We start from the raw sequence: 120358 nt of genomic DNA, 5'->3' as shown, positions 1-120358 counted from the left end.
TTGGCTAAACTTCATTCCTATCAAATGCTATGTTTTTCACAGTTATGAAAAATAACATATTACGCTCAATATTTGTACAAAGCGCTTCATGCTGGAATTCCAGACGTATAGGGGCAAGGTGGAAAAACATCAAGCTGATCTTTAAAACATGACTTTGAAAAGGAATATTTGATTACTGAAACTGCTTGAACCTTCACAGCTAGAGAATTGTTGTGGAGGCAGGTTTTTAAGTTTTCTAATTTAACTGGTTCTAATTCATTGGCTGTGAAGTTACTATTATCCAACATGAGCCATTTGGAACTGGCAGGTAACAAATCTGAAAGACTGTCACTGTTTTGCAGGAGTGGTTCAAGAATGTACTGAGACTTCAGGTTTCTGCATTTGAAGTGGACCGAAAGACTCCAGTCATATCTGCACCATACATTTAAAGCAGTATCCTACCACTTTAAACAGTCATGGCTCCCCCTATCCCCCCAAATCTGGAAATTGTAGTTTATTAAGAGTGTTGAGAGTTGTTAGGAGATCCCTGTTCTCCTCACAGACCTACAATTCACAGTGTGGTTTAACAGTCAATCCCTCTTCCCAGGGGATTCTGGGAAATACAGCTTCGTGAGGGGAAAGGGGGTCTCCCAGCGACTCTCAGCACCCTGACAAGCTAATTAACATTTATTTTATGATGGAGTAGGGAGCCTCTACCCTGTGGGCCAAATACAGCACTTCAGGCCACTGTAACTGGTCCTTGGGATGGGCACTGTGCCATACCATTTACCAAGCTCATTCTGTACTCTCGAATACTTTTGCCTGGTTGGAAAGTTTCCTTGAACTATGATGAGGCTTCTTGCTTAACTGGACTGAGAGATAGAGAAAGGATGTAGAAAAACTGGCCTTTGCACAGCTGGAATGGAGCCCCCGGTACAACAATAAATCACAGTCATTGCTCCACTTCCCTATGTCTCTGACCCTGCCCAACACTGGCATATACAGTAAACCCCTAGTAGGTCTCCCACAGGAGGATGCGTGCTGGAAAACATATCCTAGACCAGTTTACGATGTCTTCCCACCCATTATTTATGCGATTAAAAGTGGGCTATAACTTTTGTTTTCATAACCAACAAGCACAAAGTTAAATCACTGCTGAGGTGCACTCACAGTTGTGAGGCCTGAGGAGAAATGTAGAAGTTCAGTGTGTGAGCTCTCATGAGTCACAAAGACCTGGGTTTGAATTCCACTTCTGCTCCCAAGAAAAGGCCAAAGGGGTGGGGGAGATATGCTCTTCCTTTAGCTCCCCTCCCTTTTCTCTGCCACAATGTGGTCTTCCTGAGCCTCTCAACGAATCCTTTGCATTACTGGGATGGTGGTTTGATACACATTCTCCAAACACAAAGCCCACCCACAACTTGCAATGGCTTTGGTGGTCAAATGTGGACTTGCGGTGTGCAGCACTCAATTTCCCCCCTTTTGTTTTGAAGTTTCATAGCCACAAGGAATTTTTTTACATAGAAACATGCTCTGTCTTACAGTTTTGAAAGGCTTGCCTTGGGTTGCCCCAGGTCATCCTTGAAAGAGGACTTTTCTACTAAGGGTATGGCAGAGCCACCACAGATTGGCACCACCAATCCAATGCTTGTTATTGGACCTGCATGGCCCCGACCTCAGGCCCACCCCAGAACCATTCAGATGAGTGGAGTCAACACCAGTGTTGACTCCACTCTACTCTTGTCTTTTCCATTTCAGAAGGTGGAAGCAGAGATGGAAAGTGGCCTTTGTCTTAGACAGACCTTAGATAGACCTTTGCCGGTGAAACTTTCCAGACAAAATGGAGACTTCAGACACAAGGTATGGGGTCCCACAATGGTGGCAAACTGATGTTCTCTGGCAATGTTTGTGATGGACTATAATTCCCCCCCCCCTTATTTTTTGGTAGGGAACTTGCATCCTTACTTCTCTATAATGGACAGAAGCATCCTTGGGCATTATTACTTGGATTACTGTGAGCAGAAAGGAGGGGTTATTGTTACTGCAGCTCATCCTTCATGCTGCCCTAACTCCCACCCTACAGTCTTCAGTCTCCTCTAAGCACTAACTGATAACTGCTCTGTATGCATTCAATACAAGAGCATCACAGACCACCAGCAGACCACTGACCCAAATATTAAAGCAAAAGTGTCTTCAGAGCACATTTAAAGATGTTTTTCCACACCTACCTAACAGCACATTTTGTACTTATTCTGTTACACAACCTAATCTTGGAAAGGACCTCACATTTATTTATGTCTGTCTGCAATGGAAAATACTGTCAAAACTGCTGACCTGGGAGTGGAAATGAAAGCAGGCTTAATTCCTTTGGTTTTGTTCATACCAGTGGCCTGCTTTTCCAACACTTTGAGGATAAGTGAATATTTTTGAAACTTAGAACATATAACTAACATCAACATAGAAGGAAACATTCTAAAGAATTTGAGTAAGTATACATTTATTTCACATTCTTTAAAAAAACCTCATATTAAAATATTCCTTTCATAGTTTTCAACTAGATTTTACTCAGAATAGGCCCAGTGAAAGTAATGAACAAGTTCATTTATCTCAGTAGATCTCTTCTGAATAAAGCTTAATTGAATATCACCTGAAATGCTTGCCTCTGGATCAAAAATAACCTCGGCCTTGTGGGCTAAATGTGATCCTCCACAGATGTACCCAGAGATCAAAAAATTTTGTTTCTCTATGTTACTATGGCAGTCCAAATGATATGTGCTCAGAAGTGGATGGAGGGAACAGTACCAATGACGGAGGAGTAGCGGATGAAATTGATGGAGTCTGTAGAATTAGCAAACCTAACTAACAGAATAAGAAAGCAGGAAGGAAGGAAGAGTTTTTAAAGAACATGGAGAAATGTTTGTAGAATATCTGACGAATCATTGTAAATGGGTTAAAATGTTAGCCGTATTAGAGTAAATTCAGCAGAATAAATGAAGCAGAGATCTAATAAGGAAAAAATATATATGGAGCAATTAGAATATGCAGCAGCAATGAATAACTAAAAGGAACCATGGAAGGGAGGGAGAAGTCAATGATCAATGTATTGTTGTATTGGTTAAAAATATATATATATATATATATACATACATACATATATATGCACGCATGCACACACACACATATATACATGCCCTTCAGGCCTCTTATTGTGACTCTTTCCAGGCAACACTGCTTCTCCCTCTCCAGGCCACACACCTCACTGGCTGTTCTTTGCATCCTCCTTGAGCATTTTGCCTGTCTGGAATATGCCCTTGAACTCTGATAACGCCTCTTACTTGCCTGGATGGAAGGTAGAGAGGAGTGGGTTTGAATGTGTCTAGAAACCAGCCTACTAGGCAAAGGTCCACTGCTGCTCCCATTTTGGCTTCCTGCCTCACCTCCCACTGCCATGCGGCCTCCATAAGGTTGCCTAGAACAGAATGTGTGTCGCAGCCCTGTGCTGCCAGCCATGGCAGAGCTCAGTGGAGGGAGAAGCCAGCCAACCAGCCGAGTCTCAGGGGGGAACTTGCCTGGAGGCAGCATCCATATACAAGGTCCAGCCCAGCCCTAAGGTCAGGAGTATCTCAGTTATACGATATGGTGGTCAAGAATGCCAAGGGTCCAAGGCCACAAGAAGCAGCAAGGTCTGGCCAGGAACAACAAATGTTGTTTCCAGCAACTGACTGAGGCTGGAAACCCTGCTTAAGAAAGCTGGACCCTGCTGGTTCTCATCAGGAGCAAGAAGGCTTATCAGAAGCAGGTGGAATCACTTCACCTTGTGCTCCTTCAGGCTGCTGCTCAGCAAGTGAAGCCAACTCCTGGCCCATGACAATGTGGCCCTTGGGGTAAAAATGGTTCCCCACCCCTGCAGTCACCCACGGACTACCTTAAGCAGCTGGGCAGGACGACTCACCTTTCCATCACCTGATACCATTCCATTACAGCATCAGATAATTGACAGATGAGTGACTCCGCCCACCTGTCAAAGTTAGCCCACGAGGGTGGGGAGACGAAGGTCTGGCCCACTGGTCCAGAAAGGACCCCCACTTCTTAGAGATTAACAACCTGTCTGAAGTGAGCCTCGGATTAAACTTAGAAACTACCTTTTCCAACACCTTCCCCCTGCCCCACAAAGATATCAGATAATTTTTCTGCCCATCTCCCACTTTTTCTGGTCAATATCTAAGGCAAGGTATTTCCAGCACCTTGGAAAGCTCCGGTTGCACAACTTGCTCTGGTGAAGGTTGGAGGTGAACGGAGGCCTTAGAAGCCCCTGCAAACGCCCCTACCCTCCCTAAGCTCCAGCTCCCTCAGTCAATGCAGTTTTGTCTCAGCCCAGAGGTACTGCCTGTACACTCCTCTCTCTTGCAATGATATTCAGGGGCAGTTTCTGGAAGTGGGGGTGTGTGTCTATTTTTCAACAAAACTAAAGGCAGCTTCTCTTACTTTGCCCAAGCCTCTGGTTTCTGAATCCCCAGATACATGAATGGCCATGGAAACTTGCAAGTTGCAAACACATGCCTGTAGGCCCAGCCAAAGTTTAATACTTCAAAGCCCCATAGATTTCCCCCCACTGAAATCAATGGGGCTTCAAGTGATTAATGGGTGGTGCCCTATTTGGTGTTTGTGGTGTGTGGGTGAGGGGATACTGCTGAGTGCATTTCTGTAAGAATGCAGTCTTTTAAATTTCTTTAGATGTCCTCGCCCATCACTGTTTCTCTGTTTTCTTTTCCTGTTGACTGTTATTATTAATCACGATCACTTTCAGGATGCAAAGGCTAAGAGACAATTGCCCAGACCCACAATTTCAATGGGATGAATCAAAACTAGGCAGAAAGCTACTTTCCACATTCCAAAGGTTATCTAAAACCATCATTACTTATCCTAAAATGCTGCATTTACATAATTAAAACCCATGTAGGCTAATTTTAACATTGCGTCCTTATGATCTGTTTTTTCGTGTGACAAGAACATTAAAATACATTGCTGTGATTGTTGAGTTTTACTTAATAGTGCAAGAATTCTTAAGGGACATTTGCTATAAATAAATGGAGATAAAACTCAAGAGGCCAGCATTATACCCCTCTAGAAATCGCATCATAGCTTTTCTTTTTTTAAAAAAAAAAAAAGTTTGAGTGACCTCTAGTGGAAAACACATACCAATACAGAAATTAAATTGCTTGCAATGTCTCCTGCTCTAAAATGGGTTACCTTTTCAACACATCTGCAAAACAGCTACAACATGCAAATGGGAAAATATATGCAGCTTCTTTCTTATAACAACATCTAAAATGAGATGATAGCTCAGTTGGGAAAAGCCTAAGGAATAAAGGTGTTTTTAACACTCCTTGAGAGCATCCCACTGCAAGATCCTCCAATATGGCTGGAGGGGAGTGTTCCAAAGTCTGTCCCGAATCTCCCATACTTGTGCTCCCTTGGATAAGACTCTGGGTTCTGATATTGTGAGAGGGGAAGAGAAAACATCTCTGTATCATTCATTTTCTTCACATTGTGTAATTGTTTGATCACTGCATCTTATTTAGACCCTCTCTGGGGAAAGTGTGAACAATGGAGAAAGTGGACAGAGAATTTCTCTCTCTCTCAATCTCTCTCTCTCTCTCTCTCTCTCTCTCTCTCTCTCTCAACACTCTAACTTGTAGACATCCAAGGAACCTGAATGCTGGAATATTCAGGACAGATAAACTGAATTTCTAAACACAGATCTGAGAATAATCTAAAGCACAATGATTTAGCAGTGCACTACAATATCCTAATATTGCCGACTACTCAGACTAGACCCACTAAAATTAATGTACATAATTCACCTAATCTTAACTGTTAATTTTGAGGGACGCGGGTGGCGCTGTGGGTTAAACCACAGAGCCTAGGACTTGCCGATCAGAAGGTCAGTGGTTCGAATCCCTGCAACGGGGTAAGCTCCCGGTGTTTGGTCCCTGTTCCTGCCAACCTAGCAGTTTGAAAGCATGTCAAAGTGCAAGTAGATAAATAGGTACCGCTCTGGCGGGAAGGTAAACAGCGTTTCTGTGTGCTGCTCTGGTTCGCCAGAAGCAGCTTAGTCATGCTGGCCACATGACCTGGAAGCTGTACGCCAGCTCCCTCGGCCAATAAAGCGAGATGAGCACCGCAACCCCAGAGTCGGCCACGACTGGACCTAATGGTCAGGGGTCCCTTTACCTTTAACTGTTAATTTTAGAGGATCTATTCTGAGTACAAATTAGTTGAATACCACCCTGGTTTAGCAGGTCAGCCTGTGAAGAATTCTGACTGTAAGCAAACCACAAATGTCAAATCTTATTGAATTTAGATTAATTACATGTAATTATTTAATCATATTGAATTTAGATTAATGCCCTTTAATACATTTTAATTACACTTCTCACAATCGGCATGGTAAAAGGGCAAAGAATGAGCGAAGTTTATCTAGCGTAAGAAATATGTGTGTTGAAAGGATTCTCAAATAATCAGTAATTTTTGAAAGCTTGTTTTCCACTGCTACTGAGCTATTTAATGACTGCTGTAAGGGGTGAAAACTTCAGGAAAGCAGGCTTAGGTATTAAGAAAGAACTTCCTGTTAAAAAGCCGCTGGCCAATGGAAGTGGTTGTGCAGTTAAATATTGATAGCTTTTCTTTGTGGAGACTTTGAGCAAGGCGGTAGATCAGCCTACACTGGTTCAGAAGCAAATTTTCCTTTAAAATTCTGCCGTGCTTGCAAGAGGCTGGTGAACCCCTGAAAAATCTTCCCATTCTTCATTTGCAGGGGGTTGGACTAGCTGACACCTGGGATCCCTTCCAAATCTACAATTATATGATTCTATGGAAACGGGCAAATTTTCCCGATTTCCCTGGAACAAGTACATATCCTGAAACTGCTTTGGCTATGGGACGTGCTCATGCATTTGCACCACACCATGCTCATCCCACTCAACCTCCCCGGGAGCAGCTGTGGTACAACTGACCAGAAATGCGGGGAGTGGTGCGCAGGGCCGGATTTAGGTTTGATGAGGCCCTAAGCTACTGTTATGTACTGAGTTGAATAGGATCCAAACTGCAGCAGAACAATAGGATCCAAATTGCAGCAGTCTGATTGGTCCTAGAACAATAGGATTCAGAATGCAGCAATCTGATTGGTCCTAGAACAATGCAGCAGTATGATTGGTTGGCAGGAACCACCGAATCATGCTCCAGATATAAGTGAATCCACAACCTGATTGGCTTACAGTAGAATTCCAGAATTAGCCAATCATGTGCAGCGCATTGTGTAAATAATGTATATAAAGCAGATACTTTGAGGGGACATTCATTCATTCCTCCTCACCACTATGAGCTGAATAAAGAGCATGAAATCACTTTGCGGCTCTGAGTATATTTCAGCTACTGAAGGTAAATGGGGCCCTTTATATGTCCAACTGTCCTTTGTCAACAACCAATTGTCACTGTTTTTTTGTGTTGAATATATGCTATATGGTAATTTATGGACCTAATAGGTATCTAAAGCCATTTGTCACTGTTACTATTTTATTGTTTTTTATCTTGTATTTTGGAAATGTACATCGTTTTGTTTTTGTTTTTAAATTTTTGGGGGCTTCCAAGAGAGTGGGGCCCTAAGCTATAGCTTGTTTAGTTTATACTCCTCAGAGTACTGTAAAAGAATGATGTCAATCAATGTTTGATGATCTCCTTCTACCGGTCCACAATAGAAAGTGTCCTTTCATACTGCATCATGGTGTGGTACGCTGGTTTGACATCAACTGATAGGAAGTGCCTACAGAGGGTGGTGAATACAGCACAATATATAATGGGCTGCCCCGTGAATCCGCTGGATGACATCGCAGAACGTTGCCTCAGGAGAGTGAGGAAAATTCTCAGGGATGATTCACACCCTGGCCGGCACTTTCTTGATCTCCTGCCCTCGGGCAGAAGATATAGAAGCATGATTAGTCGCACCAACAGGGTAAAGAACAGCTTCTATCCGTGGGCTGTTAGGCTGTTGAATGAAAAGATAACAACAGGGCAATTTTCCGGTTCGGTGTGTGTGTGTGTCAGAAAATGAGGGGAATTAAGACTAAGAAAGCTGGGGGGGTGGGCGGTGCTCATGTAATCTCACTGTATACAAGTTGTACAAGTGACAATAAAGTATTTCAGTAAATCCGGCACTGCGTGAGCCCGCTCAACCTCTCAGGGAGCAGCTGTGCTCCAACCGACCCCACCTCCCTGCATTGCATGGTCCGCTACTGTCTAGCGGTGTGTGGGGCGTGTGTGTGTGTGGGGCAATGCAAATTATATTTTGAAGGCTATTAAGAACTGTTGTCTTTGTCCATGGAGTTTTCTTGGCAGGGATACTGGAGTGGCTTGCCGGTTCCTGCTCCAGGTAAATCACGTTTGGTCAAAACTCTCCACTATGACCTGCACGGCATAGCTCATAGCTTCTCTGAAGCAATGACAAACCTAGACAGCATCTTAAAAAGCAGAGACATCACCTTGCCAACAAAGGTCCGTATAGTTAAAGCCATGGTTTTCCCGGTAGTGATGTATGGAAGTGAGAGCTGGACCATCAAGAAGGCTGATCACCGAAGAATTGATGCTTTTGAATTATGGTGCTGGAGGAGACTCTTGAGAGTCCCATGGACTGCAAGAAGATCCAACCTCTCCATTCTGAAGGAAATCAGCCCTGAGTGCTCACTGGAAGGACAGATCCTGAAGCTGAGACTCCAATACTTTGGCCACCTCATGAGAAGAGAAGACTCCCTGGAAAAGACCCTGATGTTGGGAAAGATGGAGGGCACAAGGAGAAGGGGACGACAGAGGACGAGATGGTTGGACAGTGTTCTCGAAGCTACGAACATGAGTTTGACCAAACTGCGGGAGGCAGTGGAAGACAGGAGTGCCTGGCGTGCTCTGGTCCATGGGGTCACGAAGAGTCGGACACGACTAAACAACAACAAATTAAGAACTGTAAGGGTGGGATTTGGCACTCCTGTCTTCCATTGCCTTCCGCAGTTTGGTGGGATATATAAATGCAACCGAGGATGCTCAGCTGCCTTCCTCCCACCTCCGCCTCTCCTTCCTCCTCCACCACCAACACCAGCAGCAGGCAAGAGAGAGCAGCGCCGGCCAGGCTAGAGGGGCAAACCCGGAAGCACTGGGCCCCATCCGCTGCTCCTCCTCCTCCTCCTTCCCTTTCATAGGCCGGAGCCGTCGTAGACGCCGCCCTCCCTCGCCTCGCGCATTTCCCGCCCCCGCCCTCGTCTGGCAAGGCGCGCGCGCGCGGAGAGGCAAGCGCTGTGCGGCGTGGCAGTCAAGAGTTGCGCGCGCGCGCGTCCTGGAAGGAAACCGTGAGCGCGCCGCCGTGCGCGTGGCCAGAGCTCTCTCTCTCCACTCCGCCCGGCCGCCTGATTCTCGCTCCTCCCCTTTCGGTCCCTTCTCCTCTTTGGCTGGCGTCCCACCTACTCCACCCGTCTCCGTTTCACTAGGCAGGCGCAGGCGCGCGCGCAAGAGCCTCCCAGCGCCAAGCCGGCATCTCCGAGCAAGCAGCAGCAGCAGCAGCATCCTCCCCTCCCCTCACGCCTCGCTCCCTCTCCTGCCCCCTCGCCTTCAGGCCCCGCGCCGAATCCTAGCTCTCAGCGCGCGCGCCTTGCCTCTGCGCTTGCCCTTCCTTTTTCTGTCCCCGCATCTCCTCCTCCTCCTCTTCTGCCAACATCCCCGGCGTCCCGGGCTCTCTTGCAAATGGATTTGCCCGCGAGCCACTGCAAAAAAGTCAAGCTGAGCAACAAAGTGCAGAGTTGGGTAAGACTGTTTTTTCTTTTTATTTTTGAAGCTAGCTGCAGTTTGGCAAGCTGGTGAGAGGAAGGTGGCCCCTTCCCAAGGAAGAAAACAGTCCAAAGAGAAAAGAGGAAGGGGGGAGAGGGATGTCTCCCTGCCGGGATGCGGCTTTGCTTGAGCAACCTTTTGGCGTGTGGTTTTTGCTGCTGGCTGCCGGAGGCTCGAGTGAGGCGAGCGCAGCGGCTTGCAGCGCCTCTCTCTTTGCGTTTGCACAAGATGGGGCAGGCTTGGGAAGTGGGTGGAGGGAATAACGCAGGCTGCTTGGGATACGAAGCCTTCCTCGCTCGGCGGGAGGATCGCATTTCAATAGATTCCACTGACGTGTCTGCATTTTTTTTTTTTTTGCTTTGAGGGAGGGAAAAAGAGAGGAAGGCAATTCATCTCTTTGCTCTCCTTGCTGCAAATGTCTCTGGTATAGCCTGTCTTTATGAATGAAGTTAAATATGCCAGTTCTCTGTTGCTAAGAGTGGCCTTATAGTGCTGTGTTTGCTTTAAAAGTTGTGGGTGGCAAGCATAACTGTGATGCAGAGGAGCATGTAACCTCATTCAGCATCACCCCCCCCCTCTTTTCCTCCTTTTTTTCATGTCTATTGGAGGAGGAACGGAGTGGGATCTCAAGAGTACAATGTGAGCATTCATAAATCTTGGGCAGCCCCAACACTGAAGTTCTTTGTGGGTTGCATGTTGAATGAGAGCACTGTGGAAGGAGGCATGAACAAACTTGGGTTTTAATTGCAAAGGTGCCAACAGGTCAATTTACAGTGCTGGCCAAAGGCTAGGAAACTACTGGGGGCAGTGGTGGAAAGAGGCCTTTGCTAGAAAAGAGGTGGTGGGTTTTGATGGCATAATTAATAGCTGTAATTATTTGGGGGGGGGGAGAGCTATGTTGCTTTCTTAATGCATGATTCTAAAAGCTTTATCATGATACTTTTGAAATGGAAGAAGAAATTTAAAAGGCGTCCTTTACCTACTTCATCTCAAAGATTATGCTTTAGAAAAAAGACTAGTCTTGTGATGTGTGATGAACATTCATTGTGAGACCCAGAATCTGGCCATGTGAACATAGGAACTGCCCGATACCACCAAGCCAGTGGTCCATCTGCCTCAGTATTGTCTACACTGACTGGCAACAACTCTCCAGGGTTTCAGATGGGGAAGTTTTCCCCATCCCTTTCTGGAGATGCTGAGGATTGAACCTGCGACCTCCTTCTTGCAAAATAGATGCTCTTCTACTCTGCTATATCCCTTTCTAAAGGGCTATCAAGGAGGGTGGGGTTGGGCAGTTAAGGTGATGCAGAGAGCATGTTATTGATGGTTAGAATTCCTTGATGGTCTGCCTTCAGTTGGTTAGAGCGTGGCACTGGTAAGGCCAAGTTTGCAGGTTCGATCCCTGTTTGGGACATCTGCATATTCCTGCATTCCAACTCTGATTCTAAGGCCAGAAAGAAGTCTGAAATGAATCACACTAACCTCAGATCCCCGCTTGAGTTCCATAGCTTCTTCTGGTATGCCTCCTGTAGTGGCACTTTAGCTAAAAGGAAAAGTGTTCCTGATGAAAATGTGTAGCCCAGAAGAACAGCTGGAGTGCTCTTAGTTTACATAACCCTTAGCCAAATCATGGCTTAGCACAGGGGTTGCCAACCTTTTCAGGTGTGTGTGCTGTCAGTGCCACTGGCAGAGGAGTGCGGGGGGGGGAGTGCACTGCCCCTGGCAGGGTGCCATCGCGGCTGCCCCTCACCCCAGGACACGCGCCAGCCCTGCCCCCTTCTCTCCCCCCCCCCAGTGCCGAAGCATGGAGCTCCGCCACTGGTCAGTTCCACTCCTTCTGGTCACTTTTCTCCCCTGACCAGATCAGTTTCCATCCCTCCAAAAGGCAGAAACAGAGACTGTGCATGTGCTTCACTTTTTCAAGGAATCTGGGTAAAACGCGAACCCAGCGGAATTGACCTGAGCCTTGAAAAGCCCAAAATAATTCACAGAGGAAGTGGGAAAGAATGCCACTCTTGCAACTTTCCCTTCAGCTCCATGTACTTTTTGAGGGAGAAAATGTTAACTACTTCCATCGCCTCATGACCAAGGGAGTGTTTGGACGGAGGCTTTGTGGGGGCTAGGAAGAGACTCTAAGGGTGCTGTGTTGGGGAACAGACTTAGTATAAAGATGTGGGTTCCTAGAGAGAAGTTCATGACCACTTCTTGCCTCCCCTGGTCCTGCTACTGTCTTGCAATCAGTGGCAGAGACATGGTTTGACTTACCGTACCTTTGAAACCAGATTTGTTTCCTACAGACAAACCATGAGCTCTAAATGAAGAAGAAGTCACAGTTACATCTCATAGTTCGTCATGTGACAAACCATGAAATCAGAGGCTTTAAGGTCAGGGTGGGGAACCTTTTTGGCCTGGGGTGCCAGATCTTTATTTCACCCCCCGCCATGCCAACTTTGACCAGAGGTCAGCAGCACCCTTAGTTGACATCAGGAGACTGATAGTTGGGTAGCTCTGCCCCCCCTGTCAAAGTGGACCCATGGGGGAGGGTTCTGCTTCATCTGCAGGAAGCATGTTGGCAGAAAAGCAACCAGCTAATGAGTGGAGGCTTTGGTCTTGCTTTCTGCAGGGGTCTGCTTCACCCTTCAGTTCCCCACCCCTCCTCTAAGTCACACCTTGGTTCTGTCCCTGTCTCTGTAATTTTTTTAAAAAGGAAACTTTCTTAGCTCAAGTGAAACAAATTATTCTATCCAGCGTTCAAAACTCACCCGGCACCAGTCGCATTGCACGACAGGCAACTGGCCTTTTGCAAGCAAGGGGAGAGATGTCTGGTTCCAGATTTGGTGGCTAACATTTCCATCTGGCTGGCTGGTGAGGCTGCACTAGTTACCTGGTTAGTGGTGCACCAAAAGACATGTCTCTTTTGATGCTGCCCTGCCCTGTGAATCAGCTGATCTGTGGGGCAGCGCAGCACCAGAAGATGCACCAACAGGAGGCTGGACCTTTGATCTGATCCAAGAGGACTGGTTTTATGTTTTTATGGTAATGGATTGCCCTTTATTCAAAGTTTCAGATAATCAAAGTGTGGCTATCATAACAGCTTGTTATGATTTCTCATCCTTCTTGTAAAGTAATAATTCCACCACTCAATGTCTTTCTGCACTAGGGGTGTGTGCATACATGTGTGAGTTCATAAGCTTATTTATTTACTTTGACCACTTCATGTACCTGGTAATATGGCTTCCTTGAGCCAGAGGCCGCAATAAATTTGTTAGTCTTCAAGGTTGCATAAGTCTCTTTTTTAAATGTTACTTATGGAAGACACCTGACCCAACACTCTTCTCTGGCTGCGCCCTGTAGGACCAGATCAGTAATAGAAGCCATACTCTTATTGACAGTCTCACTGCTACTTAACAATGTTGTCACTGAGGACTCCCTGGTAAGCTTTGAAAATGAAATTAGCAGGGTTCCTAGGAACACGGTTGGTTGTGCACATACCACACTAAAGGGTCTCCAGTGTAACTTTATCATGCTACTCAGTAACTTTGTAGAACATCAATATAAATAGCACCGCTCCTTTTTAGTAATGCATGACTGCTATAGGTAAGACGACTATAGATAATTAGCTGCCAAGCACTCTGGTACTCAGTGGTAGAGCACCCTGTTGCTGAGTAAACCCAGCACAATCATGGACAGCACATAAGTTAGCTTGAGAAAAGCCAACAAAGCTGGATTTCAGCCCAGAAACCTAGTAAGTCATCATTCTATCCCTTCAGACATCAGACATCGTGAAAGTTCAGGGTGCTAATTCTGAAAAGGACGTTACTGACATTCCGAGGCACAACTTTCAAAGCAGCTCAGTAAAAATTTGCATAAATGCTTCCTAAATCAAGACATGATTATTCTTCCCTCTCTTTAATTTTTTTTTTAGTTTGGACGAATTTCTTTTTTGGTATTTATAGGGCTGGGAGGTGGGGATATGCCAACTGTTTCCCTTCTGTTTTCTAAGACGCAGAACTACCTGTTAAAGGCAGATGCATATACCCAGCCTTAAAGGCTGCTGTATGTAGGGATTCCTCTCAAAAATTTTAAGTGTGGGACAGTTTGGAGCAGAGAAGCCATTTCCTTCTCTTCCCCCAGCATAGGATTGCAGGCATGTGTTTTTGGGGTAAAAGTGGAGTTTTGCATATTTCTTCAGTATGCACAACCTTGCCTAACCTTGTATCATGCTTCTCTTGATAAATGTGTGGTTCTGGTTTGTTTAAATGCTCTGAACCTGGGCAGGTGACCTTAGCAGGGAGAATTTCTGTTTAGTTTAGCTTCAGTAAAACAAGGAAGGGGGTGTTTAATTGGCCTTGACGTTGGATTGGTACAAAAGCTGCCAGTAGCAAGGTTCCAAATAGAACATAACAATTGCTTAGAGATTTTTATATCTTCTGCAAGTATCTGCATTGCCTGTTCCAAATTTTTACTGGAGTTCTGTCCAGATTACAGCGAATAGATTAGGTGGGTGGTGTTGCAGAGGTGGATTTTTTCCCCAGCCTTCCTCACCCACTTCTCTCAAAATGTTAGTGTCATACTTTCACATCTGGTCTGTGGTATACTAAGAATATATGAACCCTATTAGGGAAGAACTGTAGCTCAGTAACAGAATATCTGACTCTCATGCAGAAGGTTCCTGGTATCTCCTGGGAATAGCAGTTGCCTGAAACCCTGGAAAGACATAGCCAATTAGCATAGACAACACTGAGCTAAATGGACCAATAGTCTGACTGGATATAACAGTGCATAAACAATAATAGAACCTAAAATATGCAAATATACTATATTATTCTCAAATAATATATATGCAATTGATATAGCAGAAGACTAATTTCAAGTCCTTTTTGACTAATTAGATTTTTTCAGTCATGACCAAATTTCTTCAAATACATACATCACTGAGAGAAGATCATTTCTTGTTCTCCACAAGGATGCAAATAGGATATTTCACTCAAATTACATTCTCCGGTTCTTCCCAGGACCAAAACAGAAGGCTTTCCAATGTGGAAAATCTACCTCTCCTTGTGGTATTGGAATTGCCCTTTCTAGGAAGCTAATGACCATTTCTCGGTGTGTTTCAATATGGACTGTTTCTGTCAATTCTTACCAAACTTGAAAAACCTCCAAAACAAAGCTGAGCAAGAAGGGGCTTTTTTTAAAAAAAAAGAGAGAAAAGCAATGGGTATTTATGACCAGAGAATTGTTTTTTCTTGCTGCTTGGCAAGCCAGGTAAGTATACTCTGAAGTTGGCAAGCAGGCGTAGCCAACTGAGTTTCTGGACCTTCTCCAGTTTTTGTTTAAGCAAACTATTATATCCCCTGTATTTTAACACTTCAGTTTGCTATCATGATGGTTCCTATGTCCAGGAAAGCAAAACTTGAAGATTATCTGCTCGCTTTTCTTGTTGCTGTGGAGATAATCTCATACTTTTGCTTCTCAAAGGAAGTTCCTATATCAGCAGTTAGTGCAAGACATTTAGTTAAATGTTTTTGACCACAATGCCTAATTTGTTAAACTGCTGTTGCTGTTTGGAGGTAAGATTACCTTTGTAGGTTCACAGTGCCTGTATGTTAAGAAGTCAGCAGCTAGCAGGAAACTTAGAAATTGTAGGCCTATTGTATATTTGGTGTTGTATATGTGACAGTTATTCTCCACTTTTTAGGGCAGTGTCAGCAGAGTTTCTTGTGTCATGATTGTCAACTGTTCTTTGTTGATGCAGGTGCCATGGAAAGTTGGGATGCTTAGGGTTAAGTTATTTTAAAAATGCCTAAAATGTTTTAGGGTTGACCTTTCGTTACAGCCCAAGGCCCAAGTATTATTTCCTCTTCCTTGAATGGGCAATCCAGGTTGACCTTTGCTTCTCTGCTGCCACCATCCTGATGCAGTTCAGGCTATTTGTGTCAATTTCACAGGCAAGATCTAGAAATGCTTAGCTAAGTTCTGTGCTAGTGGACTTCAGCTGGAGTTAGCTGGTGGTGAGGCCCCATGAAGTCTACATTGTTTATCTGCCAGGAGAATAGAGAGAGAGACTTCTGGTTCCAGGCTCAGCTGTTGCTGCAGCAGATAATCGAATCGTAGAATTGGGAGGGATCATGAGGGTCATCTAGTCCAACCCCCTTTTTGCCCCACATGGGTCTTGAACCTGCAACCCTAAGTCGTGCTTACCGACTGAGCTAAGCTGATAGTTCAGAAGTTAGAAGAAACTTTAATTCTATCTTTATCATGCTCTGTATATTCTGCTTGGTTATAGTGCAACTGGTATAGTTTGATCCAAGGGGATTCTGAATTCACATTCTTATCTCCAGCTTTTCAGCCAGGCTACCGTAGAGTCATATTTCTCTGTATTCCGAACTAGCAGCCTCATATCCAGTGTTGCGCAGGAGTTTTAAGAAACAAAAGGAAAAAAGTGCAGTTATTTGAAGACAGTTGCTAAAATCAGTGCAATTTTGAAAGGTTCATTCTGCCATCTTGAGTTAAAATGGCATCCATTTTTGTATTCAAAAATAGACATAAATATATAGCAAATATGGTGGGAGCTAACAGCTGTTCTACTAATGGTTCTACTTAGATGCCCAAGTAAGGTGGTATTCTTTGTGACCCCCTGGGGATGCCAGGGTGCAGAGAAGGGAAATAACTATTTTAAGGACCCCACTGTAAGTTACAGCAGGCTAAACCCGAGTAGCCAATTTGGTGCATTCCAGATGTGAACTGCAGCCCACATGATTCCTGAGTTATTGCCATTCTGGCTAGGGTTGATGGGAGTTGGGAGTCCAAGCCATCTGGAAAATACCATGTTGGCTATCCATGGAAACTTGTTTAGATAATGCAATTTTGTCCTGTGAAACAGCTTTCAAATCTTGCTCCGTTGAAAACAGGCAGGGCTTTCTTTACAAGCCATCTTTATCGGTCATTGTTTTTGTAGTGATTCAGCCTCCAAGTAACAGTTGGAGAGATTCAGCTAAGAACCTGTTGGGTGACTGGACCCCTACTACCTCTTAGCATAGCTTACCTTGCAGGGTGCTTGCAAAGATAAAATTGTGTGAGTATGTTGTTGTGACTTGGCCTCCTAAGTGGGTTTACCTTGGAAGTGGAGGTGGTGTAATAACTTACATAACACATTGTTAGTCAATGAAGGTCTAGGACATGGCTGGTGTAGGGAAGGGAAAAACCGTTGCGGTTGTGTAAATGGATGTGTACAATGGTAAGGAGTGGAACTGTGTTAGGCAATAACGTATTTAATTGTGATGACCTCCAGATCCTTCTGCTTTTTCTTGTTAGGCATAGACTAGAGGAGAAATGTCATTTAAGTAACTTGAGGTTTGTATATGTATATTTTGAAAGACTAGTATAATTCCATTGTCAGAAGAATCCCAAGTGGGGTAAAGTAGATCGTAGGCAAATTAAATGTAGTAGAGACCAGAGTGGCTTTAAAAAGAAACTAAATTTTTGCCTGTAGCTTCTTATTTTTGTCTTGTGGTTAGTGCATAAGGCTGCACTCTGTTTTCATGAAGTTAAATTGTTTAAATGCTGGCATTGCAAAATCATGAGATTCAGAGCTGCCCGATCCAAGTGCACATAATTTTAGTTTGGGAGTTAACGTATGGATTTTTGACTGCAGCACGGGGCAATACCCCCAAGACAAATATTGCAGAAGCCATGGGGAGCCCAAGAAGGAAGTTGGTGTGTGTAGTGGGGAACAACTATGAATCAGGAGTTCTCCAGTTTAAATCTAATCTCTGCCATGCTTTTGCTAGGTAATCTTTGTAGCTTGCCTATCTCTAACCTCAGCCCTATATCTGCTATATGGAAATAACACTTACCTACTATACCAGGTTGCTGGCAAGAATTATAGTGAGATAATACATATGAATCACTTTGACCTAGGGCTATACAGACACTGTTTAGATGCTGGATAGTTAATTTTGCCAACTAAAGGGGGTCATGGTAGTATCTTCGTAGCCAGAAGAGTTGAAGTTTGTCATCCTTGGAGCAGTAGCTGCCAGATTCTTGAGTGATCTGAGAGCATCCTGCTGAATTTTGAACTGCCTGCTTACTCCCCTCCTTTCTTAGAACCCATATCAGCAGGAAGTTGTGCAAAATAGGTCTCTCCCAGTCCCGGGATGCTACAAAACTCTGGCGTGCTTTTCAATACTGTGTCTTATGAGGAAGGCAGAACTGCCTGTGTCCCCTTCTTAGTCTTAACCAGCCTTTGCCAGGTGGATGCCCACCAGATGTTTTGGACTACAACTCCCATCAGGCCCTGCCAGCTGCAGTCCCAACAACATCAAGTGGCAAACACTAGTCTTAACAAATTTTGCTACAAGGAGCTGTGGAAGGCAGCCATCCCAACATGGCTACACGGTTAGTTGTCCCTTCCTTGCATCGAAATGGATCTTGTGCCTTTTTAGTGGCCCTGTTAGAAATCATGAAGAAGCTTTCAAATCTCTGTGCAATTTATGCCTGTTCAATTGAGCCTAGAGTTCAGTGTCGGTGGTTCTAAAATGTGATGGTGAAGGGCCCTGAAACGATGGACAATATCAACAAGTGTATGGATAATAGCATAAAAGCATTTTGAAACTCCAGTAGCCCAAAGAGGATTATCTTTTAGTTTTGACATACTGCTGCATCATTTTACATCCTTGAGGAAAATGTCACAGAACTCCACATTTATTTATTTTTTGATCGCACGGCATTCTGTTAATAGTTCTCGTTTGTGCCAGTTCGCTTTAATATGTTACCTGGATTGTCGAAAATTGATTATTTAAGAAACTGAAGAACTTTGCCTGTTTATTTCTTTCAGGGAATGCAGAGAGCTACCAATGTCACCTACCAAGCCCACCATGTCAGCCGCAATAAGAGGGGTCAGGTAGTAGGGACCAGAAGTGGCTTTCGGGGCTGCACAGTCTGGCTAACAGGTACAGTATTGCTGCCCATAAGTTTGCTCTGTTTTAGTGTGTTGTTTGCTCTCTTGCCATTATAAAGTGATGGCAGCGGCAGGAGGTACCAGCTAAATATTTTCGCAGTAGCTCTTGCAGGAGCCAGAATTGCAAATTGACTACACTGGTACCTTGGGTTGCAAACACTTCGGGTTACAGACTCCGCTAACCCAGAAATAGTACCTCGGGTTAAGAACTTTACCTCAGGATGAGAACAGAAATTGCGCAGCGGGAAGCCCTATTAGCTAAAGTGGTACCTCATGTTAAGAACGGTTTCAGGTTAAGAGCGGACCTCCGGAACGAATTACCGTATTTTTTGCTATATAAGATGCACCAGGCCACAAGACGCACATAGTTTTTGGAGGAGGAAAACAAGAAAAAAAATATTCTGAATCTCAGAAGCCAGAACAGCAAGAGGGATCGCTGCACAGTGAAAACAGCAATCCCTCTTGCTGTTCTGGCTTCTGTGATAGCTGCGCAGCCTGCATTCGCTCCATAAGACGCACACACATTTCCCCTTACTTTTTAGGAGGGAAAAAGTGAGTCTTATAGAGCAAAAAATACGGTAAGTTCTTAACCAGAGGTACCACTGTACCTTTACAAGGATTCCCTTTCGCTATCTTCACTGAACATTTGTTTGTATGATCCCAGAAGGCTGGGGTTAGTGTTGGCTCCCTCATGATTTAGGCAAGCAATATGATATATATATATATATAGTTGCTTGGGAACATTTTAAACATTACAGATTGGATTGAAGATTCATTCACTTGGAGAGGCAGGGATTTCCACCATCTTCCCCCTCCACCTGTAGCCCTTGCACCATATCCAGTCCGGAAGAGCCGGTGTGGCATAGTGGTTAGAGAGTGTTGGGCTAATGCCTGGGAGACAGGGGTTCTAGTCCCCCCTCAGCCATGAAGCTCACTCAGTGATCTTGGGCCAGTCACTTGTCTCTCAGCCTAATCTATCTCACAGGGTGGTTGTGAGGATAAAATGAGGAGGAGGAGAACCATTAACACCCCCTTGAGCCTCATGGAGGAAAGGTTGTTAGCAATTTCACTCCTCCTATGCTGCATATGGGATTGTTGTAAACCACATGCCTGTCTGGGACGACTCTGGGAAAGGAAGACAGTCTTATCTCTTCCGCTGCTAGTACTATTACACTGTACTTTCACTTATATTTCTTTCTGTTTGTTCTCTCGCAGCTGGAGAGAATGGACGTCATTATGCTTTTGTCTATACATAGTGTCTCACTCTTCTTGCTGTGTTATGCCAGAAGATTAGTGTGCATATATCATAATGATGTATGTCGCTAGAAGCGCACTGGAAGAGAAGGGAGATGCCTTTTCCAGAGCTGTGCATACCGGAGGACGCTCAGAGTTTCGGGGCCGTACAGGCACCCCAGGGTGTTTTCCAACAAATAAAATAAAGAAATCCCCAAGAGAGGTGGGCTCCCTCTCAAACCGTAGCAACAGATTCTAGAGTTGGGGAACACAGGGAAGACTTGCCGTATTTTTCCATGTGTAAGACGCCCCCATGTATAGGTAAAGGTAAAGGGACCCCTGACCATTAGGTCCAGTCGTGACCGACTCTGGGGTTGCGGCGCTCATCTCGCTTTATTGGCCGAGGGAGCCGGCGTACAGCTTCCGGATCATGTAGCCAGCATGACTAAGCCGCTTCTGGCGAACCAGAGCAGCGCACAGAAACGCCGTTTACCTTCCCGCCGGAGCGGTATCTATTTATCTACTTGCACTTTGACGTGCTTTCGAACTGCTAGGTTGGCAGGAGCAGGGACCGAGCAACGGGAGCGGGGATTCGAACCACCAACCTTCTGATCAGCAAGTCCTAGGCTCCGTGGTTTAACTCACAGCACCACCCCCCCATGTATAAGATGCCCTCTATTTTGGGGGACTCCAAATTAAGAAAACACCCCTCAGCGCTACCCGTGTATAAGATGAGCCCCAATTTTAAACCTAATTTTTTGGTAAAAAAAAACCCCTAGTCTTATACATGGAAAAATACGGTAATTACCTTAAGAGAAGGAAAATTTGGATAGAAGTTTATGAATTTCCCATATGGACAGCCCTTTGGTGCTGGAAAAAATGAAATTGGCACATATGCATGCATTTTTTTGCAGTTTTGCTCACTGGAAAACTGGCACATGCCTATGCAGTGAAATGGATGCAAGCACTTCTGCCATGTGGTGATGCATGCAGTTTATTCACATTTTCTGGCAGAGAGTGCTTTTGTCCTGTGTAGGTGATACACAGCTTTTCAAGGCAGCTGATTTCTTGATGTTACCTTTTGCTGATGAACTCTGAAAAAATAGGGAGTGTCAAGATGAGTACCCATTTGTCTAGATGGAAAGAGGGAGGGTAAAATTTTAGTGGGCCTTGTGCGACGTTTTAAGAATGTTATGTGAATGTTAAGCCGAACATAGTCCCTGCCCCCTGCAAAGGATTTCAGGCATATACTTAAAAGCTGCAGGAGTTGTGTGGCCATAGGTGGAGTCCTAAGCATGGTAATCTTGGAAGTGTATCCCATTCATGTAGTTTATTTTGGAGTGAACATGATTAATACTGTGTTTCCACTCTCCTAAATGTGATGAGCCAGGCATGATTTTTAAATGTCAGTCATCTATTGACTTTTATTGACCGGATCCTGTGGTTTTTTTGGGTTATTTTTTTCTTTAAAACTAATGTAGGTTTGTCTGGAGCTGGGAAGACCACAGTTAGCATGGCACTGGAGGAATATCTAGTGTGCCATGGCATTCCATGCTATACCCTGGATGGTGACAACATCAGACAAGGCCTGAATAAGAATCTAGGATTCTCACCAGAAGACAGGGAAGAAAATGTCCGCCGGATTGCTGAGGTTGCCAAGTTGTTTGCAGATGCTGGCTTGGTGTGCATCACTAGTTTCATTTCTCCTTATGCCCAGGTGAGCACCCCATGTCCTCATTTTCCACCGAAATTGCACTGCGGTGTTAACTATTTCAAGAATATGGTCAAATAATCCTTCCTTTGTTGAATGTGTTAAATTTTGGCTGAGATTTAGGAGCCTCTTACACACATCAGCTGGGATGCGGGTGGCACTGCGGGTTAAACCACAGAGCCTAGGACTTGCTGATCAGAAGGTCGGCAGTTTGAATCCCCGTGACGGGGTGAGCTCCCGTTGCTCAGTCCCTGCTCCTGCCAACCTAGCAGTTCGAAAGCACGTCAAAGTGCAAGTAAATAAATAGGTACCGCTCCGGTGGGAAGGTAAACGGTGTTTCCGTGTGCTGCTCTGCTTCGCCAGAAGCGGCTTAGTCATGCTGGCCACATGACATGGAAGCTGTCTGCAGACAAACACTGGCTCCCTTAACCTATAGAGTGAGATGAGTGTGCAACCCCAGAGTTGTTCGCGACTGGGCTTAACGGTCAGGGGTCCCTTTACCTTTTAATGCTATGGAACAGTGGTTCCCAATAAGCTAAGTACTGTAGACTGCAGTACTGTTTTTCAAAAGCCAAGCCATGGACCCCCTACTTTTGAAAATTTTAATATCTCTATGGTCATTTTATTGATGTAAATAGCACCATGGGTGGGTTACGCAGACCCCCCGGGACCCACAGATCACCAGCTGGGAACTGCTGCTATGGAAAGGAAGACCTGTGGTGCAATTTATTTGCAGATGTGTCCGTTGAGCTAACCAGAGGGTGTAGCTAGAAGCACTCAGGGTACTAGGTTCATAGCCTCCTAAGTGAGAATCACCTCAGAACAGCAAAATTGGCAACTCCTTTCCACTTTGCTTAACGCTCCCTCTCTCACTCCAGGCAAAACTGGCTCACACCTTAGTAGGTACTGCCAGGATTAAGGGGGTTAGCTTCCACTTAAGTCACATTTTTTAATTTTTGTAAACTACTTGTTTATTTAGAAGGCTTGGGGCAGGTGGACCTGCAAATGGTTAGGCAGGTAGTTAAACACAAAGGTAATACTGTGGAAGGGAAGCTGGCAACGCCTTGCATAGGCTTGGAAATGGTGCAAGAGAAATCTGAAGCAAGTTTTCATTGTATTTCAAAACATAGCCTTAGTCTTAGTAAGGCAGAATTTTTAAAACATAATTAGCAAGGAGAAAATTGGCTTTTTAGAAAGAACATTGAATACCATATATTCAGTAACAAAACAAGCCTGTGTTACTTTCTAAACAAGTCATTTTCAAACCATGAGTTACAAAGCAGGCTTTTTAAACTTTTATTTTTTTTTTGAAAAACTTTTTTAAAATACCAGTTTTCCTGATTCACACCTAACATTAAGCTGAGATCCTTTGAAAATAAACTCAGAAGATTTCCAACCCCGACCCACATGTGAACTGGGTGCTTTTTTCTGGCTCTCTGAGGCTCATTCACATAGTGCTAAATCTTGGTCTAACATTATGTGCAAACCAGCGCTTGGAAAACGTCAGAAGTACAATTCAACCTCTTCTGATCCTCAGTGTCTTTCTATCTCTCATCTCTCTCCCATCCCAGCTTCATGTTTAGGAGTAGACTGGGACTCATCACATCCACCCCAAAGGGGTGGGATGCTCACCATGGCAAGTGTGACAAACATATGTTTATGCTGGGCATATAAAAATGCTGCCTACTGTGCAAGTCTAAATCAATTACTCGTTTGGTGTGCTCTGAAGACCAGCAGTCATTCAAGCAGATACAACATTTGATAACATTTTCAGTTAGCTTGATACGTAAGCAGCCGCTGTGTCCAATCACGAGACTTTGCAATGCCTTGTGTTTCATTCCCCTCCCCCTTATGACATGATACCCTCATGTAGACATAGCACTGGTTCCCTGAAAATTGTGGTTTTGTAAATTGGGAGTCAGATTCACCACCTTCCATGTGCATCAGCACAAACTAGGTTTTCTCTTAAACATGGTTCGAAAGCCCACTTCAAACTGATACTACACTCTACAGTGAAGATTTGTATTTGTTATTGATACTGAGAACCAAGGTTACAAGGAAGCCTTTTTGTGTTAACCGTGACTTGCATTTCACTGGGTCGTTGTTTAGCGTGTGATGTGGTGGAAAGTTTTATTTCTGCCATTGCTTTTCTCTTTGTTACTTCTCAGGACCGTAACAATGCAAGGCAAATCCATGAAGTGGCAAGCCTGCCTTTCTTTGAAGTATTTGTGGATGCTCCATTGTACGTTTGTGAGCAGAGAGATGTGAAAGGCCTCTACAAAAAAGCTCGTGCTGGAGAAATTAAAGGTGAGCTTTCATGCCAAAGTTCTTTTATGGTGTCCCAACTGGGGCTGTTGGGCTATTGCCTACTGTACGAATGAGCTAATGACAAATAAAATATAATGCAAGCCACCTGCTCTCTGTAATACTAGGGTACAGAAGAGCACCCATTTAATTATTTTCTTACTTTGATATCTTGCCTTTTCTTAAAAACCTGGCGCCCAAAGTGGCATAAATGTAGTTCCCAAGTGCTGACCAGACACAGACCTGCTTAGCATCAGAAAAGTGGTGGTCTCATATGCTATGTCTAAGCATATATATGTGATAGAGACACAACCCAGTAACACTGCAAAGAATCCAAATGGAACCATACTTAGCTGTCGTAACTGTTACTCATTCTCTCTGAGAGCAAAATTATTGATTACTCTGGCTATTGTTTACTCTGGATACAAAGCCGCTTTTTAAAATCCAGTACCTTCTCTCAAACTGCTCATGCCCAACAAGATATGCTGTCTAAGCATATATATAAGCATATATATATATACGCACACAAACATTGCCCAGAAGAGAAATAAAATTTGAAATTACAGTGGTGCCTCGCAAGACGAAAAGAATCCGTTCTGTGATTCTCTTCGTCTAGCGGTTTTTTCGTCTTGCGAAGCAAGCCCATTAACGGATTAGCGGATTAGTGCTATTAGCGGCTTTTAGCGGCTTATCTGCTTATCGGCTTATCGGATCAGCTGATAAGCGGCTTAGCGGCTTAGAAAAAGGGGGGGGGGAGGGAAAAAACTCGCAAGACATTGTCGTCTTGCGAAGCAAGCCCATAGGAGATTCGTTTTGCGAAGCACCTCCAAAACGGAAAACTCTTTCGTCTAGCGAGTTTTCCGTCTTGCGAGGCATTCGTCTTGCGGGGCACCACTGTACTGATGTATCAGCCTCCACAAGCTTTACTTGTAACTCATATTCCCTGTTCAAAAATGTGCTTATGACATTGTCTTTGTCCACAAGAAGATTTACAGTGAGACAGAAGGACCCTTTTAGTTACAGTTCAGTAATTATTTTGGGATGGACTAGAAAAGACCAGGAATGTTAGATGTAAGCAAGCTTTTCAGATAAGTAGCTGGAATAACATATTACAGCAGGAGAGTAGAAGACCCATCTGAAAAGCAGCCTTGTCCTATGTTCTGTTTTTCTCCCCCCACTCAGGTTTTACTGGTATTGACTCAGAGTATGAGAAACCTGAAGCCCCTGAGCTGGTACTCAAAACGGATTCCTGTGATGTCAATGACTGCATTCAGCAAGTTGTGGAACTTCTGCAAGAGAGGGTATGGAGTCTTGTAGTATTGACTTGTAAACATCTTGTGAAGTTGCCAGCTTAATATTCGCTGCACATGTAAACGGGCTTATTGAAAAGTGGTGGGTGCAACATTTGGTCCCTTACTTGGTTAGATTCTTTGATTTAAAAACTTCCAATGGAATGGCAATTCCTGTGTATTTTCCAAGAACAGGTAAAATGTGTCCCTCTCTTCAGAAGTGTGGTTTTGTTAATATACAGGCTTCTGCAGATCTGCTCAATGCAAACTTGCACCATTAATCAAGTTAAGCTTCGTTGCTTGCTGATATCCCTGTTTGAGGGTGGAATTCATAATAGTTCTAAGAATATTGTCAAGCAAACATTTCTACTTGCCCAGTGGAGTGATCCCCACTTTCCTCCCTCATGTGCTTTCCTGGGGGGGGGGGTTCTTCCCACTCTCCAAAAAGGGTTGGGGAAGCCCTGATGTGGTAGTGGAGGTCCTTGCACTGACTTCTGCTAGTGGAATGGGGTAGTCGAATCTGGTGAAATGCAACATTAGTCGCACTTGAGTGTAAAACCCCTAAAACCAATGCAGCGGGTCTAATTCTATTGGGTGAGACCCAACAATCTATATCTCACATCGGTGAGCAAACAGTACTTCACCCGCCTGACTTCAAATATTTCAGTCTTTGCAACGTGACAGGAAAAAGGGCAGTAAAAGATAAAACCGAGAGATGCTTTCGCATTTAGTGCTTGAGCAAAGCTATTGTTGGACTGCCATGGTAAGAAGTGATGATCTTACACATTCGGCTTATGAAGGGATAAGTGCAGTTACTTCATGAATAAATGGTATTATACGCAAACTGCAGTTTTTTCCGTTTTATTGTCACAGGGCTGACTTGCCCCTTTTGTAATTGAATCATTTGAGGGTGGTGGAGGAGTGCCTGTATTAAAGTGTCTGTAATAAACGAACAGCCAAGAGCTTTGCGAGAGGAAAAGTTGTTCTGTTCTGAAATGGTAATTCCCAAAAGGCAGGTTGTAGCTGCTACCGTGGGCTTCCAGCTGTGAGTGGTGCAGAGATCATAGTGGAATTGCTTGAATGAAGAAAAGTGGGGAATGAATACGCAGAGCATCAATAAAGAGACTTTATGGCAGCGCTCTTATTTTTTGGGAACTCCCTTGCCCCCCTGGAAATGGAAATGAACTACCTGTTTTTTGTTCTTGTTTTGTAGCACTGTGAATGAAAAAAGAAAAGAAAGGCATGTTGCTGTCCTTTTTTTTATGTTTCTGCTACATTAATGCACATTAGCAGAATCACTTTTTTGCTTTGTAAGTTGTGGAGCTATGTGAGATCCTTATCACGGAAAGGAGAAAGCAATTTGGGCTTGTATAGCTGCTAAAACATAGTTTAAGTGTGTTTGGCTGATCTATGTGGAGGCTCCCATTGGGTACCCAATGGGGATCCAACAGTAAATAGTGATTACTTTTCAACCTTTTGCAGTTTATGTATAAGCTGCCTTAAGTCCCAGTCTGGTAAATAACCACCACCTAGATACTTCAATAAGAGAGGGCAAACCCCCTGGCATGTTACTACTGTGAAAGCTATCTTACCTCCACTGTTGGAAGCGGTATGCTTCTGAATATCAGTTACTGGAAAACTCAGGAGGTGAGAGTGTGGCTGCACATGGTCGCTAGTTGTGGACTTCCTATGGGCATCCTAAACAGGGTGTTGGACTAGATGGGCAACTTGCAGGTTATGTTCTTAAAACTTACAGAAGAATTTCAAAGGCATTTAAGAATTAACACCCCCCCCAAGTCAGTGAATTCACCTAAACTCTCAAACTGCTGGTATTCCTTGTACCACAGAGCCTAGGACTTGCCGATCAGAAGGTCGGCGGTTTAAATCCCTGCGACGGGGTGAGCTCCTGTTGCTCGGTCCCTGCTCCTGCCAACCTAGCAGTTCAAAGGCACATCAAAGTGCAAGTAGATAAATAGGTACCGTTCCAGTGGGAAGGTAAACAGCATTTCCGTGCGCTGCTCTGGTTCGCCAGAAGCGGCTTAGTCATGCTAGCCACATGACCCGGAAGCTGTACGCCGGCTCCCTCGGCCAATAAAGCGAGATGAGCGCCGCAACTCCAGAGTCGGCCACGGCTGGACCTAATGGTCAGGGGTCCCTTTACCTTTATACATGCATTAGCACTTCCATTTGATGCTGCTGAGTCAGGTTTCTGCTGATGCCACAGTTGTTTTTTATTGAAATAAGTTTCATTTTGCACCATTTCAGCTCGAGAGTCAATGTGCCAATACGAAAGACTCCCTGTTTTTTCCTTTGTGCTTCTTAAAATGGGTTTTGACCTGTGCGGCCATGATAGTTCTGCTTAGAGACTGCACATGTTCCATTTTGTTCCTCTTATTGCAATGGGAAGAAGATGACATGTTTTAAACCCCCCAGCAAGTATTGCAATTCGGACCCAAAGGAGAGAAAGCAGTCAGTTTTGAAAGTATGCTCCAGCAAATGTTCTCAGCTGAGTTATAAACGTGCTTTTCCTTTGTTTTGTCACTCAAAATAAATGGTTAGGTAAAGTGTCTCATAATATTTTTCATTGCTGTTATGTCAGACTTGGGTGAAATATGGTCTCTCTGTAATTGATATACCTCCTAGGATGTAGCATCCTGGAACTCGCCATTTTTCAAATGAGCATTGTTCACCTGGCTCCATCCACATAGAGCTCCAGCAGATTCCTGACCCAGCCAGCTGTCCAAAACTGCTTGTGCTGAGCTGTGTGCATTCAAGTGAAATAGTTGGAAACTACTTTCCTTGGAGCCTTTTCAAAACCCTCCACAAACAGGTTGTCATTCAAATGGTAAATAAAAGAATTCAAAGCCTTGCATTACCAGAGATGAAAATAAGCAAATATTATGGGTGCTATTGGCCATGCTTGCTGGGAATTCAGGTTCAGCAACACCTGCCACTAAATGGTACATCAGGACACCAGAATGCAGAAAATGGGAAACTTTCAGATGCTGCCTCCCTGTTTATAGGAACATGGGACATTCCCAGTTCTTTCTGAGGATGCTAGGAATTGAGTTTGGGACGTTCAACATGCTAAGTAGATGCTTTATCCCTGAGCTATAGCCTTAAAGTAAGAAACCATGGCTCACTGTTTTCTGTTTCCTGCATTGCAACAGAAGTTTAAATATTTATGCCCCGAGACACAAAATGTTTTGCTCATGTGACCAACAGAGTCAGATCATTCTGGCTGTAATCCAACACAGACTGATACTAGTGGTTTTAAGCATTTCTGTATTGTGGCCTTTGACTTTTTTTGGACACAGTTTGCAGTGTGAAATGTACATGGCTGTTAAGGGGCAGGCAACATCCTTGCTGTGGAACAAATCCTTTGCAATTATTTATTTCAATTTGTATCCTCCTTCCTTTCAAAGGAGCCCAAAGGAGATTGATTTAACTAAATCTAGGGCTTAGTTCATGCAATGTTGTGCATGTCACCTGGTGTATATATAGTACAGCTAAGTTCATTTTTCTAGTTACCTCTGTAATAATAATAATAATAATAATAATAATAATAATAATAATAATAATATAATTTAATAATTTATTATTTATACCCCGCCCATCTGGTTGGGCTTCCCCAGCCACTCTGTAATGTGCATTCTGTAATCTTCCTATGGATATGCACTTGATTCAGGCAGTGTTAGAATTTTGTTATGTTCTGGATAGCTGTTAAAAAGAAGTTACCTCATGTTGCTGCACTCAGTTTTAGTGGGTGCAATAAACATCTTTTGGTTCCTAGTCCTGAATAATGAATCAATTAATATTGACTTAACAGCTCATTAAAATGAATAATAATAATTTTATTACAGCGGTACCTCAGGTTACATACGCTTCAGGTTACAGACTCCGCTAATCCAGAAATAGCACCTCGGGTTAAGAACTTTGCTTCAGGATGAGAACAGAAATCGTGCTCCGGCGGCGCAGCAGCAGCAGGAGGCCCCATTAGCTAAAGTGGTGCTTCAGGTTAAGAACAGTTTCAGGTTAAGAACCGACCTCTGGAACGAATTAAGTACTTAACCTGAGGTACCACTGGATTTGTACCCCGCCCATCTGGCTGGATTTCCCCAGCCACTCTGGGTGGCTTCCAACAAAGATTAAAAATACAATAAAATAACATTACACATAGCATTGCAGCTATGTAGATAATAGAACACTATCTTTTTATGATGGGGTGGTTTTGCATTTTCTGACTAGTGATAAATGCAGTGGTATGTCCAATAATTGCAGTGAAATGTGGAACAATGACTATGTTAAGATACATTTTAAAAGAAACTTGGAAACACATACACTAAGTAGAAAAATAGAAGCATTGCTACTCCACCCTATGTACGCTCCACACCAGGGGTCTGCAACCTTTAAGACAAAAAGAGCCACTTGGACCCGTTTCCGAAGAAAAAAACACCTGGGAGCCGCAAAACCATTGTGCCATTTAAAGCATGCGCGCCGCTGCCCTCCGATCTGACAGCGGGTGGGAAGGTGGCGTCGGGACGGTGCGTGACTAACGTACGCACTGCCCCCATGTGACGTCACAGCCAGTACAGCACCCGCCACAGTGGGGAGTGTCGGGGTGCACAATGCGCCTCCTCCCCTCGCTATTATCCGCCCCGGAGCCGCGGCAAAGGTGTAAAAGAGCCACATGCAGCTCCGGAGCCGCGGGTTGCAGACCCCTGCTCCACACCCTCCAACTCTTCCCCCCTTTTTTCTTCCCAACCTTATACTGCATGCAACACTAACGCCTCACAACAAATGAAACTGAGCTGTAGAAAACAAAACTTGAAAAAAAGAGACAATGCACGTAATTCTTTTTGTAAACGAAGACATCTTTAATAGAAGCTATTATTTTAAAAACACTTCGAAAAAAAGCACAGGCTTCACCACTAGAGGGCTTCCAAACACCACATTTTCCCCTGAGCTGTATGTGACTCCTAAGAGATGAGGTTCTTGCCTCTGTTTTTAATCTAAAGCGATGTTTTAAAAGTTGTATCTGTATGTACCAGGAGCATTAGATTTACTAATGCTATAAATTACTTGAATATTTAGACTTTTCATGTAGTCACGGTTTAATGTTCTGAAATGTATTTTGTGCCCGGGCACAAGTCAAGCTTCTCAGCTCAAGTAGCGTTGAGATGCTGCTGGTGTTTGCATCTTGGGCTAAGGGTGAAATGAAAGTATGTACGGTGATTGTGCCTTGTGTGTGTGTCACATTTATGGCAGTCAAGATAGTAGACTCTGCAGTAGTCACACAGCATGACTTGATTCCCACGTTTGGAACAACTTCATAAAGTGTAAAAGAAAAATGCTTTAATAATTTGCTAAAATGCTTCCTAAATGCTTCTTTTACTTTCAAAGCAGACGACAACGAAGGAGCTTTTAATATCATGTGGCTTTTAACAGAATGCAGTTTGATTGGAAACACTCTTTAACTAAAGCTATATTTTTTGTTTTAAAACAAGGCACACCACATATTTAGATGCAGTCTCTTATATCTGTCTTGCCCACAGGCTTTCTGGCTATATACTTTAAAATATAAACATTTAAAAATAGACTTGTAGTGTTCACAAATAAAACATATGCTCCATGTGAAAAACGACTGTGCAAATGAAGTCCTTTTATTACATTAAAAAACAAACACAACTTCGTTAAAATGCTTTGTTTCTAAAACTTTTGCCCATGACTACGTATTTCTGCAAAATAGCAGACAGTATCTTTAAGGCCGCTTACTAATAGACTTTGGCCACTAGGCGTTATGAAGTAAAGAAAGTAGTATTAATTTCAAAATAGACATAGAGTCTTGCAATAAAATGATTCGACTTCGTTGTTAACTAAATGGGTTCCTTCTCTGTAAAGCCTGAGGGATATATGTTCTCTGCAGCTCACTGACATCTTTTGTAGACACACTAAAAGCAAGAGATACTTGCATCTCTGCAAGCACTGAAGGGTAAATGTGTAAATGGCTAATGCATGAATCTCAGCTGTGCTTGGATCTGCTTGCTCCTATAAGGCTGTGACTGGGACTTGTGTTAACTGTGATTCATATCCATCTTGTTTTTGCAGTTACAGTGGGGGTTCAGAACCAGTTTTAAGTGTCCATTCTGATCCTCATGATTATAGCTTATCCTAGCACTTTTTATTTTTTTGGGCAAAGACTGCCCCTAAATAGCCCCTGTTTCCATAATTCTTTGGGGTAGGATACAACATCTGATTTGCATGCAGAAGGTCTAAGGTTCAAGATCCGTCATCTCATTTCATTCATCTTTTAATATGTAATCCACCTTTCTATATTACTATACACAAGGCATTTTACAAGCCGAAGAAACAGTGAAGATTGCACTACTTGCAACCATCTGATCTGATACAGAAATGTCATAATGAAAACATAACTTTAAAATGAACAACGTATACAAAATACAGTGGTACCTTGGGTTACATACACTTCAGTTTACATACGCTTCAGGTTACAGATTCCGCTAACCCAGAAATAGTACCTCGGGTTAAGAACTTTGCTTCAGGATGAGAACAGAAATCGTGCTCCGGTGGTACGGCAGCAGCGGGAGGCCCCATTAAGTAAAGTGGTGCTTCAGGTTAAGAACAGTTTCAGATTAAGAACGGACCTCCAGAACGAATTAAGTTCTTAACCTGAGGTACCACTGTAAAGTAATATTCAATAATCCATTGGAATATAATAGTACACAATAAAAATAAATATCAGCAAATAAACAAAAATTCACTCTTAATTGCAATAAATATTTTCTAAACTATAATAAATAAAAATAACAAGTTACAGTGCATAAAATAACACAGTACAACTTGAGAAGCAAAGACTATCATCTATCTATCTATCTATCTATCTATCTATCTATCTATCTATCTATCTAATATCTCCCTAAACTCAAGGTTGGGCTGAGAGAGAATCCCATCTGAAATGCTGGAGCAATGCAACCTGTCATTGTAGTAGACAATTCTGAGCTTGGTTGAATGGTCTGACTCAGTGTGAGGCATGATCCTGCATTTCTGTGGATGCAAACCTTTACACACTTAACCCGAGAGCAAGCCCCATAAACCTCCACTGTTGGCCTGTAGGTTCATATTTTTTCTTCAGTATTTTGGTGCAGATCCTTAGGACGCCATCCTGTGGTGTTAGTTACAGAGATCTAGATTGTGGTGGTGTCAACAGCCCAGCCAAAAACAGTATGTGCTTCATCTGTGCCAGCTACTTACTGGACCTTCCTGTTGGAAAGGCGGACGGTTTGCCACTTTTGGTCAGAGTTGTGTAGGGTCCCTCTGCCAAACAGTAGCCAAGGAAGACCCCTGCTGGCTTCTTTTGTGGGAAAGGATAGGGCCAGGAGAAGCTTGCCAGCTTGGCTCCTCTGAAGTGAGGCATGCTAGGCATCCTAGGTCAGGGATTGCTATGCAGCTGATTGGAGCAATCCATGCTTACATCCTGCAGGAAGGCTTGTTACTTGCCAAAGGGCTACACCACAGTCACCAGGGTCACTGAAAAAAAATATTAAAACATGGGTTCTTTGGAGTAAGGGCCCATGAAATAAGCATTTGTCCCCCCAAATGGACAACACGCCATTTTAAAGCCCTTTAGAGATATTGATACTGGCCCTGGTCACTGCTTTCTTTCTCAATCTTTTGCAGCCATTATTCTTAACAGTTATTTATAAAATAAAAACTAGTGGAACATACCACTGCCATTGTAAAGTCAGCAACACTGCTTACCTTTGGGTCTGACAGTAGATTCCTTTCTGTGCAGTATTATGTATTTGTACAGAACAAGTTAAAGCTGCCCAGATGCTATGAACTGAAATCTGAGTGGCAGGGTGTTTGCTTTCATTTTGTTAGTTTCTAAAATATTTTGGTAGATGCTCTTTGGATAATCAGTCAGTGTCTATATACAGCCCATCATCTTCCTTCTACAGCAATTGCTGTTTCCTTCGGGAAGGAATTAACATACAAATTTCTGAATGAGGTTCTCACCGAGCTGTTTTCTCAAACTATGCTAATTAGGTTTGGATAGAAGAATCCCCTGTGCATCTAGTTACTGAACCTTTTGACAGATTCCAAGCATATTGGTGTAGATGTTCCAGCCTTGTGAGGAATGGAAGAATTTAGGAGCAGACTTTGGTTTGTGTTAAGTCTTTTGAATGGCTGCCTTATTTTAAGACACCCTGCAGTATATTTTTCCAGATGCAGAATCGAAGCATGATAGACTTTCCTTTTTTTTTTAAGCGCACAGAACTTTTGGGTAGGGGGAGGGTGGGACAAAGAGGTTGCTCAAGCACCAATATTTTAACATGTTTTAAGTTACTTATAGCATTTGAACACGTCATTGGCGAGAAATTTAACTTTGTGGTGACTCCGTCACGTTCTCTTCCCACTCGAATGTTGTTCTGGTTGTCTGTGTCCTCCTCTGTGCTGTCTGGCAAATGCTGAACTGCACTGTTTTTGGTTTTTTAATTCAAAATATTCCAAAAACCAGGCACCACATTTGTATTGTCTTATGCCATGCTTTTAAGTCTTAGCTGTGATGAGTTTGGGCCATCACACAGTAAGAAAGGGGAGGACATATTTATCACTGTATAAGGTTTAGATTAGAAAGTGGAGGGACGACAAATAATTCTTAGTTCCTTTGTTGCTGCTTTGTTGTCTCTCATGAAGTTGGAGGAGGAGGTACAAAGGGGAAGATGTATAGATGTATGGCTCTGTCCATCAGGAGAACGAATGTCTCCCTGTGCAGAGTAAGCAGCAACAAAGGAAGTAAGGTAAAGGGACCCCTAACCACTAGGTCCAGTCACGAACGACTCTGGAGTTGCAGCGCTCATCTCCCTTTATTGGCCAAAGGAGCTGGCGTACAGCTTCCGGGCCATGTGGCCAGCATGACTAAGCCACTTCTGGTGAACCAGAGCAGCGCATGGAAACGGCGTTTATCTTCCTGCCAGAGCGGTGCCTATTTATCTACTTGCACTTTGACGTGCTTCCGAACTGCTAGGTTGGCAGGAGCAGGGACCGAGCAACGGGAGCTCACCCCGTCACGGGTATTCGAACCGCCGACCTTCTGATCGGCAAGCCCCAGGCTCTGTGGTTTAACCCACAGCGCCACCTGCATCCCTAACAAAGGAAGTATTAGTCACCTATTCTTTTTTTCTATTCTAGTGTACATTGTTCCATCAGTTTTGTCAGTGGGGTTGCTAGTGCAGATTGATAATGCTGGGGGAGCAGATATAACTGGACAGCTGCTTCTTTTTCTACCATTCATTCAAGGTAGGGTGCGCCTAGTTCTCCCCCTCTTCATTTTATACTCCTAACAGTCCTTTGAGGTAAGTTATGATGAGAGACTGTGATTGGCTCAGAGTCACTCCATGAGCTTCGTGGCCAAATGAGAATGGCTCCCCGCCCCCGCTGGAACTCACCAGAACTCAGTTCTGGCACCACTCAGGTGGGCGCCATTGCCATTGTAAGAGAACAAGGGAGTTCCAGAACCTCTTTTTCTAGAAAAATAGCACTGCACGTGAACATTTGGACACCAATTTCCCAGGTCTTAATCTCAACACTCTTAATCACCACCCTGACGCTTGGATTAAGCATTAATAGGTCTGGTTGAATGGCCACTTTTATTGTAGGGATGGGCAACTGGTTTCCTACCTGGGCTCCCAATTCTAAGACATCTTCTTTTTTGTCTGTATATAACTTGTTTCCATTTAACTAGGCCTCCCACTTCTTTTTTCATCAGATTATTTACATTCTTGTGGCGAAAGTAGGGTCGAGTCTTTCTTTGGTTGAGAGGTCAGTTCAGCCTTTTTTGGCTATAAGGGAAGACAATGAGACCTCTGGCTATAGGGCGGTATATAAATTCAATAAATAATAATAAAATGACAATGCAATCTAAACCAAATCTACTCAGAAGTAAGTCTTGCTGAATTCAAAGGGACTTAACTCTCAGTTGACACCAGAATGTTTTAGAGCCGCTGCTGGATTTTTCAGCGATGTGAGATTTAAGAAGATAAAAATGTTTCTGCAGATAACTTGAATGGCAAAAGCACTGGCATAAATACAGGTTACAGCTAGTTCTAAAAGGCAGCAGGCTGCTGACTGCAGCAGCACCATTTGATATGTAGCATATAAAATAATAATACGAAATTTTTAACAACTTTTGCCTTTTTCTTTCAGGACATTGTACCAGTGGATGCCTCTTACGAGGTTAAGGAGCTGTATGTGCCTGAAAACAAACTTAAATTGGCCAAAACAGATGCAGAGTCTTTACCTGCCCTGGAAATAAATAAGGTAATACAGGTTTGCAAAGGCCACAAAAGTATTTTTACTTGTCCAGATAGAACCTGTGTTATTTGTGGCATATTGATCTCCCAGTCTGCTAAAACTGTTTTGCCTTGGAGTCTTCTCTTGCTCACCCCTCGTGATTGGCTGAGTAATGATTTGCAAGCTTGAGATAGCAGGAATTGGGTTCTGTTTCCGTGATTCAATTTCAAACTACAATTCTGATTGTTCTGCCTTTCAGCCATAAGTCTGTTCCCCCCCAATGTGTCAGTGCTTTGGGACAACTTGCCTTACTTTAGGAAGTATCTTGTTGATATCATTGAACTGACCTATTTTCCCTTTCTAACTAGTCTGCCACTGTCTCCAGTAATTTTTTTTCTACAGCATCTGTATTGCATCTGAGTAGCTGGTAGTTTAATATAATCACGTTTCTGAAGTCTTCAGTATGCTATGCATTTCCCTTTTTCCACTTCAGTTTACAGATTTATGCCTCTGTTTTAATTGGTTAACTTCTCTTTCTGCAGTCCCGAATTTGACTGTTGACCCCTGTGTCATTCATGCAACTTCATTGATCCCTTGTTTGTTAATGGCTACGTGTCTCTGTTTATCACTCTGAGCAGTGATGGGGGATCTTTGGTCTAATACTATCAACTTTCCTGTTTTAGCTGGATATGCAGTGGGTACAAGTCCTGGCGGAGGGCTGGGCAACACCGCTGAATGGCTTTATGAGAGAGAGAGAATACCTGCAGTGCCTTCATTTTGACTGCCTGCTTGATGGTAAGACACCTTGAAATTTACATACAGTAGCATCAGTTTATGTTGGTCATGTGGGCGGGCTTTGGATAATCATCTCATTTAGTCTTTTTAAAACATAGCTTGTCATAGGTCCAGTAAAAAATTCAAAGTCAGCTTCATAAGCCACTTCAAACCATGAGTCATGAAGCTAGCCTATTAAAACTACCCATTGTTTGTTTTTAAACTAGAATCATTGGTTTGAATGTGATGCTAAGCTGAGATTCTTCGAAAGACTCTCGGCTGAGTATGAGGAAAAGGGGAAAGTTTTGCCCAGGCTCCTTGAGGCAAAAGCCAATATTTTTGCAAATGTGGCTACTGGTAAAAAACCAAAACCCTCCTCTCCAGGGTTTTCCCCAAGCAATTGGAGACTGTGCCTGCACTCGACTGATCTTTCCCCTGCCCTTTTCATTTCTCTCTGTGTTATGGGGCACCAGGGAGCAGGGCAGCTGGTTGCAACAGGAGGGGGAGACTCCCTGGATTCTTCAGCAGCCTGTCTCATCTGTTTCCTGGTCCCCCTCCTCTCCTGCCTCTGAGTCTGGTCTGCCTTCTGCCACAGTCTCTTCCTGCTCACTAAACACTGCTGTCCCTTCAGCTTCCGACATCTCCTCCCCGCCAGTTTGCTCCCTCTTCTTTCTCTGACCTTACATCATTGTCCCACCACCAATCCCCTGGTTCTGAGCCTTGTTCCCCTAGGGGGTTCCCTTGGAGTTTCCCCAGCTGGTGCCTCCCACCTCTCCTCTGCATCCAGCCAGACCGTGACATCACGTATGGTTGAAACCACATACATGAAATTCATGTAAGATGCGTGCGCACACACACACTCAACACACACAGCTCCCTGTCACATATAATATATATGCACATGCTTAAATATATTTATACACACAAACATATTTATTGATTTATCTTGTGGACTAGTAGGGACCCCAAAAAATGATCTAGATGTCATTGCTGAAAAAAAGAAGGAACCTGCCAGGAGTCCAGGGGTCATAGTGAGTTTCATAAAGGAGTGAGAAACATGTAAGAGAAGAGCTAATATGTCAAATGCATGGATAGCCATCTGCAAAACATTTACTCTACAAATATTATAACCTTGTATACTAAAATTTGTTTCTTTATTGGAAACAAATGTAGTTCTAAGAATTCCAGGTAATAGCTTCCCGCAAGCATAAAATCAACTGGCAATCGTTGAAGCTTGAAGTGATAAATGCAGAGTGTTTCTTTGTAAGGAAATGGATATTTAAAACAAACCATGTATTGTTGTAGGATCGCCATGCATTGCAGCAGGCCATTGAGTGTCAAATTTGCAAGACATAGACAAAAATGCCATGTTCCAGATTAATTTTGTAGGAACTCCCTATTAATATGTGCATAAGCTTTTTCAGCTTGAGCATGTTTTGTCAGTGTTACAGTAGGCTCATATTTTGGAGTGCTGTTCTTGTTATTAACATTGATTTATTAATTGCCTTCTAAGTCAGTGTTTCCCAAACTTGGGTCTCCAGCTGTTTTTGGACTACAACTCCCATAATCCCCATCTAGCAAGACCAGTGGTCCGGGATGATGGGAACTGAAGTCCAAAAACAGCTGGAGACCCAAACTAGGGAAACACTGTTCTAAGTGAAGAAGCCTGCCTGATGCCGGAAGGCAGTGTTTTCCAAAGTGTAGGAACTGCTACAAAGAAAGATTGATTTATTACGACTCCAGAACAGATGCTACATGGCCGTGCCAGTTCTGCGGATTGAAGTGGTTGAATGGGTATATATGTACTTTACCATAGTACTTTTGACGTTTGAGAGATTATTGTATTATTCCTACTCATTTTTATGTGCGTCGGTGAGCTCCCATTTCTCGGTCCCTGCTCCTGCCGACCTAGCAGTTCGAAAGCACGTCAAAGTGCAAGTAGATAAATAGGTACCGCTCCAGCGGGAAGGTAAACGGCGTTTCTGTGCACTGCTCTGGTTTGCCAGAAGCGGCTTAGTCATGCTGGCCACATGACCCGGAAGCTGTACGCCGGCTCCCTCGGCCAATAAAGTGAGATGAGCGCCGCAACTCCAGAGTTGGCCACAACTGGACCTAATGGTCAGGGGTCCCTTTACCTTTACCTTAACCACCTTAGTAGAAGTAATACTGGAGAATGGATTGCATAAGTAAAGTAAGTGTGTCTGTGTTTATACCTACCCCTGCCAAAATGTGAACTTCCTTTTATTTTCTAAAAATGCTTCAGTGGGTGCTTCCAACTTTTCTGCAGCAGTTGGGTATCTCTTAACTTCCAATCTTGTGGATCACCAGAAGGAAAGATGTGTCTCTTTGCCCCAGGCATTAGTTATTTGCTTCAATTGCAGGACAATAAGGCAATTTCAAGCCAATATGGCAGGGACAGTATTGGGGAACAGTCGTGTGTGCCCTACTCAATTATGGAAGAGCTGGGACTTCGCTAAGTTTTTACTGTTGAGTTGGCGGGTTTTTCCACAAGGCACGTTTCCTGGGTGTATCTGTGAATTGATGGCATTGCAACTCTTCCAGAGAACCAGGAACCATTGCAATAGCAGCCCGAATGCCGCATGTGTTTGGAGAGTGCAATTGCTATTTGCTTTGCAGTGAGAATTAATATTAGAATGAGAGAGTCTTATGCAACTTGATTCCATCTTCCAGCTTGGGGCAAGGGATCTCCCACTTGCACCCATAATAGACTTGGTGCCTTTACCTAGATACCAGTATGGAGAAGTAAAAAAATTCTGCAAAGGATTCCTGAGACAGGCCTATACCTCAAGTGAACCCAAGGCTACTGCTATGCATTAGGAAAGGGCAGGCTCTCAGAACAGTAGGCTTTTAAGTACGTTTTTCGCCGGGACACCTGGATGACTTTTCCGTTTAGATGACAACTACCATTGCGTTGCTTCTTCTTTTTTCACCCTACAGGGGGAATCATTAACCTGTCAGTGCCTATAGTGTTGACAGCCACAACGGAAGACAAGGAGAGACTAGATGGCTGCACAGCTTTTGCTCTGCTGTATGATGGTCGCCGTGTGGCTATTCTCCGCAATCCAGAGTTCTTCGAGCACCGGAAAGAGGAACGCTGTGCCCGGCAGTGGGGGACAACGTGCAAGGACCACCCTTACATCAAGGTAGCCTTTTGCAAGGCTTGCTAACCTGAAGCTCTTAATGAAGTTCCATACAGAAGTGCGAGGAATAATCTATATGCAAACCACAGCCCAGATTCCAATCTTCCCTAGCAAATTCTCTCTCCCATTTTGTACAGCCGACTTCTTGTGGACACATTCTGTGGCCATTCAGAGCGTGGAAGCCAGTCTCGGATGATTGTGTGTGCATATATAGATAGATATGTGACAGAAACAGATTTAGGATGAGCCCCATAGTCTGCCAGGGAAGATCAGAGAGAATTTTGTCCTCTCCTGTGGTTTATAAATGTAGCCTTGTGTACAAGAGACATAGAGGAAGCACACCAAAATGAATTACTCAGCAGCGATGACAGGAAAACAGCTGGCTGCTCTGCTTCAGGGCTTGGCTCAGCCGGATCAGAATATTTAGAGCCCAGTCTTCAAGTTAATGATTTTTTTTTAAAAAAATGCTATGTTAATTGTTAAACGGCCCTAATTCAGGTCATAGTTCAAATTCTTAAATGGGGTAGAATGCCAGTTTTGCTGCAGGCGTGCTTGGGCAAAAGTGGATTTTGTGGGGCTGGGTTGGAAAAAACATCACAACGGTGGGGGGGGGGGGAGAACTGCCTTGCTCCATCCATGGGGCAGGTGGGGAACTGAGTTTGTCGCCCCCCACCAACAGAACGAATGCTCTGCCCCAACCACTCGTTGCCCTAGGTCTGGCCTCTGCCATAGGCCAGAGGAGCAATACTGTAGGATGAGTTGCAGAACATGTATTCAAGGAAGGCAGAGAGAGTCTGGCATAGTGGTTAGAGTATCACACTAGGACCTGGGAGAGCAGGGCTCAAATCCCCAATCCGCCATGAAGCTCACTTGGTGACTTTGGGCCAGTTGCTGCTTCTCATCCTAATTACCTCACAGGGTTGTTGTGGGGATTAAATGAGGAGGGGGAGAACCACGTACACCACCTCAAGCTCCTTGGAGAAGAAAGTGGGATATAAATACAGTAAGTAAATAAACAAACCACCAACAGTTTGGCCCCAAGTGGACACAAAGGCCCGTTTCCAACTCAACATTTTTGTTACGGCATTGTCAAACTGATCCCCTTCCTCTGCATTTCTCCCACCCCCACCCCAATTCCCTTGTATATGTTTTCTTTTTAATTTGTGAGCTTTTTTTTTAAAAAAAAATGTGAGTTATTTTGGGAAAAGTTGGAGGAAAATAAATATGTGAAGTATAGCTTGGCGTGATGGCGCCAGGCGCATATAGCAGCTCTGTTGCGAACTAGGTGAGGGCATCTCGAACACCACCTTCACTAGTCTGAAAGCGTCAACAGTGGCTCCTGATCAGTTTCTGGGCCCAATTCAAGGTGCTTGTTTGAATGCCATAGTCCTGTTAGATCAGTCAAAGGCATCTTGGTTCTGATAGTGGTCAGCTATTCCTCTTCCCAGCAAGTGGCCTTAAGTGGTATGCTAAGAGCCAGTGTGGTGTAGTGGTTAAGAGTGGTAGACTCATAATCTGGTGAACCAGGTTTGTGTCTCTGCTCCTCCACATGCAGCTGTTGGGTGACCTTGGGCTAGTCACACTTCTCTGAAGTCTCTCAGCCTCACTCACCTCACAGAGTGTTTGTTGTGGGGGAGGAAGGGAAAGGAGAATGTTGGCCGCTTTGAGACTCCTTCGGGTAGTGATAAAGCGGGATATCAAATCCAAACTCTTCTTCTTTTTCTCTGATAGCGGAGCAGAATTCAGTTATTGTAACTATTGGCCATTGATAGCAGTGCCCAATCCTCAAATCTGAAATTCAGAATTAAAAACAGCTAAGACAAATTGCAGAAATAGTGTTGCATGCTGTTGAAACAACTCCCTTCCTTAAATTTCCTAGATGGTCATGGAACAAGGGGATTGGCTTGTGGGGGGTGATCTCCAAGTCCTTGATCGCATTTACTGGAATGATGGCCTCGACCAATACCGTCTCACACCTGCTGAACTAAAGCAGAAGTTCAAAGACATGAATGCTGGTAAGTTATTGCATGAAGAGGGGTGGTGTGAAAGAGAGCGAGAGACAGAGAAATTCATTTCCCGCTGCCCAGAAGCTCGCTAGCAATATCTCTTTCAGCAAAGGGCGGCACAGTACCAGTACTGTACTTTATTTCCCTTTTTTGTTTTGAACAAAACACAATTTCTGTGATTGCAGTCCTAAAAAAGCTGTAGCGAAGGACTGCGGTCAAAGTAGTTCTGAAATGGTTTGCTTGCCTTCCAAAAAGTGATTGGTGGTGGTGACAACTTTTCAAACACCTTTGGTGATGTGTGCCCAAGTTTTGCTGCACCATTTAAAAGACTTGCCAGGTAAACCCCAGTGTGTGGTGAATCCGATGATCTCTCTCAGTACTTCGATTGTTTTGCATTTGTTGAATTGTCCTAGATTTTCTTGTGAAAGCAATAAAAAAAAAGTCCTTGCAAAGGAACAAACCACATGTGTTTCACAGGGGACTCAGAGTGCGATGAAAGGTATTACAGTTTTTCTGAAAAATTAGTTTTGGGAATAGTTTTGCTAGCTTCACAGCCGAGTTGAGAAATCCACAGCCTGTTAGGTTGTTTGTTTTGTTTTCCATTTTTGTGTTTTGTGTTAGAGAAATAAGGAACAGACCAAGCAGTAATAGTCTGGCAGCTGATTGTTCTGTGCTGTTTTAGCTGGGATAGTGAGAGCAGCCTCCTGTACAACTCTCAAAAGGGTGCTTGGGGGAAGGCGGCTGAAAACAGAGGCAGGGGAAAAATAAAAACCCATGTTCTTCTTTGAAATAACCAAATTATAATAGGTAGGACCCCAAGCTTGAATTAATTTTGGTTTTATATGGGAGAGAGGCGGGTTAAATCTCCATTGGTGAACTTTTTTCTTTGAATTTATTTTGGCCCTGAGATATTTCTTTAATAGGGCAAAAGGGCATGGCAGCATATGTGAAGGCGTTGTGCTAAAGGGTTGGGTTTTTGGAAGACAGTACTTTTAGAGTTACATAATTATATCTGGTAATTCATTCACCTGAGTTAGCTTTATTAAATATATTTCAGAGTCAGAATGCAGATATCTTATTTAAATCTCTCATTGCTTATCCACTGTTGGCCCGGTTTGGGAAAGACTTGGAAGGGGTGTCCTTATCAAATTGGCTTAAAGGAGCTTCGACCGATGGAGAAATTGAACAACAAAATATGGTTAGCTCATGAGCGAGGCACAAGGACTCATTTACAACTGACTACATGAATATGGAAAAAAAAAATTCTGATTTTTTTTTTGAGACATCCAGACTTTTTGTTGTTGTTCTGTGTCTTTAGGCTGCTGATTTTGTATTCTTGTGTTGTATTTTCACAAGAATTTTGTTAAGGGTTTTATGTGTTAATTTTCCAAAACGTCCATAAAGTTAATTTTTAAAAAATAGAAAAAAGTTTTGTGCGTGTGTTTGCAGTGGGAAGCAACTTCTAGTAATGATTAGTAGTTCTAGAAAACATTATCTAGAATATACTGGACCTAAAGTTTTGCTACTATACTGTTAGTTTTACTTAAATTGATCAGCTCATTCAATCAGTTAGAGCTATGAGTAGACAGCCCGGGGCATTCCAGATGTTCTTGGACTACAGCTCCCATGATCCTTCACCACTGGCCATCCTGGCTGGGGTTGATGGGAAGTGAGGTCCCATCTGCATGGAATCTCATTAGCTGCCCACGGGCTAGAAGTTAGGTAATGAAATTTAAAACCTTCCGTTGTCTTAAAAAGAAGCAACTTGACATTTACAGATCTTGAGTAGCTTGTTTGGAAAACGAGAAATGAGCTGCTGCGCTTTTCTGTAGTAAAAAACAAGCAATGAGTAGAAACAGGACTTGTTATACTTGGGTTAAGAAAACGGAGCCTCTAGTCCAGTGATAGCAAGTCATGTGGAAAGAGATTTCCATGCGTGGCGAAGTTGAAGTGGGAAAACACACACACACACACACACACACACACACACACACTCCATTATGAAAGGGAGAAGCATCTTTTCTCTCCCCCTGCTTTGCCCCATGTAGTGTCTGATTCTTGCCAGTTTTGATAACTTCTAAAACATGTTTAGGGCAAGGGGGAACTCGCTGCTCCTGTAGCAATGAGTGTTTAATTTGGGGTTGGTTTTTTGTGGCATGCCTATAATGCATACAAAAAATCCCTTGATTCAAGGGAATATGTTGATCGGCCAAGCCTCTTTTGATTCTTGGTTTCGCTACTCTTTTATTTTCAGCCATTTATCTAATTGAGAGCTATTTAAAAGCCCTGTCAGAGCTCTCATCGCTCAGTTCGCAGCATTGAGACATTACACGACCAGTGATGAGATGCGGCAGCCCTGTGCTGCTGGGCTGCTGTTTGAAGGATCCTTGGCGCCAAACGCAGGTGACAATAGCGCTGGCGAAATGTCATATGATTGTAGAAAATGCCAGGCAGCCAGCCACTGGCTGAGACTTTAAATATTCCCAATAGAAGTACAGCCCTGTGTAGTAGTGTTCATTGCAGCAACTTTGTTCTTTGATCTCTCAAATGCTTGGCAGAGGCAAGCGGACAGTTGTGTTGACGTATCTCTCTTCAGTCGTCTGGCAGGGTTCCTGTCACCCACCCATTCCTCTCCCAGCTGCATTGGGAGCGAAGCCTTTCTGCAAATGATAGACTGTGCAAGGTCTGAAACTGAGGCCTATAGAACATTGCAGGCTGCTTGTCACTGACGGCTTCTGCCTGAATTAATAACCGTCAAGCATATTGGCATCCCTCTCTCTTTCTCCCCTTAGACGCTGTCTTCGCCTTCCAGTTGCGCAACCCTGTGCACAGCGGACATGCCCTGCTAATGCAAGATACTCATAAGCAGCTTCTGGGTCGAGGTTACAGGCGCCCAGTCCTCCTTTTGCATCCTCTGGGGGGCTGGACAAAGGACGATGACGTTCCTCTGTCGTGGCGAATGAAACAACACGCAGCAGTCCTGGAGGAAGGGATACTGAACCCAGAAACGACTGTGGTGGCCATATTTCCTTCTCCCATGATGTATGCTGGACCAACTGAGGTATAACGAGTTGTGTTTTTGTTCTTAGTTCGTCCCGACTGATTTCCCTGATGTTCGTTTGTCAATACAGCCTCCTTCGGAGACAACCACTACACTCCAAAACCCTTGTGTGGTGGTTGCGCCGCGAGGAATTTCCAGAGTTTGGTTTCAAGGCCTTAAATGGGAGGTCCTTCAGATACTTCCTGTTTACACTTCAAGGGGCTTGTTGCGCCATCTCTTCCTCTTCCCTTTCTTTCAAAGGTCATATGAGTGCTCTTTAACAGGTTGAATCGTGGCCAAAGCCGAAAGAGCTGGGTTCTCTTCTTATTCCAATGTTTTTCGTCTGATCTACATGGAGTTGAGGAAAACAACTGAGAAGGGAACATGCTTTTGGCAGGCTCCTTGACTGAGCAAATGGCTTCGAGGCATGACATGCAGTGCTATAAAGATGGCTTTCTTTCAATCTGCGATTTAGAAATATTTGAGTTGCTTATTGGTGGGGATTAAGCTTTTTTATACCCTATTGCCATTCTGCATTTTGTAAAGCTTTTGAGGTCATTTCACTTCTGTTCCCTCCTAATTGCTTAAAATCCATTTACTTTTAGGCCATTTAGCTTGCTTGCTGGGGTGGTGGCGGTGGTGAGTAAAATTCATGCAGAAGACAGAACCACCTTAATCCCAGGATTCAGGTGAAAGATATCCTGCCACTTCTTTTGAAGATCTTTCTAATCTGTGTCCTATCTGTATTTTGAAAGAGTCTCTCACTTGATGGACTATTAGGCCTAGGGGAGAAGACTGGACTAAGGTGAGGATAGTAAACTCTACTTGGGACTTCTGTCCAGGGAAATTCTACTAAAATGGTGCTAAACTCATAGCGTCAAAGCTGTGGGGTCTTGCATTGTTAGCTAGCCATCATGCCCTTTGTGTGTGTATATATAAGTTTTAAAAAGGTGTTTGCCTCAAATAACTGCAGAGAGCTTTGCAAAAACTCAAAACAGAAAACTATAATCTTAAGGATTCTGATACTTGGGCAATGCAAGTGTTTTTGTGTGGAGAATTCAATCCTTTGGTTCTCTGGCATCTTCCTTTCAGGCTTTCCTTTTCAAGACTTCCCTTATCTCCATTTTACATTCCTAAAATGCTAGTTTACTCTTGGAAGAGCACTGCCGATGCATATTTTCAATGCTTCGTACTATGGGCTGCAATCTGGAACAGGGGTTGGGTAAATTCTGTTCACTACAATGGAAACAGATAACATGCCTGATCCCTTCACTACTTGCCATGTTTATTGTGTTTTCCGAAAACTTTGCATGTGAACATGCTTTCCCTTGTGGTTTTGAGATGTGCGTTTGGAGAACATGGAAGCAAGGAGCTGAACAAAACCTGTAAACACTGTTTTCAGTCATGGATGCAAATAAAATAAGAAATGTTCCTTTATTTAGGCCACGTATTTCAATGACCTCAGAAAACCATTTGCCAATAGTGTGTTTTAGACAACTAATAAAATACAACTCTTCCTTTAATCATTTTCTGTAGGTCATTTAGAAGACATTGGTACCAGATTTGTTTCTGTAGCACAAATGACTTGCAGAACAACAGACAGCTGTTAAGCCAATATGGTTATCAACTGTCTGAACATAGTTTCCCAGTCAGTAAAGATTTAATGGACATGTTTTGTTGGTCTCAATCTGATATATATTTTTTTGAAACTCCTTTAAAAACAAGCTTTTTATGGGGTGCTGTCCAATAAGCTAGGAAATTGTGTTTTCAGCCTATAGGTTTATTACCTACATGATAGCAAAGGATATGTTTGAAAAGTACAGATACTTTTGCAGGAGTGGGGTTGGGGAAAATCCTGATTGCTAAAATCATTGGGGAAGATCAGTGCATAGAGGCTTATGTCTAACGCTATCAGTCTTTTGGAAAACAACCTTGCTCATAAACCTTATTAATTTTTACCAGTAGGATGGGAATCTTGCTTTCTTGCTTGATTGGCCTTTACAGCAACCTAAAGCAAATAATTTTCCAAATCTTTCCTAAACACCCAGAGCTGGAGTGGCACAGCTGTGCATCATTGTTTAAATAGGATATACTGGTGTAGAGCAAACTCCTAAAAGTTTGGGATAACAAGGGATGGGGGGGAGGAACACACATGTTTTTGAAACATACCTCCCTCCAGCTGCAGGATAATCTGTAGTGCATGTCCCTCCTTTTTGTGGTCAAGGTGAAAATGTTTACCACTTGTTCACTCTGGCAATTGTTCAGATTAGCTGCTGGCTGTCATACTTGCACTCTGGTGTGCAGAGGGTTTGGGTGGTAAACTTCTTTTGCTAGTACAGTGGTACCTCGGGTTACATACGCTTCAGGTTACAAACGCTTCAGGTTACATACGCTTCAGGTTACAGACTCCGCTAACCCAGAAATAGTGCTTCAGGTTAAGAACTTTGCTTCAGGATGAGAACAGAAATCGTGCTCCGGCGGCGGGGCGGCAGCAGCAGGAGGCCCCATAGGCTAAAGTGGTGCTTCAGGTTAAGAACAGTTTCAGGTTCAAAACGGACCTCCAGAACGAATTAAGTACTTAACCTAAGGTACCACAGTAATCTGTGCATTTTATAATGTTGCATTTTAAAGTGTTTAAGTGTTTTGAAAAAAAGTTGTGAGTGTGATGGTTGCAGGGGTGCCCACACTTTTTTCAAAGAGGGCCGGATTTGATGAAGTGAACATGTGTGAGGGCCGACCAAAGTTGTTGAGCTTTTTGGGGAATCTAACCCCAAAGTTGTTGAGCTTTTTCTACAATTTTACCCCAAAGTTGTTGAGGTTTTTTATAGGATTTTACCCCAGGACATATACTGCCACGGGGGCTGGATTAAATTGACCGGCAGGCCAGATTAGGCCCCCGAAACGGGCCTTGGACATGCCTAGTTTGAAGCTTTCTCTGAAACCTGACATCTGACTTGCAACGTAATGTGCCAGAAAAGAAGAAAGAGCGTGACTGCATCTGTAGTGGCACTGATGTGTTATGTTAATGTTTATTTATGTGCTGCCTTTCAGCCCCCCCCCCAAAGCCCCCAAGGAGACTCACAAGAGATAAAATAAATAAATAATGTTAGATACCAGATAAAAATCTTTTGGGCAGTATTCAGCACACCATGGAAAAGCTTAGAGGACACACTAGCCTGGAAGCTGTACAAAAACTTTATTATTTCTCTCCAGGAAGAACAGAACAGCAACTCCTGAGTCTGCTGCAGTGCCACCTAGTGATTAAACTATATAATGACACAATCCAAGCACATTGCTTACTATGAAAAGTCTTTTTCCGCCCTGAATTTTGTAACTTCGCCTTTTGTGTTTTGTTTGTGTTGTCATTTCTGGGTAGATGAGAAACTCTGCAGTCTTTGACTACTTCAGAGGAGCTTGCAAGCAAGGGTGGGGGAGAGATGATTGAATGCTAAGACGTATAAACCTTTGTCAGCTTGCAGTTCTGGAGCTATTCTTAAGCATCCAGCTTAAAATGAATAATTTTTGTTGCAAACACTTTTTATTAGCAATTTATTTTATTATGTCAAAAGGATGTGAATTGGAAATCTCCTGGCAGGAATAAGCAAAATAGTGTTGTTGTTTTTCTTGAGCAAAGTTTCTGGAAAAAATTAGGAGGATCTCAGCTTACTACTTCTCTTTCCTCTGTGGTTGTGCAAAAGCCTCAGAAACTCACAGATGAATAAAAGATCTCTAACAAACCCACAAAATCCATCTCATGATTAGGGCTGCAAAGTTGGATTGATTAACTGGTTAGATTATTCTTATTTTTTAAAACAAAATCTGTCGCTTGACTACAAAGATGCCCTGGCTAACTCTTGTTATTTTTGTTTTAAAAAGCATTTTAAAAAAATTAGAAGTACATACTCAGGGTTGCAGGTTCGATCCCCTATGGGACAGCTGCATATTCCAGCACTGCAGGGGGTTGGACTAGATGATCCTCAGGGTCCCTTCCAACTCTATGATTCTATGACCCATATAAGCCTATATCTTTCCAGGTTTATTCTGGTTTCAAATAAGGGTTAATATTATGGCATATAATGGTAGCATTCAGATTAACTGGTAGCATAGGAAACCCTCCTACAACATGAAGGGCAACATGGCCACACACCCAGCAATTACCGTAATTTTCCATGTATAAGACGAGGATTGTTTATTTTAAAATTATGTTACAAATCAGGGGTAGTCTTATACTCAGACAGTGCAGTGTGGGAATGGGCGCCTGGTTGCTTCCACGAGCATGAGGTAGTCACTGGCAATCGGGCGGGTGATTGGTGACTGTGGCAAGGGCTGTTGTAGATTGGCTGTTGCTGCAGCAATTGGGCGGGTGATTGGCAGGTGCTGGTGGTGACCAGGCAGATGATTGGTGGCTTTGTCAATGCGTGAGATTGCCTGCGTTTGTCTGGCGGGTGAGAGATTATCAGGAATCCTCCCCCAAAAAAAGTTCAACAGCCCTTGGCAATCCCCCCTCAAAAAACCCAACAAGTCTGGGCAATGTTGTTGTTGTTGTTTAGTCGTTTAGTCGTGTCCGACTCTTTGTGACCCCATGGATCAGAGCACGCCAGGCACTCCTGTCTTCCACTGCCTCCCGCAGTTTAGTCAAACACTAGCCAACCATCTCGTCCTCTGTTGTCCCCTTCTCCTTGTGCCCTCCATCTTTCCCAACATCAGGGTCTTTTCCAGGGAGTCTTCTCTTCTCATGAGGTGGCCAAACTATTGGAGCCTCAGCTTGACAATCTGTCCTTCCAGTGAGCACTCAGGGCTGATTTCCTTAAGAATGGATAGGTTGGATCTTCTTGCAGTCCATGGGACTCTCAAGAGTCTCCTCCAGCATCATAATTCAAAAGCATCCATTCTTCGGCGATCAGCCTTCTTTATGGTCCAGCTCTCACTTCCATACATCACTACTGGGAAAACCATAGCTTTAACTATATGGACCTTTGTTGGCAAGGTGATGTCTCTGCTTTTTAAGATGCTGTCTGGGCAATACACGCCCCAAAAAGCTTAACATTTGGCAATCTCCCCCCATTTGCTTAATTTGGAGTCCCCCAAAATACACGGGGGCGTCTTATATACAGAAAAATATGTATTTCTCTGGGCAATGGGTTCACTCATGACCTTGAAACCAGCTTACCAGCTTTTTGCTTTCTGCTTCTACATGCCATCCCACCAACTTGTTGCTCTTTTGAGAATCCAGTTTCCCTCCTTGTCCATGCCTTCCCACTTTAGCTAACCAGAGTTGAATGCATGACTGCGATTGAAAGCTTTCCTTGGCACTAATCTCTGTCTTGTCCAGAGGCATGCCTTTATGGCCACTTGATCAAAGGGGAGCTAATTGACACAAATGGGTAGCCTCCCTTCAAGAGTGCTAGTTTTGACTCCTGGAAGGAAGGTTTCTTTGCCAAGGGGCCGTCTACTGTTTTAGGGAACTGCTGTACAAATTACTTTCAAGTATTGCCTTTCCGAATGGTGTGTGTGTGTGTGTGTTCACCCATACCTAATAAACAAGTGGGTGACCACAGTAGCTCTGCTGCGGGTGAGCACATGACTTGGAGGCTTATTTCAGAGAGCTGGATAATGTTTTTTTGCTTTCTTGTATAGCGAGCGATGGGCTTCTTCTCTGGTTTCCATGGTTCCATCCTTGCTTCTGCTAACTTTGTTTTTCCGATCTCATCCTAGGTTCAGTGGCATTGCAGGTCAAGGATGGTAGCTGGAGCAAACTTCTACATTGTGGGTCGAGATCCTGCCGGCATGTCTCATCCCGAGACTGGAAAAGATCTGTACGATCCAACCCATGGTGCCAAAGTGCTGACTATGGCGCCAGGCCTGATAACGCTGGAAATCGTACCCTTCAGAGTGGCAGCTTATAACAAGAAAAAGAAATGCATGGATTACTATGACTTGGAACAGTAAGTTTTTTCGGTTTTAAGAGCTGATTAATGTCCCACGGTCCCACACAGTACGCTGGATAGGGTGATTTGGAATTTGGCTTGGCACACCATCACGTCTCAGCATATACCTTCCAAGTAAATTCTCATTTCTCGGGGTCCAAGGTCCATTCACTCCTGTCTTCTTTGGAAACCAATGGCCCCCACTGGAAACCATTTAGCGATTTTAAGCTGGTATCTTGTGAACTTTGTATAACTCCCCCCCCCCCGAAAACCAACTTGAATCTGCGCTGCTCTGAATTTGCTTTGCCAGTCTGGGTGGCCTTGGAATGAAACCAGGCTGTGTTCCCGCATCTATCATACAAAATATTGCTTTGCCATGATAATGTAGGCCATGTTTCAAATTTTTCTTTCAAACTTCTTCTTTTAAGAGTTTAGTTTCAGGTTACACTTGATACTGTTGTTCAGTTTTACAAGTTTCTAGGTTATGTTTCAATTTTAGTATGTTTATAATTACGGGCAGTTCTTTTGTCTGTGGTACCTGTCTAAAATCCCTCTGTATAAATCTTTAATTTTTTGTTAGCACACTTTATGCAGAATGCTGCGTCGTGTAGGACAGAAATCAGATGCAAGGTGGGCTGTACATTCACGTCACTGACAGATTTAAGGAAGCCTATTTATGCTTCAGATAGAAAAACATCCTCTTATCACAGTAAATAAAGAACGCTAAAAAAGGAGACCTCAACAAAATACAGCAGATCAGTCGGTTTATTTTTATTCATTTATTTAATTTCAATATTTATCAGACACACTTTCATATAAAATATCGTTGGCAAGCAGAGGCGTTATGTTGCAAAGTTGGTGCAAAATCAGGCATGCATAATTTTATAAACTTCTATCACCTCATCTCTTACTCTCCTCCTTCTGTAAGCTAAAAAGACCCAAACATTGCAACCTTTCTTCATAGGGAAGTCTCTTCACCCTTTTGATCTTTTTGGTTGCTCTTCTTTTCCAGCTTTACAATATCCTTTTCCGGGTCAGGCGACCCTACACACCGTATTCCAAATGCAGCCCGCACCAACAATTTGTGTAATGTTATTAACAATACTGTTTAAGTTTAATTTTCAAGGTTTTTAATTAAGATATGCTGCATCATGGAGGAGATTAAGGGGGGTGGGGGACGGTAGTTTCCATAACATCACCTCTCGTATGAGAGGCAGAAAGAAATTCTGACACAATTTCATGCATTTTTTAGCATGAGTTGCGCAAGCAGCCCTAGTGACAATCCTGTTCTGGCTCTGTGCACAGTGTCACAAATCCAATATCCTGTCATCTGTTGGGCTGGTTGGTCACACAGGGCTAATCCTCCATTAGAAAGCAGGGCCAGTGAATGTGGTGTTTCTTCTGGAACACACACACACACACCAGATTCTGGGAGGGCCCAGTCAGGAAGCACAGCTGGAAGTTAGCATTCTTGTTTTTATGCTCCGTAGCAATGTCACTCTTATTTGTCTCACTGCTTCGTGTGGACAGGCATTGTCTGTCACACGGATTAGCACCTTGGATGTGTCGGCTGGGAATGGTGTCTGTACTCAGGCCTGCACTCGCTCGCAGCCAAGCTCTGCCCCGAATAAAACCCCAACAAAGTTTCCAGAGCAGCCTGCCTTGTGGCGCAGGTGGCTGTTTGCTGGTTGGTGGCGGCCTGGAAAATTTATACTTCCCCTGCTGTATAAAAACAGCTCGCTGCGTGCTGTGGCCTTTTCCATCCGCGAGGCACGGCGGTGGTGCGGAAAAAGAAAAAAGCATGCGGCCGGGCAAAAGCTTCCAAGTGGTTCTTAATTAATTAGGCTGTGCCGATGTGTTTACTGTAGCTGGATTGGGAAGAAGATGGCTGGCAAGACGTGAAAGCAGAACTCCCATTTGGAATGGTGTCTGCAGCATGAAGCGCAGATGTAGGGTGAAAGATTCTCAGAAGAAGGTGCCTAGGGAGCGGCGCTTTAAATCCCCCTTCAAAAGGGAAGCATGCCAGCCGACAGAGCTACACACACACACACACACACACACACACACACACAGCTTGGCACTCTGGGGGAATATAAGGCTTTGATTGGCCTCCTTTCCCCTCTTTTAATCAAAAAGTCGGAACAGAACAAACTTGTAGGCTTTTATTATTCCATTTCCTGTGCCAGACAGCAGGTCATGCTCAAATCTTCTACATAAATATGGGTATTGTCACTTGAGGAATTTTTGATTAAACAAAATGCAGCGTTGGAGCAGTTTATTGCCTGAAGAGACAAGCAGCGGCCCTAGAGCACGATACAGATTGTCTGTTCTTCTCTTCCCCTTCCCCTCACCCAGTGCCATTTGTATTTGAATCTGAAAGACGTTTTGGCAGGCACCAACCATTTATTTTATTTTTTGCAGGCCCAATGCGCAAAGTGGAAAATTGGGAAGGAGTGTGCATAGGGAATGTTTCACAAGGGGGAAATTAAAATGGGTTTAGTCTTCCCAGAGTCCTAGACTCGGTCTTGGACTATCAATAGACAGCATGTTCCTCAGTTGTGTAGGTAGCACTTTGCCAAGACTTCTGGACGATCCAGGCAATGAATACAGTAGGAGGGCTTTTGAAGTATTGAAAACATTGATTGTGATGAAAATTTGCCAGTAAACACACACACACACACACACACAGAGAGAGAGAGAGAGAGTTTGGCCAGTTATCAGACTGCATATGATGAAAGAACATCTGGCCTATTTAAATTTTTTTTTAAGAGTACATGTATTTGGCCATGTGAGGATGGGTAACTATTACAAGACAAGACTTGGCAAGTCAACCATATTGTTTTGGTGGTGCACAGATTCATAAGCTTTTATTGGAAGCCAACTGTACAATTTAGCTACAGGGTGCTGCTCAGAACAAGCATTGTTCAGCATGGAAATGTGGCTTGCAAAAAACCCAAGAGAAGTCCCTTTGGAGAAGTTAATGGTTCAGTGTCTTTCCAGTATCAGATGTCCCTTTATCCCTTGCAGAGTTTTTGTATACAGTAGCTCTAGGAAGTTTATATCCGCTTCTGGAGCATTTGTTGTTGGTCCAAGAGAATGAGAGGTGGTTGCCACACACATGCTTTTTGACTTGATGGCTACAGTTTAGCAGGAGGGGCCTTTAGCTTGGTTAGAGAAACATGGGCTGTGCATTCAGAATTTGATAGCTCAGCTTGAATGTGTACTGCTGCTTAACAAAGGTATAAGCAAGTCCCAAGAGGATGTCAAGCAGAATTGTGGAAAACTTGCCCAGGTGAGGAAGAAAAAACCCTGGACCAAAAACTCTTGCAAGTACCATGGGGGGGGGGGAGCTTTAGCTTTCACTCTTTCCTGTTTTAATAAACCTCTTATTATCCAGCCAGACTAATTGGATTCAGATCAGAAGAGAGAAAATAGTTCTTCGAATGCAGTACATAATATACAGAGTTCTGTATTCCACAAGACGTCGTGATGGCAACGAAAGCTTAGATGGCTTTAGAAAACGGGGATTAGCCAGATTAGAAATCTCTATCAGTGGCTATTAGCCATGGAAACTTAAGCGGAAACACATTTTGTGGAGGCTGTGTGCCACTGAATGCTACTTGTTGGATGACATCGGATGGGCAAAGCTGTTGCTTATGTGCCCTGCTTGTGGGGCATCAGATTGCCCAATGTAGGAAACAGGACACCAGGCTAGAGGGCTGTCTGGCGCAATCCTGCAGGTGTGCTCTTACGTTACATCCTTATGACTTCTCATATGGCACGTTTTGTTTTGAAGCCAAGAGAAACATAAACGTTGCTCTTTCTGATCCTCCACATTTTAATGATTGACACTATGAGAATTGGGGTTTTTTTTACCTTTATCTTTTCCATTTATGAATTGCTTCCTGTTACTCATCCCGAAGCAGTTTACAATATAATAACATATGCAAAATCAGTTTTTTAAAAATAAAAGACCCCAGTTATAAATACAAAACAGTTTAGAACAACAGCATATACGTAAAACCCAATTCAAATCCAAGGCAGATACCAACTGGGATAAAGGTCTTAGAAGACTTTGTAACAGGTGCCAAAAAGACAGTAGAAAAGGCATGGGGCTGATATGCAGTGGGAGGGAGTGCCAAAGGTTAGGTGCTGCCTCACTAAAGGCTGGATTCCAACAGACATCATGATCAGATGGCATCTGTAGGACTCCTTCTCCTTCAGAATGCAGTGATTGATTGGGGATGTAGGGGATGAGGCAATCTTTTTGCTGAGGTAGATTTAGGGCAGCGTAACCCGTTCCACCGCACTGGGCACTGAGGCTAGGGGATGCCGCAGGTCACAGCAACTATGGCATAGCTGTGAGAGGTTTGGGGGGGAGGCGGGATTTCACTTTGTACAGGGCACCGCTGAAATTTGAAAGACCAAAGTCCGACCCAGCTTTTAGGTCTGTTTGTCACAAGCTGTATAGGACTTTGCACACCAATGCCAGCACCTCAAACCTATCCCAGTAGTTAATCGGCAGCCAGTGTTGAAATGTTGTTTAGTCGTTTAGCTGTGTCCGACTCTTCGTGACCCCATGGACCAGAGCATGCCAGGCACTCCTGTCTTCACTGCCTCCCGCAGTTTGGTCAAACTCATGTTAGTAGCTTCGAGAACACTGTCCAACCACCTCATCCTCTGTCGTCCCCTTCTCCTTGTGCCCTCAATCTTTCCCAACATCAGGGTCTTTTCCAGGGAGTCTTCTCTTCTCATGAGGTGGCCAAAGTATTGGAGCCTCAGCTTCAGGATCTGTCCTTCCAGTGAGCACTCAGGGCTGATTTCCTTAAGAATGGATAGGTCTGATATTCTTGCAGTCCATGGGACTCTCAAGAGTCTCCTCTAGCACCATAATTCAAAAGCATCCATTCTTTGGCGATCAGCCTTCTTTATGGTCCAGCTCTCACCTCCATACATCACTACTGGGAAAACCATAGCTTTAACTATATGGAAATATTAAGTCCTTATAAAAAGCAAAACATCGTACGATTTTTTTTAAAAAAATGTCCCTGCCCCAAAGATTGCAATTTAATAAATAGCATAGAAATTTCAAAAAGAGAAATCTGACACTCATCTAGCCAACTTGAGTATAATTGAAGCCTCTATTTGTTAAGGTTCTTAAAGAATGAGTTGAGTGGACTCAACAAAAGCAGAGTATTTCAAGCAAAAGAGAGTGAATGACTTGAGTTAGAAATCTGCTGCTTAGATAGAAAAAAGGGGGGGGGGAGGACCCAGCTCAAAACAAGTGGCTTGAACAGGACCCAGACATGAATGGGCTTCAAAAAGGCGAAATCTGAATGTACCAACTCAAACCTGCTCACAGTCAAAGTTGATGGACATCATTAAGGATTGCTCTTCATGCACTTCTGCTCTACAGGGGCAATCAAAGAATTGCAACAATCCCACCTTCAATTGCATACAAAATAACTGGATATTGCAACTTCGTATCCAGTGAATCAAATCAAAGATGTATGCCGCTGTTGTGTTGCATGCACTGTGAGAAAAACGTAGTCCCTGTTTGCTAAGTGTAGCTTAATATCCTCGCAAACAAAACGATCCCCAGCAAACATTTGGCTTCTATTCTCCCCCTCCCACCACCACCACCCTGAGCCATATCCAACTGAGGTCAGCGTTTGGCTTATATTTCAAACAAGCTAGCAGCAGATGAGTAAGAAATAGATGCTGCAAACTGAATAAACAGAGTAAGTAAAACCATTGCATTTTATTGTTGGATTAATCGCTGTTGCTCCAGAGGATTTAGAAGTTCCTGTCTCTTTGCATCCTTATTTTTAATTTGTTTTAATAAAATTCAATCTAGGTACTTTACAAAAAAAAATCTTGTGGTGACCTGGATTTTTGGTTTTTGCCCCATGGGTCCTTCTGGCAATTTGATAAATGTTATGTTTCTGACTGAATGAAAATATTTTCCATTCTAGGAAAATGGCTTCACTCTTTTATTTAAGGCCAATAATTGCCATTCTGGGTTGCATAATACTGTCTCCCATAGCAGTCAACTGGGTATTCAGGCATTGATGCCCACCTGTTTTATTTTTCAGTCTCAACACTGGTAAAAAGGTTAAGGAACCCCTGACCATTAGGTCCAGTCGTGGCCGACTCTGGGGTTGCGGCGCTCATCTTGCTTTATTGGCCGAGGGAGCCGGCGTACAGCTTCCGGGTCATGTGGCCAGCATGACTAAGCCACTTCTGGCAAACCAGAGCAGCGCACGGAAACGCTGTTTACCTTCCCACCTATTTATCTACTTGCACTGTGACGTGCTTTCGAACTGCTAGGTTGGCAGGAGCAGGGACCGAGCAACGGGAGCCTACCCCATCGCGGGGATTTGAACTGCCGACCTTCCGATCAGCAAGTCTTAGGCTCTGTGGTACCTGGTACGTGGAGGGATATTGCTTCTAAGAATAGCAGTCCCTTTTTCAGTTACCAGAGTCACTGTGATAAATATATACACTCTCTCTATATTTTTCTACTCCTAAGAAGCCAGTAGTTTAGATTTCTTACATCACATTCTGTAGTGATGGATTTCGTAAGGTGAACAAATGGTTCATCTTGGTATCTTCTCTCTGTGTGTGTACCCGCACATGTGCACACAAATACATACATTTGCAGCAGACATATTATCTAAGTGTGGATTCTTATGCCGTTAAAACACCACCAGCCACACCCAAGAGGAAGACACCAGCTTGCTCGAGGGTACCCGGAGAGTTACAGAAGTACAAAAAAGGGGTGGGACAATCCCTCTAAATGGCCCAATGAGAACTGAGAGTGCTTGGTGGCCATGGAATGCCAGCTGACTGTTGGAGGGGGAAGAGAAAGGGAAAATGGAATGGGCTATACGGTGAAGGGCATGGCTGGCTGGACTTCTGAACAGGAACATTTCAAAGACCGACATTTTATTGCAGGTCCAGCTTGGGTATATGGTTCTTCCTATTTGTTCTATTTATTACTGCATATAGAGACGCCGTAGAGCAGCAATTCCTGCACCTCATGCCTCCAGATCAGGCTTCCTCAAACTTGGCCCTCCACATGTTTTGGCCTACAACTCCTATGATCCCTAGCTGGCAGGACCAGTGGTCAGGGATGATGGGAATTATAGTCTCAAAACATCTGGAGGGCTGAGTTTGAGGAAGCCTGCTCCAGATGTTGGACTAAAACTCACATCATCCCTGACGGTTGGCCTTGCTGATGGGATCTGTAGTCTGACAACATATGGAAGGCCCTTAGGGTCTAGACTGCTCAGCAGTGGGCACTTGCAGATCACGGTTGTATATATAAAATATAAAGTTTAGTCAAAACTGTTGATTCACCTTCCTTTCTTGTGCTTTTGCTTTTCGTTTCAGCCACGAAGACTTTGAATTCATTTCAGGAACTCGCATGCGCAAAATGGCTCAGGAAGGACAAAATCCTCCTGAAGGCTTCATGGCTCCCAAAGCATGGACTGTGCTGAAAGAGTATTACAAATCCTTGGAAAAGGCTTAGGCTACTTATTTGTTGCAGATCAGCCTTTGACGTTTGATTTATTAGCAAGAAGGAGGACCACACAATCGCCGTTTTGGTGCTGCTTTGTTGTCGTGTCTGTCAGGAAGCATTTCCTCTAAAAAACACCAGGCCCTTTCTCCTTAACTTAGCATCGTTTTCTGCTTCTCTTATGGGTTCCATTACTTATTGGCACCTAACAAACTGCTGGTTCTAATGTCTTCTATTTTTATTACAGTTGATATTCTTGCAGTAAGTTTTCTAAACCTCGTCTTTCTAAAACATTATTATACCTCTGTGCCCTGCGGTTCTCAGTGCTGCTGAAACTCTCCCCCTCCCTCCTTTCACATTATTTAATGTATCTCATGTCTTTTTCTGTGTGGGTATGTTGCTTTTCATAGTTTACGGGCTAAATATGGCAGTTTGATTATACCAGCTAGATATAGGTGCTAAATCGAATCAAAACGAAAAAGATTTTTAAAAAGATACTAACCTTGTACTTTTCAGCCAGTGCTCTTTGAACTTCTTGTATGGAATCTCCAGAATAGACTACACTGTATTGCAAATTAAAATTTCTGTACCAAATCTGTGAATTTTGTGGTTGCCAATCCTCAAGCATTACTGATTTTTCTCTCTCACATACTTGTGGTAGGCTTAACACAGTTGCCTGCTTTTTTAAAAAAAAGTTTTGCAATTTTCTCTCCAACCTCGCCCTTGTCTATTAACATCACATTAATATTTTTTAGTTGTTGAAGATCTGGTTGTCACTTCCATTGGATGACTATCACTTAAGATACACTTTTAGGGAGTAGGAGCAGGCGAACTACTTCAAAGGTGCTTCCTTGAACATCACTCGTTTCTCCTTTCAAAACATAATGGTAACATATCCTTTATATGGGAAAGATAGTCAGGAAAGTCAATGTTTGCTAGGTCCTGTCTCCTCATTACTTAGATACAATGAGTAGTATCTAAAGATGTTCTGCTCCCAGTAGACCCATTGCAATTAAGACTCGCTACCATCAGCGTGGACAGCACTGAGTGAGGTTGACCAATGGTCTTACTCTGTATACGTGGCAGCTTCCTATGCTCATCTCAAGTCCTGATCATTCTAATTCCACAGCAAAGTATGTTGCAGTTGTAGGTGCATAAAAAGCTAAACTAAGCTGCTCAGTATAAACACCAAGGAAAATGAGAAGAGCCCATAGGGTGCTTTTCCATGCATTTGTTCTTTCAATATTAAGTGAGTAACACAAATAGAGACCCTAAACTGTGGGCAGAAATATGACAATGCAAAGAGAAGATTGAGGAGGAAGAAGGTGGGAGGAATGTAATTCAAATTATTTATGTATCCTGATGGGTAATGTCAACAGAAAAAAGGCAGAGTTTAAAATGGCTGTGGAAAAAAATGTGGTAGGCTTCCAAGACCAGGCCTTGGGCTACAACTCCCACCAGCCCCAGCCAGCATAGTCAGAAAGGAGTTTGAAAGACTCTAGGCGGAGATTTCTGAGAGTGACTTCTGCTTGAGACCATGGGATATTACATTAGAAAATGCTGACCTAGGTGTTCCAATTGCTTCACTCTTGAGTAAATGAGCTCCTTCTATTCATATGAACTTTACCTAATGCTCACAAAGGTGATGGTATAGAATGCTGATGCATGACAGTAAAACAGTAAAATTGGGCATTTTATTCCAGCAATTGAGGATTTGCCATTTCCTTAGCTTAGCAGATGCTTGGATGCTACATCTTTGAAAGGGATGAGGAGGAACAAGTCATTTTCTGTTACTGCATTACTTCTGTAACGTCCAAAGAATGTACAGTGGTACCTCAGGCTACATACGCTTCAGGTTGCATACGCTTCAGGTTACAGACTCCGCTAAACCAGAAATAGTGCTTCAGGTTAAGAACTTTGCTTCAGGATGAGAACAGAAATTGTGCTCTGGCGGTGTGGCAGCAGCAGGAGGCCCCATTAGCTAAAGTGGTACCTCAGGTTAAGAACAGTTTCAGGTTAAGAACGGACCTCCGGAACGAATTAAGTACTTAACCCGAGGTACCACTTTACTTGCATATCTGTCCCATAGGGAGATGTGTGAGTTCTAGATACAGTGATAGGGCAAGTGAATCCCACCTTCAACTCCAGGCACTGTGGAAGACACTAGAATAGCTTGTTGGCTCCTGTTAACTCCTGCTAGATTTACTGGTCCAAATTGTCTCTTGAAAACCAGTGAAGTTTTCCACCTGGTTTCTCTAAAGCAGACTTCCTTTTGAACCTTTCCCAGTGCTACTCAGTATATGACAATCTATCCAAAGACCCTCTCTTCTTGGATCATGTTGAAAATCTTTTCAAGCAATGTCTTTGGGTCATTAACTTTGAATTTAGATACAAAATTCACGGAAGTGATACTTTTCCTGTCTAGCTATGGTCCTTGCCAGTGTGCTGAAATCTTCCATTCTTAATCTTACGCAGGAGGAACATATGTTTGTCCTAATCCTGCTGTAACCTTGGAACTTTTATTTGCCCCTATCAGAAATCATCCTGACACATGGAGCATGACTGCCTCAGGGCTGGGGGGTGGAGAGGGAGAGTAATAAAATAAAACTCTTGATAGTTTTGAAGAACCCTAAAATCAATGAAGCAGAAGAGTGGGGAACACTCTTCTCCTTTCCCCTGAAACTGAAGTTAATGAGGTGGATGGAGTTTGCTAAATCTTGGTGAGGAGTTGAATAAGTGCTATAAAACCATTACAGTTCATCAATGAGATATCTATTCCAGATGATGCTTTCTTCTCTAACCTACTTTAAGTGACGTCAATTATTCCCCTGGGGTCAACAAAAAAGCTAAAGGCTAGGTATATGCCACTTTGCAAGATGGAGGCTCCAAGTTGTTTATTTTTAAAGCTATATAAATTCACGTTCAGAATCTGAGGTCCTGAACTTGGACGGAGAAGTCACTCTCTTAATGAAGATTAAGGGTGCTGGCGTGGATCTGGGATGCTCGGTAAGAGATCTTAAACCCTGGATTGCTCAATAAGTACTACCAGACGTGGGACTGTTGCATAAAGCTATTATTGAAAAACCCTGGAGCCAACCCAAAGGTCTACATTGCAAATAATACCACTAATAAAGAACAGTAAGGAGAAACCACAATGGATGTATTTGTGGGTTTCAGTTTTGTTGGTCTTTGATTGTCTAAGGAGATTTGCAAGTGAAGCACTGAAGTCAGCCCTGTTGACTGATTCTTAAAAGAAATGGGCCACAAAGACCTTGGTAAGCAAATTTTTAAATAGAAGCTTTATTCTAAAAGGAGCATCATGTTTGGCAAAATGGCATCATACCCTTCTGGTGTGATCTTGGAGGACTTACACCTCCAAGGGCCATATGGTGTGAAGTAACCTCTAGAGTCCTCAGTCAAAAGGGCCAAAAAAATTTCCTAGGCTGTTCTAAACATTATTGAATTCCCCATTTATTTTCTCTCCTCATTTTATAGAATGATCGTTGACTTAACGCTGCCTAATTTTTGTGTTGCTTGTGTTTCTAGCAGGATAGGTCAGCGGTTAACTTCTGAGAAGTTCCACCATCACTATCCCATTCTTTTTTATTAAGGAAAGAAGGGAAATTATAAAAGTGGAAAAAAATAGAAGATGAAGAGAAAGGGGCAAGACACAGAATTGGAACTGAAGACTGCCCATCTGCATCTTGCCAAATAATTATTGAATTCTTTGCATGGCACCATGGGAGCACACATGAAGGCGGGCTATTAATCCCCTTAGCAATAAATTAAATTATATGGCCGATAGTCCAAGAAAGGCACATTAAAGTTGTATTGAAATGAATGGGATTTAACTAGTCATGTTGATTTTAGTAGGAGTTAAGCATGACCAAAGTCCCCTTCATGCGATGAGCAGGATGCAGGGGCTGTGCTGCAGGCTGTTCCAGCTCCCACCTGCTGATGTTGATGCATTTATTGTGGCTGACCAGTTGCTTATGTGTAAGTGCTCCTCTTCAGCCATCCATGCTCGATGCACAGGCCTTAGGATTTGGGCCAGCTGGGCCTCCCAATTCACTGTGTTCCCTCCTTGCACACATTATATACATGAACTTTTTGTGGATTTGACCACTGATGCTAAAGACCACCTCTTTCCCTACAGACCCCCCTGGGTGTTAAGAACCCACTGTGGTACCCTCCCAGTGTTGTTGGACTCCAGCTCTCACAAGCCAGAGCCAACATAGTCATTGTCCAGAGATATTATGGGACTTGTATTTCAGCAAGATATGGAAATGTAATATAATGCTGGCTACTCCCTGCAGTGAGAGTCCTCTTGAGAGACCCATGGACTGCAAGAAGATCCAACCTATCCATTCTTAAGTGCCCTGAGTGCTCACTGGAAGGACAGATCCTGAAGTTAGACTCCAATACTTTGGCCACCTCATGAGAAGAGAAGGCTCCCTGGAAAAGTCCCTGATGCTGGGAAAGATGGAGGGCACAAGGAGAAGGGGACGACAGAGGACGAGATGGTTGGATAGTGTTCTCGAAGCTACCAGCATGATTTTGACCAAATTGCGGGAGGCAGTGAAAGACAGGACTGCCTGGTGTGCTCTGGTCCATGGGGTCACGAAGGGTCGGACACGACTAAACAACAACAACTCTCTTCAGTGAAGTCATGTGAAGTTCTTTCTCCACTGCTGGATTTCTGTAGCATTCACACATGAAAGTGTGTTCTTGATGCTGCTGTCAATGCAACCGTGAAAGCAGCCCTGAGACCTATCCCTGAGTGAAGAATCAATGCAGGGCAATGGATAACGGCACAGCTATTCAGAGGCTGCAGTCCTGAGCATGCTTAGAGAGTTATTCCCACTGATCGCATGCTAAACATGCTTACTTTTAAGTATAGCTGTTCCCTTAAAAGCCTAAGAGGATTAATATGCATTTGCAAAAGAGTAAACATTAGAACAAGTATTTCTGTACGAGCGTTTATGCACACGTAAAAGGAATTTAGAAAAATGGGAGTTAGGGAGGACATGTCAGAAATGTGTAAGATTATGTACGGTGTTGAGAAAATGGAGAAAGGAAGCTTTTTTAAAAAATCTCCCTTGAACTCAGGGCTATCCAGTTAAGCTTAACGTTGGAAGTCTTGGAACAAACAAAAGAATGGACTTCTTCACGCAGTGCAAAGTTGGACTAGAATTTGTTCCCAGAAGATGTGAGGACTGGGCTAACTTAAGAAGATTAGACAAATTCATAGAGGATAAAGCTATATTCTACCTCCACTGTTGGAGGTGCTGTTCCTCTGAATACCAGCTGCTGGTGATCGAGTTGTCTTATTTGGGTAGAGACTGGTAAATGAAGGGCAAAATTTGGCTCTTTCATGACATGTTACTGCTTTATTACCAATTTAGAGACAAAAGAGATATATGAAAGAATGACATTGGTGGTAGTAGGCCGCAGGCTTTTCATCTGGGGCTTATGGCCTACCATGTCTATTCCTGGTCCTTTTAAAAGAGGCCTTTTGGGAAAACTGGTTGCTGACCAGGAGATTAGAGGCTCCTCCTGAAAGTTCCTACAGCATACCATGCAAAAAAACAAAAAGCTGTTCTTTCCCATCTCCTTTTTGTTACAACAGGGGTGAGGGTGGCTGGTAGGGAAGCCAAGTTCGTTCCTATAATGTCACCATCAATTTTCCTGGAAACTCCATGTTTATACTGCTTGAACTCTTCAAGTGGAAAGAGGAGGATAAGGCTGTTCCCCTGAAAACCATCACCAGGCTTTAAAGCCACATCTGCAACTCCTAAAAGACAAGAAATGGCCCCAAGTATAAATCACTTGAGTTCGCCCGCCCCCATAAAATTCAATGAGGCTTGGATGGAATCAAAGGAACCTTTCTCCAAACTCCTTGTGCACAAGACCATTGTGGCGAACTTAACTATGCAGTATGCTTTACCCTACACACGTAAATAAATCCCAACGGGAGTTAAACAAGTACTTGAGCCGTGCACTGAATCTCTTCATTATGGAGAATTTCACCCTCCATTTTATATAGCCATTAAAGAACAGCTACGTCATTTGTAACCCTACCCTTGTGTTTTTCCATTTTCCCACTGTCTGGTGGACTGAGAATGCTTAGTCTAGAATGGTGTCTTTCCCAGATGGTTAAATGGGCTTTGGTCCTCCCTCCAGTTCCCTTGATTATTGCTGCTGAGGCATAATCAAGAGTAATTGCTGCTTCACATTTAATTTAAATTCATTAGGAAGGATCTGATGTGCTTGTTTGGAGCTAAGGAATCCAGAGGGAGGCTTCCAGGACCTGAGATGCTGAGAGATGCCTTTGGCAATTTAATCAAGGCATCTGTTTGAATGGCTCTCCAGTGAAATATTGATTATCCCAACATCCCACCCTCCTTCAACCCCGAGGTCCTGTGTGGAAGTTACACTAGGGAGAAGTGAAATATATGTGACAAGGAGACAGAACTATAACATTAAAACTACTGTAGCTGTGCTTGTGAGTTTGGTCTCCCTCATTTTGAAATCTGATTTTAGAAGTGATTTATAAGAAAACATCACTTTAAGTACAGTGGTACCTTGGGTTAAGTACTTAAATTGTTCTGGAGGTCCGTACTTAACCTGAAACTGTTCTTAACCTGAAGCACCACTTTAGCTAATAGGGCCTCCTGCTGCTGCCACACCACCGAAGCACGATTTCTGTTCTCATCCTGAAGCAAAGTTCTTAACCCGAGGTACTATTTCTGGGTTAGCGGAGTCTGTAACCTGAAGCATATGTAACCTGAAGCATATGTAACCCAAGGTACCACTGTACTGGATATGACTTCCCTACTTTTTGCACAAAGTGTTATAGATCCCTGTACAAAATAATCCAGTAAAAATATAACTTCTGTTGGAGAAGGCGATGAGCACAGAATGCCTGATTTAAATCTTCTTTATTTACAAATAAAACATGTAGTGCTTAATATAAAATAAAGTGGTTCACATACATAAAATGCAATTTTAGAGCTACAAATGTGAGAGTGCTAATCTGTTTCTCTAGAAACTGGAATATTGTTTTTATTAATTAAACTATTAATAAAACCTACAATTAATAACAGTATCATAAAAAATTAAGAACAGGGAAAAAATCCACATTTTAAAAACAACAAGCAAAATTGAAATGGTTGAAGCTAACCAGACTGATAGCTGGATCTTATTTCATCATTGGCAATTGGCCTGTACCCTCCTGAGGGTAGCAGTCTTGCTTAGAAGATGCAGAGGAGCTGCATGGCCTCAACGTATCTTTGTCCTCCAACAACTTACCCACTCTCCTGCACCTGTTCTTTGAAGGTACCTCCTCACTCTGCCTAATGCCAGGGCAGACCTTGTCCCAAATCCAGCACCAGATTTGGGCCAGATTTAGTAATGCTTTGAGCAGACTCATTGAAATGAACAGACCTGAAGTTAGGTATAACTAACAAGTCCCATTTATTCCAGTGGGTCTACTCAAACTACTCCATGGCCGGCCTTCTCCTTCCCTGGCTCTTTCCACTCTCATATCCCAATGGCTCCCTGCTCTGTAACCTTTGCTCCTCCAGGCGTACTATTCTCTGCCATATGTGGTACTTGCTCTTTTAAGCAATGCCACCATTTGCTTCTTCAAACCCCACCTCTTCTGTTAACCCTGTTAGTCCTCATCACTTTCTGAAATGAAAGGAAGCTCCGTGTAACTAAATGCATATTCTTCTCCCCTCCCCTCCCTTAATTACCTCTCACATGTTGCCTCTCAGGTAGTAAGTTGTCCTGGTTTTATTTTATGTGCCAAGTTCTCCTGACCACATTTAGGGAAGATGCACATGAAAGTGGGGGTGAAATGATCATCCTTATTGGGGGAACCCAGGAGGTGAATTCCATGCATAGAAGATGCTCATCTTTGCTCCTTGTGGCAGCTGACCACCATTTTGGTTTTCTGACAATGCCTCACAGCATCATGTAGCTGTTAGAGATTTGCACTAGAATTGTGGAGGCCCACAATGTTTCTAAGAAGTTCGCTGGGTGTCTTTGAGCCAGTCACTGTCTCTCAGCCTAAGCTACCTCAAGAGATCTGCCATGAGCATAAAATGGAGGTACATGTACTCCACTTGGAGCTCCTTAGGCAAAATATGGGCTATTAATGTAATACATAATACACAATAGGCATTCCAGGACATCCTGAGTAAACCATTTCCAGCAGGAGCAGGGAGGATTTTTGGTGAGTTACTTATCAACTCGCCTACCTCAAAATTATCTGAAATGGATTCTCCCACCTTTCACAACCTGCAAAGAGGAGGGCGTGGAAATTGGTTTGTTGTGCTATTTCCTTCCAACTCTGATTCTAAGCTCTTTGGTAAAGAGAAACTCACCTCTTTTGTTATCAGTCAATGGCATGACATGCTCAAGGATGCCATGATCAATGGCTCCATAAAGAGTACTTGAAGCAATATTGAGTGAAGCTAAATAAATATATAAATTTGCTAAATGAACAGCGATAGACTTTAGTGATAGCTTTGCTTGTATTTTGAAACCTTTTAGCATGAGGTTCTTTGCTTTTTCCTGCCACGGGTGCCAGAACTTTGTTTTTCTAAAGCTGCTCAGCTTTGAGTCAAGATTCTCACAGTATCCAGATTTTTATTGTATATAAAAAAATAACAACTAAAACCTTTCAATCAACATCATTTTTCAATTATGTGAGGAGTGGGGGCTGAGGCAGACAAAGCATGTGAAAGGGGAAAACTGATTTCCTCCTTTTAAAAACGCACAATATAACTTAAAAATAGCAAAACCTCTCTCTCTTTTTTGCACACACAATGCATACACCACCACCCCAGGAAAACCCCGCCCTGTAAATAAAATAAATGTTTTTGGCAGAGAATTTTAACACCAGTCATTGTTTTGCATTTTGTGAATTTTTTTTAACAGGCAAATTCCTGTAATTTTGCAACGAGACATGTTAAAGCAACGATTGGATGGAAAGGAGTGGGAGATGGAAGTAGCAGATGCTTTCTTGTACCTCAGCTTGTGTGAAGAGAATGAAGGGGCTACTTGAGCACGTGGATTGAGCGAGAAAGATCCAGACATTGCAGCAAGCTTCCTTGAATGCGTCACTGTCTGAGCTGGGTCTCAAGAACTAAGAAGGATGTGCGGGTTTTTTTGGTTCCCATTAGTAGAGCTATGCAATATAGAACTTTATGCAAGGTTCTCTTGCAGGACTGCAGCCACAGCAAAACTGGTGAGACACCATATAGTCGTTGAAAAGGAGGCAGACAGGATTCAGCTACCCCCTGCTGCTTCTCAGTCTGAGCAGGTGAAAAGGTCACTTTTTTGACTCCTTGCATCAAGCTGGAAATAGATGCATTTAAGAAAGCAGTGGCCACCAGCAAGAGAAGCAGACTTCCTAAATATGAAAATTCCAAGCAAAATTCCTAATATTAAAATCAGGCAAAAGGTAGCTCTATTATTATTATTATTATTATTATTATTATTATTATTATTATTATTTTACATAGCTGGAAATTAAGGGAATTAATTGTTTATGGTAGCCCCTCATTTACTTCCCCTCTGCCTCTTTGGTGCAGAGCTAAGACATTATTCCAGCAGGCTGTCAAAAACACACAGCAGCAATTCCTGTTTCTCTCACCTCCCTGCACTCTCTCTCTCTCTCTCTCTCTCCCCCCCAAATGAATAGCTATAACACACTGCACTGGGACACATACTGATGGAACAATTGTACCCAGATTTAAAATACATTGGACACCACATTTAAGATGTTTCTGTGGAAGCCGCCCAGAGTGGCTGGGGAAACCCAGCCAGATGGGCGGGGTACAAATAATAAATTATTATTATTATTATTATTATTATAAGATGGGGAAAAAAGTGACTACAACCCAACAGATGCATTAAAAGGCATACAGTGTCCTACCATTTTCACTCCACATATTAAGGCCAAGCTCCCTGCAATACTAAATGTGATTTTAAAAAATGCAAAACTTGGATAGAGTATGAGCAGTGAGGGGATTTTCCATGATTGGGACAATGATGCTAATCTTTTCCTGCCCTACTGGATGTACCATTTTGTTTCTCTCCGTTTCTCACTTTCCCAGTCTTAAGTTTCATTTGCCCCACTGCAAATTCTGTGTGAAAATTACTCTGCATTTTCATGCATATTTCTCCCAAAATCTGCATTATTATTTTTTTACACAAGTTTGTACACAATGTGGTCAAATCCACATTGAGGTGGATGACTTCTCCCAGAGGTTCCTGGGAACTTTAGTTTACTCCTCACAGATCTATAACCCCAGCATCCTTAAGAAACTACAGTTCCCGGGGTACTTTGGAGGGAACCATGTACTTTAGAAGAAGAAGAGTTTGGATTTGATACCCTGCTTTACCTGAAGGAGTCTCAAAGCGGCTAGCATTCTCCTTCCCCTTCCTCCCCCACAATAAACACTCTGTGAGGTGAGTGGGGCTGAGAGACTTCAGAGAAGTGTGACTGGCCCAAGGTCACCCAGCAGCTGCATGTGGAGGAGCGGAGACGCAAACCCGGTTCACCAGATTACGAGTCTACCGCTCTTAACCACTACACCACACTGGCTCTGAAATTTGCTTTCAGCGAGGGGTGGATATAAGCAGTGGAACCAGCTTTGTTTTCACCCTTCTTTCCTTCCTTTCTGATTAGGTGACTGGAAGATTGCCCAAATGTCTCAACAAAATATCTGGCGCGCTCTGTGTGTGTGTGTGTGTGTGTGTGTGTGTGTGTGTGGTGTGGCTTGCCTTTCTTTTTTTCTTTTCTGGTACTGCTTTTGATTTGGTATACTGCATTTCTTGAAGCTATAAAATTCTCAATAAATTATATAACTTGAAGAACTAACAAACCTCCCCCCCCCGACTCACCATAAGGGTTTGTGCTGAATGAGCAAGAATCGTAATAGAGTTCCCCCTCCCCATCATCAAACCCCAACCAGACCTGCTGCTCAGATGTGACACACTTCGTTCCCTTCGCTCTGATCTCTTGCCCAAATTGGAAAGTTGGGGGCTGAAGGGAGTTTAATTATATGGCGATTAGAGACTTTATTCTAAGAAGGCAGCTATAGATTGCCAGTGCTTTATTGCAACAAGAGTGCCATATATATTTGCCGCCCGCCCTTTCTATGCATGAAGCTTGTTTGCTTCATAAAAGGTAATCCAGCTGTGGTTGCCGATTCATTCTGCGGGAACCTAAAGGCATCGGGCAACTGCTAACTATTTCTTATGCACAGGCCCAAAAGACAAATTTGCACCCACTAATTCATGTCATGTTTTATTTCATAAAATTTACACACTGCTTGATTGTGAAAAGACTCCAGGTGGTTTAACAAAATAATAAAACAAAACAATATTATTGGTTAAAAACAACTATTTAAACATTAAAAAATCAGAATAAGCAATGAAATTAACTGGTCACAAGATTACACCATTGAATCTAATTACGCCTCTTCGGCAGCTAAAAAAGCCAATGCAATTCTGGGCTGCATCAATAGGAGTATAGCATCTAGATCAAGGGAAGTAATACTGCCACTGTATTCTGCTCTGGTCAGACCACACCTGGAGTACTGTGTCCAGTTCTGGGCACCACAATTCAAGAAGGACACTGACAAACTGGAACGTGTCCAGAGGAGGGCAACCAAAATGGTCAAAGGCCTGGAAACGATGCCTTATGAGGAACGGCTAAGGGAGCTGGGCATGTTTAGCCTGGAGAAGAGGAGGTTAAGGGGTGATATGATAGCCATGTTCAAATATATAAAAGGATGTCACATAGAGGAGGGAGAAAGGTTGTTTTCTGCTGCTCCAGAGAAGCGGACACGGAGCAATGGATCCAAACTACAAGAAAGAAGATTCCACCTAAACATTCGGAAGAACTTCCTGACAGTAAGAGCTGTTCGACAGTGGAATTTGCTGCCAAGGAGTGTGGTGGAGTCTCCTACTTTGGAGGTCTTTAAGCAGAGGCTTGACAACCATATGTCAGGAGTGCTCTGATGGTGTTTCCTGCTTGGCAGGGGGTTGGACTCGATGGCCCTTGTGGTCTCTTCCAACTCTATGATTCTATGATTCTATGATTCTATATGTGACACCCTTCCTATGATATGTTTTTCTCAAGCATGTGTCATAGATCAAAGGTAAAAGAATATTCCAGATGGTGGTTTTGTTTTTTAGCCAGTGTGGTGATTGAGAACCTCATCCCTAAGACATGGGAGCCATTCCTTTTAAGAAGCAGGTTTTAACATATAATTAAATTTTAATTACTTTTAAGTTTTACTTATAATCTATTGTTACTGCCTGGGGCCTTCTGGATGGGATAGATTAAATCAAAATTAATTAATCATCTATTTCCATATGTTCCTCGTGTCATCTAGTAGCCATATCTCATTGGCTATGTGATGCCATTATGACATCATAAGCATTCCACAATCCTTGATTAGCTGGCGTCATCCACTGAAAAAGCCCTTTAAAATAAATACTTTTTTTATTAAACAAACGAACAAGCAGTATGTATATTGGAGAAACTCTGCATGGAAACTGGGGTCAGGGGGAGGGGTCAGGGAAGCAGGAGAACAGGAGATTAGAAGGTTAGGGTCCATCACACACATGCCCCATTGATGGCAACTTTCACCATGACCACCATGAAAATTTAGCACAACACTACTATTCAGTTTATGGAAGCTATCTTGCTGAGTAGGGCAGGGCTGGAGTTGATTACTGGCCAGATAGAATTCTGATGTGAGCCAGAATCCTGGCCCATAAACCAGGAGTTCCTAATCGCATCCTGGAGAGTCACTTACTTATAGTCAGAGTAGACCACACAAATCTAAATGGGCAAAGAGTCTGACCAAGTAGAAGGCAGCATTCTCTGCAGGCTCCACATGTGCTTTGAATTATCAATATATAATGGGTGGTAGTGAGGGCACCATTTGCATTTTCCACTTCCAAAAATCTAATAATAATTGATTTATTACGGTATTTATACCCCACCCATCTGGTTGAGTTTCCCCAGCCACTGGGCAGCTCCCAATGGAATGTTAAAAACAATAAAATCTTGGGGCTGCCTCTGTATATGAATATGCAGGAGTGAAGATCCAGAGGTTGTATTATAGGGTGAGGAACATTGCACTCCCTGATGTTGCTGGACTACAACTCCCATTTCCCTTGGCCATTATCCCTGGCCGGTCCACTACAGCAAATACGGCACATATGTTTGCCATCAGTGACTCCCTCCTTACTTATGACCAAACCAGGGGTTGGGCCTGGCTGTTGGCTTTCTCCTCCATAGTCCCACTTTTGCCCTTATAGAACTCAGCAAGGAGGTGATGGGAAACTAGAATGTGTTGGCTCCTCTTGTCATTCACTCTGGTTCCACCTACAGTGAGGCTCCCAGCCTTCCACCTACCAGTCCCAATGGGCTGGGGATGATTGGAGTTGGAGTCAAATGTCTGGAAGGCCACAGGTTCCCTCTCCATCTTGCAATACATCTCCTAGGCAGGCTTGTTTCTTCATGCCACAATCAGCTGCTTCTACCACATAGAGTGCTGTCCGTGTTGAAATGCAGCTCTTCACCACAGACACGTGAATTAGGTTAAGGAGTGAGTCCTAACAGAAGAGTGAGGCAGATGGTTTGTCGCTAGCTCTTTTCTAAATTCAAAGCACAGCACTGGGCTTAACCAGGAGGCAACATCTACTCATGGGGTCGTTGCCACTCATCTGTTTTCTTTTGTGAGAAACCAAGTGTTTACTTCTGTTGGCATTGTGGATTGATAGAACAGTTAGGGAGCCAGCTGGACTCTATCCCACAGCACCCTTTTGCCAGGGCCAAAGCAAGCATTTTCCAATTGGAAAAATGATGTGGAGATTAAATAGTTCCGTTTCTTAGTAAACGAAGACTGCAAGATGTGTTGTAAAACATTGCCCAATTATTCCGTGCTCGGCAAACAAACACAAACATTGTGAAAAGCCCAGATTGTTAATAATGGCTTGATGGCCATTTCCTAATAACTATTCCAGAGTCCCTGCCTCTGTTGGATTAGTAAATAGTATCCCCATTAGGGCTGGCTCATGAGAGCCAGTGTGGTGTTAGTGGTGAGTGTGTCAAACCAGGACTTGGGAGACTAGGGTTCAGATCTCCACTTGGCCATGACTCTCACTGGGTGACGTTGGGTCTGTAACTATTGCAGCCCAACCTACTTCACAGGGTTGATGTGGGGATTCCAGCATCTAATGCTTCACTCTGTCCTGATTTTTCCCATGTAACATGGATCAGCACACTGCCTAAATATAACACTTGTGAAACACATCTAACTTGTTGTCTGGCTATTTCATCTGCTTAGCTGATGCACAGCTTTCAATACACAAAGGTCACTTTCAATTCAGAACCCAGCAAGAGAAAACAGTCCTACAACAGCACTGTGTAGTAATGATTCCTTGGGCAGGATTACGTGAGGTTTATGTAAAGTTGGGGTGAGGAACCTGGGGTCATACAGATATTGTTGGTCTCCAACTCCTATCATCCCTGGCAGGCTGGCTTCCAGAAGAAGGTGTCAGGCTTTCCCTCCTCGCCTGGCTTCAGGTGATATCATCCTGAGTAGAGGGAGAACAATAGACCTGTCTTGTCCTTTTGACCAGGGGTTGAGAGTCAGAGAGAGTTGCCTTGCTCTCTGCCAAAGCTGTAGCCTAACTGGGTAGCAAGATCTGTTAAAGTGTTGATGCTGTGAGTCCTTCCATTTTACGCTCAGCTTGTATAAATGTGATGATGATGATGATGATGATGATATTTATACCCCACCCATCTGGCTGGGTTTCCTCAGCCACTCTGGGCAGCTTCCAGCAAAATATAAAAAATAATAACATGTCAGACATTAAAAACTTCCCTGAACAGCCTTCAGATGTTTTCTAAAAGTTGTGTAATTCTTTATCTCCCTGACCTCTGATAGAAGGGTGTTCCACAGGGATGCATATGACCTTCCACAGTCTCCAGTGACCTTCATTCCAAGGTATGTGATGGAATCCTTGAAGTATGCCACTGCTCAGAGATAGAGGTGCACACAACAATATGTTTGCACATTGCCTAAGATCAATAATATGTTAGAGGGTGAACCAAGAAGGCCCCATTGCCTTTCTGAAAGGGAGGTGACTGGCCTTTCACTTAAGGTTAGTAAACCACACATAAGATCTTGTATGGTGGTTAGTGTATTGGACTAGGATGAAAGACACCCAGTTATAAATCTCCATTTGGCCAATCATGATTTCTAAGCCTCATAAGCCAGGACTGCTGTGAGGATAAAAGGTGTGTGTGTGTGTGTGTGTGTGTGTGTGTGTGTGTGTGTAGGAATACCATGCATGTTACCCTGAGTCCCTTGGAGAAAAAGCAGGAAAAATCTATAATCAATTAAAGCTCTGCTAAGAAGAATTTAAGGACTCTGGTGTGACAGCTGGGCTGATGACTCTGTCTGAGTGTGATCCAACATGTGACATGAGGTTTTTCCAAATCACGTTGTATTTCCCATTCTATTTTGTCTTCCACTTCCTGCCGTTCCACAAGAACCACCATCACATTGTCCTGCATTATAATCATGTTTAGTGTCTGCAAAGGACTATTGTGGAAAAATAATCCAGTATTGGGTGATGCAAAGGATATATCTGCATTACACATGGCATTCTAATTCTTGGTTGACTTCCATAAAGAATAAAGGATTTCATTGTTAATCCCCCCTTCCCAAATAAACATAGTTTTTCATGGACTCCTGCCAGACTCCCTTTTCTCTGCCTGTTGACATGTCAATGATACTGTCAGGAAGACATTTCTCCGAACTCCACATAGTATCCGGCCCAATTAGATGAGCAGACTGTATAAAACCTCACTTCAAGCTGATGTTCTTGGAAACAGTTTGCATGGATGCAATGGCACGGACACAGCTATTCATGCTGGAGCTATATGATTGACATATGCTTTCCTGTTAGGCTTGTGATGATAAAGAAATTTTAATTGCTCTGGGCTTTCATTACTGTTCAAACTTTCACAGAGCCTGTTTTGAATTCAAAGTCTGCTTTTTCTTTTCTTTTCTTTTCTTTTGAATGATGTACATTACAGCACAGCCATGGTTTGAATTAACATTTATATTTATGCAGAATATATACTTGCATAGCCATCCTGCATTAACCCTTCCACCCTTTCGTGGACCCTGTGTGTTCTCTTGACAAAGCTTAGGAAATGCAATTTGTGTGCCATTGCCGAAGACCTGTGGGAAGATGGCTCTGCATCTGGTGTGTGTACACTCACATGCTCAAACCAGCCTCATGCGAATGGAGTGGAAGGGAGTGATAGTGACATGTGGGCATGTGCTGAGCATGTGTGCTGGTGCTTTTTTATGACCAAGATACAACAAGGAGGTGGGAGATAATGAAGATTTGATTGTGGCTCTTTTCCCATATAAATGGTTGTTTTGAGTTTAACTGAATTGTTGTGCTGGGGGACAACAGGCTTTACTCATCAAAGCAAAAAGAAAAGAAAAAAACCGAAAGGGAAAAGAATGAGGTAAGGATTGCTAACAGCAATAATAATTTCATTCTGTTTCGTGGTGTTGTCCCCACCCCTCCAATCCATGCTAGTGCCAGCCATTTCAGTCTTCTTGGTTAATTTGACCTGAGATGGTGCCAGCACATAGCATTTTTGGCCAGTGGCCAAGGCCCCCAAAACTGATTCCTGCCTGGTTCAACACTTCAGTGTCAGCTGGCTGGATCCAACCACCATTTTGATTTACTAGAAAACACCCTCTCCTGACTTGACATCACTGTAGGGCATTGTGGGAAATGAAAAGAGTGGCTGCGTTCAGCTGGCTAGGCTTCTTCAGAGTGTAGCTGCTGCGGCCAGGTAAGTCACTTTACTCAGGACCCTTCAAACCTAGAACCACCCCTGAATCAGTGTTGATTTCTAGCTCTTCCTGTTAATGCTCCTGACTAGATAGCTAGTCAGGATGGCTCTCTCTTCCTAAGATTTGGTTGGAGCTCAGGTTGGAGCTCAGGTTGTTGCTTCCAGCAAGCCATGATGGGAAGGAAACAGTGCTAGTCCCATTGGACCTCCATTTATTGATACATGATGAGATAATCTGGCTAAGCTTTGCTTGCGGCACACATTTCCAGAGTCTCACTTCATCTTAATGCAGGAAGCTAGCTGAGAAACAAGCCCATCACTGGAGTGATCAAGCAGGTGGAGATCACTTACCCCCATCCACATCTTCCCATTTCCACTGGGTTCCATAGCGTTTCCCCTTTTTAAAGGGAAATTCCCTTATTCCGAATAGGATTTCTCGCAAGAAAAGGGAAAAGTTGACAGCTATGCTGGGTTCAACAGTTGTTGGCATCTGTCTGTCTTGAGAGACAATGGAGTGCATCTCTAGGAGCCACAGGTGAGAGCTGAGTTTGGATTTGGACTGCATTTGCCAGGGCCTGGAAGTCAGCAGTGATACCATTTCTACTTTGTACGCCCCTCCTCTTTCAAGTTAGGCAGTTCCTGGTGCCAGCACCACTAAGGGTTCTGCACTGATGCTGGGTATAAGTATATTTCAGCTGTTTGACAGCAGCAGTGCTCTGCAGGCACAGGCTTCCAGGATGCTGAGATTTATGCTGGGTCTTGGTGGGAGATCAAACAGAAAGGGAAATGCTTGGCAGAAAGGTCATAGCTCTACAATAGAAAACACGTTTTCCATATATGAAGTCCAGCTCCACATTCAATAGGAATCTGGTATTGCAAGGCTGGGGAAGATCTGTAGTTCAGTAGCAAAACATCCACTTTGTCTCTAGAAGAAGAAGAAGAAGAAGATTTATTTATTTACCACCCTCTTTATATACCACCCTGTACCTGGAGGTCTCAGGGCAGTTCACAGAACAAAATCACAATATAAAATCACAAAATATATAATAAAAAACCCAATATCCTCCAAACCACACATTTTAAAAGTCATAGGTTGTCAATCAAATCAATCAAAGGCCTGATTAAAAAAGAACGTTTTTGCCTGGCGCCTAAAGCTGTATTAATGAAGGCACCAGGCAAACTTCCCTGGGGTCCAATCCCTGGAATTCCCAGGTAGATCTGGAAATGTCCCCTGTCACCGCTGGTCAGTGTGGACAACACTGAGCAAGAACTTATAATGGTCTGACTCAGCAAAAGGCAGCTTCCTATGTTCCTAAATATTTCTGCTTGAGATCTCGGAGAACTTCTATCCATCAGGGCACACTACCACTCTATTGGTCTGACTCTTTCTCACTGTGCATGGCCTTCAGCTGTTTGGCAGAAATGCGGTGATGCGCATACCACGAGTAGTATCCACTCACTTACGCTTCTACAATGGAACTTCCAACCAATCTCCCCCCATGCACAACCTGCATGCACTCCAGAGAGCCTGTCAGGGACTAGCAGGGCTCTGGAGAGCATGTGGAGGAGGCAGAGGCACCATCTTCTCAAGATGACTGAGAGGGTCTGATGTGACTTCCTGATGTCTCACACGCAATGCCATGTGGAGTCAGGGTGAAGAAGCAAATGCCCTCTGAACATTGAGGGGGCCCAACCCCCTCAAAAAACAGCAACATTGGGGAGATCAAAAAGTGCCTCAGCCTCTAGGAGCTGGGGCCTATGGGTGGAGGCAAGGGACCAGGGGAGGAACCCAGCAGAGGGGACCAGTGATATAAGAGATGTGACTTTACCCACAAGGCAGGAGACAGGGAAGGGGGGAGAGCCAGGGGAGTCTGAGACAAAGGAAGGTGCACCAGATGTGGCTGAAGAAGCAGAGGAGCAGCAGGACCCATCACCAGAGCCAGAGGGGCCCCTGTCTCCAAGACCACGGTGGGTTCTGAGGCATAGGGAGCAGCAGGAATGGTGCTATAGGAGGCTGAGGCAAGTAAGGGCCCACAGCCCAGATCTCTTGCTGGCCAGGTGGGCCTCGGTAATGCTGGGAGGAGGGATGTGATTCCTCAGCTGGAGTAGGCTTGGAACAGGTGAGGATCACATGCCTCATCAAGCCCAGATGCTGCAATCAACAGGTACCAAAGGGCAGCAGAGCTGAGGTGCTGAGTCTGCTCACCTGCCCATGTTGGTGGACCTTGGCTTGGATGCTCCTGGACCTCCATGGGACTGTGCTTCAGGTTTGACTCTAGACTGTGTCCTGACTGCTGGACTTCAAACTTGGCTACTTGGACTGACCCTGAACCTCATTTCCTGACCTTTTGACTTCACTTGTGTGGATCGACTCTCAGACTTTGAAATTGGGACTTGGCATACTGGCTTGCTGCCAGGTAGGCCAGGGATTCAGAACACACAATTTCATCAATAAAAAAAGATGGGAGCACGCTACAAGAAGCACATGAACAATCAAAACTACATAAGCAAAATCAAAGATAATCAGCTAACTGTAACAAACATTTCTGCCTCCTTTTTAACTGTTTGCATAAACCTGGTGGCATAGAAGAGGTTTTGGAAAACATTAAAAAATTAAAATATAGTCGACACATGCTAAGGTAGAGTAGGGAGGAAGGGAAACATAGTGGTGACACAGTGGTTCTTTTTGCCATCTGAACTGTGTTGAGATTAATAGTGATTACTTGTGGTGGTGGTGGTGATGAGAGAGCTTTCTTCTAGTCCTGTTGCAAGCGAACAAAAAAACCCACATCACACTTTTAAACAGTTTATGTTAATAAAGGATTTGCCGGAGTCCTGCTTTATATGCTTCCCATGTGCTTATTGTTGTATTAATTTGCCACGTGTGAATCAGCAGCGTCTTTGGTACATTAAAGGGGTCTCTCTCTCTCTCTCTCTCTCTCTCTCTCTCTCTCTCTCTTTAAATGAAGCATATGTTTAAAGCATCCGTATTTGTTGCATTCGGCGTAGATGTATTTGTTATTTACCTTTACCTTCAGGCACTGCTAAGCAGCTGGTCTTAATGAATAAAAATAGCCAGTGAAATCATACCATGTGGTGGTTGGGAAGGAAGAATTTATAGCTTGCAGTTTTATAGATTGAGGTGGGGCGGGGGGGTTGAGAGACAGGATGCCCAGCCTCAGAAAGCATGTCCAATCTCTGCTTTTATGTAGAGCAAGGGCACCTGTACTGCTCAAGGCAATGGAATGCTGGGCTGATTAGCAAGTATTAATTCTTTTTCTACTGCTGATGACCATGGGAATTGGGAATCCAAAATGGAATATTTGAGATCCGCAGGACTTCCCTCCACCCCAGGTTTTTTTTTCTCCTTTTAAAGCCTCATTATTAGCATCCGTATCCTAATCACCTGGAGCATGATGTCATTCAAACTGGGCATACAGAAAGGAAGTTGATTTTCCTGTCCCATTTGGTGCCTATCAAAACAGTGTAACCTAACCAATAACCTAACTGAGAAGGCAAGAGGCTCAAGGTGACTGTTATATGAGTTGCAACATAACGCAAAAGGACTGAGTCGCATTTTCATGGGGGTGGCAAAATAGCCCCAAGCTATATTTTCACACCTTTATGGAGAGTTCCACAGTGCGTGAATGACTTTCACTGCTAAAGTCGTAAGGGAATAACCTGCAGGACCAAGTAATAATTTTAAAAGCTGAGAGGGTTTCTGCAGTTTAGGAATGCAAGGAACAAGGAGCTTGAGCTACCAGCTACAAAGAACAACAGAGTCTCTCTTACCTGCAAGAGTTGTGCAGAAGAGGGAATGCAGGCAGTTCTTGCTTTCCTCACTTCAGCATGACAAATGGCACTTGGTTAATATCTGTCTCCAGTTGTTTGCTGGGAATCAGAAGTTGGAAGAGTGCTGCTGTACTCAGGTCCTGCTTGGCCACTGTGACCAGAGCATGTTGGACTAGATGGACCTTCGGCCTGATCCAAAGGGGCTTTTCAAATGTTCTCTCTTGCATCTGGTCACTCAGCTGGGAAGTTGATGGGCAGGATGATCTAGATAACTAAGCAACCCCGGGATATGAAAGGCTCACTTGGGTTAACTGGGCTGCCTTTATGGACTCTCCTGTCTGAAAGTTCTGTAGGACAATCAATTCATCCATCTCTAGTGGAAAAACAAAGTTCAAAATGGAGAGGTGTGTTGGGAAGTGCAGAAGAGCAAACAGAAAGGTCTTTGGGAAAGAGTACATGCATACCTGTATATGTATGCGTGAGTATATGTGTGATATAGATCTAATGCTTGAGCTGTGTAGGGGCAGCTAAAAGGGAATCTGGGCAGAAGTACCAGAGAGAGTAGACAAGAAGGTCATGAAATCACCCCATTCCCATGGTACTGTTGGACTATGTTCATTTGTGCATGGAACAAACACACTAAAAACTGATTTATATATTTCAATGAAAATATTGACGCACATGGTGTTTAGGAGACTTTTGAAAACTTTATTATGGAAGTCTCCATATGCAAAATGGGTGTGTATGCTGTGGGATAGGGGAGAAACACACTCAGTATTCATCAACAGTTTCTTAATGTTGAGCCATTTCTAATGTTATACAGCTGAGCTTTGAGCTGCCAGTTTGCCAGCTCTAACTGTCCTTTAATAGCATTTTAATCTGCGAATGCCCTTCAGAGAGAATGACATATCATACTTGGAAGACAAACAGTGTCAGATGACAAAAAAATCATGCTCATTTTATTAATTTTTTCGAGCGGAATGGCCTCACCCAGAAAATATTTTATTCATAATAACTGTACTTTTTAATACTTAATCTTAGTATAACTTTTTATGACACCCTCCTTAGTTCCAAGATTAATAAACTAAATATGTTGCTGATATTAAATGAAAGATTATGAAGCTATTGCAGAGATTCTCTTGTAATTACTAATAGGATGCATACCCTCCATTCCTCAGATGAAAATAGGAATGCTAGCCTGGGTTTTGAGGTGCAGCAGGTTCTTTCATCCCAGAAGGCTCTGGCAGGTGCCCAGCTCCACCTCCAGCAAAGGCATTTCCCCCCACAGGGTCACCACCTCAGTGCCCGGCAGTCTCAGGGCTTCAGCAATCCTTCAGCTTTCTCTGTGCCCCCCAGTGCCACCTCCTCCTCCAAAGCCGGGGCAGGGATATAGAGTTAGTAGCCAAGCAAAGCATACCAGAGCCAAGCTACCATAACAGCCTCACCAACAGGCCCTGCTCCGTTCGCTCCCCCACCCACTGGTTTCTTTATGAGAGTCCAACCTGCTGAGGAAACAGTGAAAGACTTAGGGGCATCCAAGCGACCAGGATCTTGTTTTCATAAAAATAGGAAGTAACGCCATATTGACAGGAGGGGCGGGAGGAGGAAGGGAGCGAGAGGCATATAAATGTTTTAGAGGGACTAACGGATCTTAATTTCCAGTGACATGTTGAAACACTGTAGTGAAGGGAAGGCCTCTTAGGAATTTGGGACTCGGCAAGAGAAACTGAGAAGCCGTGATGGTTTAAAGGTTGTTGTGATGCATTTTGGGGGCAGCTGGAGACTATGAGAATGCAATCACCTGCAGAAGATAGAAAATGGTGGAGAACTATTGAATATCAAACTGTGGATTGAAATATAAGAGAGAATGTGATTTTGCCAATGAAATGTTGGGTATGCAGTAGTGGTTGGAATGTGGCTATGTAAGTGTTGCAAGCACCTATTTTGTGTGGCTTATTTTGTGTCACTATCTTTCATCCTCACCCATATTTTTAAAAAAATATTATGGGAACTTCTTTAAATGCTCCCCACTGTACTACTCCACCATTGAAGTCTTCATGTTATCCTTTTCATTGCACATTTAATATAATATATTGTGGTAAGCATCATTACATGAAAACATGATAAACGTGGGATGCATAATACATAGTCCCTGACAATGTGACATGACTCACTTTCCAGCTGTTTATATTTGTCCTCCTGTCTTAAATTCAGACTGGATATTGAGCTAATTATTAACCAAATATGTTTCCAATAAGAAAATCAAGATGGCATAAAGATGCATCTCAAATGTGTGCATTCTTGCATATCAAGCTCAATTTGAGTGCATGACTGTCACATTGTCGCTTCTGAGAGTTTACTTGTCAGCACCTGGAACAGCTGTGCCTTGGTATAACGCCCTTTGCAATATTGTTGGATGGGTTGCTTAAAAGGTTACAGAGAACTTGTGTGCTAAGAAGAAGATGACTATCAATGCAAAAACCGCAAGTATAAATAGCTTGTGAACCATTGCACCAAATCCATTCTTCCAGTCATGTACAGTACCTGCCAAGGGTCAACCCCACCCACATTTCTGAAATCTCAGACAAGCAGAAAAAATAAGGGTTGTTTGAATATCTGATAGGTTGTTATATTTGGCTGGTGAACTGTTTTTAGCTTGATGGGTCACCATGTATGTAGATATGAACAAGAATGTTTGAACTGTCTTAAACATCTATGCTTGCACTTTCTAGGCCAGGGGTGGGGAATCTGGGATGTTACAGGTGTTGCTAGACTGGGACTCCTGTTGTTCCTGACCATTTTTATGCTCTCAGGGCCTGATGGGAGATGGAAGTCCAATAACAGCAGGTCCTCAGCTATAGGCTATGCATTTTGGCATTTCTGTGGGAAGCCTACTTTAATCTTGCCAGACTTTCTGATCTCTTAAAAAGGCCTGCCTGTATTGCTAATGAATAAAACTCCCTTTTAATTCCATACCAGAAACAGTCTTAGATACTGTAACCTGTCTCCTGTGTAAAAACCACCCTGTTGTCATCAACCCAGGAAATGAAGCATTTCAAATGGGAAGTGTTGAGTCAGTTCGGGACCATCCTCATAAAGATGTTCATTCCACCAGTCACGTGTGGAAGCAGTCTGGGTTGGCTTTCTTAAACAACCTGTTTTTTTGTGGGGGGAGGAAAGTATTTATTTATATTTACTCATTGCATTGCATTTCTGCCAAGGCACCCAAGGCAGTTGGCCAATGTGAAAGTGCAACACAAATCATATAACAAGCATTGTGGCACCCGGGGGTGGTGAGGGGAGAAGGGGGCAGCCTGACAGGAGCAGGCCCAATGTCTTCTATACCTGCCTCTCTCACACATTTCCTCCTCCTCATAGGGCAGACTTCCATACTTGTGCATGTGTTTTGGCGGCTATTATTTTGACCAAAGGTAGAATAGCAGAAGCTTATTGGTCTATGGAGTAATTTCAGCTACTTCAAGAGAATGAGTTACGAGTGAACAATTACAGGAAGGTAGCAGAAGTGGGTCTACATTTTTTAATTGGTTGTCTTGAAGTTGCATGTTAATATTAATGTTTCGGACCTAGGTGTGCTCAGAACGGAACACAGCAATATCAAAAACAACACGATGGCCAGAAACAATCACAGCATAGAAAACTTTATGAAATAATGCGAAACATCAAAACTATCAAGCTGAAGTCTCTGAAAGTCCTTGAATAAGTCATGGTGCCAGACTTTACCCGGCGGAGATCAAGTTTGCAACACTGGAGTTTGTTTGTTTAAAACAGAACACAGTCAAAGTCTTGCCTCGTGTGTTTGTGTGTGTGTGTGTGTGTGGTGGGGCAGGCTTTGCCAAGCCCATGGATCTCATTTCCCCGTCTACAAAATGGTGCTGGCAATTCAAGGCTTGGGCAGCATCAGATGTGCTGGGGCGCTTAGCCTGCTATTTGGGTTATGGTGAGGTCAAGAGTAAGGACCTGTTTCCAGCTGATTTTGCATTCTATTCATGAATAGCATTTTCCAAGGTTAAATGCCAGTTGCACAAATCTTAGCAAGCATACTTATTCTTACAGAGGGTTTGTAGAATCCAACTCTGTAGAGTTGGAAGGGATCCTTAAAGTTTGATGGACTACTGTATTTTAATATTTTGTTGGAAGCTGCCCAGATTGGCTGGGGAAACCCAGCCAGATGGGCGGGGTATAAATAATAAATTATTATTATTATTTATCCTGGAGGTCATCCTGTCCAACCCCCTGCAATGCAGGAATCTCAACTAGATCACACATGACAGATGGCCATCCAACCTCTGTTTAAAACCCTCCAAGGAAGGAGAGTCCATCACCCCTCATGGGAGTCTCTTCCACTGACAAACAGCTCTTACCATCAGAAAGTTCTTCCTGATCATCCGGACTCATCTCCTCCTTCTTAGGAGAAAAGTGACCAATGGTGAACAGTGGTTCTTCCAGTTCATTGTCAGACGCATCAGATGGTCTGACTGAGGCCTTTGCGCTCTTGTAGTCTGCTGTGTCATCACTGTTGCTGACATCAGCAGCAGCGCCGCCCACTGAGCTGGAATCCGAACTCTGATCATCATCATCCTCATCCTCAGCTTCCTCTTCATTATCTGGTTTTTTCACATCACCTTCATCCTCCTCTGGGTAACTCTGGAAAATTCCCACATTTTCCCCCCATTTAGGATTGTACTCAACACTCTTTGTGAACTTAATGGACTTAGAGTCAGTCATCCATACCCTGTATGTACCTTTTTCGTACCCCATGAACAAACCATGTGTCCCACGCTTCCCAAGCTTGTTGCTCTGTGGGGTGTGTACCCACATGTCAGAACCAAAGATTCTCATGTGCTTGACGTAAGGTTTCTTACCAAACATCTTCTCATAGGGAGTACAACCAATAGGTGATGACAGTCTCCTGTTATAGGAATAAACGAACGTTGACAAAGCCTCCCCCCTTCTCAGGGAGATTGGCATCATGCAACAAGGTTTTCAGGCCTTGAAGCAAAGTCTGATTTGCTCGCTCCGCAAGTCCATTCATCCATGGCGAACTAGGCGTTGACAAGTAATGCTGGATTCCCTTCTCAGTCAGGAAAGCTTCAAACTGCTGAGAAGTGAATTCCCCGCCTCGATCAGTAAAGAGACAGCTGATACATTTACTGTGAACATTCTCCAACCAAGCACAGAATGCCTTGAACCTAGGAAACGCTTGCATGAATGTACCTGGAAAAAGAATCAATTAGAACCATGAAGTACTTTGCTCCACCCAAAGAGGGCGCAAGTGGACCAACCAGGTCTGCGTGGACTAGCTGGTAGGGTTTAGAAGCTTGCCTGCTAGACTCCTTGCCTTTTGGAGCAACCTTCACCTTGTTCTCTGCACAAGATACACATTTCATGTGAAACTTACAGGGTTTGATGTTCAAACCCTCAACCAACTCAGGCATCTTGGCCAGTGCCTGCCAAGACATGTGACAAAATCTTCTGTGTGCTTCGTGAATACATCCTGCATGAAGAACCTTGTTAGTTTGTACAACACAACAAGAATCAACATTAGACACAGCAACACCATTGTCATCATAAGTTATACAGAATAAGCCATCTATAAACTTTGCATGCAAAATGTCCTCTTTGCCTTTCCTGATGACACAGACGCTCCTCTTGAAGGAAATCTCAAAACCACACCCAGACAGCTGTGGGACACTGAGCAAATTGTCTGCAGAACCTGGAACATAAAGTACATCTCTGATGGTAGTGTGCAGACTTGCCAGTTTCTCAGTCCCAACTCCTGCAATTTGCAATGTCTTTCAATCAGCCAGGTGCATCTCACCATCTTGAGGTGTGAAGGAGATAAAAAGGTGCCAATCCTTTGCCAGATGGCGGGTCGCTCCAGAGTCAACAATAAACCTTCCTTTGGCTTTTGGGGATGCAGTGCCAGCAAACAGAACCTTGTTTTCCACTGGCTTGGGCTGCTGCTGCTTGCCCCCTTGCTCCTGGCCACCAGACTTGCCTTTAGCCTTTGGTGAAGCTGTGCCAGCAAACAAAGCCTTGCTTTCCACTGGCGTGGGCTCTTCACCCCCCTTCTGCTTCGGGCCATCTGCAGGCATCTGTCTCTGTTTACTTCTGGCCTTCCGGTATCTGCAAAGACGATGACCTTGGTTCTCATGAGAAACAGTGCTCTCAGCTGCCGACTCCTTGGCTCCTCCTGGAGGCTGGAATGCTGCCTAGGATGACGTCACAGTCAGCTCCCCCTGCAGCTTGCAACTGGTGCCCTCAGCATCCCTGCATTCACTCACATTCTGGGAAACAGCCAGGACCTCTGACACAGTCAAACTCTGGGCTGGGATGATTGGCAGATGGGCTACTTTCAAAGCATTCCACATCTGATGTCCTGTGGTGCTGCCAGCTAGCGTAGCAATTTCCTCCAGAGAGACAGACAAGATAATTACATCTATGGCCCTTGAATCTTGGGCCTTCCATCTGTCAGAGGAACTGGAGGGGCTTCACACACAGTATGCCACACTCCAAACTGTCACAACAAACTCTCACACCACACAGCCCAGGTCTCATAATTGTGCCGATTTAACTTTGGGCACTGAGCAGCTTCAGAAGCTTGTAAAAACTCCATTCCAGAGTTTTACTTGAGCCGTGAGCCTTATTCACTTCAGAGACTCCTTATCTTGGCAGCTCATGAATCACGAAGCCTCTGGCGCGGCTCCCAGGCCAATTAAGCCAGCTGGACATCAAAGGCACTCTGCCGCAGCAATTTTTCCACATACCTCACAGCAGTCTGTCGCAGTCTTACTCTCCTGTAAGTGCCATGAATCTGGGCCCATAACCTGTTGTTGGGATACTGCCAGGGAGACAAAGCCATCATGGAACCCACGTTGATTCTGGACGATCCATCAATCTCCTGTAGACACGCAGTATCATTCAATTAGCAACACGAGCTCCAGAAATAGCTTGCCACATTCCAGAGCTGGTGCACGCTTTATCAGCAGAGTTCGTTCAGCGAAAGATGCACTAAGGAGAGCATATTTACAACTTTATTCAGCGTTGGTCAGAACAAAGGAAAAAACATGACTGCCTGCTTGCGTGTTCATGCACAGAGAGAGAAACGAAAGCAATAACAAAACATAAACTTCCTGTGAACAGGAAATACGCAGACTCTGTGACTCACAAAGCCTGCTCCCTTTTAAGGTGGAACGGAAATATCCTAACAGTTTAGTCAGTATCTCTTCTCTTGCGGCCACTCCTTTTGAATCTGAAAGACCTTGTTCATCACATCAAAACACAGGAATATAGCAGCCTGCCTTACACTGAGTCAGTCCATTGGTCCATGTAGCTTGCTACTGGTAACTCTGACCTGCAGTGGCTCTCCAGGGTTTCAGGCAAGAAATATTCCTGGAGATGCCATAATTGAATCTGGGGCCTTCTGTATGCAGAGCAGATGCTCTACCACTGATCAAACTGATTCTTTCCTTTTGCCGACTCACATAAAGCTCCAGAGCTGTAACAAAAGCATTGACAAAGAATCCCAGAAAGAGAATGCTAAAGATATCTTAGATGTTTAAGTCAAAAAGCCTTTGCATGAAGTCTTAGAGGATCTGTAGCCATCATTCTGATGCCCTTTCATGGTGTTCCAGACTCTGAACCATAACCCTCTTAGTATGTGTGTGTGTTCCCACTCTTTTTCCTGCTTCCACTCATTCCACCCCCAAAGGAGGAATTGATTATCTTGAACACAGGATGTGCCTCTTGAGAAGAAATTAGGAAGGTGACTTCTTGATGACTCTGAAGATATGTCAGAGAGTCATGTGAGCAACAGATGTGTTCTTTTGGTTTTGTTGCAACGCGTGTCAGATTATTTCACATGCTGTGCAAGCTGCAGTTTTGTAACGCTATAATTGCATCTAACTAAAATGCTATTTTAATCTTGGCCCGCTAAACAGATACTCTCAAGATCACCGTGACTTTTTTGTGTGTTAATATGAAGAAGGAAACTTAATCCTTCCCTCTTTGTGTGCCCCCACAGCCATAATATTTCTTTGTACGTTCTTAGTATTTTATAAGCTAATGAGTCCCCAAGTCACCATTAATACTGGGTAGATGACATTCAAAAGCAACAAGCTAAACAGTTTGGTCTCCATCCAAAATTTACTGGTATATCAAAGAAATCTAAGCATTGCTTTGATTTAATGTTCATGTTGAACCACTTCATTTTCCTATAAAACTCAGGGGAGTATTGGAGTCAGCCCACATTACATTTACATGAGTACATTTACATGAGTACATTTCTTTTCCTTTGACTAACAGCCTTGATACTACTGATCCATGTGGAAAACCTGCCGTGCTTCTGAGAGCCAGTGGATATGCCATGACCCCCCACGTGGAAGCTCTTTGAAGGGAGCCTGTGGGCTGCCTGGTCCATGCCCCGGACTAATGCCATTATGCAGTTTTAGCTCCAAGAATTTGGAAGCTCTTTGGCAAGGAACCGTCCGTGAGTCCTTTTAACTTCAAAGAACTAGAGTTGCAAATCTAGAATCCTCACTTACTAATTCTCATCTTATTTAAAAGTTTTATTTGAATGGTTTATATTCCAAAGCAGTTTACAAAAGCAAGATGGAGCACATAAATAAAATATAACAACTTTTATTTTGTATTAAGAAAAGTACATGAAAAAGATCAAGGGAATCAAAGCATCTTTGCCTGGTGCTGAAGGGATAGCAATGTTGATGCCAGGAGGGCCTCTCTGGGGCAGGAAGTCCACAGAGGGGCTGGGACTTACCAACATTGAGAAGGCCTCCTCTCTGCCTGCCACCTACCTTACCTCACATGGCAGGGGCGTGTGGATGGAAACCTCCAAAGATTACCTCAGTGGTTTGGACAGGGTGATTTCAGAGCAAGTGTTCCTGCAGATACTTGGGTCCTAAACTGAACTGGGCTTTAAAGCTAAGCACTAGCACTGTGATGCTCTAAGGTGCCATTAGAAAGGCAACACTGCTGGAGTGATGGGGTTCTTGCTGGCTAGTAGGAATGGTTTGATAAGATGGCATGATTAAGAAGGACAGAGAGATTTTGTACCTGCACATACAAAATGGGACAATTTGCTTTGAACTGCATCCAGATGGATGATTAATCCCTGCTGGCTTACTCTACCAAGAGATAAACTGTAAGGGCAATTTCACAGGCACAAAACTGTATGCCTTTTAAAAACCTTGTGTACATTTGGGCTTTTGTTTATTTATTTAGGATGACATTGCCATACATAAGTCAAGGTGCAGATCATGTTTCATTGCAACTGAAGTAAAATACTGCACTTGGATGTGAGGAACGCTAAAGTGGAGATTAAGCAGAGATAAGATTCTGCAAGGGGAATCGTGTGCTAGAGCAAGTGAAACTCTATTGACCTTGATGTCTCATACTTACTTCGCCTTCAAATTGTAAAATTGCATGTTTGACAAGTTTCAACTGAAATAGAATGGCCTTTCTGTCTGTGCGGAATAACTTGCATTGGAGAAAACATGCAAAAGGAATCTCTCGTGTTGTCGATCTGTGCAAAACTGTATGGCCTAAACTAGAACACCAAGAGTGAAGACTACCATTTGAGTTGAAAATGTCTGGGTATAAATAATATTGGCCCATAATAAAGGTGCAGTTTACAATTTATTGCAAAGTGGCAAACTCCTTAAAGACAGGTGCTCTGGTCAAGTTAGGAATCATACGAATGCAAGGAGAAAGCTTTTGCAGCCACAATCCTAGCTGGAGGTATAATTGTGGGTGCACATAGGTGCTGCATGTGCAGTACCAATCCAGGGGCTAGAATGTGGACTTGTAGCACAGAATACTTTTCAATAGAGGACTGTCTTCTGACAGTCCTTCAAAATAGAGGACTATCTTCTGTAAAGTGAGGCATGTGGGCTACCCTAGCACCAACTCCATTCTCTTGCCATTCCCACCTGGAGCTGGATGGTGGTGATGGTGAAGCTTTTCTACTTGGGTGGGCTCCCTGTGCAATTTAGAACCCCAGTCTTCCAAGACTCTAAATCCTTCAGGCACCTTTCATGAGTAGAAGAGGATGCCAATGAGGATGGTGATGGGTGGGTGGCAGAGCCAATGCGCTTGTTCTTGCTCCCCCTCACAATTTTTTTTTTAAGGTAAAGGGACCCCTGACCATTAGGTCTAGTTGTGGATGACTCTGGGGTTGCGGCGCTCATCTCGCTTTACTGGCCGAGGGAGCCGGCGTACAGCTTCCGGGTCATGTGGCCAGCATGGCTAAGCTGCTTCTGGCGAACCAGAGCAGCACACGGAAATGCCGTTTACCTTCCCACCGGAGTGGTACCTATTTATCTACTTGCACTTCGTGCTTTCAAACTGCTAGGTTGGCAGGAGCAGGGACTGAGTAACGGGAGCTCACTCCATCGCGGGAATTCAAACCACCGACCCACAGCGCCACCCGCGTCCCCCCCTCATGATTATAATTGCACGGGGGATGAAAATCATCTAGTCTATCTATCTATCTATCTATCTATCTATCTATCTATCTATCTATCTATCTATCTATCTATCTATCTATCATCTCTCTCCCTCTCTCTCTCTCATCTATCTATCTATCTATTCTATCTATACTTATCTGTCGCATGACAAGTTTGGTGGAGATAGTTGGAAATGTCATTGCATAGATGACGCTGAGTTGCTTGTAATTTGCTATGAAAATCTGCCTATTTCAATTTCTCTCATTTCTCCACATTTCAGTTCGGTTCTCCATGTTGTTGCATCATTTTCTGTGTTGTTGTTTTTTAAAGTCATCTTGAAAATTCAGCATCAGTTTAGTGTGAATTTCTCCCAATCGACACATCTTTTAATACAATTTCCCTTAATGCACACATTTTTGCAAAGCACATTTCTCCTTATATAATGCAGTTTTGTGTGATTATGATTGCCACTGATCACCTTCTAAACCACTGCGCAGCTTGGATAGCTCAGTTGGTGAGAATGTGGTGCTCACGATGCCAAGGTTGCAGGTTTGATCACTGTTTGGGGCAGTTGTTCATTCCTTCAGGGGGTTGGACCAGAGGATCCCCAGGGTCCTTTGCAACTCTACAATTCATCTATGAAAGTGATTTATTTTCACTAATATATGCATTTTTGAACATATTTCTTAGATGTGGAACTGAAAAAAGTGTGGATTTTGAAGGATGGTTTGTGTTTTGGTTTGTGTCCTGTTTCACAAAGTGCAAATTAGGTAGATTAAATATGAACTGACTCAAATTTCTTGTGCTAACCAAGTAGCTGTATGTGTAATTTTTGTCTGTCTTCAAATGGATATTGGAGCAATGGATCTAGCCTATTGCTAATGCGCTACTGATGCCTTGTTCTTGTGATTCCTCCATCTTTACATATGTTTGTTCCCTTCCCCCCTCCTCGCATAATAAATAAAATAAAATTGTGTGTGGATCAAGGGATATAACATACAGATATGCCCTCAAGTAGGTAAGGAAGGATCAAAAGAAAAGCCAAGGAACTTTATACTAGCTACGGCAAACCTAGACATTATGAATAACAGAATTAAATCCAGGATCACTTCAAAGGGGATTGTTGAGGAAATGGATAAATAATGATTCTGAACACATCAGAGGATCCTAGAAGCAAGGCTTTAGAAATATACATTAGATGATCAACATGAGCAATAATTTTATTACCATACCAGCATAAATAGTTCAGAGGCCTTTATAGAGTTTTGCTGTTTTTCATTTCAGTCCATTTATCTGACTGGCATTTGAGGTACCATAAGGAGTCAGGGTGCTGTGAAGTTGAAGACTTGGCTTGTAGCTGTCAGCTGATCTCCATAATCCTCTAGGCCTTGGATATTTTTTCAGGCTCTGGAAAGCCAGCTGGACTCCCATAGGTGATGTGGCTCAGAGCCACTGCTGCTATGGCGGCAGGGAAGTGAAAGTACTCTCGATGACTTCCACAAAGACTGCAAGCCACAACTTTATTTAATATGGCACCAGGAGGTTTCAATTATTTCCCCACAGGGCTGGGGGGGGGGAAAGCTGCCTGTTGATTCTGATATGCAAAAGTATGAGCTAAAAGACCACCTCATCCTTTATATACCACTGCTCTGCAGGAAAGGTCATCCTGCAGGTACCATCTTATCATGAGATCCATTCTGCACGATGTCGGAATCGGACCGTTAGTGTGGAAGCACCTTCCCATTATGTATCAGACAGGCAACATCTCTATTGTCTTTTCAGCATCGGTTGAAGATTTTCCTTTTTGAAACAAGGATTTAAAAAAAAAATTAGATTCTTTATTGGATTTGAAATTGTCTCTCTATATGTAACTGCTTTAATTATTTTATATATGTGTGTGTATATATATATATATAGTAATGGGTATGAGTTACTCGTGCGTAAACTGGTGCCTTTCTCAGTTAATTTGCCTTGTTAAAACTTTCTGACTGCACAGCCTCTCCTCATGGTGGCTGCCTCAGTCACTGGCAGAATCCGTCAGTGGGCGTTTCTTGAACCTCTTCCAACATAAAAGTTGTTTGACACCCAGTCTCCTCCTCCTCTCACTGCGCGGGAGTCTTCTGCGCAGGGAAGGCGTGGGTAGCGGAGGACCTGGGCTCTCCTCACTGGTGTCCAGTGAAGAGTCCTGGAGCCCTCTCTCCACTTCCCCCGTCTGCCCCCCTTTCTCCCTGGTGTTGCGCTGATTGGCTTCCCCCTCTCCTGAGCTGTTTCTCCCCCTGCTGCTGGGTCCTTCGCCAGCATCATCTGGGAGCCTCCCCTTCGCCTCTCCCTCCGATGTCAGTTCCTTGACACACACACACACACAGACACATATATGAATCACAGAACTCTGGTTAAAAGGGACCCCAAGGGTTATCTATTCCAACCCCTTCTATGCAGGAATCTCATCTATGACAGATAGCGATCTAACCTCTGCTTGAAAACCTCTAAGGAAGGAGAGTCCACAGCCCCCCGAGCCAGGCCATTCCACTGCTGAACAGTTCTTACTGTCAGAAAGTTTTTTTCTTATGCTTAGTCAGAATCTCCTTTCTTGTAACTTGAAGCCATTGGTTCAAGTCCTACCTTCTAGAACAGCTATTTTGTTGCATTGTGAAATTGCTTTGATATGCTTCATAGGAAGCGATTCAGAAATGACATTAATAATAATAAAAATCATCATCATCATAGCAAGTTCTTATTTATTTATTTGTATCCTTCCTTTTCTCTTTGGTGCTCAAGGTGACATACATGGTCCCAGGGGTGGACTATGGTAATCTTTCGTAATATGGCACCTTGAGTGAGGCCAAAATTTGGTGCCCCCAATGGATCTTCTTAATTTTGCGCCCCTTTGGCTCGGCACCCTGTGCCTACACCACCCTAAATCTGTCACTGATGGTATTTTGCACTACCACTACTACTACTACTAATTTATTTCTACCTCGCCCATCTGGCTGGGTTTCCTTTCATACTGAGAAAACTATACTTCTTCATTCCTTGATGTGTTTATTCTTCCCTATTTCACAGAAAGTAGCCTCTCAATACCGGTCCATCTGGATTGTCCTGCCCAAATTCAGAGAAAGACAAAACAGGGTCGGAACAGCAAGAAATATAATGTGTTCTAATGCCAATAACTTGTATTGAGAAGCAATATTCTAACCTGCTTGAATTTATGGTTTGGCCTTGGGCAAGTCACCTTTTCAGTGTCGGTCTCCCATCTGTACGCTAGCCCCACATTTCAGCACCGTGTAACATCTGGGGTTATATTTTAACTTCTATTAGCTAGCTTAAGAGCGGAAGGATTTGTTCCTGTTATGCCTCTAAGACTTCCACATTTCATTTGATTGTCCAGCCCGCAGTTGAATAGATTGAAGCTGTGCCTTCCAGCCAAAGGTTTTCAGAAAATTTAATGCTCAGGTAGAAGCTTGACCCGACCTATTTGTTGCTCATCAACATGCAAAGAACAGGGCTCAAGGATACTTACTCCTGTGGAACAATGTTCCTGTCGTGATATGGCAGGTGCTTACTATCTGCACTTCTAATAAAAAATTGAAAACATGTTTGTTCCAATGACTTTCTCAGCTGGTTGAATGATTCTCTGCCATGGGTTTCTCTCCCCACCCCTCTCTTTTCATATTTAAACTGTACTTGGAGCAGATACCCCTTCATTTATCATTATCATCATTATCACTATCCTTCCCTTTCTCCCAAAGTTGCCTAAGGTGACAAATACACAAGTGGTAAAACACTTAAAACATCTAAAAAGTCTAATGCAAGCTGGGAAAGATCTTTTCTTAAAAGGCTTGAAAAGGAAGGTCTTCATTACAGTCCATGCCAGTTGTTTCTGCTCAATGCAAGTACCAATTGAGCCTTTAAAAGGTGAAGGTTGGAGAAGCTACCTCTCTAGCTTGGCTCTCTCTTCTTTAGCTGGATGTAAGTTCTGTTGTGCTTTTTACTCATGAGTTCCAAGTGTTTTGAATTAAGAATAAGATGGAAAGTTCACGACGAGAAAAGCATAATGTTGGCTGCAACAGAGCTAACCAAACAAAAACTGAGTAGTAGTTGGATAGTATTTGGAAAGCATTAAAATATTTCTCGCCCTCAATTTTCAGCAAGCGCTGTACATTTTACAAGTAATGAATGGGCCATATATCGCCGGCATTAGTCTTTGGGCCAGGATTATGACTTGTGTGATGAAGCTTTGATTGAGGGTGGGTGGGGAATATTTTTACTAGAGTGATAGATTGGAACAAAGGGAAATGAAAGAGGTAGAAAAGGCTTAAAATAAGTCACTTGCTTGATGGATGGTTCCCTTGGGAATGACCATGGGAATCTTTATAGAGTATAATGTGAATGGATTTAGATTCATTGCCTAGCCTTTTTCTAGAGTTTTGATAAAAGGGAGGCGGGTAACAGGGTTGTAGTGCTGCAGAATAGAGTCCGTGCAATGATAGTACAGTACTGGTTACTGATCTGTCATACTTCCTAAACTCACAGACTCTTGATCCAATAATTGGCACAAGACAGTAAGCCCTGGCAGTGGCATAGCATGGTTACCAGCCCCTGGGGCCACATGTGAAGCTCTCATGAAGCATTCAGCCTGAGTTGTGTATAGAGCTGTCCACTAGCTTCTGTTGAGCTCAGCCCTCTCAAAAGAATGCACACTCAGAGGTAGGATATAGAAGTAGGAGAACTGCACAAAAAGGAGAGGATGGATGAGAGTATAATAGTACAGTGGTACCTTGGGTTATAGACGCTTCAGGTTACAGACTCCGCTAACCCAGAAATAGTACCCCGGGTTAAGAACTTTGCTTCAGAATGAGAACAGAAACCATGCAGCAGTGGCACGGTGGCAGCGGGAGGCCCCATTAGCTAAAGTGGTACCTCAGGGTAAAAACAGTTTCAGGTTTAGAACAGACCTCCAGAACGAATTAAGTTCTTAACCCGAGGTACCACTGTAATACCACCAAGAAATAAAGGAAGAATGGAAGACTACTAGTAAGAGGTAGATAAGTAGGTGGTTTTTCCAATATAGATCTGTCTTCCTCTTCTTCCTCCAACCCTACAAAGCTAGATTTAGCTCTGTGGGTGTTTTAAAGAAACAGTGAGAGATATGATCACAGATCTCCCAATATATTCTTCAGAATTCAAAAGAAGCTAGGGGAATTTTGGACTGGTGCTGTGGTGCACAGGGGGCAATTTAACTCTTTCTCCGTGTACTCATTCAACTTCCCCACCATAAAAGTTGCTAAATCCCTTTCTGGTGGAAAAAGAGAGACACTACAGGCTCCCTACCCGCTCTCCTAATGTGCCGTGGCGAGGCTTTCCCTGTCTCAGTGATATCTAAGAATGGAGGGAGGGATAAATTCATTTTGCATATTAAAGTAACTCTACCTAATTTATACTTTCTGAAACACTACGTAAAGTGAAATGCAGCCATTCTTTGAAATTTGCATTTCTCCTAATTTCATTATGCAGTTTTCCTAACAAATGATGTGTACAAAACTGTGTATATGGGGGGGGGGGAAATGTGCTTAACTGCATGTACACTACAAAAAAATGGGTCTACTCCAAGTATATTGGATGTTGGCTATCACCCAATGAGTCTAACCATGCAAAACAATTCACACAACTGAAAAAAAGCACTTCACTGCACTTTTTTTTTTTTAAAGTGAGACCTTCTTTATGAAATCTTTAGTGCTATTTACTTGCTTTTACATGCTTGACAGCCTGTAACGATGTGTGAGATGATAACTACATATGGTCACTTATTAACTGTAATAAAGTGAAATACGTTACTGACTCCAAAGTCACCCAGTAGCTAGAGCAGAACTTTCCTGTGGGCAGTTGCCACAGTCGACTTTTCTCCCATTCTCTTTATTTTATTTTTTTAATCAGGGTCCAATTTCCTCCATTGAAAGGTGTGTCTCCTTGATAACTAGCAGAACCTGCCTTAAATTTGTATCATTGACGCAGACTTCCCAAGTGGCTCCCACAAATAGGCACGGGAGTGTAATTAAACTGACAAAATTACAGTGAGTGGAAAAGTTGCTTATCTTGTACTTGTCAGCATGTATATATACAGCCTTCCTTTTTTGCCAGAAGACCATTTTCAAGCTCCACAAAATTGGAACCTCCTGCTTCAGCTGATAGTTCGGCAAATAATCTCTTGCTACAGTTGAGCAAGAGTTGAGCAACCTTCCCTGCTGGCTACAACTCTTTTTAATGTGTTGTTCTTTAAGGGCAATGGCCAGGATTGTAAATGTTTTAGGGAAAATGCAGGTCTTTTGCATTAGCTATTGTCCCTCCATGAGGGTTGATAGTTGCAAGGGGATGGGCGGTAAGCACCAGATATGATACATGAAGTAAGGAAGAGCCTGTGTTGGGTAGTCATTATGGTAGCGGCCACCAACATTTTTCGGTTAGTGAGCACATTTGGAATTCTGAGGAAGTGTTGTGGGATCCAGTCACAAAATGGATGCCCTGTGAGTGTGGTACTTCACAAAATGGATGCCATAGTGGCATGGCATAGAAAGAAGAGGAGTCAGGGCCACAAAATGGCGAAGGCACACCCTCTATCAACCACACTCCATCAATGAGGGAAAAGGTTATTGCATCCGTCACTTCCTTTCAGTTCTCCTATGTTTAGAATGGAAGCGAAGGTGGGTGTCCAAACCTGGTATCAGGTGGATTTCTAGGGGGTAGGGAATCCACCCTACCCCCAGAAAAACACATGGAGCTTAGCGGAGGGACATTAAGGAGGTCCCACGTGCAGAGATCTTAACTCCCAGACAGGAACGTACAGGGAGAGACACTCCTTCAATAACTTATTTGTTTTCTCTAAGCCTTCTGACATCTTTTTCTGTGTGTCCAGAACAGCCCCCACTTCTCTATTTACCAATTTCATATCCCTCCAAATGATAGTTGTAAAAATGCAGGTCTGCTCTCACAGACCTGAAAAAATACTTGCAGAGGGAAGACTTTATTGCAATGATGTAATAGGTTAACTTCACCCAGCCAGTTAAGCAGATACAATTTACGAGAGGTCAAAGGTAACTAAACAAAACAAATGATGCTTTTGTGGTTTCATTTTCTGCATGTGGCCATGATAGGAGGGCAGAGTGGGAACCATATGAAAAGTGCAGCTTCAAAAGTCTTTTTCTTCACAAATTTCTGCGTTTTTAACTCCTCCCCCCTCATTTCTTCCTGCTGACCTTCTTTTTCCACTTTCATGTCAAGCCAAGTATATCTCGCAAATCCCTGGACTTTTATAGTCCATCTCTCTACAGATTGCTAGAGAAGCAAACACTTTGTGAATGAAACAGGTGCAACATTGTTGAACAATCCAAGCCATTCTGCTTGAAATCACAGGTGGGTCTAGAAGGCAGCGGCATTGGGTCTAACTGTTCCTGAACAGGAGAGAACTTTTGATCCTGAAGCAATTCTCTTTTTATTGTCTCAATCTGTTCCTCTGCTCAGCATCCAGGTCAATATGCTATACACCTGGCAGATTAATTTTAACATTTTCCCCATATTCTTTTTGCACTTCACATTCCAAATTCATATTTGAACAAATGCGGACCTGCCCTTTTAAAATTGCTAGCTGTTGCTTATTGAAAGGTGTTTGAGATTTGTGCAATAAAAGAATCCCCTCTTCCAAATTATACAGTTGATAAATCAAGATGTTTAAGAATAATCCTCTATTTCTGATTGCTTTCTCCCACCTCCTTTCATTCTCTACTACACCTGAGAGAAGCTAGCTAGATTAGGGGGTGCAAGGCAAGCAGCGTGGCACACACAATTCTGCCCTGTCAATACCTAAGTGCAGCGCACTCCCCTCTGCCTCACACCTGCTTGCTGCCTGCTCGAACAGATGCTGCAATTTAAGAGTGGTGTCACCAGTGTGTGTTACATGAGCAAAGCAACGTGTGCAGAAGTGTTGTAGTTTGATGGATTTCCTAGGCCTAGACCTTTGATCTCTCTGCTTGCAAACCATCAGCATTTCCTCACAGTGGTGCTGTTTGTAAGGAGTTGCTGGAAGGCTACTCTCAGGTGAGATAGCACCACTGTTGGAAGGTTAGCTCAGGAGGATGGGAGTCGCAGGGAAAACTCCAGAGAAATGACTGCAGGGGCTGCCGCTGCTCCCTAGCATCCACTGCTAGAAGTGGCTACCTCAATGGCTAATAGTAGGGCCAGCCCTGTATCTAGTTAGGAAGTACCTGGGTCAGTTAGAGAGGCTGCAGTGGGGCTTGTGGTGGTGGTGGTGGGAGGAGGTTTGTCATGGAGGACATATTGCCTCGGACCACCATGGTGAAGGGCAGGTAAGAAATCTAATCACCATCATCTTCAGGTTCCTTTTTCTGCTGAACCCCTTCCCCTCCTATCTTATTCTGCAACCTGGACTTGGGAACCATTGACCCACAGTGCCCCATTCTTGCTAGGATTCATTCAGTTTGTTGGCCCAGCCTACCACCCCAACCAGGCACAGGTCTAGGGCTTGTGCACCCTTTAATGACTCAGATGTTACTGAGAAATAGAACTGGGACATCTCACCCCAAATTTTCTAATGGCTTCATATAGACATTAATTAGCAATAGGGTCAGGATGATACTCTGTAGTATCCCACAGCTCAACTGTCAGGTCATTGAAAGACAATCACCCACTGCTATTTTCTAAAGCTGATCCCAGATACAGGACCAGAACCATTGTAGAAACAGGGTGCCCCAAAGCCATCTTGGTTCAGATGTATACCATGGTCAATGATATCAAAAGCCACTGAGAAATCAAGTAAGAACAACAAGGTCACACTCTCCTTCATCTTTGATGAAGGCCAGTTCAGTCCCCAAACCAGGCTAGAAGTTAGACTGGAATGAGTCAAGGTGATCAGTTTCATCCAAGATCAGATTCGTTTGCTGTAGAAATAAAGAAACAAAACCTGAAACTTATATCAAGTCAAGACCTCTTCGAAGTATTGAAAATTCATTATAGCAATACATTGTCAAATGGAGGCCTATTCTACATAAACTATAAAAATATAGCTATATCTACTGCTCTGCTATGAGAGCATCACTCAGTTTGATATTGTACTGGCATTGCAAAGATGTTACTCTAGTGCCAGAATCTATATCCACATTGCTACAGGGAAGTTGTTTGCCTATAGGTCTTCCTAAACTGTTCCCAAGAAACGCATCATACCTATTATTCCAAATGAAATCACAGCAAACAGCTCATGTCTGTTTTCAGTTCCCATTTTGGTGCTTCAGGGGAATAGTATGTCCCTCCCCAATCCTTGCTCAATGCTTCGAAATAATGTTTTGCATGGTTGGTGGGTGGGTGGCAAGATCTCCTTCACATGCCTAGGACATATGCTGCAAAGAAAGATCACAAGAGGCAGATGAAAAAAGCAAAACAAAACACCAAGCTATTTGAATTACTTTATTTCTGATTGTGGAATTTCTGGCCACTTTTGAGAACAAAACCAGATGCTGAAAAACCAGGGGGGCGCCCCTCTGAAGCCTTCTAAGTGTCAGAGTGCTCCAGGCTTTGGTGCATGCGGGGGCTTGGCTCCCACTCGTCATCTCAAACAAGGCTTGTGTAGCAAGATCTCACTTCTAGGAAGCAGTGACTAAGTCAGGATGTTAATCCAATTTCACTGAGCCTCAGGGTTGTTTCTCTATTGGACCACTTGCAGGACCATCTTCCATTTCATCTTAGAAGGCAATCCACCCACATGTCAACAGCTGTTCATGAACAAATGTCAGCCTGCAGCTAAAAGGACAAATGTATTTTTCTTGAAGTTGCACCCAGTCTGCCTCATGACAATGGCATGTGAGTGACAGTCTTGACCGTTTTGTTTTGACCTCATGACCTTGAGATATGAAAATGTTACTGCCAAGTGTTTAGTGTGGTGATTGTCCCATATGTTTCTTGAAAAGGGGCTTCAACTTGCTTGTAGAGAGCATATGATTTGCCTGAAGACAGTCTCCAGATATAGTGCCCAGTACATTGAGTTAAAGGCTATTGGGTAGCCGGAGAATCAGTGCTAGTCACAGTAGATGATGCTGAGCAATGCTGACCAATGGCCTTGTTGCTTAAGGCAGTTTAATATGTTAAGTAAAAATGGTGCCGACATGTTGAATGGAAGTAACAAACAAACAAAAATCAGTTTGTGAAGAATCGGCTTCCAAGATACATTGCTTTGATGAGCATATTGTAACAAGGCAGGTGTTGCTGTGCTGAAGGACCTAGTCTAAGCCAAAAAGATATTCGATGGGTGTCTAAGAATCGTCACAGTAGGTGCCTCTCTGATTTCAGCTTGTAATTGATTCTAGAGAGGTGGAGTTGCAATGCTAAAAGCCCAGCTTCTAATACAGCTACGGTCCTCTCAGCAGTGCCCCATCTGAGAAGCACAGTTCTAGACAAGGCAGTCTCTTAGGTGTCCTGGTCGCAAGTCGTTTAGGGCTTTAAGTGCTAAATGCAAAACTGTTAGCTGAGCCCAGTAGCTCATTGGCAGCCAATCTGGTGTTGTCAAAGTACCTTGAACAACCAACTAACTGCTGCATTCTTCACCAGCTTCAGCTTCTGGGTTAAGCCCAAGGGAAGACCTACGTAGAATGTGTTACAGTAATCAGATCTTGAGATTAAGCCTTCAACAAGCTGTGCTCCCTGCATTTCAAGTCAATGTGCCTTCTGCTGGGGCTTATATACAAAAGGACTGGCCTCGGTGGTTTGTGGATCATAGTTTGAAAGGTTGGTTACATGGAGCACATTACAAGTGGCATATATCTGGTGTCTTTTGGATGTGATGAGTGTAATTTGTAGTGCTGTATGTGAATCCTTTGCATTACACTGAATGTCTCCATGTCACTGCTGGAGTTCCAGGTGGTTGTTGATAGTGGTGGCATGAAGGTATTGTAGGATGCATGTGGTGAACTGTGCTGCATTATTCCTGCAGTGTGCAGAAACGATGTGGCAGAAGACACTTAGACCCTGCGGCCTTAGTTGTGCTGCAGCATGGTATGCCAGTTTGCAATTTTGGACCAATGAAAGTTTGGCTATGCAGCCTAAATATGGAAGCAGAAACCTGCGTTGCTCAGCCTTTTTTCTTTCTTTTTTTGAACCTTACCCAAAGCAAAGATCTTACAATCATGATGTGTTTTGGCAGGTATTTAGAATTTGAAGAAAGGTTTTCCAGTTCTGGCTAATCTCTTGTATATTTGCAAAAGTGAAATTTGTGAATCCCAATGGAAGGAGGAGCTGAAGGTCACCGAGGCGTCCATATGGGTCAACCACTTGCCAGCTCCCAGTGAGAACAGGTTGAAAGGAAAAGCCTGTGAGAGTCTTGGATGTGCAGCTAATACTGTATTATGTGATAAAATTGGCAGACATGTTGGCATATGTTTTAGCTTCCCATTTCATTTTGGTCTCTTCTTCTGTTAGTGAGCCAGAGATAATGACTAGAACAGCAAAGAGGTGCCAGTTTAGGCTCATTTCCCACATTATACGGTGACTGGAGAAGCCTCACTAGGAACCATTGAGAGCATTATTTAAGAACACAACTCTGGACAGAAGCCACGTGCTAATATTTAATTTCCCTTTCTGGTTCACGAGCACTTGCAATAGATGGACACCAGTATCGAGCAAACTACTGAGTAAGAGGAGGAAATTAAAATTTATTACGTGGTCTAGAGGATGGCCTCTTCCAATAAAGAAGTGCAAATTGAAACAACATGATCATAAATGATACAATGATGTGTGTTGTGAGATATTGCTCCCCCAGTATCAAATTTTCAATTGTAAGCTCCACAGGTAAGGGACTTTTGAAACCCCCATGCACACTGCTGCTGCTATATTCGCAACAACAGCAACACAAAACCCAAAGGAGGGACATTCAAGCTCCTTATCCTGATGTCAAAGTCCATACTTAGGCCTAGGTTGAAATTTCTTACAAAACAACTAGGCCCTACTTCTTCTCCCTTCCATTATTTGTCCAGCACTTCTTCCCCACAACACTGGGGCTTTGGGTCAGTTGAAGGAACTGCAAGCAGTTCAGGCTCAGACATGTGCAAAGAAGACTGGACTTATCCCGGCCCAGGAAGTCACGTGACATCAAAAGGCAAATCAGCTTCTGCTGTGTGACAGATGGCTGCCAATTCTGCTGCTCCCAGTTCTGTTGCTATCTACCCACAGTCTAGGTGACTTGCTGCTGAATGAGGACAGCAGGGTCTACTTCTGTGACATCAGTCTTGAACCTACCTGATGTTCATCCACTTGCCATCTATTCCATATTCTTGACTACCCCAACCCTTGGCTTCTGATAATAATTTACTTACAATTATGGCACTAGAACCACCAGGAAGTGAAAACATTTTAATACAGTGCTACCTCGGGTTAAGTACTTAATTCGTTCCGGAGGTCCATTCTAAACCTGAAACTGTTCTTAACCTGAAGCACCACTTTAGCTAATGGGGCCTCCAGCTGCCGCCGCACACCGGAGCACAATTTCTGTTTCTCATCCTGAAGCAAAGTTCTTAATCTGAGGTACTATTTCTGGGTTAGCGGAGTCTGTAACCTGAAGTGTCTGTAACCCTAGGTATCAATGTAATATGGTCCTAAGGAAGGCCTTCAACCCAGTTGGCATAACTATCTGATCCTTCAATTAACTATCTCAGCTGTCTTGTTGGATGCCACAAATACTAATACAATATAGAAAGGAAAAGGAATATAAGTCCACCAACAGAAACTGGATTAGAGAGCATGTTGATTTTTGAAACTCGTATACAGTGGTACCTCGGGTTAAGTACTTAATTTGTTCCGGAGGTCCGTACTTAACCTGAAACTGTTCTTAACCTGAAACACCACTTTAGCTAATGGGGCCTCCTGCTGCTGCCGCGCCGGCGGAGCCCGATTTCTGTTCTCATCCTGAAGCAAAGTTCTTAACCTGAAGCAAAATTTCTGGGTTAGCGGGGTCTGTAACCTGAAGCGTATGCAACCTGAAGCGTATGTAACCCGAGGTACCACTGTGTTTCTTTTGTATATTCTACCTAAGTTCTAGGATGGAATTTTGGAGACCATGGTGAGCAAATACAAGACTTTTGTGAAGACTGCGCATGGTAAAAGTAGGTGATGGTTGCAAGTTCTGACCATCAAAATAGAACCATTGGTGGGATGCATACAGTGGCGTAGCGTGGGGGGTGCCAAGGGTACCGGCTGCACCAGGCGCAACATCTGGGGGGGCGCGAGTCCAGAGGGAAGGGACAAGTTCCTTCCTCCGCCGGGCTCCCCGCAGCCACCGCCAGCCTTGCGCCCTAGCGCGCGCGCCCCCCGTCGCTGCTGCTGCTGCGCTCCACTCACTGCTCGCAGGAGGAGCAGCCGCTGCAGCAGCGCCGATGCCGCCACCGACGCCTGGCCGGCACGGGCAGCCTCCGCACCCCGACGCGCCACCGGGCCTCGCCGCGCCCTGCGCTCCCCAAAAACCTCCGAGAGGAAGCCGGTGGGCGGGCGAGGCCCGGCTAAGCCTCTCGCCAGCGGGTTAAGAGGCTTTCGGTTTCGTCAGCAAGTTTGGCGGGCTTGCTCACGAGTAAATGAGTGGTGGATCATCCCCCTAAGGGTGTGTGTGTGTGCTAAAGAAAGGCTTCCGGTTTAAGTTCTTTGTTACGCTGAATGTTTATCTTTTAAAGATACATAGTAATAATAAAAATAAATGAGAAAAACGAAAGGCGTTGGATTTTGCTGTGCATGGTGCCCTTTGGGAACTGGCAAGGTGGGTTTTGAAGCTACTGCTGCAGAGTGGCGTAGCGTGGGGGGTGCAGGGGGGCCCGGTCGCACCGGCCGCACTGGCCGCACCATCTGGGGGTTAGGGGCGCAAATCCACTGGTTAGGGGGCGCAAATTACTTGCCTTGCCCCGGGTGCTGACAACCCACGCTACGCCACTGGATGCACAGGAAAATGCCTTAAACCAAGCCTGACCATTGGGTCATCTAACTCAGTATTGTTGACACGGACCAGCAGCTCTTTAAAGTTAAAGATAGGGGACTTCCCCAGACCTACCTGTAGATGCCAGAGACTGAACCTGGGACTTTCTGCAAATAAAGCATGTGCTCTTCTTTACAATGGTGATTTCTGGATTACCTGTATTATCAAAAATGAAAATCAGTATTTAGTGTTAGATGATTCCATTGACTTTTGCAAGTATTTTGGATTGTGAACTATATTACACGGAGATTGACTGAGTTTACATTCAGCATACATTCAGCATGCTTTCCCCCCACCCAGAGTGAGAAAGAGCTATGAGAACTGGGGAGTCTAAGATTTTTAAATACACAATAGGTTGGTTAATTTTCAAGAAGGTTTAGAGCAGAATCCAGAATTTGCCTCTGATAATACATGTGGATGACCTCCAGTTGGTTGATGTCTTCTTTAAGCAGAAACTGTATTTCTGAGCCAGATCCTTTGGCTCAGGGGGATGCTGACATATGTAGATACAATTCACCCTGCACTTCTATGCTCCAAGTCAGGAATTCTGAAACATAACCTTAGGAATATTTCTTCCTTACTCTTTTCAAAATTCTGAAGAAAAAGTAATTGTGGGCTGCAAAACTGAAATATGATTGCAAAACGTTGGGGAAGCAGCAGCTTTTCATTTCTTTTCTGGCCTCGTGTTTCTTCATTAAAATGCACTTAATATGCTTGTGTGATGAATTGTTTTCTTCTTCACACTAACCACAATAAACTTGGGAGGAGAACTTATCCCTATTAGAGCTTGCTCCAAGTACAAATAATTTATAGCATCCCCAACAGTGTTGTGAATATACCATTTCTGTGGAATGAATGATTTGGGGGAAATCTTGAAGTTTCCTACCAGTCGCAGAGTTCAGGAGAGGCTAATGTATAGCTTTCACTTTTGGGGTGTGTGGGAGGGAGAAGAGAGATGTTCCTTTTAAATGGCTCATTTGAGAAACGCAGCAAAAAGCACACATCATGCCTGGTAATCATTTGCTTTTTCTTGCAGAGTGCAAACCTAGTGCAGAGATTTCCTAATGCTTTTTGAAGCAGTCTTGTAATTCAGCGTTAAGCTACAGAAATGCAGAATGTGGCGGATGAAAGAAGCCCCATGTTTCTTTATTTTTGATCATTTCCAATCTGATCCATGTAAAACTACCCTAAGGTAAACAACTGTGTTCTTGTTGTTGTTTTCCATGGCTAAGTGAAAGTTTTCTGATTCATGGGTCTTAAACTAGAGTCTTGGCTGCTCAAGGCACCGTTTTACTGCATATATAACACCTTTGACTCAAAGTGCACTTGTAGGTGTGAGTGAAATGTCTGTTTCTGCATCTGCACTTATGAAATTCTTTCCCACAATCTGCTTCTACTTGCTCCTAAAAAATGCATTCATGTCTGATCCCATAAGCTGGCCCATAAAGTATGTCAACTTCTGAGCCATGAACACTTTAAACAAGAAAGAAGATTCTGCTTCATTGTTTTGATAGATGATTTCTTTTTCTTCTTCTGAGAACCAGAATCATTGATAGATTGATGAAAGCACTCTGTGCAACTGCAACCAATCTGATAGTAAAAAAATAAATAACAATGGATGAACTGGATTGATGATGAACAGCAAAAGATAATATGTTGCAGAGAAGCATTCATTTGGCACAATCCGTCCACCCAAAATTTAGCAAGCCCCATTGAATCTATGCACCTACTCTTCCCTCAGCTCCCTGCTTCTAAACCCACATTTTGTTATTGCCTCTTGAACCATTCTCCCTGAACTTGACTCCTAGGCTACTTTCAGGCTAGCTGTTTAGTCTGGATTTACTGTCCTTCGTCTGCTAATGTTTTAGGGAGAATCCAAACAGCCTATGGCCAGATTCACACCAAACATTTTAAACAAATCCAACACACATTTAAAACCCATTCCTAAAGTCTCCTGGGAGCTGTACATTCCCCACACAAAACTATAATTCCTAGCACCGTTTAAAACCATAGCTACCAGGATTCTTTGAGGGAAACCATGTACTTTAAATGTGCATTGCCACTCTTTTATACTAACCTTATTATATTTTAATTCACTCCCCTGAACATTTTTTGGGAGGAAAGATGGCATGTAAGTCTTATAAATAATTTTGCCTTGTTTCAGAGCAAAGGTCAAAATGTGCTGGAGAGGGGATGGCACATAATCCGATGCATGCTTATGAGCAGTTTAGCTTGTGGCAATGGTATTCTTTTCCTGTTAAACTAGATTAAAAATGTAGAACAACTTTTTGGCTCCATGGAACAGTCCATATGTTAAAATCCTGCCTGCAGTATAGTTGTTCTTTGATATTTCATGTTTGCAATAGGATAGACTGATCTGTTACTATACTCCAGAGCCACCTTGTTTCCATAAAACATTGTCTCCCACCGCCCCCATTCTACAAGAGAAGCACAGACTATTGTTTGACTGCTGGGATGTGCAGTGAATTATTGGGGGTTGCTGTCATCCATCTAGAGTCCCCGCAGTGCAAAATGGTACATAGATGTCTCTGCATGGCAGGTGTTGGCTAATAAAAGATAGGAAAGGCAAACTCTTTCTGCCACCTGATTTGTCAGGAACCATCCAGATGCACTGAAATTAAGTGAGCCCAGCTGCAATTGTTTTATTGTATACTTTACCACACGGCACATCTATCTATCTATATAAATAATCACCGAGCCAGTGTAATATGTAACATATGAGTGCTTTACGGCACCGATGCTCCAAGTTCCTAAAGAACAAACAGCATGGAAATGGATGGGCCCTGGAAAGATTCTGTAGCTCACTGCAGCTATAGTTTAAGGGAGGATTCCTAGCTGAGGCAAGTGCTGATAATCTAGCGTGGTTTCCAACAGTTGCATCATGTTAGTGAGCATCCTTGGCTCATCCTGTTTTGCCGCCTGAGGCCCTATGCACCCCTTCCTGCTACCCTGCCACAGCCTCACTTGCCAGGGTTGCGTGTTGGTGGCTTCCAGGTTCTGGCAAGATCCTACCAAAAGCTGCCACTGCTTCTCCTGGCTTATCTAACGGCAGTGGGGTGGTCCGGCCACTCCTGGAGGTGCCAGAGAAGCGAGGAAAAGCACCTGTGGGGGCAGGTTCTGGTGAGATCTGATTGGAACCTGGAAGCCACTGCGTCTGCTCGCTTCTCTGGCAGTGGCCAGTGATCCTTTGGGGAGTCAGGTCTGCCACCCCGGTGAATCTTGCTGGCTGAAGTGGACTGCTTCATATTGCCTCATTAAAAGGCCAACCCTGATTTGGTAGACATGTGTTTAATCTGCACACATTCTAAGAGCCTAATGTATTCTGATCTTTCGGCAGGGGCAAAAGCAGGTCTTGGTAGATTTCTCCAGTAACTTACACTAGCATAGGTCTTAAAATTGGTTGAGTTCACCCCTTTGACTATCACGACATCTGTAACAGCTTTGATAATTTTTTTTTTAAAATGCAATCAAGTGGTGCATAATTTTTAATGAAATAAAAAAATCTATTTCATGATACTCTGCTTTGCTTGCCAATACCGGAGAGGAGCATCTTGCAGGCTTTTGTGGCTAACAGCCTGCCAACGGCTGAAAAATCATTTAGAGAAACGACATTCTCGCAATATTTCTTTCCAAATGGACTTAATGAGTATAATTTTGAGAAAGTTGAAACGCATGCAGTCTAGTCCGCCTGGAGGAGTCTTTGCACAGGACATCCACGAGCAACTGGTGTGTTCTGACAGAAAGCTTTGAAAATTATTTGCTGCCGTTGAAGTTTAATAAGATGGGCTTGCAGATCCTATGAGCAAAACTCTGTTTCTGGGATGTGCCTGCTGGTGACTGGCCTTTTCTTCTTGCAGCCCAATACATTTTACTGTCTTGGATGAAGGACAAGGTGCCACATGCCCTCCACTCCACACGCAGAAACAGATTGTACTAGCAGCTGAGTCTTATTTCAACACTGACCGTACATCATACCTGAGGGAAGCAGTCCAGCTTAGGGACACCAGGCAGGCTATATGGAAGCCAGCCTTGTCCTCCAGAATCTTACAGCCTCTCCAGCCTCATTTTTAGAAGCTTTGCTCTATACCATAGGTCCCCAACATTTTTTTGGCCATGGCCCACCTAAGCATCTCTAAAATCCTGATGCCCCCCATGACATATAATTCTTAGTGTTATACATTCCCTCGTTGATAAATTGTGAATTTCCCAACGTACTTGAATTTCTGCTGATCACCAGTGCCCAGAGCAGGTAGAGACCCAAAACACCACTCCAAAAAATTGCAACTGAGCAGCTGCGGAGTGGTCACATTCAGGAGGAAATTCCATAACTGTTGACTGAGCGCTCCCGGAGTGCTACTCCCCCTGAATGCACCCAGTGTATTTTCTATTTAGATAACCTTTTCTGTTTAGATAACCTCTCCATTGTCACCAGCTGACCACCATGTACATTCTGATTTTAATTTTAAAAATGTGTATGTCACAATATAAATTTATATACCGTATATGAGGCCCTAGAACCATAAGAAATGAAAAAAAAAATCACTGTTAATAACTCATTGGCAAATTGCCCCTCCTTAAAAATCAAATTGCCCCCCTGTGGAGCATGTGCCCCATGTTGGGAACCATGGCTCTATACCCTACTGCCATCTGAATTGTGGGGAAGAGTGACCTTTAATGTTGTGGTACCCAGAGTAATGTTGCTCATCTAGTCCCTCCACTGGTGGAAGCCAGCTCAAGGACTCCCACTACCATAGTGGATCCATCTTGCCCAGCATGCTGTTCTCACAGTGGCCAAGCGAATGCTTATGGGGCATCCTTAAGCAGGATCTGAGTGCAGCTGCACCCTTGTCACCTAGCAGTTCCTGGCATTCAAAGGCATACTCACTCCCACAGTGGAGCTGGTTCTTGTTAAACTTGGTTTTGAAATGAAAGAAAGTCTGTTTTTTTCATAAGGAGAGTACACAAGTTGTCAGTTATGTCCTTCTCATCTCCCCCCTCAAGACCCCGGAGAAAAACTATTGTGTGTCCTCCAGCTTGAAAGATATTCACAATCAAAACAGCAACGTCATGGAAACACCCTGACTAATGTTAACATGGCTATGAAGGAAATTGTGGGTGAAACTAAAGTTGGAATTAGCCTCCTTCCACGTAATCAGACGGTAGGGTCATCAGCAAAAACGCCAGCGCCTCGGATAGAGACATAGATGGAAGAAGCCGCTCTGTAGTCATGCTGACATATGTGTGAGTGGGAAAGGATGCAAATGAGACATCCTAAAAATAAGTCATAATTTTTGTAACATTCGTGCTGTGCACCACATTGAAAGGAAACAGATTTCAGCAAACCAGGGTGGCTTTATTTAATCCACCAGGAATTTCATCTAGAGCTCAGAGGGTTCGCAGTTCAGTTCACTTACAAGCACCGACAATGTTAATTGCTGTGGATTTAAGATAGTTGTTATTAGTGGCCCGAGATGACTATTCCCCGAATCAGCATCTGATCTTCATGTGCGGCTCCCAATCCAACACGGCTAAGTCTGCTTCCATGTGCACATGATGAATTTCACAAACCCCAATGTTGCTTGCGCAAGGAACCCAGATACTCGGGTGTAACGGGCCCTCTGCTATTTGTCAAGTAGTGGGGCCCCTAGGGTGCTACTGTATTAAAAATGCCAATTGATGATCAATTTTAGCCAAGCTTCTGGTGGGTTTATGACTGTTGTTCTTGGCTTGATGGAGTGGTCAGAGGGCCACAAGAGGATTGATTCATTAGGAATCAGCAGTGCACAGGCATAATTAACTATGTACTATTAGCATTCTGTTTGTAGTAATTCCTAAGTAGCACCTTTTGGTCATTTAAAGTATTTTGGCAGACTGTGGGGTAGGAATGGGGCTATTTCTCTTTCTTGTTTTTTTTAAATCAGCTCTCCACATTTCCACACCAGTTTACAAATTAATTTTTAAAAGTTTATGAAAATTCACCAGCATTTTAGAGGAAATTTCTTTCAATGTACACATTTTTGTATGCAATTTTTCCTAATACACACATTTTTGCAAGCAATTTTCCCCAGTATAATGCAGTTTTGTCTGTTATTTTCACTAACACAATGCATTTTATGCACACTTTATTAGATATTACTTGGTTGGAAAACAGCATTGTGAAATTGGGGGGAAATGCAAATTTTGAAGGAGGGGGTTGTGTTTTGGGTTGCATATTGTTTCAGACTGCGAAATAGGAAGGGTTCCTTTTCAGTGCAAATCAAATCAAATTTCTTCCCCCCAAACACCATTTTGTCTTTATAGGAGACCCCCTTCCCCATTTACTCATTGCTGTGCTGGGTTTTATTGTTGTTTGGGTAGATTTGGCGAGGGTGAGAAAAGCTAAACCTCTTGCTGCATGTGCTGATTCTGGTAGAAATTGACTCTGTTGCACCAAGGAATACTTTTAAAGACAAACAGAAATGCAGACCTGTTGAGGCTGCAACAAACAAATTGGTTATGCTTCTAATTCTCCAAGGTTCTAAGAGTCAGATTAAACATATAACAGAATCACAGCATAATTTTTTTCCTGAACTGTACAGCCTTAGGTTCCACGTGTGAGTCTGAATGTTTCCGTTTTTCTCTTTGGTTATGTGAGAATTTTCAGATCTCTTGTACATATGATCCAGCATCCCAGGGCCAAGACTATGTTGAATCCTTTTTCAATGGCCAGCTTATTTTCTGTGATCACAGCATTCCTTCCTGGGATGCCTTTCAGTCACAGTTAGGAATGGGGGAGAGATTTGATTTCATCTGAATTTAAAGGCAAATCTACCTAATTTTCACTTTTTAAACAATACAGAAATTGCAATGCATCCATCCTTTGAAATTTGGCACTGCTCAGAATTTTGCAGTACCGTTCTCCAGCTAAGTAATGTGTACAAAAATGCATGCACTGGGTTAAATTATGCATAAAGATGCATAAGCTTGCAAAAATAACATAGAAAAATGTATTCTATTAGGGGAAATTGCTTTGCAAAAATATGTACATCATGCAAAATTGCATTAAAATTGTGTTATATTAGGATAAATTTGCATAGAAATACTGATGGATTTCCATGAGGACTTTTTTAAAATTGCAAACTGATGTGGAAAAATGGAGAATTGAATTTAAGATTGGAAAAGTGAAAAACTGAGAGAAACGGAAATTGACACCTTTTTCAATCCCTTGTCACAGTCTGAAATGAGACAATGCAGAAGACATTTTTACTACTTGACTCTTCTTAATCAAACAGTTATGACTTCCAATACATTGTCACAAATAGAAATAACAGCTTAAGAAAAATCAACTGAGCCAATATTCTTATAGCCATAAAGATAAGATAAAACTGTATAATTGTATTCCATTTGTTTTCCAAAGCTTTAGGGAGTGCCCAGTGTTGTTTTCTTTCTGATTTATGTGAAGGATATTTTTTTAATGTTCATTTTTGAGGGAATTTCCAAATTGTTTCCTTAGGGAAAAGGTGAGGAGATTTCACCCCTCCCATATCCAAGAATCTCCTGATGAGTCTGGTGATTTTCCAGAGAGGAGGGGCGGTGTTCTGCTCTCTACTTATTCCGCTCCAGCCTAACATCAAAGAGTCAGTCAGTCAGTGTCAGAGAGAGAGAGAGAGACTGAGTGTTAGAGAGAGATCGTGTGTATAGATCAGGTTGCTGCTAAGAGCAGCTGCAGATACTCAGTGCAGTGCAGCATTCATTTTGCTTAGACCTCATTTAGCTCTGTATATACCGTATTTTTCGCTCTATAACACGCACCTGACCATAACACGCACATCGTTTTTAGAGGAGGAAAACAAGGGAAAAAATATTCTGAATGAAACAGTGGACGTATCATTTTTGTGCTTCATGCTGTGGCCACAGACATGTGATCTGATGGTGAATTTGGGGTGACCCAATGCAAAAATCCTGAGAATCCCTGTGGATCCATGCTTTGTAACCACGTTTTTGCACCATTGCAGCCCCAGGCAACAGTGGGTGCGTGATTTTTTTTGGGGGGGGGCAGGCTGTAGCCATGGACATGCTATGTGCTCTGATGGTGAATTTTGGCTGACCCAATGCAAAGATCCTGAGGATCCATGTGGACCCATACTTTTTAACCACGTTTTTGCACCATTGCAGCCCCAGGCAACAGTGGGTGCGTGATTTTTTTTTGGGGGGACAGGCTGTAGTCATGGACATGCTATGTGCTCTGATGGTGAATTTTGGCTGACCCAATGCAAAGATCCTGAGGATCCATGTGGATCCATGCTTTGTAACCACATTTTAAGTGGGGAGGGAAGGAAAAACACAGAAGGCTAAGAATGCAGGAGAGGGCTATAACGTGAGGAAAGGAAGGCAAAAGTTTTCCCCCACTCACCCACACAAGCCAGCCACTGTTTAAGGATTTCATCCTTTTAAATGGAAGAAAGCATATTTGAATGCTGTGTGTCTCCAAAAACAAAAAGCAGGAAGTCAAATCAGAATTTTAAGCCGAACCTGTAATCTCTCTTCCCTTCACAAACATTGTTCCTCCGGAGCAGGGAGAGGATAGAAGGACGGACGCTCTGCTTTCCTCTCTACTTGCCTGGAGGGGAGGGGCTTTCCCTGCTCTTTGTTCCGTTTGAGCAAACACAGCAAGGAAACAGAGAGGGCGGGCAGTAAGACCCTGAGGCAGAATGCAGGAAAGCAGCAGCTTCCTGTCTCACGGAGCTCCCTTCTCCCTGAAGCGCGGTTTGATTTTTGCCTTATTTTTCGGCTCCAGGGACCACACATTCGCTCCATAACACGCACAGACATTTCCCCTTCCTTTTTAGGAGAAAAAATCTGCGTGTTATAGAGCGAAAAATACGGTAGTTGTGTATTATAGCTGTAGATAGAATAGAGAAGATATTCTACAGAGCTGCTCTCTGAGTCATTTATGCTCTGCTATACTCTGCTAGACTCTGCTGTGCGACGACTGTCTTCTTGTGGGAGTGAATCCGGTGCTCACAACTCTAAGCTGTGAGTCCACAGCTCTTTGACCTGTTCCTGTGCAGAAGGTGGTCTCTGGAAGTGCTACCCAGCTCGCCTAGCCCAGTCGGAGCTGAAGTGGATGAGTCCAGTTGGTGGCACTGGCTCAAGGGCGATGCTGACAAAAGGTAGCTATTTTGAATGACAGTAGATCACATTTGACATATAAAGAATTTTGTCAACTTTTTATCCATGCTGACCAATGACTCTGTTCAGAATTTGAAAGGACAAAGGGGCATGCAAAAACATTTCCGTGACTAAAGTATTGTTATCATTGGAAATAACCTACAATTGTCACCCCCCCGTTACCTTCTTCTTTCATCAATTAATGCACAGATTATTTTAGATTTCAATAGTAGTTCATTTTAACATATGCATGTGGTTCTTAAAACCCTAGCTGGATAGGATTTAGTGATTGCATATGTACGTTTATGTGAAACCTTTGTCTTAAATCAGAAACCAGAGCTGTTTCTTGACCTTTGGTCGACTCTATATAACTATCTAGTTCTGATAAGCTATAACAAATCTAAAAATTGTCTTGTATTGAAGCCAGGAGTAACAAAAGGCCAACTAAAATGATGAAGCACAACTCAAAGATCTCAAGTATCACATTTCTTGGTTACTTTGTCTATTGAGCAAAACCCAACTAATTTATTATTTTTATTATTGCTCTTAGTCATTCCTGCTTTGGCTCCATTAGTGAGACTGGGAAAAGGCTTTTATTTAGGTCACTATTTCCCAACCTTTCTGGTATGGCGGCCCACAAGTCCAAATCTCATTGGTATGGTGACAAATGATTTATTGTCACATGAAGTTTGGACCTTAGGTCTTTGGCAGCCGTCAATTTCATGCATTTTAAATGCAAGTTTTACCATCTTCTAGCTGGAGTGGTATAGCAGTTAGAGTAGCAGCTTGGGAGACCACATAGGTTTATGGCTGTAGAACAGCTTTCCACAACCTGGTACCTTCCAGATGTTTTGGACTATAATTTCCATTTCAGCTCCCACCAAAACATATGGAAGGCACTGTGGGGAAAGCTACCAATGGACTTTGAGTAACCATGTTTGATTGGGTTGCTACTCAGTGTGGTGAGTTATACTTAGGCCAGTGTGGTTATAGTTATTAGGATTTTGGACTATGACTTGGGATAAAGGTAAAGGGACCCCTGCCCATTAGGTCCAGTCATGACCGACTCTGGGGTTGGGGCGCTCATCTCGCTTTATTGGCTGAGGGAGCCGGCGTACAGCTTCCGGGTCATGTGGCCAGCATGACTAAGCCACTTCTGGCGAACCAGAGCAGCGCATGGAAACGTCATTTACCTTCCAGCTGGAGCAGTACCTATTTATCTACTTGCACTTTGACATGCTTTTGAACTGCTAGGTTGGCAGGAGCTGGGACCGAGCAACGGTAGCTCACCCCGTCACAGGGATTCGAACCGCCAACCTTCTGATCGGCAAGTCCTAGGCTCTGTGGTTTAACCCACAGCGCCACCTGCGTCCCTTAGGACTTGGGATACCTGGGTTCAAATCCCCACTTGGCCATGAAGCTCACTGCGTGATCTAAGACCAGTCACTGTCTCTCAACCTAACAGGTTGTTATGGGGATTAAATGAAGAGGGGGAGAACTATATATGCCACCTTGAGCTTTTGGAAATAAAAGTGGAATATAAATGTAAATGCCAAACAACAACAGCAACAACTTGTTAAATTACACATTCAGAGGAAAACACACACACACATATTAAGAAATCTCTGAGCTTCTTCAGCTTGGGAATCTTGCTTGGCTAAGGCTAGCTCTGATTCTTTTGCCAGCTGAGTTCAAGAATGGTGTTGCTGGATTCTGTAATTACTGGTACCTTATCTCACTGAATCTCTAGGCCAGGTTTACAAGCAAAATAATGCCTTTTCTCACTGGCAGCCCCACAAAATATGATTCCAAGGATGACCCAATTCTGCATAACTTTTCCATCTCTTACAGGCAGCATAGGTTATTAAACAGGACAATCAATAATATCTTATAGAAATCCCTAACAGTGATTGAATTAAGATGACTCCAGAGTCTTCTATTGAAAACATTGCTGAAATTATTCCCAAACCTCAGGATGATAACCCTTAGTTCTTATGCTCCAAACCAAGCTAAACAGCCATGCTACAGCTGATCAATACAGATAAGATTGTCTTGAGAAGCCTTAGAAAATAATCCACTTCTATTATATTCCATAGGCATTTCCTGTGAATGAACCTAGACAACTAATAAAACAAAGGTTCTATTGCTTGTGTTTTATTAGGTGCTGATAAAAATTCCTTCTCTGATTCAAGGTGATGTTAGCGGTATTTCATTAAATGGAGTAGATCTACATGTAGGATTTTCCCGTTGGAATTACTCAGAAGTATCACAAGGGGATTTCAAAGTGCTGATTCTGATGTAATGTTATCCACATCCATCTCTCTCTCCCTCTCTCTCTCCTGCCACTGTCACTCTTAACATTCTTTTTGCCTGAATGAAAATCCATGGCTGTGATCCAAAACTCCAAAGGGCTCTGATAAGCACACAGAGCCTCAGTTCAAGCAAAAACAATGCAATTTCCTTTAATTGTGTTGATTGTTCCATGTGTGGATTGTACATCTTGCTTGCTCCATTGTATTTTTTGTATAATCTGGAGCATCAGCCCAATCACACTTTCGGACATGTTTTGTTGCAGCTGGGGCAGATGAAAGCATCTGGTTGTGCTGACGCAGGTGTATTGTGACATTTCTTCATTGTGCACTGCTCCCATTTCTCTTCTGGTCATGCTGACGGATTTTTCCCAGGCACTGTGGTTGTCTGCAAGGGATTCCCACACAGCTGGTGACAGTTACTAAGCTACCCCTATTCAGGAACAGGCATAGCTGGCATACACGCTAAAGCTGGTAATAGGTGCTCCAGAAGTCTTTTGAGTCTGGGGCGCTGACATGCCCACCACATTGGGGGCCCCTGGTGTCATGCTCTGTCTCTGCCTGATGGGTCACACTTGCCTGTCAGCAGGCATTGAGGGTGAAAACAACCATCTGTGCATCCTGTCCCCACCTGCCATGCCATTGGTCACTCTGGGGTGGCAGGGCTTGCCCCCCTGCCTAGAAATATTAAGGAGGCTGAAGACCAGCTGCCCACTATAGTTGGTGCACCTGTTTGATCTTCCAGTAACAATGATGGATCCAAAAGCATTCCCAGACTACATACCTGTTACTTCAGACACACTGCAGGCACAGGAAACCCCCTCTGCCTAATTCTTGGTCCCTGGATCCACTCAGCCCAGGGCCTCCATCTTAGTGGGATTTAGTTTTAGATTATTGGCCCACATGCAGCCAACCACCGAGCCCAGACACTGGGCTAGGCCATGCATGGCCACTCCTGACTCAGAGGTAATGGAAAAACAGAGCGTATCGTCATCAGCATACTGATGCCATCTTGCTCCAGATCTCCTAATGACAGCTCCCAGTACCTTCACATATATATGTTGGAGACAAATGTTCCATCTGAAGTGACCAAAGGAGTAAAAAAAATGAGGAAAAACAGCATATTTCTCTTTGAATAAGTTGTCTTGCTGTCTTTTCAGACAATGGTTTCTTTGACAGCATCTGTTATGAGGAAAGGACATTCCCCCCTCCCCAGCACTCCATTTCATAGTTCTCAGTAAATATAATACAACTTTCATCACAACTGGCACTTCTACTGTGACACCCGCACTAGCATGGTGCTTCTGTGGTCCATAGGTCAACCACCCTCTACAACTTTTGTAAGGACTTGTTTAATCCCCCCCCCCGTGACTACCATGGAGCGGATATTGAATGTATAGCTACAGATTTTGGGGTACCAGAGTTTGGGGGGTGCAAAATGCCCATAATTATACGAAGTTGGTGAACGTTAGAAATTACTGAATGCTAGGAGTCTTCTCCTAGGATGGAAGTCATTCAGCATGACAATGGTATTGATGGCCCATCAAAGGAGGATGCTTAGGTCTGTGAAACAGAGGTTGCCAGGGTAACATTGGTGTGATGTCACACAGGAAAAATGTTGTCATATAAAAAACAGAAATCTGAAGAAAGGGGGCAAGCAGAGAGAAGGGGAGGTGTTGCGTTTGGCAAGGCATTCTGGGAACAAGAAGGAGGCTGTACTAAGAGACTGGGGGCCATGACTGGCTGCTGCATTGGACCCAAGCTTGCTTGAAGCTATTAAAGGAGCAATGGGGGACACTCTTCGGGCATAATGTTCTGCAACCCTTCCATTGAATGCTCTAGGTGTAAATATGTGTAAAATAAACCATATTTTTTAAAGACACTAGTCTCCACTATGCCTTGATTCCCCAACAAAACCACAACCCAGGGTGAGTCCCTGGAACCCTGCCTGGTATCTTGCTACCTCTTGGCAGAGATTGAGGGTGGTGTGTAACCTTATGTTCTTGTATAGTTCTAACAGGTGCTATTATTATGTTTTCACCCATCTTTTAAGCAAGAGGTATTAAACGTGCTTTTGTTGTGCCTTTTACAGCTGTAAGAAGCTTTTAGTACAGAAAGCTGCTCTGCGGTATGTCATGCTCAGCAATGTCCATACTGGCTGACAGTACCTCTCTAGAATCATAGAATATGTAAAGTTGGAAGGGACCACGAGGGTCATCTAGTTCAACTCCCTGCAATGCAGGGATACTTTGCCCAACATGGGTTTTGAACCCACAACCCTTAGATTAAGAGTCTCATGTGCTACCAACTGAGCTATTGAGTTTCAGGCATGCCAGAGGTTGAACCTGGAGACATCTGTAGGAACGAAGCATGTCCTCTACTACTGAGCTACCCCTGGAGGGAGGGAGGGAAGAATGTATGATTCTGTTGTTGGTGGATTTGGGAGTGGGGCCCTCTTTGCAGTGGCTCTCCACCCCTGAATTAATAAATATAATATTAATTTATAAATAATAAATTATTATTATTGACAACTGAAGGCAGCCCTGTTTAGGGAAGTTTTTAATGTCTGACGCTGTATTGTTTTTAATATTTGGTTGGAAGCCGCCCAGAGTGGCTGGGGAAACCCAGCCAGATGGGCAGGGTACAAATAATAAATTATTATTATTACTATCTCACTTTTGAGGTGTTTCTAATACCGACCTTATTTTCCTTTCAGTGGCAGCTCAAGACATAATACTTTCAGCCTTCAAGGTTGAATGATACTGTTGGTCTATTAGATATGCTGATTTTTGCTTGTTTATTAGAAGCTGCTGTTGTTGTGCATTTTTTTTTGGTATTATATTTGCAACGTTGGGTTTTAATCTGCAATTATTTTGTCATGTATCATCACCCTGGGACCTTTTTTGAAGGTAGGATTACAAATTTGGCACATAAAATCACTGACTCCTATATGCATATAGGAGGAATTCAGTATAGAGTTATAAAGGAAAAAGGGACTTGACTCTAAGGTATTGTCTGCATATATAAAGTATATATAGGTAGTCTCTCTCTCTCTCTCTGTGTGTGTGTGTGTGTGTATGTGTGCTTGCAGTTGGGCCAATAAGAACAGGCACACATGCTACATTTCTGTTGGTGTTGACCACATAGTACTTGTCAGCTGCTATCTACAACTTATTAAGCCATCTACTTTTTTAAAAAGGAAGAATTGGGTTTATTGTGTAGGAGATTTTCTTATATATAAAAAGGAAATAATCCCTATGGTGACTTGAAGGTTATCTGATCAAGAGTCAAGTCGTTGGATTCATCTGCTGAAGAATTATGTAAAATCTAGTTTATTTTTTCGCTTTTACTTACCCTCTGTGTGTTGTTATGACATCATTCCTCATAAAGGTAGAAATGGATTATCAAGCCCACAAAACAATGAGTTCGTATGCGATCTAGTGAATATCCCAAGAGTGGAGGGAACAAGACATAATTTGAAGCTGGAGCCGAGAGTGATTTATGATTGTCATTGTCTTGCTAGTTCAGATCCTTTCCATATGTTCCTGCAGAAACCCCCTTAACGTACAGTATGCAAAAAACATATGTAGCAAATTAGGGACTCTTTAATTCTTTCTCCCCCTTGGATATGTTTTGATTTAAGAATGACAGTGTCTTTGTTTATCTGATCTATTGTGTCCAGCCTAATTTTTTAAAAAGGGGGCACTTGGAACAAGAAAGAGAGTTTCTAGGAGACAATAGCGTGTTTTGCTTTGGCGGCTGTCGGAAAGCAAGCAAGGTGCTCTTAAGATGCTAAAGCGTCCCATTGCTTCGGATTTATGGCTTAACTTCTGTATCACGCTTAGCTTGCCTTACACATAGCATATTCTGTATCACAACAAAAAGCCCTCAAGGCGCTCACCTCTTCCAATCAGGGGGAAATGCATGCCTTGTTCTTTTCCTTTCCTTTCTCCCAGCTGTTGTATATTATGGCCACATAAGCACCATAAATTAAAAGCACCATCATACCACTTTGACAAGTCATGGCTTCCCGCAAAGAATCCTGTGAGCTGTAGGGTACTGAGAGTTGTTAGGAGACTTCCTATTCCCCTCATACAGATAGGTAGCCGTGTTGGTCTGCCATAGTCAAAATAAAAAAATTCCTTCCAGTAGCACCTTAAAGACCAACTAAGTTAGTTCTTGGTATGAGCTTTCGTGTGCATGCACACATACAATAAGACCTATTGCAGTCGTTAAGAGTCGTCAACAGGCTCATCTCAGCTATCTGCCAATCACCCATTCCCACCACCCTTCTGAGTAATACCCCTCCCCACCTTCTCACTATATAGAAGGATCTGGCAACTTCTGTTTCAGTGTATCTGAAGAAGTGTGCATGCACACAAAATCTCATACCAAGAACTAACTTAGTTGGTCTTTAAGGTGCTACTGGAAGGAATTTTTTTATTTTTATTCCCCTCATAGAGCTCCCCTTGGAAGGGCCAGTTATTATGCAACTCTGGGAATTGTAGGTCAGTGAGGGAAATGGTTTCCTAACCACCCTCAGCATCCTTATCAATCTCCAGTTTCCAGAATTCTTTGGAGGAAGCCGGGACTGTTTAAAGTGGTACAAAAGTGCTTTGAGTGTGTAGTACAGATGTGGCCTCATATCTATCTTACATTACTTAAATGGAATAATTTGAAGATGAAACTATTCCTCTTATGGTAACAGCAACACTCAAACTGTTGTGGCACTACTCAGTATGTTTTAATGACCCATGAAAAAACACACTATATTAGATAGGCTGTTTGATCTTCCCCATTTCCCTCCACTGGTTGTTTAATATATGAGGGAACATTTATGAACTAAATAAATCAGCACCACTCGAAACTCAGCCTCAAAGTACCTACAGAGAAGACTTTGTTTAGTACCCATATGGAATAATTTACACTGTGTCATCTTTGTTCTGTTGATTATTCAGTCACAGATAGCCATTGTCTGCAACAAATCTTCCCAACCGATTCTGCTGTGAGAACAAAACCATAGAAGAATCTTGGCAATGTTTCTTACTCATAACTTCTGTTTTGTTTTGACGATATGATGTGGATTTGACTAAATGTCAATTAATTAAGACAATACAGTAGTTGCTTCTTTTAGGACCACAAATAGATAGCTGTAGAAAGACGTTGATAGTATAAGGCTGCTTCCTTTGTTCCTAACTAGGGTCAGCTGGAAAACTCATTGGGTGCCCTTGGGTCTGCCACCCACCCCACAGGGGGCCTGGGAAGGGGAATACACAAGAAGGGAAAAACCTTGTTCACCTCTCTGAGGTTATTGGAGGAAAGGTGAGATAATATATTAGTATTTACATATATACTATTTAGAAGCATGTATCCAGAGCTCAGCTGTGCAAGTAAGCCTCACTGAAATCAATGGGATGTACATCTGAATAAACACGTTTAAAACTGATGCATTACTACAATTAGCCAAAATATATTTGTAAGGACCTACTTTTATGTTCTCTGGTAATTATGCAAAGCAGAAATTGTTCCACTGTTCAAGTACATGACAAGGGCTTGGGGTTTTTTTTGGTAAGTGGTTCTTCTCTTC

At 43.3% G+C, this 120358-nt stretch overlaps 1 protein-coding gene across 1 annotated transcript; it reads left to right on the top strand.

The window, feature by feature from the left end:
* Nucleotides 1-9378: 9378 nt before the first annotated feature.
* PAPSS1 (3'-phosphoadenosine 5'-phosphosulfate synthase 1) lies at nt 9379-58677 on the top strand. The gene is made up of 12 exons (XM_082236963.1): nt 9379-9819; nt 18680-18794; nt 21517-21752; nt 23915-24053; nt 25233-25351; nt 35567-35680; nt 36337-36448; nt 39386-39591; nt 41468-41603; nt 44387-44655; nt 50350-50579; nt 57957-58677. Exons 1-12 carry the CDS (start codon nt 9760-9762, stop codon nt 58093-58095), a joined length of 1875 nt encoding a protein of 624 aa, XP_082093089.1. The 5' UTR covers nt 9379-9759; the 3' UTR covers nt 58096-58677.
* The last annotated feature ends 61681 nt before the right edge of the window (nt 58678-120358 follow it).

Source organism: Podarcis vaucheri (genome assembly GCF_965113315.1).
Source record: "Podarcis vaucheri genome assembly, chromosome: 9".
Classification (NCBI taxonomy): Eukaryota; Metazoa; Chordata; class Lepidosauria; order Squamata; family Lacertidae; genus Podarcis; species Podarcis vaucheri.
The sequence above is the reverse complement of the archived record's forward strand: the minus strand, read 5'-3'. Positions and strand labels throughout refer to the sequence as shown.

Excerpts from the sequence above, each read along its gene's own strand:
- PAPSS1 (XM_082236963.1), top strand. The coding sequence starts at position 9,760 with ATGGATTTGCCCGCGAGCCACTGCAAAAAAGTCAAGCTGAGCAACAAA. Across the intron at positions 44,656-50,349 it reads TGTATGCTGGACCAACTGAG|GTTCAGTGGCATTGCAGGTC; the intron begins GTATAACGAGTT and ends ATCTCATCCTAG. Across the intron at positions 50,580-57,956 it reads GATTACTATGACTTGGAACA|CCACGAAGACTTTGAATTCA; the intron begins GTAAGTTTTTTC and ends TTTTCGTTTCAG.